The sequence below is a fragment of the Ischnura elegans genome, chromosome 10 (assembly GCF_921293095.1).
Source record: "Ischnura elegans chromosome 10, ioIscEleg1.1, whole genome shotgun sequence".
NCBI classification, from domain to species: domain Eukaryota; kingdom Metazoa; phylum Arthropoda; class Insecta; order Odonata; family Coenagrionidae; genus Ischnura; species Ischnura elegans.
In genome coordinates this window covers 99555795-99699973 of record NC_060255.1, presented here as the reverse complement: position 1 = coordinate 99699973, position 144179 = coordinate 99555795, and positions in this window count along the sequence as shown.

Below are 144179 nucleotides of genomic sequence, written 5' to 3'. Positions count from 1 at the left end.
GTTTTCAGAGAAATCCGTTCCAGCAAAGATATAGATGAACTAACGAATGACCTTGCTGCTATCCATGCGTGGTGAGATGCATGGCAGTTAGAATTAAATATGAAAAAATGCGTCGTAATGAATTTCTGGAAGAAGAATACTCCCTACAACGTAGCTATATAATTCGGGGTACCCAATTAGAGACTGTTGAATCCATGAAATATCTAGGAGTTAGACTCAATGATGATTTATCGTGGAATAAACATATTCAAGAAATTACCGGTGAAGCTAATCGTAAAATGGGTTTGTTAAAAAAATATAAGGGAAAGTACGACCGCAAAGTGATAGAAATTAGCTACTTTTCCCTCGTTGGACCACATTTAGAATATGCTGCCAGTGTTTAGGACCCTCATGAAAAAGGCTTAATAACAGAGTTAAAACGTGTGCAAAGAAGAGCTTCCAGGTATGTATACACCACCAATCCATCTACATCTACATAATACCCTGCGAGCCACCTGTTTGGCAGGGGGTGATCAATCACCAGCATGCAGCATGCAATTGGACTCCCATATGCACACCACACAGTACAAAAAACGTCACGCATACGAACAAATTATACTACCACACACACTGTTAGAAGTAATAATAAAAATCACAAGCATGCATTAAGTGTTACACAAGTTAGTAGACTACACTACAAGCCATCTAGCTATTTTTGAGTTATAACGCTGCATTTATAATCTCTTATTGATCGTGGAAAAAAGACATTCCGAATCTATCTGTTCTTCAGTCAATCTCTCTTATTTTATTTATATGATCTGATCTTCCGTAATATGCTGGCTTCCGTAAGATATGGCTAACTTCGTTAGAGAAGACATTTCTCTTGAATTTATCTAAATTAAATCTATTTTTCAATCTGCGGTCCGACAGAGATTCCCATCCGAGTTTTTTTTAAGAGATCAGTTATACTAACAAGACTATCGCAACGACCTTTCACGTACCTGGCAGCTCTTCTTTGCACGCGTTCTAACTCTGTCAAATACATCTACATCTACATCTACAAATTACCCTGCGAGCCACCTCTAGGGTGTTTGGCAGGGGGTGATCAATCACCAGCATGCAGCATGCATTTGGACTCCCACATGCACACCACACCGTCCAAGAAACGTCCCGTATAATAACAAACTATACTACTATATGCTGTTAGAAATAGAATATAGAATAGAAATTCAGAAACATGCAGTAAGTTTTACATAGGTTAGTAGGCTACACTACAAGTCATGCAATCTATTTACGCGCTCTATTGCTGCCGTTATAATCTCTTATTGATCGTGGAAAAAATGACATTCGGAATCTGTCTGTTCTGCAATCTATCTCTCTTATTTTATTTATATGATCTGATCTTCCGTAGTACGTTGGCGTCCGCAAGATATGGTTAACTTCGTCAGAAAAGACACTGTTCTTGAATTTATCTAACAGGTTTAGTCTATTTTTCAATCTACGGTCCGACAGAGATTCCCATCCGAGTTTATGTAAGAGGTCAGTTACACTAACAAGACTATCGTAACGACCTTTCACATACCTGGCAGCTCTTCTTTGCACGCGTTCTAACTCTGTTATTAAGCCTTTTTCATGAGGGTCCCAAACACTGGCAGCGTATTCCAAATGTGGTCTAACGAGGGAAAAGTAGCTAATTTCTCTCACTTTGTCGTCGCACTTTCCTAATATTCTTTTAACAAAACCCATTTTACGATTAGCTTGACCGGTTATTTCTCGAATATGTTTATTCCACGATAGATCATTATTGAGTCTAACCCCGAGATATTTCACGGATTCAACTGCCTTTAACTGGGTGCCCCGAATGACATAGTTACGCTGTAGGGAGTTATTCTTCTTCCAGAAATTCATTACGACGCATTTTTCCAAATTTAATTCTAACTGCCAAGCATCGCACCAAGCTTGGATAGCAGCAAGGTCATTCGTTAGTTCATCTATATCTTCGCTGGAACGGATTTCTTTGTAAACTACAGCGTCGTCTGCAAATAATCGTAACTTACTCTGCACTACTTCGCCAATGTCGTTTATATAAAGAAGGAATAGGAGTGGGCCAATGACACTACCCTGAGGAACGCCAGAAGTGACTCTAACCTCATTGGAGACTGCACCGTCTAATACTACTCTTTGGACGCGGTCGCTCAAAAATTCTCTAATCCAGGAAATGACATCTTCGTCTAGACCATAAGATTTCAGTTTTATTATTAACTTTCCGTGGGGTACTTTATCAAATGCCTTTTTGAAATCAAGAAAAATCGCGTCTACTGGAATGTTGTCTTCCCCGGAGACTAAAATATCGTGGGCGAAAAGCGCTAACTGAGTTTCGCACGATCTGCTTTTCCTGAATCCATGTTGATTTCCCATTAATAAGTTTTGCGCGTCTAGGTGTTTCATTACCGAGCTGACTACGATGTGTTCAAGGACTTTGCAAGAGATGGACGTTAAGGATATCGGCCTGTAATTAGATGGCTGTTCCTTGTCTCCACTTTTAAATATAGGCGTTACATTAGCGATTTTCCAGTCATTAGGTACTTCGTGTTGCTTGATGGATTTACTGAATATTAACTGCAAGTAGGGGGCAAGTTCTGAGGCTAGTTCTTTATATACGCGAGAAGGGATTTCGTCTGGACCAGGTGATTTATTTGGACTAAGCGATTTCAATATATTTTCTATTCCGAGCGTACTAATGTCAATAGCTGGCATCTTATGTAGACAGGGATTGTCATCAGTCTCGGGTGAGTTTTCGGAAGGCTCCGTGAACACGCCCTTAAAGTAGGAATTTAATAAATTGGCTTTATCGTAACTGCTTGTCAACACATCTCCATTGTCGTTTCTCAGCGAACAGACGGTAGATCGTTTACCTTGAACTTCCCTAACATATGACCAAAATGCTTTTGGGTTATCCTGTAACTGCTCTACTAGTGTTTTTCTTTTAAAATTCGTGAACGCATTCCTGAACGCTTCCTTCGTGGCGGCTTTAGTCATCCTATATTTTTTAATTATTAGCTCGCGTTCATTAGCGGATAAATCCGTGCTGACTTTTTTCATTTTAGCATGACACGCTCTCTGTCGCCTCAATGATTTTCTCACTTCCGCGTCGTACCATCTCGGTTCGCTGCCTTCTCTTACTATTTTACTAGGGATGTAGCTATTTATTCCCGAAGTTACGAGCGAAAGAAAAGCTTTCCAAGTATTCTCTACATTTAACTTTAATACTGATTCTTGAAACTCGGGGAAAGCATTTTTCATATGACTCTTAAACCCATCAAAATTAGCTCTTTTAAAAATGAAAACTTTACGCTCTTTTTTAAAGTTTACAGCGGTATTTAGAGAAAACTTTGCAGTTACTACCCTATGGTCACTTATTCCTTCGACAGTGCCAACGTTTATTACCTGATGTGGTATATTTGTCGCTAATAAATCAAGAATATTTTCTCCTCTGTTTGGTGCGGATGCTATTTGAAACAATGAATTAGATGTGAAAGTGTGTAATAAAGCCTCGCAGATCACTTTATCCCTCCCACCAGGAATGAAGCTATAAGTCTCCCAATCTATAGAAGGTACGTTGAAATCTCCACCCACAATCAAGTTTCTTTCAGGATACTTGGATGCTAAGCTGTTTATTTGATTTTGAAAATCCAACATTGACGTTATATCTGAGTTAGGTGGTCTGTAATACGAACATAATAAAATGGTTTTGAATTTTGGACATTTAATTAAACACCACACAGATTCAACGCTGGTCTCAGTTACGGTTATCGCTTGGCTGACGATTGAATTCTTTACAGCTATAAAAACTCCGCCCCCAACTCGATTAATTCTATCTTTCCGATAAACAGTGAACGATTTTGGGAAGATCTCATTGTCTGAATCATCATCTGTTAGCCAACTTTTTTGCTTTTTTTGGCTTTTTGGCTTTTGACAACAATTTTGGCTTTTGGCTATGGGGTGTTTGGAAGCGTGTGTACAATCATTAGCTAGTAGCGTTCAACTTGATACCCATATGAACACCGCATGTCACAAAAACACACAAAATAAAAAAAACAAATATGAGAAAATCCATACGGATGGTTTGAGCTCCCACCAACAATGCATCACTCCATGCTACGCGAGACAAATACAACCACAGAATATCAATTTGCCATCTCTCCGTAATTAATATAGTATATCCATACAAATTAAGAACAATGCATTTTCTTCAAATTGTAAAAATGTTGCGGTTCTTTTTCGAAAATATTACATCTTCATCTCCATAATATCCTGCGAGCCACCTCTAGGATGTTTGGCAGGGGGTGATCAATCACCAGCATGCAATTGGATTCCCACATCCACACCACAGGGCTCAAAAAACGTCAAGCATACTAACAAATTGTACTACCACACCATGTTAGAAATAATAATAAAATTCAGAAACATGCGTTAAGTTTTACATATGTTAGTAGGCTAAACTACAAGTCATCCTATCTATTTATGAGTTCAATTAATTAATGGCTTTTGGGATAACCCGCGTCAAGATTTTTACATGGCCAATTTTTTCTCTCCTCTCCATTACTGGAGAAAACTCTCTGCCATCTATAAATTGATGCTCAATAACGGCAACACGGTCATTAGCCCTGATGAGGTTTCCGGCATAGGAGAGAAAACGTTGGCCATTTTAAAATCTTGACGCGGGATACCTCGAATTCCATTAATATTGACAATGCAGTTCCTGTTATTTTTTACGTTTTAAATTCGCATGTAGTCGTAGCAGCCGAGGACACAAATATCTTCTGTATCCTATCTTTTAACGAACGTGTTCAGGAAGTTTCCATGGCCACCGACCTTGGGGGCTGATGGAAGGAGTTGGAGGTGGTGGTCAAGGATGGTGTTGGAGAGTGGTGGTGGTCGGGGTTGCGTTTTCCGCCGCAGTCGGCGTGGCGTCGCCTCCGGTGTCCCTCAGGGTCAACGCCCTCCACACACAAATTGATAAACGTCACCAATGTGTTTATTAGACATAGGTGAAAAAGTATGACGCACTTATGTTTTAGGCACCTTAAAATTTTCTATTTTAATGATACCTAATTGAATAGTTTTCGGGGTGGAAGTTTGTTACCATTCTAGGTAAACATGGGTAGTTAGCGTGTACTTAACGGCAGGATTATGACTTACAAATGGATCGGTTGAATTATAGTTTATCCAACTAACTTACGCATTCTTTAATGCATGTTTCTAAAATCTTCTAGTATTTCTAACGGCATGTTTTCCATTTCCTAGCTTCATAGGCAGATTGTCTGCATGAGTAGTTGGAAAATTTTGGCTTTTGCATGAATTTGGAGGTATATTTTATTAGTATTCGTAACATTTTCATTACCACGTGGTGTGCGTGTGGGAATCCTCTTGCCTGTTTGCGATTGGCCTGACGTGAGGGGTTTCCGTCAGAATTTCCCCACCATTTCACCAGAAAACTTTCAATTATACAAGCGTTAACAAATATTCGGTTATGCATTTGTATTGTGACTACAGGTCGGGCACTGCTTTGTACATTTACACCAACAAAATTTCACATAATCTTGTATGATAACTGAATTAGGTATTGGGAAAAGGCATCTCCTGTTGGAATCTTCAAATAGTTTTTCATTTCGCATGGTTAAGGGAATGTGTTCATGATTACCATCAGCCTCCGACCTTGAAGTATACCCTCTTACCCCTAATACCTCATGAGAGATAGTTGTGGGTGGGAGGTAGTTACGTTGCTCTGTAATGTTGAAAGGGTATCTTTCCTTTTCCTGCGCAGTCGGCGTGGCGTCTTCCCTAATGATGGGAGGGTATTCCCCAGGGTTCAACGCTCGGCCCCACCAAATTAAAAATAACGCCTTCTCCTGGTGTTTTCTTCCTCCTTTCACCGGCTACCTGTCTTCCCTTTTCTGCCCTCACTCATCCTTCCCGAGCTGTGGCTATGTGACCCTAACAGGCCGTGTAACTGCCCTTCCATCGCAATTAGGACCCTTGTCTGATCTTTCGCACTCGACGTGAAAGGATTTGTGCGTGTGGTCCACCATGCCATTCTTCTCCCCCGCCCTCGGGCTGAACGGCCTGGCGCATTTTTACGAGTCCCGAAGGCTTATTTCGAACGCTGCCTGCCGGGAGGTTGAGCAAAAGGCCGAGTGACAAGATTTCTCGCAATCTAGGAAGGGTATGGCGCTCATGTTTTGTTCGTGTCGAGGTGTTAAGTTTTTTTTTGAGATCCTGATTATGTCATATTTCTGATTGAAGAGATCGCGAAGAAGCAAGCAAGCAAGCAGCATCCTCTTGGGTGTCTGGCAGTTATTTCTGCCTAACATACAATAATCTACATGTTGGAGCTGCCGCAATTACACGGGGAATTATATGGTAGGTGTTAGCTCTCACGTAACAACCGCTATTGATTCCAATACCTCCGACGGTAATTGGCCCACATGGAACTCATTTCAAACTTACGGCGAGTAAGGAAAGATACCTTCGTGTCCAGTAAAAAAGGCATATCTAAGTCACAATAAAACTTTTAAAGCCATTGGGCATTTTAGAGGCCGCGAATAAGACGATCGATATTTTTTTTTGTATTCTTACTTGATTCCTATTTGCTTAATTAAGCCACATTATTCGTCACATGGGCTCTTTAGTTCACAGAGCATTAAACGCAATCAATAGCGGTGGAAAGACGTTGAGAAGTTTTTAATTGACTGTCTCCATGATATCGTTCCCGTCTGTAATATTCGAGATTAGGTGTCTTTATCGATAGATTCAGATTGCCACGCATTTGAAAAATATAACATTTATACATGCATCCATACAGCAATGACTCCTTGTAGGCATGACTTCCTCTTTGGAGTTTTCTGACCAATGAAAAGGATAACAATGTGAGCTTTTATCAGCGAGAGATGAAAATAAAATATTCTGAAGGAAACAAAAATCCCTCAAGTAGTAGTTCGGCATTTGTCCAATCGTGATGGAATCTAGTAAAACCTCGCGTAGAACACCGTGTTGCTTGAATGGGAATGAAATGCGCGCTTTTACTCCCTTACGATAATATATTTGTGTTCTTTGCTTTACTGGTATACGTGGTCTTATGGTTTGGCTATTAAGATGTGCTGTAATTTTAGAAATTTTCGGTGATATAAATTATGATTATTATACGTTTTTCATCTTAAATATTACACATGTTTTCTGTTTGATGTTTAACGTAGCCAGTAGAACTTATGACATCGAATTCATAAATATTTTTCATATTCGAATGAAAATTTTGAAGCAAGGATGACGATAATCAGGTTGGTATAAAGTTCATTTTCAAGTTTCCATTTGTATTTGTAGCTATTTTTTGATTATTGAGGAAAATTTTTCTTGAAAGTTTGAGCATCTGATGCTTACGGTTGCATAGCTGCGTCGTGCTGTTGCTGTGAATTTCACATTTCTGCACCTGTGTGAATGATGCTTCTGATTTTCGTAATCTTTGATAGAATGGTCATCTTGAAAAAAATGCCAATCGAATTGCCTCTCTGATTTTGTCCAAAAATGGTATATTTAGTGGCTGTTTTACGCAGTGAAAAAAGATTTTTTTGCTAACTTTACAACAATTATTTGAATGTACATAATACCCTGCGAGTCTCGTCCAGGGTTTATGTCAGAGAATCATTCATCTACATCTACATAATACCCTGCGAGCCACCTCTAGGGTGTTTGGCCGGGGGTGATCAATCACCAGCATGCAGCATGCAATTGGACTCCCACATGCACACCACACGGTCCAAAATGCGTTACGTATACTAACAAATTATACTACCATATGCTGTTAGAAATAATAATAAAATTAAGAAATATGCATTAAGTTTTACATAGGTTAGTAGACTACACTACAAGTCATGCAATCTATTTATGAGTTATATCGCTGCCATTATAATCTCTTATTGATCGTGGAAAAAAAGACATTCTGAACCTGTCTGTTCTACAATCTATATGTCTTATTTTATATATATGATCTGATCTTCCGTAGTATGTTGGCGTCCGTAAGATATGGTTTACTTCGTTAGTAAAGACTCTTCTTTAATTTATCTAAAAGGTTTAGTCTACTTTTCAATCTCCCCAACATACTGTATACTCAGCAGCATACAGGTGCTACTATAATTACACATGCAAATACGTAGTCGGAATGCGCTCATTACATGAACAGACTTCACTGTGCAACTCTACGTAGTCTACAAATAAAACAAAGTGTAATGTAGATCGCCGATTTCACTAATATGCATAAGGAACTATAGTGGTCCTATAACGCCTCCTTGTGGGACATCAACTTCATAAGAACATCCAACATTACCCCCTGAACTCGTTTACTTAGGAGCTCTGTAATCGAATTAATGGCGTTAACATCGAACCCTTAGGACTTAATTGCGTTATTTACCTGTCATGGTGCATTGTAGCAAAAACTCTCTTGAGGTCAAGGAAATCTGCATTTAATTTGGTCACCTTCTCCGCTGGCCAACGATAAATCGTTAGGGAAGTGCTAATTGCGTCTTGCATGATTTGCCCTTATTGATACCAAACTGGGATGCTGTGAGTTAATTCTGACTATCGAGGTTACGAGTTAACTCAACCCCCTTCGTATTTCCCACTCAGCCAGGGATTTTGCAGCGACGAGTGATGAGAAAGTGTTACATTAAGTTGATTGGCTCCTCTGCTATTTTGACGACTTTTCCGAAGTTTGCTTCCATAATATCCGTGCCATTTTTCAGAGATGTCCGGGATTTTTTTCCATGATTCACGGTTGAATTTAATGAAATACTGAAGTCTGAAAAAATTGACTTCGCTTATGCGCTCACAAGAAATTTCACGAACTTCATAGTCGACCAAATCTTACATTAAATTTTCTGTTAATTTACCCAGCTTTTATTCCAATTTTTTTCTATGATCGCCGCTATAGAACTATGAGAATTGTATGAACTTGAAAAAAGTACTCGGTATGGTTAATTGATTGCAATTGTTTCTATGAACGGTCCTCTGGTTGGTAGGAAGGTGGACCTCGATCGTAGAGATCTTCGCCTCTTCTCGCGCCAAATCCTTCGCATCGTGTTTACCACTCGGGCACGGATTTGGCTCTCATGCGTCCTTCTCCTCCGTTCAACTCTTCTCTTTTCCTTCCTGCATCATCACTCCTTCCTCTTCCCTCCCTTCCGCCCCTCCAACCCTCCCCTCCCCCCCGCCCCACCCTCCTTCCACCTCGCGGTCTCTCTCACGATATATGAAGTGGTCCCATTACACAAGTGCTCCTTTCATGAACGCCTTTTTTTTATTACTACCATCCTCAACTACTCCCCTCTCCTCCTCCCCCACCCTAACCCCCCCTGTTTACCCCTCCAGACCCCCACCATTCTTCCCCCCCCCTCTTTTGAGCGTGCGAGACCATTTGTTGGAGAGCCGCGTTGCCAACTTCGCAGCGAACATCCCCATCTGCTCCATGCGATCCTCCTACAACCAACCTCCTTCCTTCATTCCTCCATAGAGAGGCCACTCACCAAGATATCTCCTTGCGGAGAAACGAAGGATTTGTTATTTTCATTTAAGTATTAAATTTGCTCCTCTAATTGCATCTCATTATATAACGGTAAAAAAAATGTCGTCTTCCGGAGCTATATTTTGTATAATTATTTTTCGAAACTACTCATGATACCTGATAAATAAATTGAAACAGAAAAATGAATTTTATTCCGTCTTTAATCACGTTGTGATCTAACCCTAAAGTTGATGATGCGTGAGAGATTGAGCTGACAGAACCCAGTCTAAGTCTTAGGCATTCCGTTTTGGGGTGGGATGGTCCTTTCCCTCTATCTCGTCCATTTTCTTGCTTCTTCCCTTTTTTTATTGATTAACAAGGAACAAGCAATAACTTAATAAACTCACGTTTTCATCTAAACTAAATAGAAGTAAATAGACACCCTGCTTTGGACCAAGGTTCCACGTTAAAATGTTACACGAAAAAAAACTAAATATTAAAAAAACAAATATCTGATGCCCAAATTATTTCTAAATCTTAAATTAAATTATTCATTTGTAAATATTCCTCATAATACTACACCTAAAATCCCAAATGTGTAACCCATAATGGCCCAGTAACAAACGTAAGGAAAATGCGCACTGCATTTTTGGTTTTGAACATTCAGTCTTTCGTTTGTAAAATTTAAAAAAAATTGGGAGAGGTAGGTTGGTGTATTTTATTTTTAGTTTATCATAAAAACGCGGGATTTTTTCAAATTATTTTTTTCAGTTGTGCTTTATTTGCTAATCATGTCTCGAGCGTTTTCGTTTCTTCATTCTAAACTTGCTAGGTTGGACACTAAAGTCGTCGTACCAAATAATAATCTATGACAATTTGTAAGGCTGTATATCTTCTTTCAGAGGATCGCTGTGTAAGGATAAATGTATGAATAACCTGATATGAGCGTTTCACTCTCCCATAAAAACGTATCTATTTGCTATTATGTTTTGTGAGGTCTATAAAACGACGCACGCTAGGCGGTAGCTCACACCCATTGTATTTATGCGAACGCGTTTTGAAATGCCTCACATGGACGTAACCACGAAGAGAGCTTGTATCGAATTGCATGCTGGTGTAAACTCACCCCCAGTCGATCACTAACTAAGCGACTGGCCTTTCAAATGTACTGCCGGCGCAGAAATTAGATGCGCGAGAATTTTTTCGTCTGTTTACAAAAGTTTACAAAAGAGCGGGGTTGGAAAGAAACAGGTCGAAAGCTGGACTCACCCTGCAACATGGGAAGGTACAATCATAAATCCAAAATTAAGTTCATGAAGCAGAAAACAGACATTTTGAAAAGAATCTTTCCTGAATAGAGGGATAAAACATTGGATCAACCTCCGTGAAGATATTTTTAAGATCTGTCTCGCAAATGCGAAATTTCTTAAATAGTAAGTGTTCTTCGATTGGAATAGCTGGAAATTGGGTTATTTGCTTCAAATTTCATTTTTCAGTAGTATGCTATTCGAATTAATTTATTTTTGTACAATGTAGGTGTATTTTCTGTCCATTTACTTTATTCATAGATAGGAAGACTTTTCATTCATTTATTTAAATGCCTTGCTGCCACCATGCAATACCGTACTTATAGCAATATGTAATCATAGTTAAATAAATATTCAGTTTGTCGAGAAAAAATTAGGGAATAACGGAGAGGGACACGGAAAAACGAGTTAAAATATCATTATTCGCTCTTGTGGACTGAAATATGACTGAAAAACCCATTTTCATTGTCACTTATCTAGCAATTGTTGAGAAGGAATAGCCTAATTTGAAGTTGATTAAGGGAAGCACCAGTTATAGCCACCCGTAACTCAGAAATATGCCATTCTATTTTGACATAATATGAGTACCTATTGGATTCGCATGTGCGGTAAATAGTGAGTTTAAAAAGCAAGCGTTTTGCAGAAAAATACCAGCTATCAACTCAATAAAACACGACCAAAGGGGAACTAGGGCGTCGTACAGTTTCGTTCTTGGTTTTCCGCTTAGTCAACATGGTTACAACTATTTTGGGCAATTACCTGTAAAGCCACATGTTGTCCTAAGTTCGTGCTTATGTTAATCGAAATGACCTTTATCCTCCGGAAATATTTTAGAGCGTAGACCTGTTTGTGGTGAATCGCAGCCGCATTTCCAAATTATAAATGTTGGATTCCCATGGCTGCCTCCACCGTCTGCATTGCATCAGCGCAGAACTTGGTCGCTTCCTTCCTCGAGTGGGAAGCAACGCTTTTCTTTTGTTCGCCACCATGATTTACGCCCTCGTATCCATTTTTCTTCCAACTGACCATTGAATGCGCCTCCGCGCGCGATAAAACATTTGCCGAACGATTTGCGTCCATGGCGAGAAATTTGGAAGTGCGCTATTCTGTGATGCCTTAGCAGTGAACAATTTACGAGAGTGACACTCCCAGAGTACATTGTAAAAGGCCAAAGTTAGTAATACTTCTTTTTCTGATCATCGGTCTCAAGATCAGCGGTAGTTTTCCGCCTCCATGACCACCTGATCGTCACCAACTTGGGCTCGTTGAACCGCTCACCTATTTGCACCTATTGGGTAGTTTCCTTCAGCAAAGAAAACGAAAGGCATTGATTGCGATTCGTTACCCACCATTAGTGTATTCATAATATACAAATTATTTGGTTTTAGAATCCCCAGTTTAGACGAATGGCAATGGTCAATTTTATCCTCATTTGAAAAAGGCCAGATTGACGCCCATGCGATGCCACTCCACGTGACGTCACGGGAACTTACATTCTATACGAGTAGAAAGGAGTTTTACATCGTCTGAGATTACCAATGCATGCATGAGGTACAGAGCTCAGGGAAACATGTCTTAATAATCACCTATTAAAACTGGTCAAGGTCGGAAAGTTTTCTTCGTTTGATAAGATATTAATAATCCTTATTTAAGCCAAGCGCTACCAGCTAGCATGGTACCCAGCTACCTGGTAGCATCCTGCGTCGTATCAGCGCTCAAAGCCTCGCTCCAAGGTCACCTCACTTGCGGCAGCGGTAACCAGAACGACGTCACACGGAGTTTTCCCGGCATTCATACTTAGCCGTCGCGTTTTCGCGCGCTTGAAAATTTTCACTTTTCGTTTAATCGCGAAAAATAGGTATCTTAATTAAAAAAATCTAAAAGCGTGAAATATGTACTCCAGGAGTAATAGTCTTTCGATTTAGGCAATAAAAAAATAATAGGAAACCACCCTATTTGGAATATTTTCGCAGTTGTAAATACAATGCCGTCATCAAATCAGTAGAATACGAACGGGAAAGTTCTGGTGAGAGAATCGTCGTGATATCGATCGATTCGGCTTTCACCAGGTGAAAATTCATGTTGAATGATTGAATTCGGGGTTGCAAATTGGTGTAAGATTTTAGTTTACATTCACAATATAGAAGCTTCATAGAAGGACATGGTGTAAGTCACTTGGCGGAAGTCGGCGGAAGTGTCTACTTTTTCTCTACGTTTATGTAAAATAATGGCTGGAAACAGGCTCCACCATTTTGTTACATATCTATGGTTAATGATGAAACAAAATCTTCAAAAACCCTCCAAATGGAAGAAAAAAAGTGTGTTTTAACATGGTATAACAGTTTTGCTAATAAAACTATACATAAAACCACTGCACGAGGATAAAGTCGGCTATTTTCAGGAAAAATCGAGGGTGGTCGTTTTGCGATAAATGTATTCAGCTTTGACCTCAAATATATTGTTAACATGAAAGCATAGGAAAGAAATAATCTGGCAAGTTATGGAAATTCACTCAATGGTATTAGGCTAAACTATGTGGAAGTTAATATTCGAAAATGAAAGGAGACTTCGTCGACTTCCACTGATTTTGATACAAATTTGGATTCAAATTCGCTGTACTTGATAATGATCTCTATGGTTCGAAACAAATCGTACGGAAAAAATAAATTAGTGGAAGTCAACGAAGTTTCCTTTTCATTTTCGAAGTTATGCAAAATTTGTATGCGAACTTTCAACTTCCTGGCTACAAAATATTTTTTTTTTGGGTTTTGGCCAGTTTTTTTCGATTCTAGGCCACTGTGCGTCGTCATTGTGGAAAATGCGTGCGTCTGCTGGGAGATTACGTCGATCAGCAACACCAGTTTCATAGATTTCAGGTGCGTGGCCGGGTGGAAAGAAAATCGGAGGCCTTTGAACTCGAATGTATGTACCTCGTAAAGCACTCATTATAACAAGATAATTCGCGCACGTTCGTTCGTGTGCTGTGAGCTCCAACTAGAGACCACGGCAAAAATTCACTCACATAGAAATCCAGAATAAGCCAACGACTAGAAATGAAAATAGGATATTCATGGAAGGGTTAATAATGGAAGGAAAAAAGAATCGACGAGAATACGAGGCCAATCCTCACCTATTAAATCGCGGTATACTTACGGAAACAATTAAACCTCTTCGTAAGCTGTGATATATTTTTTGAGGAATACAAGACGGACTTGAGAAACTTAAGGACATAAAAGAGGAATTTTATTTAAAGTCTAGAATTAAGCTTCATTGTGAGTTTGAAGATGAAATTCAAATTTGGAATGCGGGACAGAACTGTGTTCATTCACAAAATGCTCCGAGTGAGATTACCTTAACAGCTTGAATAATGTATTCAGAAACGATGCAATGCACAGAGTTAATCTAATAGGCTTGGTATCTTATAAAAGACACGTAAGTGAATTTGGCAATGCCTGATGATAGAATATCGATAATACATAAAGAATACGAATCACACAATAGGAACTGAAACAATATCCCCTCTTGGCAAGCCGTGATATTTTCATTAGTGGACCACAAGATGCACATGAGTAACCAGCTAGCATAAAAAAATGAGGTACAGAGGGTTTGGATGGAGAATGGAGCGGGAAAGGGATTTTTAAAAACAGTTTAAATGGAAGAATATTGAGAAAGCTGGAAAGGAATAGATTTACAGAGGGACCTTCAAGGTTACGGGCGCTATGGTGAATGGACGAGGGAAGTTTAATCAAGAAGGAAGGCATGCCGGGTTGTTTTGCTTGATTACTCCAAGCAAATTCATCTCAACTCAGGGAATGCGTTTAATTTTAATAATCATACAATGTAGCAAGCATCCTAAGCGGCAGTTATGATTTCGTCACAAACTAACGATTGACAAGTGCGACAAAATGTCAGATGATTCACCGAAAAAATCGCAGAGTACATTGAATACTTTGTACAGATATAATCCCATATAGGCTTGACGTCCTCTCAAAGAAACGCTACCGAATGTCATACGCGGAGACAATATAACCTCCTTATGAGCTGGGATGTTTTCAATGTAGAAATGCAAAATGCACTTATTCAAGCAGCGAGCTTAAAAGACCCCGCGCTGAGGTTCAGTTGTCGTTGTGTTGGGGTTCCCCTCCGGAAAGAGGTATTGGCGAGGCCCCCAGTTGCTGCTGCCCCCCACCGAGGCCTCCGAGGGGCCTCCGCCCCCGGCCACCACCACCCCCACCCCTCGAGCTGTGGGGGCAGGGCGGGTTTAGGAGAGCTCGAGTGGTAATGGAGAAGGACGGACCTCTCTCGCGGGGAAACACATTCGTGAAATGTACCAATCGTAAAGTGGGATTTGCGAGCGGAATTCTGGGAAAGAGCGATGGGAAGGGAGGAAGAAGGGGGTGTAGAAGAAATCGGCGACGTGCAGCTCTGCTCTACACAAGTTTCAGTTATTCTCCGTCTCAAAATGAAAGCGACTCTAGTTTGAAAGCTAACACCTTGGTAAAAGATTATTAAAAGAATATAAAAACATGCATCACGTGAAACCTTGATTTTCTATCATCATAGATCATCCTAAGATAAGTTTAAATATACCGGGGCTAGCAACAGCGATAACATTACGGAGTCAACCGAAATGCACAAATTGTGCGAAAATTCCACAGAGAAAGAATAACATTCGCCAAAAATCATCCTAAGGTAGAGTTGACGCAGCTCTCCACTCAATTCTCTCCTAGCAGCTGACCTTTTCATACCTACGTATTTCTTCTTTTACAAATAGACATCCTTCTTTACTTGTTCTGTACATATTTTATTCGAGGTTTCTCTTTCCCAATCTAGCTATCCACTTGTCCCTCGACGACTGCTCTCATCAGGCCATGATGTGTCCTGGTGTGGCCCATAATGTTGCTCCGTCTTCTTATCAAAGTTTTCACGAGGCTGCTCTTCTCGTTCATTCTTCTAATTACTTCATCATTAGTTACTCGGCCGATTCATTCTTCTGGAGCACCAAATTTCTTATGTCTCCACACGTGATTTCTCCATTGCTGTCCATGCTTCCTAATGTAGTCTCTGATAAATCGTTTTATTGCTTCTATGTTTAAATATCTCTCTGTAAGGGCGTACCCAGCGAGGAGCAGGAGGGGGCAGCTGCCCTAGCAGCAAATATCGCAAATCTGTCTGGGGAAAATAATATTTTTTTCGAGCAAATGATTTTTAAAACTAATAAAGAGCTGGTATAGTTTCTTTAAAATGTTGATTTCATTCACCTTTTCCATGCTTAAATCATACCTACAATTTGAACAACTATGGCTTCCCCCCCCCCCCCTAGTTTTCATCCTGGGTACGCCCTTGTGTAAGAAGGTATTTTTTTTCGAATGCTCTCTTCGCTTGTGCTACTGTACTAATAATTTGTTCTTGCTCCTTCCATCGCCAGTTATTCTGCGTCCCAAATAACAGTATTCATCCACGCATTCCAGTTTATGTTTTCCTATTTTAATGTTCGTCTTCATTTTTTCGCTTCTACTGTAAACTCATGTCTCAGTTTCCTTGGTGCTTATTTATGGCTGATCCATTTGTGCTCTTTTCCAGCTGATATCTACTTATCTTCCTATTCATACTCCCCAGAAACTTCTTAAAATCCTTCTCTGACTCTGCTATGACCGTTATGTCATCGGCATATGTAAACATGCTAATTTACTCTCAATGGATATTCATTCACTCTTGATGCCTTTACTTTAATTTCATTAATAGCTCTCTCGGCGGAAACGTTGAATACTATAAAGAACAAAATTAACTAACTCATTATTAACTTTGTGGTATTCCATTATAGGTTTTCTTGGATATTTCACTATTACTCATACCACTTCTTTTTTAAATATCGCAACTCGGGTTGCGATGAATTATCATCATCTTCAGGCGCAAATTATGATCTTATTTGCGCCTGAAGACGATGATAATTCATAGAAACCCAGGTGGCGCTATTTAAAAAAGAAGTGGTATAAGAAATAGTGTAATATCCAAGAAATTTGAAAAAGAACATCCTCGTCACACCCCTTTCCTGATACTTGCTTCTTCACAGCTGGGCCCTGATTTTATAGCCGCTACAATAAACTGTGGGTGACTCTTCAGTCATTGTAAACAACTCCAGTTCTTTCAGACTTACCAGCATTCGTTCAAATCCAAATGTCAAACGCCTTCTCGAACTAAAGTCCACGAACGTCAACAAGCGTGGGTTTGCGTTTTTCTATTCTCATCTCCGTGAGCAGCCCAAGGGCCAACATCGCTTCTCTGTTGCCTTTGCTTTTTCGAAATCCAAATCGGCCCTCATCCAAATACCCTTCTGCCCTTCCTGCTATTCTTCTATAGATGAACTTAGGCGGTATCTCCGCGATGCATTGTCAGGCTTATGATCCTAAGACTTTCACAGTTTTCAGCTCTTCTTATCTTGGAAATCGGGATTATTATGTTCCTCTCGAAGTCCTTTGGTATTTCAGCGGTATTTACTTACAGTTTTGTATGCCTGATTTCCATCATATCATAAAATAAAACTGACAGTATTACTAATGACTCCTCTAGATAATAATGTGGTGGTTTCCTCTTGTATTCCGTATTGCAGTACTACTACAGCCGTCAAAGAAAATGTCACCACGTCCGTAGTGAAATGTGTTCCGCTGCACCGACCAATATTGTATTCACTTTCACACCTTAGAAGAAGAGTTGTCGCTCTCTATCCGCGATGATGAGAGGCATAATGGTTGGAAGCCTCCTGTAGCCAAGCAACGGCATCGTCGCGGGTTTCGGTAACATTTAAACGGTCTATGTTACCCGAGGATCGTCAAATACGCCCGCAAAACGCTGGCACTTCTAGTCCATGACTGCTTATTAAATTAGTGAACTTGTTTATATCGTAGTTAGCCTTGTAACATTGGGCATTTTTTTATTCCAAAGACCTCTTTATTCTTTCCAAATTACGATTTTCTTTTCTCCTTTCCCTCTTTCCAGCTCCTTTTTCAATGGCATCCCTCTCCTCAACAATTCCGTAGCAACATTCCGTCAGTACTCATTAAATGTGATCATCAAACAATGACAGCAATAGTATCATAATCGTAAATATCAAATGTGACTGCCCACCTCGACCCAGCATCTGCAACCCGGTGCACGTTTTGTTTTAGATTATATAATTAGATTAAAATATTTTTTTTGCAGTCTTATTTAATGTTTCTGCATTCCGAATGCTAAAAGGGCCGGCCAGAAGGGCCAAATTTTGCCGTGACTTTTATTTACATGGTAAGTAAATGCCCTTGTTGCACCCATTTACTTACTTTTACACCCATTTATTTACTCTCTTACAAGGGAAATCTCCTGTGGCTACCAAAACATCACGGGAATCTCTTTTCAACACACACCCTAAGAAAATTAGTTGTAAGCGCAACCTAAAAATAAACATTTGCAATTGTTAATGAATGGTAAAGATTATCACGACGAAAAAAGGTATTAGTTTCTCCTGGTGAACACAAGGTACTGACGAATTCTTCTCGGGTTCTCAACCAGGCTAATAGGGTAGTTTCCTTCATCAAAGAATACGAAAAGCATTGATTGCGATTCGTTACCCACCATTAGTGTATTCATAATATACAAATTATTTCGTTTTAGAAATAACGGTTTAGACGAATGGCATTGGTCAATTTTATCCTCATTTGAAAAAGGCCAGATCGGCGCACATGCGATGCCACTCCACGTGACGTCACAGAGACCTAGTTTCTATACGAGTAGATAGGAGTTTTACATCGTCTGAGGTTACCAATGCATGCATGAGGCACAGAGCTCAGGGTACACATGCATTAATAATCACTTATTAAAACTGACTAAGGTCGGAAAGTTTTCTTCGTTTGATAAGGTATTAATAATCCTTATTTAAGCCAAGCGCTACCAGACAGCATGGTACTCTGCTACCTGCTAGCATCCTGCGTCGTATCAGCGCTCAAAGCCTCGCCCCAAGGTTACCTCAGTTCGGCAGCAGGAACCAGAACGACGCCGTCGCGTTTTCGCGACGTATAAGTATTAAATAGATATCGTCGTTTAAAAATCTAAAAGCGTGAAATACGTACTCCAGGAGTAATAATCTTTCGATTAAGGCAATAAAAAAATAATAGGAAACCACCCTATTCTGTCGTATTGGCCGATGTTTCGGAAAATGACTTGTCTTCTATCTTCAAGGCCGTTTTAATCATTGAAAGTCCAATTTCACACTTAACCGATACGACCGTTATGCGAGGACAACCATACCGTTCGGGTGTCGTCCGATTGGCTGTAGGTCTTTTGAAATTCTTCACGTTCTCCCCTTATGCTTTTATACAGTTGATTACATGTCTCCATGTATTGCTAAGATGAAAACCGGTGTCGCGATTGAAATTTTTGTGATTGAGGCGGATCTCTATTGCTTCCTTAATAATGCGGTCGTTTATGGTCGTAGACATCCATAATTGATGCGTACCTTCTAAATGTATCAGTAACTTTGGATTACAGCAAAGTTGACGATTTATTTAACATGCACGTTTACGGGAAACACAACCATTCCGGTATACAACTACATCTGCATTCTACCTCGCAAGACGCGTTTAGAGGCGTTTGGCGTGGGGTGTAAGGATTCCAGCCGTAGACAAGTAGATCAGAAAATAAATCCCATATATAGAGATTCCATTTAATACTTTGATAGGAAAGAACATTCTCTAACGAAGTTCCGCCTCGCATTTATTAAAATATTCTATTGCTCGGGAGAAAAAGGAACTCTATAAGAATCCTTTTAGTTGAATATCCCTCTTAATTTATAGCTTCTGTCGTAACTAGGAACATAGTGAGGTTCTAAGACGTTACTATCTGTAATGATCTGACGTATGTCCTGTCTTAAGTGTTCAAGCAATCTAAGCCTAGCACTTATGTTAGCCTTAAGAATGGTCGGATGGGATATTTCGGATCCAAATATCCGCGCATATTGCTCTTCATCGGATATATCGGATCCAAAGTCGCGGAAGACATCGGATCTGGATCCGAAATTTTAAATAATAGCTACAGTGAATGCAAGTGAATAAGGGTGGAAAGAGTTCAGATTCTCTCTTCGAATGTGCCGTCGCATGCGATTCTTGTCCTACGCCACTGGTCAGTGGTTTACCCGAAGATTTTTCCCATTTTCATTTCCAAACCCCAGCGTAACAGTTTAGGTCCTGAGCATGTAAAGATGTAAAAAAAACAGCTTTAAAGCCTGTAAAAATGATTTTTAATTTATAAAAATATTAAAATGTGTTTGAAAATCTAAAAATCATTCCTTCAGAATGTACCCGTACCCAGAATAAACTTGAATAATTACTTCGTTTAATAGCAGGAATTTTAAAATGCATTTGGATCCGAAAATATCCGATCCGAAAGATCCGGCTCCGAAAATCAAGGATCGGATCCGAATCCGGATCCGAAAAAAATCCTGGATCCGTCCATCCCTACTTAGCCTCCGAGTCGACAGCGACTTTTAGCCTGATTCGTTTAAAATCTGTGTAGTGCCTCCTATTCGATGGTATGAGTTTTAAACTATGGCGGCCGCATCGATGAACAGAATTTTGCTGGCTTCACTGCCTTGCTTCAAAGGCGTCTACAGGAACCTCTACACTTCGCACCTTTCCTTCTACCCCTCTCAACATCAACGTGTCCTTCTGGCGAAACCGACCGCTGCAAAACCTTCCTCCTTCATAGATGGCCGTTGGTCGCTTTCATATATAAATATCTATTCGCATAATGGAGGCGGAGGAGTTGGTGGCCACCTGAAAAGGGACCGTAAGCGCTTGAGAGATGAAGAGAAACATCTCAGCCGAAAAAAATTAGCCTTCTTTGGTGCGACCGTCGTTTTTTTTTTTTATTCGATCTCTCGCTGTCGCCGACGATGCTGCTTGGGTGCGCTTTGTTGCCACGGAAACGACTCCAACCCCATCGAAAGCCTGGACCATTTTTATATTTCTCGGATTCCTCGATATTGTCCCCACCCCCTCCATCTCTCTACTCTTCCCAAGCACCTGTGCGGTCATCCTCCAACCCAACCCTCTCCACTCCTCTACATCTACATAATGTCCTGCGAACCACCTCTAGGGTATTTGGCACAGGGTGACCAAACAGAGCATGCAACATGCAAGTTGACCCCCAAATGCACACCACACGGTCATGAAAATATTACGTATAATTACAAAAAATACGTGCAAACGCCAAACTTGCCAAAGGTTGGTACTATCTACTGTAAATTCATGCAAATTTAGAACAATGGAAAAAAAACTAAACGTGCAATGAGTCGTCCTAGCGAGTGACTACTTCAATTTCGTTAATCGAGACACAGTTGCTGTTCTTAATAGGAAAGAATGGCATTTCAAATCACTCTGCTTTGATGTCTTTTTCCTTTATTTTCTTCTCGTGGTCACGTAGTAATACAACGGTAAACAAGGGATATTTTTCACATCGTCCGTGAAAAAATTAACTCTGAATTTACTTAGTAAATTCATCCCGACTTTAGCTGTACGTTACTGCTAAGATTCCCATCCTGACTCGCTGTTGAGGCGTGTTGTTGTACGAGTGCCGCCGATTGTATGTGTTGTTGGGTCGTAATCCAACCCATACCTCCTCCGCTCTACACTTGCCCCTTCTCGCTGAGATTTCCTTCCACCCCTCCCCTTCACCACACCGGTCTCCAACGGGAGACTCCCCGCACACAGCCGCCGGCGGTCGAAAGAATAATCAATTTAGTCTGGGTTTTTACAAGATTCCAATTTTAAAATTCCCTTCCTTAAATTATCATTTCCCTGACTTTTTCGCACTTTCCTTATAGATCACCACGAGAATACGATACTTACGACAAACTCGGATGGGAATCTCTATCAGACCGTAGTCTGACAAATAGACTAAACCTTTTAGGTAAATTCAAGAGCAGCGTCTTTTTTGACGAAGTTAGCCATATCTTACGGACGCCAACATACTACGGAAGATCAGATCATATAAATAAAATAAGAGAGATAGATTGCAGAACAGACAGACTCAGAATGTCTTTTTTTCCACGGTCAATAAGAGATTATAACGTCAGCGTTAGCACTCGCCAATAGATTAGATGGCCTTTGGTGTAGCTTACTTACTTGTGTATACCTTACAGCATGCTTCTGAATTTTATTATTATTTATAACAGTATATGGTAGTATAATATGTCATTATACGTGACGTTTTTTGGACCGTGTGGTGTGCATGTGGGAATCCAATTGCATGCTGCATGCTGGTGATTGATCACTCCGCGCCAAACATCCTAGAGGTGGCTCGCAGGGTATTTTTTAGATGTAGGTGAATATTTGGAGGATAAGAGTGAATAAAATATAAATATATCTAAAGTCTATTATTATATTTATAATGTAATAATGAAGTTAAAATGCATATAAATGTATACTTATTTTTTTATCCCATGAATAGAGATGCGTGAAAATCGCAAATGCGATAAATGCGATACAGATGCGATGTGCGCAAATAAGTGAGACATAAATGCGATGGCTGGAGTGCTATGGTATTTTCACGCAAATTTGCCTTTTCGACGGCAAAATTCGTACATTTTGTGCCGAGCGCAGTTTAAATGCTCCGCCGACACTCACCGCTTAAAGCATGTGAGCGACTGCGCAGCTGCTAGTTGGCTGGGACTCTACGTGGCCGCGAACTACAAGTGGGCGCGGGCAAGCTACACCTCCGCCACTATATGTCTTATTCCTTAATTTATTATTGTTCTGCAACATAATTATTTAAAATATTCTGTATATTGTCATATAACTGTGTTTAACTACATTTTATCGTCATCTACCTCATTATGAAAATAAAAAAAATAGACGCTACAAAATGCGATAAACTGTCATTGAAAGTGCGATAAAATAAAAATGAAGTGCAATTTTCACGTATCTCTACCCATGAAGCGTATTTCTTTACTATGAAAACAGTAATCTGTGGACTAAATTGCTTTGAAATACAAGTCAAAATGTATGATGCCGAATTTAAACGAACATTTCATGCAAAACCGTTTTTAATGAGCAAAAACATTTGTATCAACTTCATTTTGATAACTTCATTGCAATTAAAAAGGAACTTGTGAGATCCAAATTTCCAAAGGAAAAATTTCTGAATCTTTCCGTGTCAAAGAAGCAAGTCCTCAGGCAGGACGTTCTCTCGAGTAGCGCGTCATAACTTAACTTCACCCTGATGCCATGGAGGAGACTCGCTGTCTTTACCCCGATTTAACCGATATTTAACAACCCCATATGGTGCGTCTAATTTACTTAAGCAAGAATTATTCACCAAGGATGAAATACGCCATGAAAAAATCATTCGGCTCAGTCGGAACTCAAACCCGGATTGTCTCCATATTGTTGGTCAGATATGATACCAGTTAACGTCACTAAGCCATCCTCTACCATGGCGAATTTCATATTCGATTTACCGAACTAGATACTGGCATCTCAAGTCCTCACCGTGGCACTAGAAAGGGAGGTTATGCTTACTAAGCCGCTGTCGAAGAAATAAACCCTAGTTAGTCGTTATTCCGCAACGGGCGTATTTCAAAGTTGGCGGCCTCGATGGCGGCGGGGTTAAGTCTCGCCTTCTAAATGAGAGGGCGCGGGGTCGAGTCCCGCCTGGATAAGTTTCCCTTATCCAGGGCATGGTCGTTAGTGCTCGTGCAATAGGGTGGTTTCCTATTATTTTTTATTGCCTAAATCGAAAGGTTATTACTCCTGGAGTGCGCAATTCACGCATTTACATTTTTAAATGACGACATCTATTTTTCGCGATTAAATGAAAAGTGAACATTTTCAAGCGCGCGAAAACGCGACGGCTAAGTATGAATGATGGGAAAAACTCCGTGTGACGTCGTTCTGGTTCCCGCTGCCGCAAGTGAGGTGACCTTGGGGCAAGTCTCTGAGCGCTGATACGACGCAGGATGCTAGCAGGTAGCAGAGTACCATGCTGGCTGGTAGCGCTTGGCTTAAATAAGGATTATTAATACCTTATCAAACGAAGAAAACTTTCCGTACGTAGGTATTTTTAATGTGTGATTATTAAGAGACGTTTCCCTGAGCTCTGTGCCTCATGCATGCATTGGTAATCTCAGACTATGTAAAACTCCTATCTACTCGTGTAGAAACTAGGTCCCTGTGACGTCACGTGGAGTGGCATCGCATGGGCGCCAATCGGGCCTTTTTCAAATGAGGATAAAATTGACCATTGCCATTCGTCTAAACCGGTATTTCTAAAACCAAATAATTTGTATATTATGAATAAACTAATGGTGGGTAACGAATCGCAATCAATGCCTTTCGTTTTTTTTTGATGAAGGAAACTACTCTATTAATAATAAAACGTTATTGTACTTTTCCACACGATTTAATTAATACGACCGGTTTCGTCGCAGAGGCGACATCATCAGGTACATAATCCGATTCTGTACCTGATGATGTCGCCTCTGCGACGAAACCGGTCGTATTAATTAAATCCTGTGGAAAAGTACAATAACGTTTTATTATTAAGAATGGATTTTCACAAAGTAAAGCCAGAAACAATCAAACTACTCTATTGTTGAAAAGTGTATCACACCCCGATGTAAAAGGCCAACGAGTGCTCTTTCCGGTGGAATGGAAATAAATAAATAAAGAACTGCATAAAATAGTCAACTCTGTACATATTGACACGCACGTGTGCAAGGTTATATACACCCGGGTTGAAATTTGCAATGAAAAAGTATTTGACATCCGCGACTGCGCAGTAACAAAAATGCATACTTTTCACACAGTCAAAGCCTTTGGAGGAGTGCTTGAATCGTTACATAAACAAGGACATGCCAAGGAATGGGCGATTAGGATCATTCAACAAAACAGCATTTTGAGACCGTTTTGAAGTATGGCTGATAACTTACATTAATGGAGTGGCCAGATTTGTGATGATATGTTACGATATAAAGTGCAGCTCTACCAATATGCTGGGGGTGTTGGGTTGGGGATCTTTACTAGTGTGTTAAACAAAATGCTGGCTAATAAATGGGTGAACGTGAACCGGGAATGGCATGTTAAATCTCTCTCTTTTACAGTCTATTTCCTTCATCTTCTCCTCGTGATCCCTTCTACCATGATGCGACGGTAAACGAAGGCTATTTTTCATCTCGCCTGAGAAAAACTCCTCTCCGAATATACTAAGCAAATTTTATCTATATTTCGCTCTCCGTCGCTGTCTAGATTTCCAGCCTAGCTCGCTTAACATACTGGAGATACTGCACTGTTCTTTGTATAAACTCATCAGGAATCTGACCGCCCTGCGCTGTAATCTATGCATTGCAGCCATCAGTCCTACTTCGTAAGGGATCCACACGCTAGCAGATGGTCCAAGTGAGGCCTTGATAGCGTCAGGTAGCTTCTCTCTTTTCACCTTTCCTATCGGAGCTGGATCGGAGATTTCCATGGCATACGATTGAAACTTTTTGAAAATTAATTAATCACTGAGCCAGCGTGCATTTCCGCCAGTTGATGGGTGAAGATAATTGTGTTATCTTGTGAAATGTGAAAGCTCCTTGCGCCATATGGGACGAGGTAGTGTGGTTGGCCTGGCGCGAATTGTTGCCATTTCGCAGCACCTATTGCTGAATGTGACCATATTCACTCTTGTGCTCGTATCCGCCGCTCAGCAGATCGGATTTAATTATGCATTCTGCTAGGATTTAATTATCCTGGGTACTGATGTGAACAGCGACTATTGAAGCTGCAATAGGCTAAGTTGAGAGTGGCGTGGAAACCAAGTTATTCATTTATTATTGTTATTATTAAAATTTATACCAGTTAAGGTAGGTTTCCATGGAATATATACGAAGTATTCCGGCAGTCTACCTTGGTGGACTTCCGTCTGCCATTCGCAATAAGGCCTCTTCCCTATCATTATGTCTATAAATCCAATTCTCTTCCTTCCTCTCCCTCGTTTACCCAACATTCTACCCCCTCTAACACTGTTTTCAGCATCCCCTCTCCTTTCAGTACTTGCATTCCCATCCATACCTTGTGTCTTTTTTGCATCTCATTTAAAAGCTGCCTCTCCTCACCCACCATGTCCAGCACTTCGTCGTTCCTCTCCGTCCACTTCACCTTCTCCATTCTGCATTCAACTGCCTATGGTTGGAAAGTTTCCTTCGTTTGATAATGTATTAGTAATCCTTATTTCATTATATTAATTTAATTTATATTAATAAGCCAAGCGCTACCTGCTAGCAGGGTACTCTACTACGTGCTGGCAGCCAGCATCGCAGCGGGGAACAATATCCTCGCCCCAAGGTCACCTCACACGGCGGCAGCGGGAACCAGAATTACGTTACACGGGCTTTTCCCAGCATTTATGCATAGCCGTCGCGTTTGCGCGCGCTTGAAAATTTTCACTTTTCAGTTAATCGCGAAATATATACATCGTCATTTAAAAATTTAAAACCGTGAAATGCGTACTCCAGGAGTAATAATCTTTCTATTTAGGCAATAAAAAAATAGTAGGAAATAGGAATATTTAAACACGACAAGTGACGGAATAAATGATGTGAAAAAAGGACAGTCGGAATGACCGTATCATTCAGAAAGTGATGGTCCAGCGATGACTCTTTTGATCCTTAAAAAACCTATCGCTGGAGCGATTATCACTAAGCTAAGGGACGGTATTAATGATCGCGTGGTTCAGGCCTTTCACTCTCCAGTGCTCCCAAGCATCGCAGATAACTCTCCGGGTGTTGAGTGGTGCTGCCCTCTGCTATTATCCTTCTCTTTAGGAGCTGAAATGCTTTTGTCTCTGGGCCACCAACCACGTGGAGAACCTTCCCGATATCGTCTGGATTCGAGTGAGTTGTTCTTGAGTAAGTGGGAGTTACTTGAGCGGCGAAAAGCGAAAGTGCACTCTTATATTCTAAAAATAAAACAAGAGAGATAGACTGTATAACAGACAGATTAAGAATGCATTTTTTCCACGATCAATAAGAGATTATAACGTTAGCGTTAGAACTCAAAAATAGATTAGATCACTTGTAATGTAGCCTACTAACTTATGTATACTATATGGCGTATGGGAATTCGTTTTTCTCCCGAACCATAAAGGACTTCAATAAAAAGAGTCCCAACTTCGTCAGAGCACTTCATTTTTTTATCTGTAAACGGCTTCACCCTATCACCCACTGCCACACGCCTATTAGGCGGCTTGCGGGGTGTTATGTAGATGGCATCTCTCTCAATTTTATTTATAACAGCATGTGGTAGCACAATTTGTTAGTATGCGTGACGTTTTTTGGACCGTGTGGTGGAGGTGGCCTAGAGGTGGCTCCCTAGAGGTGGCTCGCAGGGTATTATGTAGATGTAGATATTGAGTGCCTATGCATTCGTGTGAGTTTTTAAGGCGTTAAATCTAGTGAATGAGTTATTTCTCTTTTTTAATGACGTCTGCTCCCTCATCAAAGCGATGCCTCGGCGATATTTCCTTCGTTTCCATCGTTCTTTCTCAGCAGTTATATTTATCCATACCAATCATGGAATCTTCCATGAAACTGGCTTTGTGGGGTCTTTCATTTGCTGGTCGGGAATCTACTTTTGCAACCTGCCCTCAGCGGGAGTCGTTACTTGAGGGAAAAACGGAATATAGGCTAATAATACCAAGCAGATTCAGAGATGACGCGTAGCAGATGACATGTAAGGTATACTTCTCTTACCGTCGTATTTATTTTTTAATTCGGCCTAGACGTGCATCACATTAAATTTCTTATTAAATAAAAATGATCAAATAATGTTTATAATTGTATGGAAATGAATTTAATTTTATTCACGAAGTTATTAGCTCGTAGGTTGAATTGTTTGTATTCACAGTGCGTGCAATGTGACAGTGAATTGCTGTGATAGGCAACCCTCACGTCAGCTAAACCAATCATCGGATCATCATTTGGGAATCCAATTGCATGCTAGTGATTGACCACCCCCTGCCAAACATCCTATAGGTGGCTCGCAGGGAATTATGTAGATGTAAACCATCAGCGAAGCCCTTATCCTGGCTGCGTGCTTACCGTTGAGGAAATTAGAAAATCTCAATAACCATTTAGAGGATAGAATTGCCAATATGAGAAAAAGTTTTATTGAGTTTATGAGTAAAAACTTCATTAACTATAAACCACATCTAACTCGCTACTACTCACAAGAAACGTTTTCCTACAATAGGTGCTATAGGTACCTTCTTTCTCCGGTGCAGGAGTAGCTGGTACGACGTCTCACTCCAGGATCCACGCCAGCCTTCGGGCCTAGCCATTATTCTTCCAGGAACCTACGTTTCGTTCGTTCACCTGCCCAAGCCAACCCCTTGAAAGGGATGCGGCCTCTATGCCAACCGTTTGGGGAACGGATCATCCCCGCCACCTGAGAAGGTGGAGTAAATAAAGCCGATCCGGATAATCCGGCCGACTGGTTCGTTTTTTCAGATTTTAAAGTGTATCAGTTTTTCTTAATAAAAGATATTGATAAAGGAGTTCGAAAACTAATGGTCCTGTCGAATGCAAAAATTATAGCAAATCTAGATTGCGTTTATTAGCTGTTTGGTTGTTTTTTATATGATGTGGTATTTTTTCTCATTATCTTTCTTGAAACTTTGCTATGCTCCGTTATTCCTCCTTTTTCCTTCTATGCATGTTTTGCGACGCGATTTAAGTACATTTAAATCCATATATTTCTATAAGTGTTAATGCTAGTAGGGAAATATAGGTAGAATGCATTCATTGCTGAGTAATACCAAGTACATTGAGTTGACATAATGACATACAAATTTCTTGACAGTTATTTCTTGTGCATTTGCATTAACCTTATGAAAAATTTGCGATATGATAAAACTACCTGTAACTACTAGTGACGATTACTAGATATTTTTTAATGTGGTAATTAGTTACCTTAAACGGATGTAATTCTTAAAACATTATTTCAATCAAGTCCCACACGTTTATGAATATGCATGTATATTTTGCTGGCATGCTAGTAATTCTATGACCGTGCGGTGTGCATGTGGCGGTCCTCTTGATTGATGCATGTTGGTGATTGGTCACCCCCCGCCAAATTCCCTAGAGGCGGCTGGCGGGGTATCATGTAGATGTAAATGTATGGTGTTTTGTCCATCACCGCGTAGGAACTTATTCGTGCTGTATATTTTAGAAACATACCACTGCTAGCCTGTGTAGTTATTTGCAATCATGCGTGAGGACATAATACAGACACCTACAGCGGCGGAAAAAAATTAACTTAAAGCTCATTGGCGTCTGAAAGCGTCCAGCTCATCAGGAAATACTTGAAGACGCTTGTCTTCCAAAATTTTGTGCGCGTAATGCACTTAAAAAACTATAAGCCCCTTATACCTGGGAGATTAATCATATCTTAAGATAAAAACTTCTGCAGTTACAGGGTGCAGGAATATAGAGCCTAAGAAAAGCTTAATCGACAAGAGCGAATCAGAAATACTCCCGAATCGCAATAATAAGTTCTGAAGTATGAAACATGGCAGTGGTTAATCGCCGTAGTTTATGGAATAAGATTCCTGAATTCCACCATTTCATTCATAGTACAAAGTGTAACGCTATTTTAGAACAAAAGGTTAGCTAACAAATGATGAGTCAGGCAGTGAAGTCTTTCCAAAATTGTTCACCATTTATCGGAAAGATAGAATTGAACGAGCTGAAGTTGAGTATTTGTAGCTGTAAAGAATTCATTCTTCAGTTAAGCGGAGACCGTACGGGAGACCAGCGTTGAACGTGTATGGTGTTCAATTAAAGGTCTAAAACTATGTCTGTACGCTCTTACTACAGACCAGCCAACTGAGATGTAACAGATTGACCAAACGAGGTAGTAAGTGAGACTGCTTATTTCTACGAGCAATTTTTGATTTTGAAACCCAGATAAACTGCATAGCCTCCAAATATCCTGGAAGAAATTTCATAATAGGTAAAGATTTCAACGTACCTCCTATAGATTGGTAGAACTATAGCTTCATGCTCGATGGAAGAGATAAAGTCGTTTGCATGGCGTGACTGAACGCTTTTTCATCAAATACATTGCTTAAAATAGCCTCCGTACCTAACAGGGGAGAAAATACTATTGATTTGTTAGCTTCAAATGTACCACATCAGCTAATGAACATGAGCACAGACGAAGGAATCGGCTTAGTTTTCTTATCGTATCGCTAAAAATTTTAAACAGGAATGGAAACTTTCATTTTTAAAATAGATGATTCTTATGAGTTTAAGAGTCATCTGAAAAATTCCTTCCTCATGTGTCAAGAATCAATAATAAAGTTAAATGTAGAGGTTACTTGGAAAGCTTTTCTTTCGCTCGTGTTTTCAGGAATCGAAAGTAATGTCCCTAATAAAATAAAAAAAGGTAGCGAAACGAGACAGTATAATGAGGAAGTGAGAAAATCATTAAGGCGACAGGAATTGTGCCGTGCTAAAATGAAAATAGTCAGTTCTGATTTGTCTGCTGATGATCGCGAGTAAGTAATTTAAAAATATGTGTTATCTAAAGCCACATCGAAGGAAGCGTTGAGGAATGCACTCGCGAATCTCAAAAAGGACAACACTTGTAGATCAATTACGGGATAACCCAAAAGCATTTTGGCCTAACATTTGGGTAGTTCAAAGTAAAGGATCTACCTAAGAAAGTATAACGGAGAAGAGTAAACAAAAAGTTCTGATAAAGGCAATTTATTATATTCCTATTTTAAGAGCGTTCAGGAGAAGTAGATCTTGCGAAACCCAGTTAGCGCTTTTCGCCCACGATATTTTTGTCTCCGGAGAGGACAACGTTCCGGTATTATCGATTTTTCTTGACTTAAAAAAAGCATTTGATAAGCGCCCCACGGAAATGAAACTGAAATCTAATGGCTTAGATTATTTTGTGCATGCGGGAATCCTCTTACATGCTGAATGCTGGTGATTGCTCACCCCTGCCAATCACCTCAGAGGTACCTCGCAGGGTATTATGTAGATGTAGGTGTTTCCCGCAGGTCGCGTCAATGGGCTTGTGGCAAAGTATGTTGGGACACTGTTACGCTGCGTTGGGAAATTTTCCCCTGGAGCTGTGAAGAAAAAAGTAACTTGAGTAAGAGCGCTTGTGTGTTCGGTACCTTGAAGCCTTTTCTTGAAGATATATTAATCATGAGCATAAATTTATGTTTAGTCAACATACTTATTAGTCAGAATAGTTCGCATTAGCCTCTAGATGTATCAAATAGCAAATGTCGGTTTTTATACTGAGATTACAGTTTAACTCAAACTAAAGTTATTAGGAACTGCAGGGGTCATTATACTGTCTAATATCTTGCGGAGAATCTACTTTAAAATCTGGTGTAGCACATTAGGAGTGTTACTAGCAACAAAAAAATGGATTTTGAAAGGCTCAGTCATCCAGGGAGGTGACTGATTTTAATCTAGTAAAATGCATATAAGAGAAATTACGGGATAACCCAAAAGTATTTTGGCCTAATGTTTGGGAAGTTAAAAGTGAAAGATCTACCTAAAAAAGTATAACGGAGAAGAATTAACAAAAAGTTCTGATAAAGACAATTTATTATATTCCTACTTTTATTAAGAATATTTGTATTTACGTTGCGTTGCATCTGAATCACTTATATTCTTAGACGACAACTTCTCCAATTTTCACCTCGGTATTTTATTTCGTATATAGCAAGGTTTTCGCTATTTAAAACCACTCATATAATTTTTGTGATGTGCTGAGTGATTCGATGCTTAATTTTGTCAACAGTGTCAATTGCACGAAAATTACTGTAGTTAAGCGCTCAAGGTTGGGATCACGCGCAAATAAATACTCGTGTGTGGTTAAAAAAAACTTTCTGAGGGGCTGAGTATATTTTGAAATTTGAAACAGCACGTAGAAATGAGCAGTGTCACTTACTACCTCGTTTGGTCAATAGAACCCCTCAAACTCAGGTAACTACGGCTTTTTTCCACGGACATTACGAGTTTCTTGTGAAAGGACTCCGGACGAGAAAGGCAAGAAAGAATTCGGGGGCGTTTTTCAATGGTTTCAAGGGTTGGTTGCGACTCTTGAGAGACTAGCTGGGAGTCACAAGAGGGTGAAAATGTATCGGCCAGGACCTCTTCCTGGGACCTTTGTGGCCCCAAACAAGGCCCTTAGAGGAGGTGACACCGCCTACCTCATTCCTTACCTCTGCTAGACACAGCGGCGTACCTCACCGCTTCTATTCTTGGCCTTCGCGCCTCCGAATGGATGACGCTGGGAAGCGGGGGTTGTTCATGTTCACGGCTGCCTGCCCCCGAGGAAGCTACTGCCCTCAGACCATGCTCCTCACCTCACGGCCGATGCTCAGGTGGCAAACCACGCTTTTAAATGGAATTTGCACTCATGGCTGCTGTCTGTTTCAAAATTGAAGCGACGCGAGTTTTAAATCCTAGTAAAACATTTTTAAATCATGAACAAAATAAATCATGTATCGATATAAAATTTGTTTTATCATCAGCGAGGTGGTTGGAAGCAATTTCTTTATCGCAATCATCGTTAGTGTTTATGATTTAAGATTGAAAAAAAGAGTCCCGTTGTCTGAAGGTGTTAAATTGGTGACGTCTAGCTTCATTGTCGTCTCGAATAATATCACATCTTTTTTAATTAAGAAGAGTTATAGTTTTTTTATAGGATGATAATGTTTAAAAACATAATTCTCGATAATTGTTTTTGTTATTCAATTAGGATCTTAGTAATCCATTATTCCACTCAGCGATTCAATACTGAGTTTCACGTTGGATGGGACAGCTAAGGGTAGAGCTCACTCCAGACTATGATAGAGATAAAATCGCACATGCAGATGAAGAGGGCCGAGTTCCTTTCCATGTTCTACCTCGCCCTTGGATGATTTTTGTTTGAGACGTTCGAAGGCTTCTCCCAGGATTTAAACCCAGTACTACTCAGTGACCAAACGTGCTACACATACAGCCGCTACATTCCCCAACAGGGTTTTACTGACACATTTACCTTTTAGAGAAAAGAATAGTGCATACCCATCGTTATGTCTGTGTAGGCCACTCTTTTTTATACTGATTTAAATTTGAAGTCATCGGTAATGCCTGTAAAATCTCACGTTTCAGCTGCTAGAAATTTAAATTCCGTATTTATTTCTTCTCCGGAAACTTATAAAGGCACGATCGTTAATGCAGGTCTACACATGTTCGTCGGTGTTATTTTTAACAAGTATTGGAAATTTTTTTGTTTCATATTCAGAAATTACTCACAAAATTATTTTTTGGTTTCATATTCAGAAATTACTCACAAAGTTATACCCCTGAAATATTAAATAGGTAGAATATAATGGAATTACGGTACTTTAAACTGCTTAGTTATATATACTTCGATGGCCGCTTTTGGCTTATAATTAATTTCATCCTTCTTGTTAATTCTAAAAGCAATGGAGAGAGAAGAGGCAGGTAAAAATGGGGTTAAAATCAATTCAAAATGTGTAACCCATCAATTCCACCCGAACCCAATTATAAAATCGATGATTAGTAAGAAATCCTTGGCAACATAAAAATCCTCTAACTCCAGCAATTACTTCAAGTATAGCGTTGATTCCATCATGCCCAACTAATAAAAAAAATTTAATTTCCCTTTTAACCAATAGGTATCAATTGGAATATATAGAGCTGACATTAGATAGTTTGAAAAGGTGACATTATCGATTTCGTCTTAAACTAAAAAATTAGTGTACATGATTGCAGCAGTTTTATATTTGAATAATGTTTAATATTCACAAAGTTTTTCCCCATAATCTTCGAAAATTTTGAGATAATAACCTGAGTTTTTCACCGCTACAAACTACGATAAAAGCCCGAATGAGCAACATCGAGAATTTTCTCCCAGTTGAAAATTTTTATGGGGGCTATCGGAAAATATTGAAAAGGGTTTATTCAATGTTATCTAAAAATTTCAAGTTGATATCATAAGTTCCATGTCAGTAATACCCCACGATAAAGGACCAGTTGAGCGGGAGTGATGCATCCACATGGATACATCCTTACAGCATTACCTCACCAGAGATATTAAATGTGAAAGGGAACCAGTGATCTTTGCCGGTAGCTCTGAGGATATTTTTCTCTCCGGCCATTAAAACCGTTGCCTTTGATAAAGTTGCGACATTTATATTACAGTGAGCATCGTCGTTCGGTCGGAGGATACACGCGGAGACTTTAACGCTCGCTGGAGACTTTAACGCGCGGCGGTCGAGTCGAGACTCAAGGCGACATTAATTTGTGGCCGATTATTCCGATGGGACTCTCGATTTTCTGCCTCGATAGTGTCGACTGCTGCAAGACGGAAATACTCGAAGCGAAGCGACACATTCTCTCGCCTCACAAAGTTAATTATGCTTCGGAAACGATGAGACTGTTGGCGAGGGACCGTCCCGTCGATTAACACGCGTTTCAAAAGCGTCCGGGGCGAAGTCTTTACGGCGTGGCTCGTAAAATAATGGATTTACGGCGGAGGGTGGCTTAAAAGGCGATTCGGTGCTTCGCCATTAGCTCGCAGAAATATTCGGCACGCATCCAGGCGGCCAGATGTGATCCTCTGCCGCGTCTGTGAGTCCTCGGAAAGACTGCCAACGACTGTATTGCATTGGAAGGAGGGGATGCCCTTGACCAGCGGTGGTCAGATCAGTGGCACATGTAGAAATTCATTTAGGGGGGTTTGGAGGGCGTTTCCCCTTGGCCCTCTCCTTCATATTTGCCTCTGAGGGAACTACCATTGGCAAAAATAAACATTGCAGTGTTGTCTCGGTGATGAGAAGCGATTACGCCGGTTTGAACACTTCAGATTATGCATCAGATTCAGCAAAGCGATTTTGGTCGATCCAAACTTTCACGATAATATTTCCGGGAATAAAAAAATGGACCAATCCCCTCGCTAATTTCACGATATTCCGCACAATTTTTTTCTGTGAACACATTGGCGTATGAGGTGTGAAATCTCACGCTAAGGACACGGATAATTTATAGGTGATATATTTTTATGTACTGGTATGTAGGAAAGGACTTAGTAAACTTTTTAGCGTGCAATTATTGTAAGTGCGTCGTGAGGATAAGAGCGCTTATGTTTGCGTCCGCATGGTTTGAGGCGGAGGCGAGTGTGCGGTCTGAAGCGGAGAACGCCTGTACGGACAGTCGGCGAACGTAAAGGGTATTTCACTTCCCATTTTGGTGTGTTTTCTGTGGGTTTCTCCTTTTCTGTCCTTCCCGGCATCCCTTTCGGCACACAGGTATGGGCTGAGCGAGAGAGAAGGGTTGTTTTCTGTGATAGGAGGAAGGCAGGTGCGTCTCTTCTATGTGGAAGTACCGTGTATTAAAACCGTTTTTACCTGGGTTGGCTCTCCGGCTTGAAAATGATGCGTTGTCGGTGAGACCGATCGGGGTAATTTAATAGCTGCACGAAAAGCACAAAATTTGTTTAATCAACCATGTTTAATGTTCGTAATTTCCTCAAAGTATCCTTTTCTTCATTAATTTTATTCTGAAAATTGCGGGAAAACTGTCGCATCTATTCAAGAAACTGTTGATTAGTTTCCGTTCGGCAAGCCTCAACATCACAATCCACAACCGCTACCTGAAACTGCAGCTGGCCTCAAAGTATGTCAGCATTATAGTTGACTCCTCCTTGAATAAAAGCGTTGTGGAAGTGCGTAGTCAAAATCGATCAGGTTATATGTAAATCTGCGTGGGAAATTTATAGTACGTTTCATTTACCATAGAAAAAATTAACGGGAAATTCGTTATTGAAATACTTATGGATTTTCTTGTGAATAACATATAACATCTGACTCCTATCAGAGCAGGAGGATGCATTTATTTTTCAGCCAAGTTTCATTTTGAGTGTCACATGGCCGATACCCCTTTGAAAGAAGTTAATTTGTTTATTAAATTAACTTTAAAAAACATGTTAACGAAAGAAATTTCATTTCCTCTAAAATAATTTATCTATTTCCATCCTCTATAACATCATAATTTGGAGGTATTTTTTCGCATAGCCAAATTCGGAATCGTAGGATTATAATAGGTATTTATGTATATGATTGAAGAAATTGAGAATAAAAAGATTAAACTATCAAACTTGCAACTTCTAATTAAAATGTCCGCAAGGAACCTGGAACGGTTGCGTACCTATTTTGCCAGCAATAACATTTTTTCTGTGCTTAGAAAGGATCAAAGACCATGTCTTAACATGTGAATTTTTTATGTAATACTAAGTAATATTAAGCATGTAAAGCCTATTTTTCGAGGCCATCGGTCGATGATATACCATCGGAAGAATTCTGTAAGGTTTTCGGATGAAAAAGTGTACAAGGTGTACACTTTTTCATCCGAAAGGTACACTTGTAAGGTAGGTGTTATTTCGCACACGTACGGCCACACTTTGAACGCTATGAGAGTATATGGAATCCATATACTTAATCCGTGAGCTTAATGAATTGTAAAGAAAAATTTGCGATTCCTAAAAAACAGCTACGAGCAAACAGAGAGCTTCTATCAGCATTTACGCGAATTAGGCTGGGAGCCGCTAGAGACTCGGAAGCAACGCGTAAGGATTAGATTCCTTGAGCCATTAAGAACAGATATCTTTCAGAGTGATAGGTCTTAGAACCTCACTATGTCTAAATGTCTGGAGGAAGTGATAAATTAGAGAGATATTTTGGCCAACGGATTGGCAAAGGAATTCGTTTTCCACAAAAAATATATTCTAGGTGGGACTCAATGCACACATTTTCTTCTATTTTCTTCTTGTTTGCAAACGGCTATTGTTCGAATACCCCAACACGCCCGTCGATGCTGCTAGCAGGTTATTATGTAGATTTAAACGAATATTTTGCAATTTTTGTGAAAACGACGCATACTTGGCTTCTCAAATTAACATCATTTAGTGGATATTTTGTGTACTTGAATTTGTTTAATATCAACTTCCTTGTTGTTATCCAGTCTTTTGGCCAGTCTAACATCGCGAAAAATTTTCCCTACCGTTAATTTATCGCAAATAATGTTATGAGGTGGCTTCAAAGCGTGTAAACGGCTGTAAAAGAGTCAGTCAGGTGTGCGGGGTATGAGAAGTGTGTTCCAAGTGGCAATTTCGGTGGCTGGACGGCTATTCTCGGGGCGGGGAGCGCTCATTGTATTTGTGTGTGTTTCGTGGGGCGGCCCGCTGTCAGTGGGACGCAGCGGGGGGGCGCCCGTTATTGCTGGGATCCCTCCCCCCTCTCCCGTACACCGGCATATGGCTGCTGTGGGATGGGCTATGGACATCTTCTGACTTGTGGCTTAATTGGTGTGCCAGCATTCCTTCGTCTCCTCTTTTCCTTACCCCCCTCTCTCTCTCCTCCCGTCATTCTCACATACAGACTGTCCCATTGACCGTGAGTCATTTTTTGATCTCTAATTTTAGCTACTTAAAAGTTGAGCGATGTTGATGAAATTTGGCCCACACATTAGAAAATTTTGTCACTTGTTTAATGCAAAATAATTTTAATAATTCTGATATTTTTGCTCGCAAAATAGGATGTCGGTTTCAATGTTAAATATTTAGAGTTTGATAAAGCATTTCTTTGTAAAAATATTATTTCCAAGGCTTTGCAGCATGGGAAAAGAAAAGGAAATACTTTCATTGAAAATCCACTTTGACCCTTATAAGGTCATAGAGTTGGTCACCTTTGAGGTCAACGGGGTGGTAAAAGAGAAGCTTGGCTACCAAGGTGTAGAACCTACAAGGTGTCGAATACACCCGTATGGTCAACTTGCTGATCTTTCACGGACATTCCGTCTCATTCCTCAGTCTATCCTTCCTTTTCCATTTATCTGCATTCCTAACCTCCCCCCCACGTTTCACATCTTTCCCTCTCCATCCATATATTCTCCTACTCTAACCTGACCAGATCACGCAAAATTTGTTTCCAAACGCGAGCTTAAAATATCATATTCCATGAGGCAATTTGCAAGTAGATACTTACGAACAGACTTTCAAATAGGACAAATGCCGAATACTTGGCCGTAAGTCGGAAATGACAAACACTGATGTATAATCATCTGAAGACCAAAAACTAGACTAAAACGCTGCTTCGCTGACTGACACGCCGTTTTCTTTGCTAAGTGCACGTAATTTTTACGCTCGATATAAAGATAAAGAAAAGATATACAATTAAAAATAAAAATAACCTCGTAATAAGGTCACTTTGTCGCAATATCGCGCGATTGTCTTGACAATTTTAAGAAGAAATTTTGGGGATTTTTCAAGACTTACTTTATTAAAAAAAGAATTTGGTCTAAACTCTTGATGGTCGTGGGAGTACCTGAGGAGAACTTATTTCAGTATCCTCAATAATAAATTTAAATGACACTCTAGCATTGTCCCATGTTGACTACTTTCTTATTTTTTTCTCTGAAAATACCACTAAAAGGCGTTTGTGCCTGCGTTGTGTTTTGTCCGGAGAATGTTAGAAGAAGAAATAAGGGAAAAGGAGTTGTTTGGCTTGTTATTCTGTAATTGACGGCAAAAATAACTCCGGGATGAAAGAAAAGTACCTACATCCTTTTCGGCTTCGCGAAATCCAGGTAAGTAATATCCGTAAATTTAGGCTAGTCTTTCACATATTAAATTGGTCAGAAAATTTCATTTATAATTTTCTGGCACCTGGAAAATATGAAATCGGATGTGTTAGAATTTCCTTGTTCTCAAGTTGTTGTGGTGCAAAGAATGGATGAATCTTTGTTGCACATATGCGAGGCGGAGATGAATGCTGAATGCTGAATGAATGAGTAAATGGATTCGTATCCGATAAATTGCGGGCGTCATCTTACTTGCGAATCTGCCAACCTGATTCATGAACGGACTGATAGTTTATATCGGTCACTTAAGGAAACTTAGTCTCCAATTACTCCTTACTGAGCACTCCCCGGTCCATAATGGCGTAGCGCCGGGAATCTCTCTTCTTCTTTCAGGCAAGTCAGCTTATTTACTTACTCTGTGGTGGTGAAGTTTGAGTCATTTCTAATTAGGCGGACGTTTGACTTCTTTTTAAGATGGCCGCCAAGCAAAATCTTAATTACAAGCTTATAATGGTATATTCTCATTATGTCCCCTCGGAATATCCTTAATATCTACGGAAAATCGTGAAAAATTTCCTTACTCAAGGGAATTTTTTTCCTTTCAGTAGAAACATTAGATCATGGTTTCGCCTCTAGTGGGCCCTGGTCTCTCTCATAGCGGCGACGGTATTCCCTATCACTCCCTTTCTTGAAGGCGTCGTCGGGCTCTCATTGCGGCGATGTCTCCCATCCTTTTTCCTCCCTCAGTCCTTCTCCTTTCGAGATGGCGCGAACGTATAAGTCTCTGACTTGATTCCCGGTCCTAGAGAGTGTACCCCTTGCGGGCCTGCCCTGAGTTTCCGATTTCACCGTCAACAGCCAAGTATCCAACGATCTGATCTTTGGATTTTTCTTATCTTCTATATTATTTCTAGTGTATAGATACATTTTTCTCAACTTATACGCAACCAAACTCTACAAATGAGGTACCAAAATGCACAGAATTTATCAGAAAACATGCGACGGCATATCTTACTTCCTAAATATTGCTATTGTTACCTAAAATTGGTTTTTAAACAATAAAAAAAAACAAACAAAAAAACAAAAAAAACAAAAACCGGTAAATATTCCCTACGTTAACGGCGCACAAACTGATACATTTTTTCATTTGCAACAATATCTCGCATTCTTTAAATAACTATTATCAAAATGCGGCTGATTCCACATTCAAGTCTTCTGTTGATACTACGTAGGTATGAGTCATCATGTGCGTTTAACGGAGGATAGTGTAATTACTTCCAATGTTGTGTTTAAAGAGGTCCTCTGACCTCAATTTGTACATGAACATTCCAATTAAATTTGTCCATAGGACCCTGCCTTTTTTTCTACATTATAAAGTTAGAAACGCGCCTATCCCTCTGTGGACATGCATTGAAAAGAGCGGGGGAAGCCCGCTGGGAGCGGGCGCAGCACGCTCGTTTATAGGAAAATCTTCCAAAATCGTTGGTATAACTAATAATGGTTTCTCTAAAAGAGGGCCCTGTCGTCTTTCATGGCGGTGAGGGTATTCCCTATCCCACCCTTCCACTTCTATCCCTATTCTAGAGGCGTCGTTGGGCTCCTATCGCGGCGGCGCCTCCATCCTTTTTCCTTCCCATTCAACTCCCCTCCCCGGGAGCGCGGGCGTATCAGTTGTAGTTCTGGGACCCGTCCACGGTGCGTTGTAACCTCACCTTGTATTTCCTTAGTCTGTGATCAGGACTTCGAATGCTTCGCCTGAATTTTCCTTTGCATTTGTATGGAGCATTGCTATCCAGGGTTAAAACGTCGTGATTTAATTTTATCCACCCTTTATACGCAGTGCATTTTATTTAATTTATCATGTGACTGGTGAGATGATGCTATAAACAAAATTGTAAATTATTAAATTGTAATACGTGAAATTTCCTCCGTCTCCCCATCTCCACATCTTCTTCCACTCATTATCTCCTCTCTCTCTCTTTCTCCTCATCCCTCCCCCTCTTTCATTCCCCCCCCCTCCCTTTTCACATTCTCACGACGACAGATTTAGAATTCACCGCGCCGCCATGCCTCGTCCTCAGGCGTGACTAATTCACGAAGAACGTGCCAGGAGAAAAAAAACCTCACCTGGAAGCATGACCTTGGGGGAGAAATAAATGGGTCATAGGTAACTTGGAAAAAATAATAGCTACTACGCATGCGTGCCACGCGAATTACGCTCGTTATCCAAATGTTTTATTGCCGCCCATCTTTGGAGATTGAAAATTGGAAAATGACCAAATGATCCTTTTTTATCCGTCATGCTTATCCTATTCTACGCTTATCGTTTGAGAGAAGAACGCTGTAAAGCTTTTCATGGAGAACATGACGGAAGCTGTAGTCGTCAAACACTGCTCCCGCCCAAACACTGAATGGCTATGGATCTGAAGTAGAGTGTAACCTAAATCTACATCTATGGTTAATCATCATTTCCATACAATAATTGACTTTTAGTCTTTTTACGATGTCAATTTTTTTCTGTTGGTTAGATTTATCACGCATTTCTGTTTTAAATTTTATAGATTTTTTTTCCTGAAAGTCACTTCTCTTCCCCATCGATTTTCTGCTTCAAATTAAGATATGTAATCGGCGTAAATGATTCCATTGGTAGTACTGAAATTAGAATGTAAGAGAGCCTTTTTATATAAGATTATGTACAATTTTAGTACCTTAATATTTTATGATAGTCATAACATTTGCACCTCGCTGAATCCTCGCTGAACCCTCTACATGCAAAACTGACGTTTCTTGCATTTTGGAGGAATATGTAAGAACCAAAAATTCATTGATACCAAATTTGACTTTACTTTCACAGATTAATAAAGAGCAGCATGTTAACATAAATTTCATCAAAAATAATGTTCTTGCAGTGAGCAGCTTGTCAAACGAATCCACTGTCCTGTCAACACTTCCATTTACGGGCAAAAATAGAATTTATTCTGAAATGAATACTTGCAATTTTCCAACATTGTAAAATTTATCACGACCTAGGCTTCACTGCTACTATGCCATCTTCAAGATAAATCCACACTATCACGATTGGATCTTCGGATTTAATAATAGAATTTTTGTGAATATAGAAAAACCACAAATTATGATGCAAACATTATTTTGTGGACAAACAATTTTCCTCACTTTCTACCGCTCATCTGAAACAGCGCTAAATGAATTCGCTTATCCATTGTCCCAACGGTCGTGGTTATTTGTCTAAGTTTGGTCATGGTAGATGTGAGCAAATCCCTTGTGCTATGACGAACACTCAAAATGAACACCTGGCGAGAGGTGTGAGAGCACAAGTTAAAACACATGTACATATCAGCACAATAGAGAGAATTGTTAATGGAACTTACAATGATAGATGGTGTAAGATCACGTCATTAACTTTAGGGCTGGATGGATACAAAATTTATGGTGAAGAAGATGATATTAAAGTTTGTATTATTCAAAGTTCACACGATTGAAGGAGGACGAAGGTTTTACTGAGGTAAGCCAATGGAAAACTCATTTGAAAATCTCTCTCAGTACTGATATAGGAAGGATCTCGCCGTCTTTTTGGACCTAACTCAGAACAAACAACTAACTTTATAGAGTGAATAGATTGTTGGAAAACGAGGTCAAATATACGCAAACAATTCACTATTTAATTCATTATTCAGTGCTTTCTAGATTACGAGTATTGTTAAGCGAATTAGGCTGGGAGCCGCGTGAGACTCAGAGGCTGCGCGCAAGGCTTAGATTGCTGGAAAAATTGAGAATAGATATATTTAGGAGCGTCGCAGAGAACATCATCTTAGAGCCCTACTATATTTCCAGGTTCAATAGAAGCGATAAATTAAGAGAGATATTTTGCCAAACGGACAAATATGGGAATTCGTTTTTCACTGAACCATAAAGTACTTTAATAAATGCTAGTCGTAATCTTGTTTGAGCATTAGCTTTATGTATGTAAACGGCTTTTGTCCTAACACCCCCTGCCACACGCCTTTTTAGGAGGCTTGCGGGGTAGTATGTAGATTAGAGGTAGTAAAATTATAACTTTTACATGGCATAATGTGTGTTCCTTCTCTTTCCTTGCGCCTTTTTTTTTACCTCGTCTCCAAACTCGTTGCCTCAAGATTAATTGGATCATATTTCTATATGATGGACCTAAAGATCTTGTAGATATTTATGTTCGAGGTGAAGAGATTTTTTCGGAAGATTAACCGAATCCTATTGTGTTTTGGAAAGATAACGGCAAGCAGGGTAAAAGTGACCGATCTGTTGCGATGAAGAATTGAATAACTCGATGCTGAGAATGGGATTTATATTTATGCGCCAGAGATTCCTTCCCGTCGCGGGCGTGAATAACCAACTTGTGACTCAACCGCCATCAACACCGTGGGAAAAAGCACTCCCCAAAATAGCATTTTTATTCATGGATATCAAAGATTAATCGAATAGACGTAATAAATGTAATGGGCGATTCACTGCTTAACAATCTGGTGGAGGTGAAGGAGATGAAACATTAAGTTTTCTGTAAGATTTTTTTTGTTCCATGAGCACCTGAAGCCAAAATGTCATCACGTAAAAATTTTAATAAGTAAAGTTTAGCATTTGCGGTAGAAACTGCAAAAAGAAGAAGCATTTGGCTTTAAAATTGTGTTGCCTTCTGTTTTTGAAATATTATAGAATTTCTTCTCCGAAAAATTGACGCCAGTTTCAATTTTTGGTAACATCCGCAGAGGAACGAGACGGTGTAATTTAATCATTCTATATGATTTGTCATTGCCAAATAATTAGGCGTGAATAGATGGGGGTTGAATGAGAAAGGAACAAACTTTGAGTCTTTACTCCGAAATATTTCACAATACATCGATTCGTTCCTCTACGGGTATTACTATTGATTCAATTGATACTGGCGTTCGTTTGCCTGAGGAGAAATTGCATTATATTAGAAAAAGAAGGCAAAGTAATATTCTTACCAAATTGTTCTCCTTTTTTGTCGTTTCTATAGCAATTCTAATTTTTTCTCAGAAATATCTCGAAAGAAAAAAGCAATCAAATATCTTTTTTCCACAAAGAATCTAATTCTCATCTTTAGCTTTGGTTACCATCTCAACACTTGCAAAACATAATCATTCATTTAAGCAGAGATGAGAAAGTGCTTTTCGACACTGAACGTATGTTATAATTTTTTATTCTTTGGCGTATTCATGGTTTCTGGCAAACTTATTTCAGAATACATTTGCACTTTTCCTCAAACTTCTTCTCGATAATTTAGAAGTTACAACCTCATGTTTATGGGATAAAAAATACCTAACATTGCCTACACTTCCAATTTATAAAATGTTTAATTTTTTCACGCCATCAACATCCCAAGGTGTGAAAATATGTCGGCCCTACTTCGTTTACACGGCAGTTAGTTTGAAATGCTTTGAGGGGTTTTGTAATATTTTTCCGTTGCAGAAAATACAACAGTATATCAACCATTTTAGTGCTCATATTTTGGCAGTTGTAAAATTTTCGCTCGTATCGAATTTTTCCGGCCGTGATGTTATTTCAGACCCAGCTCACGACCGTGCGTTCTCGACTCGACTCGATCTCAGTGTAGTAGCTGCTTCGGCCATTGGAAGCGCCCTTTGTGCCGGCAAATGTTTTTTTTCCCTCCAAGAAGTGATGTTGATGGGTGAAGCAGGGGCCTTTGGTCCCCGCCGTGCGCGGCGTTGCTCGTCATAATGGGAGAAATTCCAAATCGAAAGAGGTCGTGTCGGGAAAATATGACGAGAATGCGTCTTCCGCCTCGCCGGTACCGGTTTGGACTTCGCTCTTGTGTGAGTGTGGAGAACATGTACGTATAAATAAACGAAATATTATATGCATATGTATTCATGCATATGTTCATTATATATTTGTCAGGCGGATGGATACGAAGCCAACGGATATACACCTACATACTACCCTGCATTAACCGCTCCTACAGGCGTTTTGTGGGGGGTGTTAGCGTGCCAACCGTTTACATGAATTAGACTAATAGGGTAGTTTCCTTCGTCAAAGAAAATGAAAGGCATTGATTGCGATTCGTTACCCACCATTAGTGTATTCATAATATACAAATTATTTGGTTTTAGAAGTACCAGTTTAGGCGAATGGCAATGATCAATTTTATCCTCATTTGAAAAACGCCCGATTGGCGCCCATGCGATGCCAGTCCACGTGACGTCACAGGGACCTAGTTTCTATACGAGTGGATAGGAGTTTCACATCGTCTGAGATTACCAATGTATGCATGAGGCACAGAGCTCAGGGAAACATCTCTTAATAATCACCTATTAATACTGGCTAAGGTCGGAAAGTTTTCTTCGTTTGATAAGGTATTAATAATCCTTATTTAAGCCAAGCGCTACCAGCTAGCAGGGTACTCAGCTACCTGCTAGCATCCTGCGTCGTATCAGCGCTCAAAGCCTCGCCCCAAGATCACCTCACTCGGCGGCAGCGGGAACCAGAATGACGTCATACGGGCTTTTCCCAGCATTAATACTTAGCCGTCGCGTTTTCGCGCGCTTGAAAATTTTCTCTTTTCATTTAATCGCGAAAAAATAGATATCGTCATTTAAAAATCTAAAAGCGTGACATACGTACTCCAGGAGAAATAATCTTTCGATTTAGGCAATAAAAAAATAAAAGGAAACCACCCTATTGTCATCGTGGAGAGTGGAGGGGTGCCAGGCTGGTGATCAAAGAGCCTCGGGTTCAAATATAGGGTGGATTCTTCGGAGACATACGAACATAATTTGTGAGGCCGCTCTTGGGAGAGTCCTTACCCTGAATGCGTGAAATTTGTATGAATATGGCTTATTGTCAGTCTGTATGACCTTTGCCCAAACCAATCTGCGGCTTGAAACACAGAATGAACGATGAAAAAACATAACATTAAGGCCTGGTCACATAGAGAATTTACACATACGAGGTAATGTGCCGTGCAAACGTGTAGGAAAGATTTTGGTGGACCGGAACGGAACATGTGTGAATGCATGAACCAAATTAGAACAGCTTCTATTTTCCGATCGCACAAGTTTGGTGGCGGGGCGATTTATCGATTGAAATAATCGCGATAATTCTCGCGTTCGTACATTCAGACAGTAACTCAATCAGGCAGTAAGTCAATCGAGTACAGCGCAGGGGGGCCAGATTTGTGATGAGTTGTTACGACAAAAAGTGCAGTGTTTCAAGTATGTTACACGAGTTCCTTCGTTTACCATCGTACTATAGTAGACGCGATCATGAGAATAAAATAAAAGAAATAGACTGCAAAATAGAGCGATTTAATATGACATTCTTCCCTCGTACTATTAAGGATAGCAACGTTGCGTTGTCTCAATTGATAGGATTAATGGCATCGCTCGCTAGGATCACTCATTGCATGTTTTTTACATAGTTCTAACCTGATGTATTTGCTCTAGGAATTACTAACCATTAGCAATTTTTTATGAATAAGCATGTATATTTTTCTATTGTGCGTAATCTTTCTATGACCGTGTGGTGTGCATGTGGCGGTCCTCTTGAATGCTGCATGTTGGTGATTTTTCACCCCCTGCCGAACACCCTAGAGGTGGCTCGCAGGGTATTATATAGATGTAAGTGTAACTCCTACGTGTTAATGCATCGCGTAACCAGGCCCTAAGAAGCTAAAATTCATTTTATGGTTTTAATTATAGGTAGTCTAGGTTTTTTGGTCCTTAATGTCCGTGGAAAAAAACTAATTCCAATTCCTTTCCGTTCGAAAAATTATCTCTAATACTTAATTATTTCTTTCGCGCCTGAAGGAGTACCAAAACGATGCCCTCGACATAACACTGAATGAAGTCTTTTCCTAATTTTTGAAAAATCCAACAGAAGAGCTCAGGCCCCGAGGTTGATTTGTGCAACCAAAGGAAAGGGGATGCTGATGGCCTTGCTGGGGGGAGGGAATTTTACCCACATTTACCTTATATACAAAACCATTCGATTTGGCATTTCATTAACTTGGTAATCAACGTGAATATTATTTTACCCACGATTCATGCCGTCACTTTGTAAAAGAGAAAAGAAAAAGTGTGCCATCGGAACGGAACAAAAACATTGCATTGAATAATTGAATCTGTGAGTATAAACATGGGAATTAAGAGAGAAAACAGTAAAAATAAGTCAAATATAAAATTTTCAGCGTAATTCATGGTTCATAAAATATTATGAATAACCAAAGCCCTTTTTCTTGAAGGATATCGACATGGCTATATGCAATTTTATGACGTTATATGTAATTCTTAAGTAATGATAATTTTAAGATGTTAAGTAATTCTTACAACTGGGATCAGTTCTTAAATGAGGACAGAAACAATCAAGAATCAAAGAAAGAAAATCATTGGAGAGCATTACATACCGAGCACTGTGGATCTCGGTTGAGTTACCATGGGAATTCAGAGACGCGCATATCTTAGGCCTGCGCATCGGCCCAAAGTCCGTTGTTCGATTCCCGGTCTAGGAGATATTTTTCCTATGGCACTTGAGTTCTCTCAGTACAAAATTTACATGATTACGTATAAAAAGTGCTCTCCTCTTTGTCATCCGTCTCCTCGGTCCCACGTCTGCGTTTTCATACGCCCTTGGCAGTGAGTGGGGTGGAAAGAGAACGGCCCGCGTTGTTCATTTTTTTTCTCCGTTTCACTCCGTTCGTGTCCGCCGCGCAGCGCACTCGGGACGGGCCGGGGAAATATGGGCTCGAGGCGCATTAATCGAGACATTCAGAGAAATGACCGCTACAATGGAGCGATGTCCGAGTTCTTCTTCTCGTGCGAGGCAGCATTTCTTCCGAACCCGTTCCTGCCGCGTGATACGGGCACATGCCGCCACCGCTGCGTGGGCATATTTCTTATTCATCGAACGAGCTCGCATTCTGACCGCTTGGGACGGGACGAGGATCTCGGCCCGTGTCGGGAGTTGTATCTTGTAAATAACATAAGTAGCGGCGGTACATTATTAATAAGTAACGGACACGTGGGCTGTTAATGCCGTTTGAAATATTCAGATGCAATACATGCGAAAAACTCTATTTTATTCGGCAGTGGAGATTTCTTGGGTTTTTCCACTGTGTAATAAATTCCGTATCCAAATTTTTCCTTTACTTCTGCATCTACATAATACCCTGCGAGCCACCTCTGGGGTGTTTGGCAGGGGGTGACTAATCACCAACACGCAGTATGCAAGAGGACCACTACAAACACACCGCACGGTCATAGAAATATTACTCATACTAGCAAAATATACGTGCATATTAATTTAAAAAACTTGCTAATTGTTAGTAATTCCTACAGTAAATACATACAAGGTTAGAGCTATGGAAAAAACATGCAATGAGTGATCCTAGCGAGCGACGCCATTAATCCTATCAATTGGGACTACGTTGCTATCCTTAATATTACGAGGGAAGAATGACATTTTAAATCTCTCTGTTCTGCAGTCTATTTCTTTTATTTTATTCTCATGATCATGCCTACCATAGTACAACGGTAAACGAAGGACATGATTCACGTCGTCTGAGAAAATATCTTCTTCGAATTTCCTAAGTAAGTAAATCCTATACTCCGATCTACGCTACTGTAAAGATTCCCATCCTAACTTGTGTAACATACTGGAAACGCTATTTCCGATAAGGCAGGAGACGGTATCGCAGGTAAAGTATTTGTCCGCTAATCGAGAGATCCCGGGTTGAAATCCCGGTCCTTGGACGCCCCCAAACGAAAATATACTAAGTGCGAGGAACCAGAGTCCTCTGGATGGCAGTTCTCCACACTACTCCCTCATAGGGTCCCTCATAACTTTGTAGTGTATTATCAACAATCCAGAGGACTCTGGCCGGAACGACACCGTACCTTGTATGAGTTCACACGCCAGTGGCCTAATCCAGGATGAGCTTTAGCCTCACCTAAGGAAACCATCCTTCGTGTTGGAATGCTGAGTGGGTGACTGAGGGTAGGAAATATTATCCGGTTTAAAAGCATGTAAATCTTTGCTGCCATTGTTCGCCGGTAAAAAGCAGAAATAGCAACTATTGTCATTGCCTTTGGTCAACAATTCCGAAGCCTGTATTTTTTAATACTTGACTTTAAACAACGCCGGGATCATGAATGAAAATAAAGGATTTCGCGACTAATTTAAGCACAGTTGACTGAAATTCTTGCTATGAAGAAGATTACTACTTGATATTAAGAGATAATTTTATCACGGATTTCAAGAGGCATTGACTTATCCGTTATTTTTACATCGACAAATAAAAACACGTAGTAATTCCCGAAATACTTGGGAAATTTTTGATATAAACAGTTAAAGATCGGAGTGGAAAGAATTCGGAGGTATATAGAGAGAAATGACCTCAATGTGAGGTCCAACGCCGCAGTTGGTTAAGAAGTCCTTCATCGAAAATCTTCCCATCTTCCGGCCCATCTTCCCCATCTGATGGTAGGTACCATCCGTGCACCTCTGCGACCGGTTTGTGAAAGAAAGACTCTTTTATCTCAACATATTATACTATGCAATTCCATAAGCTTTCGCTGGGACCTAAAAGAGTTGCAAATACCTCTTTTGGATTTGCAGATAAAATATTTATGAAACACTTTGAGGTCATTAGTTAACAATTCTGATATTGCTTTGATGCATGTTTCCGCTCGACTCTCCGCTTAATTGAGCTTATCCAATCTAAATACTTCTGTTTTCAATGGTACATCACTTGTTCTTCATACTATTTCAAAATTAAAGGTACATTTCAAAAGCCTAAATCAGCTACATTCATTATGCTATGATTCTGTAAACCGTCAGTATGATAATACCAAACTGAATGCTAACAAAAGGCTGATACAATAACAATTAATAATCGATCCTCCGATTTGGTGAAGTACTAGTAAATTTTAGCCTTCTATTCCACTTTTTTCAATTAAATTCTAGCTATAATATGTAAAAATACTTAGACTCACCATTTTAAGTTGTCCGTTATTGCTCGTATTTCGGCATGTGATTCGTCAGGCCACCAATGCTTGGCGCGACGTATGGCCTAACAAGTTGTCCTTTCTTCTTTTTAAGGTTTTCAGAAGACTTCTCCCCTGCTATCCTTAGGGTTTTCTCGTTAGCCACGTGGTCAATCCACTTATTACTCTTCGGAAGCGCTGAATACCGAATGCTAACCTCGTTGACGTATCCTCCACCGTCGTCCCAGCACATTTAATACGAGTACAAACAACGGAATCCGGATTACTGGGCATAACTTGAAATTTCACAGCTCAGAGAAACCCGTGTTCCCGAATGCCATAGGACACTTCCCAATGCCAGCCCAAGTAAAATACCTATAAATACTAAAAAGTCAACTACATTCTTTTTCAGTATAAATTTAATATTCAAAGTATTCACAGGCAAATTTTTAAAATGGTCATCACTAAAATTCCCAAAACTAACTAAATTCGAACGTTAAGTTTTGAACCAAAAGTAAGGCATAAAGGAGGCAAAATATGACCTAAGTAAGCGGTGTATTTGCTTCATTTTGCGTTGTTTCTTGATCGATGTATCCGCGACGGACCCTACTTAATTTGAGCTGTGTTTTCTGGATTGGTTTCTCTGGTCGACCAGCAGCTGTGACGGTGGTCGATTCGCTTGATGGGACGAAATTAAAAAGATCGGGTTCTCCTCGTTCACTCGTTTTCACTTTTCTAAACGTGTGACTCATTTATTTATACACGCATATATCTGTTGTCTAGATTATAATTTGACTTTTTTCTCTCTTTCTCTCTCCTCTGACTCACTTATGAATTATGCTAATTATGCTTCGAGTGAAGGTGTCGTGTGTTGCAGGTGTTCGGAGGCTGTCACGTCTGCTCGCCTCCTCTCCCACTCCGAATAAAGAAAAAGAAGGAAACGAAACACTTGGACGCACCAAGAGAAACACCAATTTGGTCCCAAATTTCTGAGCGTGCTGCGTTAATTTTTTCTCCGTTTACTCGGGAAACGATCTCAATTTCCATCAGTCATTCATAGGTGCACAGAGAATCGACAATTTGGTCTTTATTGTCCGATCGTGCTGTAAAAATTTTCTTACAATTATTATTCCGATTATGATCGGAATCGGTTGTGTTAATTTTTCCTCCGTTCTCTTGGGGAAGGATTTCAATTTTTATCAGTTATTCATTCAACGCAGTGCTTATAGTACAATAAGTGTTGAAGTTAATAGTAATTATTTTAACGAAATGTTAATTTAAATCAACAACATTAAGTGTTGAAGTTTATAAATAAGCAAAGAGTTGAATAAATAAGTTAAAAGAGAAAACAACATGGTGTATAATTAAGAAGAATAATTGAGTTACAATATACTTGCCTTTGAGCATCCAATACGCCCATCAGGCCGGTTATTAAATTTCAAGTTACTGTAAAATGTTCACAAATAACATAATAGGGTAGTTTCCTTCATCAAAGAAAACGAAAGGCATTGATTGCGATTCGTTACCCACCATTAGTGTCTTCATAATATACAAATTATTTGGTTTTATAAATACCGGTTTAGACGAATGGCAATGGTCAATTTTATCCTCATTTGAAAAAAAGGCCAGATTGGCGCCCATGCGATGCCACTCTACGTGACGTCACAGGGACCTAGTTTCTATACGAGTAGATAGGAGTTTTACATCGCCTGAGATTTCCAAAGCATGCATGAGGCACAGAGCTCAGGGAAACATGTCTTAATAATCACCTATTAAAACTGCCTAAGGTCGGAAAGTTTCCTTCGTTTGATAGGGTAGGTAATAATCCTTATTTAAGCCAAGCGCTACCAGCTATCACGGTACTCTGCTTCCTGCTAGCATCCTGCGTCGTACCAGCGCTCAGAGCCTCACCTTAAGGTTACCTCACTTGCGGCAAGGTGAACCAGAACGACGACACACGGAGTTTTCCCATCATTCCTACTTAGCCGTCACGTATTCGCGCGCTTGGAAATTTCCACTTTTCATTTAATCGCGAAAAATAGATATCGTCGTTTAATAATCTAAAAGCGTGAAATACGTACTCGAGGAGTAAATATCTTTCGATTTAGACAATAAAAAAATTATAGGAAACCACCCTATCATATGTTCAATGGTATCAATGGTGTCAAAGAAGTTGATATTCGCAAATGAAAAGACGACTTCGTTTACTTCCACTGATTTATTTTCTTGGTACTAAGGCCATAATTATAGTTTACGACAGGTTTCAATGCATTTGTATTCTCAGATAGGCATATTTAAACCGCCAAACTTACTTTCATTAAGGAACCCATTCTTTAAAAAATAAAAAATGCGTTGAAGCTCGTTGAGAAGTGAAATTTAAGTGTTTGCGGAAGCTTTCTTACGTTTATCCTGCAAGTTATAGGAATATTGAGCGCTCGAAGTTGAGCGACGAATATTCGCAAGATAGGAGTATTTTTCTTAAAGTAAAATCGAAAATAAAAATCGAAGTAGAGGAAATGTCACTGGATGTAGAATTTTGAAGATTACAACCCAACGTAGAGGTGAACGGCCTCTCTAATGGTTTTAGTTTCAATGAAGTTGTTATGATGAAAAACTTTTGGGCTATGTCGCCGCGTCAATTCTTTGGGTGACCCCAACGTTTCCCGACCGACGCTGGTCGCTTTTTCAAGGGATTACGAAGAGATGAGAATTTAAATCTTTTATTTAGATATCTATGTGCGGTGGTTGGGGGAGGGGAGCGGGAGGTTGCTGCTTGTTTTTTCTCACTACGGGTTGTGCCGAGTGCGGCTAATTTTAATGCCGGTGTCCCTGTTGAAATTATTCTTTTCTTCTTTGGATATTTCAATAGCTTCTCGGACGAGTCTCTGTTTAAAACCTTTAACTTTTGCAAGGATTTTGGCTTCCTCGATGTGTATTGTGTGGCCAAGCGCTGCGTGTTCGGCTACCGCGCACTTGGTTGATTGTCCCAGTCGAATCGCCCTTGCGTGCTCTTCAAGGCGTGTTTTGACTGACCTGCCTGTTTCGCCGATATAGTTCTTCCCGCAGGTCTGGCAAGGAATGTGGTAGACCCCTTCCACTTGTAGTGGAGTTTTATCCTTGACGGTGTTTAGGAGATGTTTTATCTGTATGCTCGCCTCACTAATTCACTAAATTTCCAAATGTAAATATAGTTTTAAAATTTCTCGGCAGATGGAGTTAGTAATATTTTTTTCTTTAACAGCTCTGGTTTAATCGATGATATGATTCACTGTAATTATTAGAAAAAATAAAAAAGATGAAAAAATTCGTTTTCCAAAAAGTACCAAAGGGTAAAAAAATAAGCTTTTAATGAATCGGATAATAAATCGTGGGTGCTGATTAGATGTTAATATCACGTGCCAATCCATAATCACCTATCTGCTTCTTTTACTCTCATTTCCAATAAACCTATTCTGTACGCATGCTATATTTCCCGAGTCATGTTAAAGCTTATTTTTTTACTTTTTAGTGCATTTAGTGCCTTTGAAAAAAACATGTTTTTTTAAATTTTTATTTCAATTACAGGCGGTAGTTGTATAAATATCGGTGGACTTCCGCGATGCCACGGTATTTCTTCCCGTTGTAAAATACATCGGGAGAGCCATGTACGTTTCTCGTTGACTGTGAATATTGTGAAGAGTGGCTGCAGCGATGTCAACCACGCGATTACCTCCGGGCGGAGGGGTCAAGCGGAGCGGAGAGGGGAGGAAAGGATTTTATTCCGATTCGCTTTTGTCTATCTCATGTCTTTTATCACATCGACTCATCGGCGCACGCTCTACAGCGGGATGCCCAAGTGCCCAATGGTCGATACGGTTGAGGGGCGGAAAGATAAGAGGGAAAACGGAGGAGGATCGATTCCAACTCGAACCTGGGATCGCTCGTTCACGCGAAGGTTTTGTAGATGACGCGAACACAGTGGCCACGTTTCGAACCGCAAACTGCGTATATTACGACAGAGGATTCTTCACTCGGCCACAGCTAGGTGATGGGCTTCCATCTGCACTGCCTAAAACAACTGCACTTTTCAGCCATTGCAGAACATGTTTGGAGTGAGGAGGGCCATAAAATTTATTTCGAAAAAGCGAAGATACTTAGTGGCAAAAGAGAGTCGCTACTACACAAGACAAATCAGGGAAGCAATTGAAATTCACAAAACCCAAAATATTAACAGGGACAACGGCTACCCAATCAGCAACGTGTGGAAAAGAGAGCTGACCAATCAGCGCAATTATATATATATTTTATTTGAACCGTGGTGGTCTGACGGTGGTTTTACGGGTTTCCCACCTCGTTAGGGCGAATGCCGGGCCAACACCACTCCCGTACCAGTGACAAATCCCCAGTAATGCTGAAGAGGCGCAAGCCTATAACAGCTTCACGAGCTGTTGTTATGTTGTTGTTGTTAAAATTTGATGTAACTGTTAACATTTGCTCGTGAAATAAACAAATTTTGAACAAAACTTCTCACCTTCGACCTGAAGACGAAAGCAGGATGGCTTTTGAAACTGTTGTCAACCATAAACGACAGACGCGGCTGGAGAACCCGAAAATTAGCAGTCATAGATGATGGGCTACCTATAGATAGCTTGACCGGTTTCGAAATCAAAGTTTTCCTTCTCAAAACAGTTGAGGATCGGTTATTCACATCGATAAAATTTGAGTGATTGTTTTTAGTTCACTCAGCATATTGTTGATGTGAGACATTCGAGATGTGTGTCTGGAAAAGATTGGAGAAATTGAAGTGGACGGAGGGGAAAAGGGACGACGAAGTGCTGGACATGGTGGGTTAGGAGAGGCAGCTCCTAGATGTGATACGGAGGAGACGAAAGATTTAAAAATGAGGAAGAGAAAAGGATTATTTGGCAAAATAAAAGAGAATATGCCAGTCATGTTGTAAGTAAGACTGAATTGATGAGGCAGGCAGAGTCTGTACTGGGTGTGAAGGGTAGTATTTATTTGTTAAATATAGCAACTTTTATTTTCATCCTAAAGAAATGCATTTATTTATAAGGTATATTATGTACACTTATGTATCCATTCTATATATTATGTTCATTAAGTTCATCTTGTATTTTAATTTCTAAAATACAAATAATTATTCTGGCATAAGATAACCATTTCTCTATTTCTTAAGCTAGGAAAGAGATTTGAACTTATAAATTTCTAAATGAGTATAACCATTCATTCATTCATATTACAGCAATCCTAACAGGTTGATTGGTGGTTGATGGTTGTACAGCAGTACTTTAGTTTTCAGTACCTGTTGAAATTGTTTAGGTATCCTTTGCTTGTTCATCACACGTGTCTACAGTATTACGATGGATCGTCTGAACTTTTTGCATCGAGGATGTAGTGTCGGTGCAGGGTTGCCACATCTCTAGGCCTGAGACAAGGCGTGCAAGGGGGTGAGTCTCGCCAATCGCTGCCCCTGTGCTCCCCCTTTGCGGTGGGAGTGATACTTGGGCCCTTGTTCCCACCGGCCCCGGCCCTCGGTGGTCGCGGATGCGGAAGAAGAAATTAAGGGCCCACAATAGCGGGGGGGGGGGGGGGCGGAATCTTCGGGCCCATCCGGTCCTTTGGGGCCCTCCCACCGGCCCGCGGAGTCAATGGGCCCGCTCACCCCATCACGAATGCGAACCCCCGCCGAGCAAATCCCTATTCACGACTCTCTCTCTCCCATCCACCCTGTTGGGGGAACCACATTCTGCTCCTTGTACCCTAGGGTTCGCCGCCGCCCGCCATGGGAGGGGTCCCTGGGGAGTATCCTGACAGGGGTGGGCACGGCCGATGCGTATCTCATTATAATACGGAGGTGTATCTTTTGGAATCGCTTACAGGGAGTTTATGCGCCCTTTAAAGAGAAACGAATTGCGCTCACCGCTTTTCGGTTGCGCTTGTTGCGGACGCCAGAGTGGCCGGGAGAAGTAGGTACTTACGACAGAGTCCCCTGGATTTTCGATGCATCTACATATTACCCTGCGAGCCACCTCTAGGGTGTTTGGCAGGGGGTGAAAAATCACCAGCATGCAGCATGCAAGAGGACCGCCACATGCACACCACACGGTCATAAAGATATTACGCATACTAGAAAAATATACATAATATGCTTATTCATAAAAAAATTCTAATGGTTAGTAATTCCTAGAGCAAATACATGCAAGGTTAGAACTATGAAAAAACATTCAATGAGAGATCCTGGCGAGCGATGCCATTAATCCTATCAATTGAGACAACGTTGCTATCCTTAATAGTACGAGGGAAGAATGACATTTTAAATCTCTCTGTTTTGCAGTCTATTTCTTTTATTTTATTCTCATGATCGCGTCTCCTATAGTACGATGGTAAACGAAGGATATGATTCACGTCGTCTGAGAAAATATCTTCTTCGAGTTTCGTAAGTAAGTTAAGCCTATACTCCGATCTACGCTCCTGTAAAGATTCCCATCCTAACTCGTGTAACATACTTACTGCACTTTTTGTCGTAATAACTCATCACAGATCGGGCCGCCCTGCGCTGTACTCGATTGATAATACACTGCATAGTTAATACATAGTAACAGATTGATAATGAAATACATACAACCCTATGAGGGAGTAGTATAGAGAACTGCCATCCATCTGACATACGAACTTATGCAGTGTCGATATTGAGGGAATTATATTGCGTGGTGCTCAAAGATTTCAATGCTTATTTAATCAAACCATTAAATGAAGCAAGTAGCTTTATACGCAGTCACGCACACGGGTCAAATTAACATTTACATAACAAAAAATAATAATAAATATAAAAAACTTTCGATTAACACGTCCATATATTGGAAGAAGAAGGGGTTGGTGTTGAAACTGGTGGCATACCTGCCCGACAATCGGGAGGTCCGAGTTCGAATTCCGGAGGAGAGCAATGTTTCTTTCATGACAACTTTCTTCCTTGGTGTGTATTTCATGTACCTTGCAAATTATTTTGCTTAATAACTGGAACGCAGGGCGAAAACATGTTGATTGATATTTCTTGGTGCGATAATGGTTTTCTGGTTTCCGGTGCGACTTTTGATGTCAGATGACGACAATTGTGCTGGTAACCCCACCACGCGGCCTTATAAAATATTCTGTGACATCACGTGCATTCAGAGCATCTTCAGTCAATAAATTCTGAGCTGAAGATTGTGTGGAATTTCTGGAGAAAATGGCGTCCTCAGTCATCAAACATCACGGTGGAAGCCCGGAAAATATGGCCGCATCAACTATTCACCGAGAAAGCCTCCCGTAGATTGTGCTTGATTGATTTTAATACGACTTGCGGCTGTGCTCTATGAGTCACTGAGTTATATAGTTCTGAGTTAGGTCCTTACTGCCGTTTCGGTCCATAATGACGATATTAAATTAAAGAACTCTATTTGAAATATGATAGAATTTCGACATGATGTAAATCATGTTTATAAGTTTTTGCTGGATATTTTTCACTCATTCAGAAATTGAACCCGAAGGTTAGATTGGATTGGTGAGGGTAGAACTCTCCCCGTACTAGGGCATAAGCGTGCGAATTCTACACATTCAGCCAGTTCCTTTCCCTGGACAATCTAGCACTTCTAGGGTTTTATTTTGCGTGCCTGAAGGATTCACTCACGATTCACTGAGGATTCAATCAGGATTTGAACTGGGGACCCCTCGATCAACACCCAAGCGCTCAACCCAGTAGGCTAACACACTCCCCATGGATCTACATCTACAAAATACCCTGCGAGCTACCTCTAGGATGTTTGACAGGGGGCGATCAATCACCAGCATGCATTTGGATTCCCACATGCACATCACACGGTCCAAAAAACGTTACGCATACTTAAATATTATACTACCACATGCTGTTAGAAATAATAATAAAATTTGGAAACACGCATTAAAGTAAACATAAGTTAGTAGGCTACACTACAAAGCCATCTAATCTATTTACGAGTTCTAACGCTGCCGTTATAATCTCTTATTTATCATGAAAAAAAAGACATTCTGAATCTGTCTGTTCTACAGCCTATCTCTCTTATTTTAGTTACATGATCTGATCTACCGTATTATGCTGGCGTTCGTAAGATATTGTTTACTTTTTCAGAGAAGACACTGCTCTTGAATTTATCTTAAATGTTTAGTCTATTTTTCAATCTACGGTCCCATCCGAGTTTATCTAACATGTCACTTACGAATGCAAAGGATATGGAAATGTGAATATGTATCTATAACCATGGGGATTTTGGTAGCTTAGTGGCTACATAAAAATTAGCGAACATGAAAAGATATGTTTGAAATGTTATTGGAGTTCGAACGCTGAATAATGAATATATTTCCACCCTCCCTCTTAAATAATATCCTGGGGAGCGGTGGTATATCGGTCGCGTAAATATCTTTTGTGTCGAGGCACTCTCCCGCAACCGGATATCTCCATGATTTCCTCATCTCTCTCGTCTGCTTAAGGCACCGCCTCGTCCTTCACCGCTCTGTCTGACCCACCTCTTGAATGTCATTCGTCCAACCTGTTGGTGAATCTCAATGGCTTCTTGCGAATTTCTTGGTGTCTGGACTATTGTGTCCCCATCCCGAAAGCATGGAAGGGAAATGACCGGAAATGCGGAATTGAGAAGGTCTTTGAAAAAAAATTATCAGATCATCTCCAATGAATACCCTTTCATGTTTTATATTGTATCAAAATTTAACGTTCGTAAGGAGTTTTTGCTGTGCAATGGAACTTCTGAAACTTTTTTGTTTGCCTAAAGGAACTCTAGAAACTTTCAAGGGTGTACTCAGGACCAAAACTAGAAGGGACCAAAACAGAAAATATTAAGGAAACCAAAATTTCAATAAAATTGTAACAGCGCTTTATTAGTTTAAAAAAATTATTTGCTCGAAAAATATTTTTATTTTAATTGCATGTTTTATAATAGTACCACTTTTCTTAGGTGTAAAATATGCTTTCGTTTTGAACTAAATTTACTTTTGATTCTAGGGGGTGGCGGCTGCCCCTCGCTGGGTACACTTATGGAAACTTTGTTGATTGGCTAAAACATGTTTTCTCTATTGTTATTTGAAAAAAATACCTTAAGTACTCTCCTGCTATTTTTATTTGAAATAAATAGACGGTTTCCTGTAAAATTATAGCCCTTATGACGGTGTCGATGTTCACTGAAACATAAGCTTGAAAAGCATAAAAATTATGAAAAGCCATGCAAAAAATGGAATGATATTGTAGGAAAAGTTTTGATTTTAGTACAGTGACAGCTCCTCATTCCTCGTTGGCAAACCAGATGATTAGCATGATTTTTATTTTTATCATTGATCATGACAATTTTATTTGAATTGTAAGCTTTAAGATGAAATTTTCCGGAGAGTTTAGCGTTGTAAGCCTATGTTTAGATATTCTGATGGTGGAGTATTTAGAATCAGAAGAGTGTTTACTTGAAGTTTGCATGTAAATGATATATTTTTCATTGGGAAAACCTCCTTGTATGGAAGAACTTGTGAAGTATGCTCGACTAAACAATAATTAGGGTGGTTTCTCACTTTCCCATTGGTGGCCTCTACTTTTCCATGCACAAGATTGTTGTGATCACAGATATTTTTCATCCACGCTTCTGTAGCTTTTCCTCGCTTTATGGCATATCTTGTTTCCTATTCTCTTGTTTCTGCCCTTCCTCTGTTTTCACATTGTTTACTTTTTTCTTTCTTCAATGAGATCCAATACTTCCTACGTCCCAGCTCTTTTCCCCTGAATTATTAATCATATGTTGGTCATATTGAAATATTGTTCATAACCGTCCATGCTGTCAACTTTGTGAAATCAGTATATTCATCAAAAGGAGAATTTCTTTTAGTTTCGGATCGCGGATCGGTGCGACCAAAGTAGGAACGGATGAATTAACCTCAAACTATCGATTAAACTGGAAGAGTAAGTGCAACAAAAATGCATAAATAGCTTTTAATAAAATTATGAATTCTCTCTTGCTTTATGGGTGGCAAAACTTAATAGCAATGAAACGTATACTTATTCGTGCCGTCGAGAGGCTGGCCCGTGTGAATTAAAATATTTTGTATGTTTTCGAAGCTAACGTTTCGATGAGTTTTGGCACGGTCACCAGGGCTATAGTATCATATGAATATGGCTATATCCTACCTGAAGTTATTTTTAAGATCTTCCCTGCAAATTCGTAAAGTTTTAGGAAGAAGTGTTCATCACTTAGTGGTTTTAAAGGGAGAGTGTGAAATTGGGTTAATTGGGTCAATGTTCATTTTTAGTTGTATTATATTAGAATTAATGTATTTCATGGATTGTTTGAAATTGGTTTATTGGGACAGTGTTAAATTCTTAGTAATATGAGATTAGAATTAATTTATTATTTTTTACCATGGGTGTCTTTTTTGTTTCTAAACTTTTTATTAGATAGGTACATTTGTTATTCATGTGTATACATCTAATGCTGCCACCAGGCAATAGTCTACTTGCAGCAATGTGCAATAATAATAATGTCAAAACAAAAAAGTAGGACATTTAATAGAGTCGATTTTTTTCAAACGACAATAGAGAAAACATGCTTTAGTCAATCAACAGTGTACCCAATCGAAATTAACCACATGCAAACAAACTTACCGCTGCTGGTGATTCAATGGCCTCGTCGGCATCGCCCAATCGGCGATCTTCCCAGACACACTAAAGGTGGGAAGGGGAGGATTGGAGGATCACGTGATCAGGTCGTTTTCCCCCCTTCTGCCATTGGCTGCGTGTGTGCAGGTGCCGAGAATCGCTCTTTCTCCCGATACCCACTTCTGAGGCATGCGCTCTCTCCTTTGGCTATTATTATTTCCGCTCCTCGGCCGGCATTTGTTTCCGCCCCGCGACTCCTTTTGACTCCCTCCACCCACACTCAAGAAGACGTCCTCTTTTTCTCTCCCGAGGGACCGAAATCAATGGCATGTCTCCTTCCCTCCTTCTCTCTTGCACCAAAGCCCTTCTTCCACCTCGAGCACCACGCCCGATTGAACACCATCTCGTCTCCTCACGCACCCCTGACCCAGAATGAGCTGAGAGACTGCTTGGTGCCCACTTCGGTCACTTCCGCCATCGGACGCTTTTTTTCCTCAATGAGCGAATCGTTACACCTCATGAGAAATTTGTCTACCTTTGTCGGCACTGCGGATAATACTTTTTCAAATCTATTCATTCCTTCTATTGACAATTTTCCCCCAAAAGTTTTGGTATTTCGGAAAAGCAACAAAATAGTATTATTATCACTTACAGTACGCCGATAATGTAAGAGACTAGTATGACAAAGGAATGGTTTCGGTTAAAATAGGATAAAAAATCGAGCAGCAGATACGCTTAAAACTCTTAAGTTAAACATAGTATTGTTACTGAATTAATTCGAAATTTAGAATGGGAGAGGCTAACTGCTAGAAGGGAAAAATTTCGATTAAATCTTCTGTGGAAATTTCAATTTAGTAAGTACTCTTTGCCTGATGCTCAAGATAATTTGACGGAGCCTAATCATTATGGTATAAACGTTCACAAGGATAAGATTAGGGAAAGAAACTGCGGAACCGATTGATATAAGATGCCGTTTTCTCCGCATACAATAAGGAACCGTGATACTTTCCATAGTTTAGCTCTAGCATAACTGATACGAACATGGTGAATTAGGCTCAAAATGTGTAGTTAGTAACTAATTACATTTGTAATTACAAGCTACCTGCAAGCATTTCTTGGCATGCTGTAACTCATAAAAATATAATTTACGGGAAATCTGGGGTTCGCATTACGGCTTTGCTAAATGATTTTATTATGATGAAGTTCACACTTGTCGTAATACGAACTTTACTGAAAGTTTCTTCGCACTAGTGTTGTGAAAATAGTTAATCAAATTTTATTTTACCAGGTGGCATGTTTTCCTAATTCATAAAGTCGTTAACTTTAATGTTTCTCATAGATTATTTTTTTTTGTATAACATGCATACCTGACAAGACCGTACCGTACTCTGTTGCTTTCATTTTGCCATATTCATTTCCATCTATAATGATATCTTACCAACTTTTTGAGTTTTACATTACATTTATCGAGAATAATTACAGGGCTCCAAGTTAAAGCAATTATGTTGTACTTTCTCGGCGTTTGAAGTTTTTATAATAATTTAAATATTCCTTCATTAATTTTTCGGTAATGTGTATTTGAAATCTGAATCAAAACATAAAATAAAGCTATAAACGTTCGCCTATAGACTATACAGAAAATTACCCCACTTATATGTCTTATTAACTCGTATTTGATTTGCAGGAACACCCTGAATCAGTAGTTTCACATAAATTTCAAGGTTCACTAATTATGCCGTATTTAAAATCAATCTGAGGGAATCAGGTTGAAAATACTGACGTTTTGTTTTGAGATATCGCGGAATACAATGCTGTTTCTATTCTCTGTGATTTTATTCTTAACGAGCTCTATTTTCAATTATTAAGGAGAGAAAAGTTATTAGCGATAACCCGCCTTCATTGAGAGTTATTAATGGCGGGGATGCGGCCTAACTTCCAGCCCACTGCGTTTGTGGCCGTTACTTTAGCCGTTACACACGTTTATGACTGTTAGGTAAACTTTCATGAAAATTAATTCGTAACAACTGCATTTTGAAGTTCGAAGATCAATTAACTGCCTGAATGGTTCTGAAAAATAATCAGTGAAGATTGGAGTATTTTTTGGCTTGAATTTATGGGTATGATCCTACATAGAAAAATGTGGCTTTCTTTCTAAACCGAACTCCCTATGATCTGTGGCTGCGTTTTTCCAAATATCGATAATAGGGATTGCTGGGAAAATGTTCGTTATCAGGCAGCAAACAACGCGATGGAGGTCCAGAAAAGATTATCAAACCATCAATGTTAACCATTAATCGCCGATGGCTCCGCAAGAACGAGAGATAATAGTTTTCTCGGTTTTCCAACGGGGTGAGAGAGTTCATATTGTCCGATATTTTGAGGCACGTTAATTAGATGAGATTATTGGGTGTTTTATTGTTACGTCATTAGGAATCAGGGATAGGAATAGAATATGAGCTAATTATTAGTGCCTTGGTTGCCATCATGTTTCCATTCCTTCACCATTCCCTGAAGACGTGGAACGTGACATGCGTTCAAACGTCTGAAATAATGAGTCCCTTCACCTGGTTGGAAATCCGAAAGAACTTCTCCCTTTGAGGACCAAACAGACGTGACTACAAAAACACTGTTTTGAGATAAATCAATTTTGAGGTTTTGAGACAATAATTGACTATTTTCTACTCTCTATTAAAAAGAGTTGCGAATAACTATTAAAAAGTATTCAGTTAATATCACAAAGCCCTTAAATTAATTAATCTCAAAACAGTGTTTTTGTAGTTAACGTCCTTTTGATCCTTAGAGGGCGACTTAACACTAGAACCGCGGGATGGGACTTTTTTGTCCCATATGGGGAAAACATACAATTTCAGTTTCTTTTTTACACTTATTTTGTATTTAGCATGATAACAGTTAATTACAAAGGGGATCGATGCACAGATACCGTTATTCTGCCAGTTAGAAGCGCAGAAGGGAATAATCTGTGCACTGCGCCGGCCGCCTACTCACGCAGCGCCGGCCGCGTCACCTCTGCCCGGCGCGTCTGCAGGTCTGAGCTTACAACCAACACGTCAAAATGAGTTTACTGTATTCCTAGTTATACTTAATAAAACGTTTTAAACATTACCTAAAGACGTGTTTTGTTCACGCAAACCACAAAAAAACCGTCAATTAAACTTAAGCATAACAGGATCAACGCATTTTGTTAATGGGACAAAAAAGTCCCATGCCGCGGTTTTGGTGGGGTTGGAAAGTTCAGCGGTTCTAGTGTTAAACTTCTGGAAAGCACCACATCACTTCTCTAGTGAATTGCAAGTTGCTAGTTGATTAAATTTTTATTTCATCATTTGTTGAGGTTAAATGAGGGGCAAATACTTTAAGCACTCTCGAATATCGCTCTTATGAGTGCTTTCGTTCCGTAAAGGCCCTCTTGACGTCACACACACAGGAACCGCCCGAGTGCGAAACACTCTCGGCTCGAGGCGAAGGTAAAGCGTCAACCCACTCCAACTCTCCCTCCTCTTCTTCTTCAGCCTTAAATGCCTTCCCTGCTCAACCCACTTCCATCCAGATAACTTTCAGCTTGCGATTGTGAAGTTACTCAGGTACGATGATCCTATAGTCGTCTTCAATCCAATCCAGTGAAGCATCTAGGTGGTCCATCAACTTGTTTCTTCAAAATGACCCTTAGCCATGTAGCTACACTAATCTGGTAACGAGGTCAGAATCTAATTTTGTTCAATATGTACGAGTGACCTTGATAAAAAAGATGATTCTCCTGGGGAACCATATTTTTGGATGAAGGAAAGCGAAAATAATTTGTACAATGCCATCTGTTTTTACTCTTGTGATACTTGCATGCAATTGATAGATAGCAAGCTTCCCTCTTGAATTTCGTCCATTTATGTCATTTGGACTGGCTTCAAATAATGTAATGATCGGATTATGTTATTGCATCTTTGAGCAATATATCTGTGACAATTCGACAGCAAAGAGGAGTGCGGAATTTCGTCAAGAGCCTCATTAGCTCATTAAGGTAGGAATTAGCTAGATGGGCACGGGAAATGGGATAAACATGGACTTCAGACGTTGATGGAGACTTTCGCGGGTTGGTTTGGGCTAGGTGCGTTCTGATTGGTCCGTTTGGGTAAGAGTCTCTTTCCAGGTGTTAGAGAGCGAGTAGCTGTTCTCCGTGTTGAAAGTGGATGTTTTCGCTATTTCGATAGCCTCTCGTAAGCGCAAACAACTGGCCCGAAAAAGGACCGTCGGGAAAACGGAGCGTGATATAGAAGAGAAGAAAATCTCCAATTATGCCTTAATTCCCTATGTAGCCGGGACATCGGAAAAAATAGCAAGAATTCTGGGGAAACATAATATAGTGACACGTTTTGACTGTGTCACGAAGACATCCAACCTCCTATGCAAGGCCAAGGATCGCGTGCCCATGAATACCCAAAGTGGAATATACGAAGTTAAGTGCTCTTGCGGAGACTCATACATCGGCCAAACACCAAGAGCCATGAAATGAAGAATGCAAGAACACCTAAGGGCCACCAAAAATAAACAGTTTCGGTTATCCGCCATCGCCGAGCACGTATGGGAAGTACTAACACACAATGGGGACTTTGAAAATGCAAAAATCATCGCTAGAGAAAAGCATTACTTTCCCCGACTCATATGAGAGGCTATCGAAATAGCGAAAACATCCACATTCAACAGGGAGGACAGCTATTCGCTCTCAAACACCTGGAAGAGACTCTTAGCCAAACGGACCAATCAGAACGCACCTAGCCCAAACCAAAGCCTATAGAAGACGGGAAAAAACCTGCATCCAACACTTCGTACCTGAAGACGCCAGCTGCGACGCCGGCGAAACTGTCGTCATGAAGATGAATCGACGCGGAGGTCAACCCGAAAACCTTGCTACGCATGGACTTGAGACGTTAGAACTTTGCCCAGAAAACCTAGTCTGGAATTCAAACTGGAGGAAGATGGCTTGATGGTGTAAGTGGTAGCATACATTTGCTCTGATTAAGCTCTGCTTTGGACTGTATAACAGATGAAACTTGAGTCGGTCTCAACATTAATTGCAATGGGAAAAAATTCCCCCTGGATAGGGATCGAATCACGGACCTTTGGCTTTCCGGTCCACTGCGTACACAATTACTCTATCGAGTGTTATTTGAAATATGTCACGATAGTATTGCACCATTAAAAATCTATGAAACCTCACTCAGATTTGCTGTCGCTATCGCTCGGAAATATCGACTGGAAACAAGCACGAAGAAAACCAAGATCTTAGTATGCAGCAGAAGAGAAGAAGTCAAGGCTAACATTAAAATAGGGAAGCAAAAACTGATAGAGGTGGATGCATCCAGTTATCTGGGAAGATAACTAGTGACGGGAGAAGTAAGAAAGAAATCATCAGCAGAATAGCCAAGGCGAAGAGAGCATTCCACCAAAAGAGAGACCTGCTTACAGCGGGAAACTTAAATATGGAAGTAAAGAAACAATTTATAAGAACCTACATTTGGAGTATGCTCCTATACGGAAGTGAGGCATGGACAATGACCGCAGCGGAGAAAGCAAGGGTAGAGGCCTTCGAAATGTGGTGCTATAGAAGAATGATGAAGATCAAATGGATCGACCGAGTTAGTAACGAGGAAGTCCTAAGAAGGGTAGGAGAGAAGAGAATCCTCATGAAAACCTTAATAAGAAGACGGAACAACCTTAGAGGCCACATTTTCAGACATGATGACCTGATGAAGATAATTGTCAAGGGACAAGTGGCTGGTAAGAATGGAAAAGGAAGTCCTCGAACAAAATATATTGAATAAGTAAAGAAGGATGTGAAAGAGAAGAAATACGTAGGTGTGAAAAGATTAGCTGATATGAGAATTGAGTGGAGAGCTGCGTCAAACCAATCCTAGGATTGTTGACCAGTGATGATGGTCGCACGGGATGGACGAAATTGATGATGGTGCGATTCAGGCTATAGCGCGCTCTCAAAATTCGCTCTCTGATGAGTGCTTTCGTTGCAAAATGGAACCTCACTTGACCTCTCTCGCAGTGACCACCCGAGCGCGAATCGCTCTTTTAACTCGAGACGAAGGGAAGAAAACAAGGCACTCTTCTTCTCGTGCCGCTCGCGTTTAAATGGAAAGGAAAGCGACCGTGAAATGGAGCCAAAAGCGCCCAACCCTCGTCCCATTTCCTGCCCCCCCTCACGCACGATTGGCGGTCGAGCAAAAACATGCCAAAAACATTAAGCCCTCGAGAGATGGAATTGGTCTTCCGAAATGGACCTTCCCGGAAGGGCTGTCATGAGGGAGAAAAGGCGCTCGTAACCTTTGCCGACAGGAAAATATGAAGGGCCGTCACGCAATAATATAGGTCTTGGAGAAAGCACTGAAAAGGTTCCGTGCTTTATTGAGAAGAAAACGATATAGTGCGCGGAGAATGAGAAGAGGTTAGAAGTAGTGACGAGTTAAGTCGAGTGGTTAAGGGGCAGGTGGGGAGAGTTGCCACGGGAAACCGATTGTTGACCACCACGCCGCGGTAAAGAGAGGATATGCCAAGAAATGCGAGTAGGGATGCACCGCTGAAAGAACTTAAGAAATCACACGGCTGGAAATCGCACAAATATCGTACGAATTAAAGTTCACCCTATGTCAATATTTAAATCGTTTACGAGATAGTGAAAAATTGAAAAATCATTAAAATTATCGCAACCAGTGGTAAATTAAAAACAATTAATGATTCAATGAAGAAAACGATAGAAATATAATAATAATTTATGACTTTATTTCATCAATTTAGATAATTTATTGCAAGAAATAAGCATCAGATATAATATAATGAGATTAATCACCCCAGGAGAGGAATATTTTTGTGGGGTTGCTGTATCATACCATTAGCACCACAGGAAAGCAAAACTATTCAAGTATCAAGGCAAGTTCATGCACAGAAAGTTTTTAGCTATCAAAAAAATATCAAAATCAGTACAAAACAAAATATTGAAACAATAACAACATTCTGTATTGCAAATTTTTAATGGGTGTTTAAATTAATGATGCTTATTGTCTGCTATGAATTATGTAAATGAATGAAATAAAGTTATGTACATTTTTCATATTATTATCTTTTCTTCCTTGAATGGAAAATTATTTTATGTTTAGTGTACAAGGTGTAATAGTAAGTGGCGAGTTTAGTCGAGTTGTAGTTACCCTGGAAACAGAAACGGTTGACAACCACGCAGAGGGAAGCGCGGAAATCCTAACGCGTAAAAATACGCTGCATAGTGATGGAAATAACAGATTTCATTTTTTTACTCTCTCAGTGATGAACCAAAAGTCTTGCTTGCATATGTAAGGGCAGAGCTCATCACTGGCCAAGTCAAAGACGAGTGAACATCACAGATTACTAATGCGCTAACTTCATTTTGAGATTTATGGCTTCTGGGACGCGACCAAAGATTAAATTGAAAAATCCCAAATCACGCGATGGATATGATGGCTGGCTGACTACGACATTAGCGTTCAAAATTCATTACGTTCATTTCGATTGAAAATTTTATTTCCAGTGAATTTAATGTTGCCTGGTAGGGGTAGCATCTGGATTCTTATAATTTTTACAATTAAAATCCAGATGGGTATTAGATTACTCAGGTGAACCAGGCAATTATTCATTTAAATATGAGAGTTATCCGATGTGAAAACGCGTTAACGCGATGTGATGTGAGAACGCGTCAACGCGCACCGCGGAGATTTCCGCGGTGCTCGTTGACGTTCTTCAATCCCGGTTACTACCTTATCGGTTGTGATGGCGATGAGAAGCTCTTGTCATCGCCAGTGTCGATGTTGACGTCGGAAACTGTTGTCATCGCCCAAGCAACTGACGAGGAAGTAACCGGAAATAAAGCGCGTCATTAGAGTATTACATTTGCTAAATTTTTCCATTTCTTATGATCATATTTAAGTTGTGGGGTAAATGTTATCCTCGGCTTTCGGTTACTGCCTTGGTATCTTGACCACTCTTGTTAATTGGAGCGTTGGAATGGGAAATGTAGTAAGTCACTTACTGTGAATTTTAACGTAGACTAAAGACAGAGGATTTCCAGCATTGTGAAGCTTATATTAGTACACAAACTTCGTCAATCTTTGCATTGCATTCGCAACCTTTTGCATCTGCATGTACAACTTTCTCAATGAAAAACGAAATTTCTATTTTTCCTGACTTATTACCTTTCACACGTCAACGCTTCAATTGTTTCCTTTGAAATGAACTGCACTTGCACTTTTCCACAATTATTAAATGCGTACGACGCGTTTCACATAGACATCATCTGGTCTTCTAACTTTTCATTTTTTCAATTTTTTTGATTCAGTGATACATCTTGCTTACTGCACTGTAAGCATCGGAATGCTGGTTGATATGAACCGCGCATGCGAGCAATTGAAGCCAGGCTGAAATTCGTCCGGGGCTCCCAAAAATGGCCGACTCACATGTATTTTAAATGAGAAAATGCTCAAAATTTGTTTGAAATAATAGAGAATTTTAAATGAAGGAACATTTTGTCTAGGATTCAAGTAATCAGTCTTCCAAATCGCAAACTCATCCGAAATGTGTGAATTAAGAGAAAATATTCAAATTCGGGCAATTTCCGATGAATGAAATAGGGTGGTTTCCTATTATTTTTATTGCCTAAATCGAAAGATTATTACTCCTGGAGTAGGCATTTCACGCTTTTAGATTTTTAAATGACGATATATATTTTTCTCGATTAAATGAAATGTGAAAAATTTCAAGCGTGCGAAAACGCGACGGCTAACAATAAGTATGAATGATGGGAAAACTCCGTGTGACGTCGTTCTGGTTTCTGCTGCCGCAAGTGAGGTAACCTTGGGGCGAGGCTTTGAGCGCTGATACGACGCAGGATGCTAGTAGGTCGCAGAGTACCATGCTAGCTGGTAGCGCTTGGCTTGAATAAGGATTATTAATACCTTATCAAACGAAGAAAACTTTCCGAAAATTGACCATTGCCATTCGTCTAAACTGGGATTTCTAAAACCCAATAATTTGTATATAAAGAATACACTAATGGTGGGTAACGAATCGCAATCAATGCCTTTCGTTTTCTTTGATGAAGGAAACTACCCTATTGCAGAGGTCCTCCTCAAGATGGCCAGATGCGCAACTTTTTGGATTCTCTTGGAGAGGGGGGGGGGGGTGTCAGCATTCTATTGTTTACAGGAGTCAGTATCAGTGACTGCGGAACGATATTAAGCCATTGATTCCACTAATTCCTTGAACTTTACGGTTCCGATCGACCCTCTTCAAACCCTGTTTCTCGGAAGAGCGCCCATTGGAGATTCCTCTGATATCTTCCCGGTAGCGGAGGGGAGGATCTGTCTCCCTACGGCTCGCTGACCTTAATTACTTCCGACACACGCGCGGATTGCCTTTCCATGTCGCCTCGATCAGAACGGAATCAAAAAGGAGTCACCGTTATTCACGAGCGAATCCCATTCGTGGGGAAGATGTTTGCAAAATCGACTCTGCACATCCCGTTAAATGAGGCACAAAGTAAGGTATGTGACAATAGTTTTTAACAATACTAGAACGCACGACCTGAAAGGCGATAAGGGCAGAATTCACCTCACCATCGGTTTGGTTAACAGTGGATGCATTGTGGGGTAGGCAGACTACTTGGTCTATTATTGCACGCACTTTTGGATAGCTGGATGCAAAAGTGCTAGTGGTTAGAATATCAATCTATATGCTATTTTCGTGAGTGTACAGTCACTTTCAAAAGATTTAGAACAACGTTTGTGATCGCATTGCACCGCAGATGCTTTGCATTTGGGTGAACATATATGCACTCAAAGATAAAAATGACTTCATAATTGCAAATTTCTTTTCACTATTACTATCTATCTCCCCTATTTTAAATGAGCCTTGCGATTCTATGACCTGCGGTGATGTAGAGAACTTGTGCTGCTGGAATGGTGAAGTCTGTGTAATCGGGTCCTGTAGCGGGATACTCATTACTCAACTCATTGCATGGTTTATTCAGCTTGTTCAGTCGTTTTGTATTTGACTGTAGGTTTCTAATCATCGTTAATTGGCTGCAATTTCCTTACATGCGAAAATCTGCAAATTCGCAGCAAATTCAAACGAATTAATTATTATATACAACATAAATCGAAACAGAATGATAAATTTGCAATAAGGGAGTAGCGTCTCCAACTGAGGGCAAATATCTTCACGTACAAACAAAAATTTGCGGAGCTTAGCCAAAGTGTAAAAATGGAATAAGGGAAACTAAATTTCCTTGCAAACTAGAAGTGGTATCCCAAAATTTGTCAAAAATATTTTGAAAGTGACTGTACGTCGAGCTTTTCCATGTAAAACTTTCATGTGATTAACAACCGGCACATTATGCATACGGATGGCTGTTGAATTAGGTGCTTTAGGGTGTCTAAGATGTGCCAGTTTTACGCTCCGCGGACAATTTGGTTTCTTTACACCACTGTCAGGTGATAGCAGTGGCGGATACATATGGGGGGCGAAGGGGGCGCGCGTCCCTCCCTTGCGGGGCCGTAGGTATTGCCGAACATTGTAGAACCAAAATTTTTAACTTTTATTACTAACCACAATTTGTAACTTTTTTACATCATAAGATAGCATTCTCTTGTACATACGTATAATAAGTTAAAATAAAACTATCTAACTATCTTAACCTTTGCCAGTAACTTGATTATTTTTTATTACGATAAAAGTAAAGGTAGCTCAAAATATCTTTTGCGCCCCCCCCTAGAGTTTTCTGTATCCGCTACTGGGTGATCGTGTAGATGACGATGCGATAGTTGCATGACGATATTGTCTACGCGATTCTGTCAAGATATTCTTCTTCTCTCTCTAGCGCTTGATTCCCGTTAGAGGTCGCTGTTCCCCCAACTAGCCACCTCTAAGAATCGCTCTAATATCCTGATCATCCATCCCTTTCAGTGAGACCCTTCTTTTCCCCTCAAATCATTCTCCACACAATCTTCTTTTTGGTCTTCCCCTCTTTCTCTTCTTCCTTCCTACATTCTAAATTTCGAGTTCTGTTTCACACATACTCCTTATCCCTTTTTTTAATATCACTGAACCATTGCGTCCTTCCCTATTGTACCTTCCTTTCTGTGAAGATATGTAGTTATTTTTACTACGAAGATAGTTTAATTCATTACAAATAAGACTGAGATAATATCTGATAAGTACTTTGACAACTATTTTGATGTACTAATATTCACACAGTTTCTCACGCCAAATATTTTTCCGTGCGCTTGCAATACCTGGAGATATTTGTTGAATAAAATGCCCTGGCGGCAAGCTGAAAATCATTTTTAGGTTGACTTTTGTTTCATTAGATTTCTTGATGACTAATATTAAGTCAGAAAAACATTTTAATGGTGCGCGAGTAAATATCTAAGAGGGGATAATGAGAAGACGGTATGGATGGACTTGACTTTTGTTCTATTTTACCTGGCTCGGGTGAGGCCACAATCCGGCCCCCTCTTCCCCCGAGCCAGGGCTTTTTTACATAGGTATTTAAGTTAATTCTTGCAGTAAAAAATATGATATCGGTATGTATTATTTTCTTCTTTTAGTACATTTGGTTCAGCTTCGTGGACATTCAATGGTCATTTGATGTCGGGCTGGTCAAGACTTTTCTTTGCTTCATACGAGTTCATCTCAGGAAATCCAGTATATAAGATATGTACATGAAAAATTTATTGAAGTAATATAAAAAACAAACGCCTTAAATATACATAAAAGTATAGACAGCATTTACCAATCAGTGAAGGACATGAACAAAAAACAGATGCTTAAAAGTTGGAATAAAAACGTTAAAACATTACAACATTCTGGCAATCAGAATGAAAATTTAAAAGAAGTCAAAAAAGGACATTTGGAAATAAATTGATTCTAACAGTATAAAGTTTTGTTATAAAAAAAGGAGAGGGTGATTATGCGGGGGGTGTCGAAAACAGTGTTACAGGGTGGATTGCGAGGGAGGAGGAGGAAAAGAATAGGATTTATAGATAGAATGAAGAATAAAAGGTATTGTGGCGCATTGAGTAGAGAAATATGGAGTGGAATGGTATAAGCGGGGTGGAGGGTGGGTGAGAACAGAGTTAATGGATGGAAAGATTTATTATGTCGAAATATAGTCAAAGAAATGAAGTGAAATAATAACATTATGTATGTCTTTATTTCATTCGTTTACGTAATTTATAGCATAAAATAAGCATTGACTACATAACAGCGAAATTATGCACAAGGTGGAAAATAGGTTCTTAATTCCCCATGGCAACTGTACCTAGGCTTATGGTACACGAAGTTAGGCCCTTCAGGGGGCCCATCCGAGAAGGCGTCGCGAGGGAGAAAGGAGTTCTACGAAGCTTCAACCGGTTGAGAGTGATCTAAATGGCAATAAAATTACAATTGCCATGGGATTTAAGGGATATGGATAGCGTAGTGGTCTGTGCAGTAACCCGGAAAATCAAAGGTCAGTGGTTCGATTCCTGGTCAAGGGGAATATTTCCCATGGTAATTTATGCGAATGTCATACTCTAGCTGCCGCTCATCCGTCGCTTGCTTGAATGATATCTTCCGTTACCCAGGTTATATTTGGTTGAATGATAGTGTGACATTAATAATTGTGTTACTTAGTGATAATTCCTCGTACTATAAGCACATATTCTTCGCCGCGAACGTTTTTATGCTTTGCATGTCGAAGTAAAAACATGTTCTGTAAGAAATATTGACAATCTCCGAGAACCTAGAAAATACAATGTAAATTTGCAATGCACATGATATGGAAATTCAAAATTCAAAATTTGATTCCAAGTTCCTAAGTCGTACATATATACCACGTAATGAAAATCTAAGGTGGTTGATCAAAGAATGATATTATTAAAAAAATAAGTTTTACTTTATATTTGATGGCTTATTTGTGTTCGTATTGTATATTTCATTGTAAATTGGGTATTTAAATTTGAATATTTTATAATAATTTGAACATTGAAATGAGGCGGTATATAGTGGAAATCACGTAGTGTATGTAAGTAAATGGAAAATGTTGGTAAAACGTTATATATTTATATGATGTGGCCTGCTGATAAGTCCTTAATTACTTTGCGGTGTACTATATAGTCTTTTTATTTTATGTGCATGATTTGTTTGCATATTTAGTGTTAATAAATACCTATTATTATTATAACGGGAATGTGATCGTATCCATGGAGACGCCTCGATGCAAGGGGGGGGGGAGGTGTGGATTAGGATGAGGATGGCACTCTGAGCTGTGTCTCGGCTCGTTTGACGGGTCAGTGGATCGCTTTTATAGCGTCCCTCACCCTCTGAGCCATCGCGTGCCACTCGCTAATGGAACGTGTCAGCGGATGGAGCGGCGTGTAGGAGGGAATCCCATGTAAACCCTTGGCCGTCGTGCATGCAGTGGGGTGGGCAAAAGTGGAGTGGGGTGGTGCGGTGATTGGCTTAATGGAAGTGGTGGCTCCAACACGATTGGCTAATGGATTCTCCCATCCCCTCCGTCTCTACGCTCTTTGGCGAGAAACAGTGCAATTACGCTGTGCGGGTCACAACTAGACATACCTACCTGGACAGCTCAAACATCTCCCTCGAACGGTCATTTTTCCTGACGTAATGCTTGATCAAATCCTTATCATCGTACGTCAGCTATCCTAAGGTTGGTCCGATGCAGCTTTACTTTCCGCTGCTCTCCTATCCAACGATTTGATCGCTGGGTTTTTATCTTTAATAGGAAAAAATCCACCAAAGTCGTTGGCACATGAATGGCTGATACCGGGTTTCGCTATTTAGTGGGCCCTTTCCGCTTCTATAGCGGTAAGGTGTAAAGAGGTGTCGTCGGGCTCCTATCGCGGCGGCGCCTCTTTCCTAGTTCCTTCCCATCCAAACCCCTCCCCGGGAGCGCGGGCGTGTAAGTCTCTGACTTGGTTCCCGGCTCCGGTGTATTGTATCCTTCAGAGGACCCACCTAGTCCTGTCCTGATCTCCTTTCCGCTCTCCTATCTACAAACGTTTTCATTTTTACGTATAAATTATCTCCTACACACTTAATAATATGTCCTATCACAGTGTAGCGTCCTATGTAACTCATTCCGGGTCGTCCCTTGCCCTTCTTCCCTTCCACCTGTTATTCTAAGATCGTTCTCATCATTAGCAATGAAAGACCTTTTGTTTTCATCTGGTCATCATGCCTCTTAATGTGGCCAAGTAAGTATTCTCCTAATGGTTTTTAGAAGACTTCTCCCACTCTTCTGAGAACTTCCTTGTTACTTAAACTCGGTACATTTCTTTTTTATCTTCATCATTCTTCGGTAGTACCACATTTCGAATGCTTCCTTCTCTGCTGATGTGAACGTTCAAGCCTCGCTACTGTACAGAAACATGCTACAAATCGAACTAAATTATTTGGAAATTTACAGGCTTCATGGAATACACTCTTGTTTTATTATGCCTTTCCCTGTATTTTTTAGCATAGAATATTCGCCTCGGTATTTTTTCACCCACAATAGTTTTCGTATTTTGGATTCAGCTCAATTCTTACGAGGGATTTCTCTATTAAAAACCTGAAATTATCAATGTGATAGCCTAAGTTTTAAAAAGTTGAGAAAAAACACCGTTACCATGGGAGTGATTCATCTTACTATAAAAATACAAATTAAAGGGATTCGTGAAATACTTAGCAAGATGACTAGCAGCATCCTATTAAGACCGTTTCACCTGGGGCACGGAATTGCGCATGTTAGAACTGCATTAATTTCTAAAATGGCGTGAAATTGCGCGAATGCACGAACGAAATTAGAACCGGGGCCATATTTTGCCATCTCACGTCCACGCACTCTCGCATGTGTTCTAGCAATACGACGCAATGTTGACTGCGCCTTCGTACACGCGTCAGATTGTGCAAGTACGTGCCCCGTGTAAAATGGCCTTCACGGAAGACATGTAAAACTCACTCCCCCTGTAATCCACACCACTCTCACGCTGCAGACTATTAATAGAATGTATCCGTCTACAAAATCAAATAGGGGTGACAGGAGAATGTTTTCGTAGGGGTTTAGGGGTGCATATACATACTTCCCAGCAAGCCGCCTCAATAGGTGGTTGGCAGGGGGTGTTGGGACAGCAGTCGCTAATAAATAAAAGGTGATGCTGTAACGAAGTTCAGAATAGCATTTATCAAAGTCCTTCATTGTTCAGGAGAAATACGAATTCTTGCACCCAACCGTTCAAATGTCTCTCTTATTTAGTCGTTTGTGTCGGGCCCAGAAGAAATATGGCTGGGAGTCGTCCTTTCAAGCATCTCCGCCTCCGTCGGGATTTGAACTTTGGCCCTCTTGATTGGAAGCCGATGCTTCCGAACCGCACCGATTCCCTTCCTTTCGCGATCCATAAAGTATTTCTCTCGTCCTTTGGGGAGAGAGTCGGCACGAAGACAGACGTAATAAAGGCTTCAACGATTCCTCCGCTTTCGATGACTCCATCGAGGCACGCCCTTAAACTCGCTAATGACGATCCCTCGTTCAGACACAATCGGCACTCTCCGCTCTCCGTAATTGCCTTTGAGTCGCGCGCTCCGCGTGATTTTTCGTCGAGCCCGGATACAATGGAGAGGAAATAGACGCTTTTTTCCCTTCGAAAGAAGAGAAGGATTTAGCCCAACAAATCACTTCCTCCCGTTCTACACGGTAATCCTCCGACTTTCGCCAGTGGGTCGCTGAACTCTTAGTCTTTTGTTTCTCTAGTCTTCCCCCTCGCGATGAGCGTGTGTTCATAACCCATAGATATATACTTCTAAATCAGAATTTTCCTTTTTTCTGTCGACGAATATAAAAACTGGATGCTCATTGGAAGAGGAGAGCACATGAGCTGCTGATTTAAAACCTTTTTCCCCCATTTCTTGTAAATGCGCTTCCGAGTTTCTACTGGTTACTCCTTATCTACACGTGCCTAAGGCTATTCGTTTGTAACAAACTTTGTTTCGGAGGTTAGAAAAAAAGCAACTGATCAATAGAAGAATATCAATATTACGACTGGGCTGTTTTATAGCATAGTGAGCCATATAATGAAAATTATGATAAGAATTGAATCTAAAGTCTTTGAATAATTTTTTCAGCTGTTTGGGATTGAATGAACTAATTGAAATCAAATTTATTTGGTAATGCAGTAGATAGTGATAGGTAATGATGCTAATATCGATTTAAAAACTGGAAAAATATTAAATCAAGGCTCTTAATATTAAAATAAGAAAAATGTTATTGCTGGAAAATTAAGAACAAATAAGAATTGCATTATCAGCATTCTGTGTAAACTTATTATTGCTTTTAACTCTGAAGGATGTCGTATGTAATAGCAATACATTTTCAAATGACTTCCGCAAAAATTATTAGGTAATTTTTCTTTCCTCTTGTTCTTTCAGTGTAGTTCTGAGTTTTTATTCATGGCAGAGGTTTTTTCCCCGTGATATAATGCATCTTCACGTCAGATTACGAATAATTTGGAATGTATGGGCGGCAAAAGGAATACGTTAATAACCGTTTCATGGGCATGTAAGTGCGTACGACCATTGTTTGAGGTATTAGATATTGGAGTCGGTATTGCAATCGTTCGGGTGAATAGACCTTCGCCGATGGCTGGTGATCTGTGGTGGCGCTGATGGGATGATTTCAGTACTAGCACTTATCTTGTTTACTTCTGGTGGAATTATTCATTCCATTAAATTCAACAATCTCTTAGCAGGAGAAGTGTCCATATTTTGAAATATCTATTTACAAATACTTCAAAACTAATGAAGAATCTGAGTTTTTGCCGCTGAATGACTTGAATTAATTATTTCCGGGTTTCTCAATCTGGTTAGGCTCTGCATGTTGTATGCCGACATTTCGTTAGGAGACTTTCCAAACATCTTCAGGGATGATCGTCAATCTTCCAACGGAAAGTCCGTCTACAACATGCAGACCCAGACCCGGTGGGAAACCCGAGAAGAATTCATGCACTTCAACTCTATTTTTTTTCATTTTCTATTTTCCATGATGGTGCCAATATTGGCCTCAACTTTTGGCTATCGCACAGCCAGCCCAACCACTCACTCATGATGTCATGACAACGCCACGAAGATGCGTTTGCAATTGCGGTACTAGTGAGTCTATTGACTCACCCCAACCAGCCTATTTACCAAAACAATGGCATTTTTTTGGTGAATATATTTGCGTTGGTGGTGTTAAATGTTGTTCGTGTGGAAAAGGAAACTTAAATCTTACAATTTTGACTTTGAAAAGAAAGCATTTAAGTTGAAATTGGTGAGTAACAAAATGGCGGAATAATACATTTGTATATTTATATTGTCATTTGAGTAATTGATTTTTATTTAATTTCCATATATTCTAATATTTTTTATTACCAATCTGCAATCAATTAATTTTTTTTAATTTTGTAAAAGAATTCGTAATTGCGAAACTTCAAGACATTTTTCTTTTGTTACCTTTTTCTTCGAAGATTAAAAAAACAAAAAAATGTGATTGAAGTTCCTTCTTTTTCATTTTTCATAAAAAATTTGAATTTTAAATGTAAGGTTAGAAGGAGGCTAACGCATAGGAAACATTCATAGACGAATACTTTACCTGTAGAACTCATGTGTTTAATACTCTTGTAAGTGTAAACCCACCCGATGATTAGCACTTAAAATGCAAAGTTTTTGACGACACTTATGAGGCACCTACTAATTGACATTATCGTCTGTTTTATCCTTACTCTTCGCATGTTGTAGTGAGTACATTTATCTATACACAAACCCGTACCCCTCTCCCCATTCCGCCTGCTTGTGGAGTGGGGGGAGGGGGAGATCCCCTCTCAACAATGGACCATTCCTCGCCATTGTTGGAATCCGCCCGTCGCATTCAGGAAGCTCGTAAATTCGGATTCGATTCGCGGATTTTCCGAGCCGCCTTGCATCGATTCTTCTCAACCTCCTTTTAGGGCTCGCTGATCTTGGTGCGTGGTGCTCCCGTGGTGCACGACTCCCTCCCAACCAGGCGGCTCGCCTTTGATCCCTCTAATCTGGCGCGCGACGTTCGTCTTCTTGTTTTTTTTCTTCGGGAGGAGTAAACAGGAGCCTTTTTAAAAAAGCATCGTTATGTGCGGCGGAGATCTTCGGGAAGCCGCATTCAACTTTTTTTTAGTACGCGGGCGAAAATTTTTATCTCGCACCTGTGCACACACCGAAGGTCGTTGCAGTTTCGCCGCATCTCCTTCATCTGTTTCTCAGCAGTCCCCTGATGTACATGCATTCTGGAATGCTCTAATGGATGAACATGGCCACCACTACCAATCCGGTACTCTCGTTCTTGGGTACCACCTACACATTAAACTCTAAGCAATAGAATGCTGGCATACCTCCCCAAGTGAAGTCAAAAAATTGCGCGTCTAGCCATCTTGAGAAGGACCGCCAGGGTTTCACTCCATTTAAATATATCTGAATTACATCGCAAATTTGAATTTTTGCTTGAAGCTTGTATATTTCGGATAAGATTGCGACTTGGAAGATAGATAACTTGAATCCCATATGACAGTCATTAAACCGCAAAATAATATGTCATTCTTTCTATCGAATTTGGCGCAGTTTCACATTTATAATGAGTGCGTCGGAAGCCAAGGGGTACAAGTGATATTTTTCTCAACAGTGTTAGTTAAAGTTAATTGTTAGAATAAATACACAAAAACCTGGTTGCCAAGGGAAACGAGTGAGTCTCAGTTCTGCGCTGACGTCGAGTGGAAAATAAAATGCACTACTCAGTATCTAACTCAGGGATGTCAAACACGCGGCCCGCGGGCCGCATGTGGCCCGCTCCCTTACAATCTGCGGCCCGCGGCACCATGACTTCTTCAATCGCAAACGGCACTTCCTTTGCTCCTTTAAGATTTACAGCTCTTGCAGTTGGAAGATCAAAACTTACTGGCATTTCATCCATATTAACCACATGCATTTCTTCATGGACTTGTACAGGCAAAGAGGTGTCAAGTATCTGGGAGTATTAGTACCAGGGATTAAAGTAAATAAAATCTTTCTTCTCTTTCACATGCCTTTTTAAATAATATTAAATATAATATAGTTGCGGTAGTATTTTATATAATTCTCCTGTTATTGGTCCTGAAATACACATGCGGCCCTCGAGCTGTATGAGTTGGCTAACGTGGCCCGCCAAGGTGAATGAGTTTGCCACCCCTGATCTAACTGGTTTCGTTTGTTTTCTTTGCCTAATTTCTGTACCTAACTCTGTTTAGAAAAGAGAATAACTTGTACCCCTTGGCTTCCAACCCACACATATAAATTCTGAATTATAAGATTTTTCATTCCGTCCCTTCCGAGCGATAGCTCCAGCGATCGCTCCAATGATAGAGGAAAAATGACCGTTTCACATAATCATTTTCAGCGATGGCTCCAGGGATGGAAATCCCATCCATTATTCCTATCACTCGGAACTTCCCTTTTTCCGGCGCTGAAACCATCGCTGACACCATCCTTCAGCCAATCAGAATGCTAAGGCCGCTAACAGCGATTGTAACGCCCTCATTTGGCTTGTAATGGAATCACAGTAATAATTACGGAATAAGCGATGGAAAAAGGGACGGCGGGAATGATCGTGTGATTCAGAAAATTATGGGTCAATGAGCGATCACTCTATTTTCGTCCCTGAAAAGCTATCGCTGCAGCCATCACTCTGAGGACCGGAAAAATGATCTTGTGAATCGGACTTCATGCATGCAGCCCGTCCCGTTCGGAGGGCCCGGACCGTCCTCAGCCTGGCTTCAACTTGGCTTAAAATGCTGCCCTTCATAGCGGTACATAGGGATCAGCATGCTATAGTTTTCAGTTCATTGTTACTTCATAGAGGAAGTAGCATTCCATCCCGTATAAGCCTTGATTTATGTTAACACGTGTGCGACATTTTAACCGACACTTCTTCCTTCTCCATCTGTTCATTCTAATGACTCGACCTCAACTCGCGTTGAGCTTCAAGTGACTCGAGTCATCATGCAAGGAAATATCTGGTGCTTTCCTAGCGAATAGAATAAGATTATCTCGGGTTCCAAGCCGGGTGAGTGTGTCCATTTTCTCCAAAGTTTCGAGATCCGACACGTTTCTCGTCATGAATATGGAACCCGCCTCACGAATATGGAACTCTCTTCCAGTCCAAATAAGAAGCATTACAAACATCAATAAATTTAAACATAGCACATATAGCTTTCTGAATTGTGCCTCATTAACTTCAACTTAAATTCTTCTCACTATTATAATTCATTTTCGGGAATACGTCTGCGTGCTTATTATTTAACTCAACGTTTCGTTCCACTTACTGGGAACGTCGTCAGGAGAATGAAAATATAAACACCTATCATACCGTTGGAAAAAACTGGTCCATTGTTGTTAAGGTATTTAAAAAAGTAAATAAAAATAAAATAAAAGCCAACTTCTTTAAAACATCTAATATAAAAAAGGAAGATGAAAGGTGGAATATTGTAATTAAATTTTCGAAATGTATCTCTTCCACACATGGCTTAAATTATATCCATCATCCCTGTTAAAATTCATTGGTCGTTTTGAAATTTCTATCGCCTCTCTAATAAGCCGTGGATAATATGCAGATTTTCTTGCAATGGCTTTGGCCTCATCCAGGAGGATCTTGTGTCCTGGCCCCGACATAAAATGATTGGCGACAGCTGAAGTTTCCCATTGCCTTGCCTTCAGCGCCCTTTCATGCTCTTTCAGCCTTGTCACTATCTTACGTTTGGTCTGTCCGATGTAACTAGACCCACATGAACACGGAATCTCATATATGCCTTCCATTTGTAATGGGGGAACAGCATCAATGACGGATGGAAGTAGGTCTCTGATCTTCCTCAACGTGCCAAACCTGGTTTCAACGTTGGCTTTTCCAAGGATGCGAGCAATCCGGTCCGTTTTTCCTGATATGTAAGGCAGAACTGCAAAAGCACTTGGCTTTGTTTTCTCCATCGGGGCCTTGACTTCCCTTAAAGCTCTCCTAATGAATGAATTAGCATATCCGTTTCCTTTTAAAATAGAAATAAGATGTTCCATTTCACTTTCTACGCTATCTTCATCAGAAACGGCAAGGGCTCTATGTCTTAAGGTCTTGATAACGCAGGACTTCTGACGCGGGTGATGGTGTGATGCCGCGTTTAAGTACCTATCTGTGTGGGTCTTCTTCCTAAAGACCGAATGTCCCAAGCTTCCGTCTTGCCTTTTCCTTACTAGAACATCAAGAAACGGTAAGGAGCCATCTTCTTCGATTTCTTTGGTGAACTTGATGTTATCATGAATATTATTCAGGTGTTCATGGAAATATTCAAGAGCCTCTTTCCCGTGTGGCCGAATAACAAAAGTGTCATCAACGTATCGGAGCCAGCATACCGGTTGATATTCACTTGATGAAAGAGCATCGGCTTCAAACTTCTCCATGAAGAGGTTAGCTATGACCGGAGAGAGAGGGGATCCCATAGCAGCTCCCTCTACTTGGGAATATATTTCTCCGTCGTAGCGAAGATAGCTGTTTTTGAGGCATAATTCTGCGAGATCGGGTACATAATTAGGGAGCCCTTTCTGAGTTAGTTCCCTTAAAATCAGAACTGAATCATTAACCGGAACTTTAGTAAAAAGACTCACAACGTCAAAACTGACCAGAATATCATTCTCTGATGTTCTTAAATCCTTTAGTAGCTCGATGAAATGGCTTGAGTTTTTAACGTAGGATTCGGTACTCCCAATAAAGGACTGAATGTCTCTAGATATATAGCGGGCCAAATTATACGTCGGTGAGTCGATAGTGTTCACAATCGGTCGCAGAGGTATTCCTGCTTTATGTATTTTGGGAAGTCCATACAGTCGTGGAGTTTTAGAGGCATGAGGAATAACTTTCCAATGATCTTCTTTTGGAATGGAGGACAGCTTGATTTCTTTCTTCACTCGATTTTCTAAGGCAGCTGTCGGGTCCTTGTTAAGTTTAACATACGTCTTATCATCCAAGAGAGAACGGATTTTAAGATCATAATCATGCTTATACATTATAACTGTTGAATTTCCTTTGTCGGCTGGTAATATGAGACAATTCTTTTGTACCTTGAGTTCTTTGATGGCTTTTCTCTCAGAAATAGACAGGTTAGGAGAAGGCAGCTTACTTTTTCTTAGGGTTTGCACAACTTCATGGCGAATATCCTCAGCTAGTCCAAATGGAAGTACGCGTATAGCAGATTCTACTCCAGTTATTATTTCTTCTACCGGCAATGTTTTTGGTGTAACAGCAAAGTTAAGTCCTCTGGATAACACTGAGATGGTATCATTGCTAAACACTTCAGCAGTAAGGTTGTGTACCGCCAAAGGAAGGGAACACTTCTGCACCGGCTTCTTCTTTTGAAGAAATTCAAATTTTTTCTTCTGTTTGACTTGCGTATTATAGAAAACATTTGAAGCCGAAAAAGTAGTGATACGATCTATTAAATTCCAATCATCTAAAGAAAGAACACTTGATAATTCCAAATGAAGCTCATACAATTCCTGTGAGTTATTCAAGAGAGAAAAACGCGTGAAACGAACCCGTTCTCTTAGCAGAGCTCGGCCAGCATTCTTCAATATATTCTTGGCTTTACTTGTTTGAATATGATGCTTTATCTTCACACAACCAGGAAGAGTATCCGAGTCTCGGCATCGTTGTAGGAAGGCGAGAGAAGTCAGAAGGGTGGCTTTCTTCTTCCTAAGGTTTTCCAACTTTCTTATTTTCTTGAAAATATCCTCCCCGTAGAGGTTCCAAATTTTAGTTTTAAGGTTTTCGCAGCGATTAGATGCACTATTATAATTCATTTTCGGGAATACGTCTGCGTGCTATTAATATTTAACTCAACGTTTCGTTCCACTTACTGGGAACGTCGTCAGGAGAATGAAAATATAAACACGTATCATACCGTTGGAAAAAACTGGTCCATTGTTGTCAAGGTATTTAAAAAAGTAAATAAAAATAAAATAAAAGCCAACTTCTTTAAAACATCTAATATAAAAAAGGAAGATGAAAGGTGGAATATTGTAATTAAATTTTCGAAATGTATCTCTTCCACACATGGCTTAAATTATAATTTCTTTTATTTTTTTTAGATCCTCCTGGATGAGGCCAAAGCCATTGCAAGAAAATCTGCATATTATCCACGGCTTATTAGAGAGGCGATAGAAATTTCAAAACGACCAATGAATTTTAACAGGGATGATGGATATAATTTAAGCCATGTGTGGAAGAGATACATTTCGAAAATTTAATTACAATATTCCACCTTTCATCTTCCTTTTTTATATTAGATGTTTTAAAGAAGTTGGCTTTTATTTTATTTTTATTTACTTTTTTAAATACCTTGACAACAATGGACCAGTTTTTTCCAACGGTATGATACGTGTTTATATTTTCATTCTCCTGACGACGTTCCCAGTAAGTGGAACGAAACGTTGAGTTAAATATTAATAGCACGCAGACGTATTCCCGAAAATGAATTATAATAGTGCATCTAATCGCTGCGAAAACCTTAAAACTAAAATTTAAATTCTTCTCGTTTATATTCATGTATGGCCCAATCGTTAATATTATTTTTATTGATACACATGTGAATAAATGGTTAACTGAGTTTAGAATTGTGTTAAATCACAGTGTATATCCTAATATTTTGAATTCTTTTTGGAAAAAAATATTATTTGTTTAACACTATTGTCATAATGAGTTATCACCTTATATTCTTGTAAATAGTCTGTTACATCAAAGTTTTATTTTATTTTCTTTATTTGAAAATCTTGTTTTGCTGGACATGCTGTAGGCGATCTGCACAGGATGCATTTGTCAGAAATTCTATTTATTTATTTCTTATCTTCTATGAATGTACCAATGCTGAAAATGTAAAATAGTTGTGCATTTATTTTCTCATGGGCCTCAGTTTGTCACGAAAATAAATAAAATCATTATTATTATAATTATTTTATGCATATTTTATATTATTGCTCAATGAAAATTTCATGTATAAATATACCTTAAACTTCGACGTGAAACTTTGAATTTCGACCTCCAAAATAGGAATCTTATTACGCCAAAAATATCCATTCATTCCAAGGATGCACGATCAGTATGAAGCCAGAAAAATGGGCTCAAATGCTACCCTGCGTGAATAAGCGGAAGCCAGGAATATATCCAAGAAACCAATTTGAGTTCATTGCCATGCCTTGGACTACCAGGATATAAAGTATTCTTTTATCCACCTTGAACTCCTCCCACGGGAACCGCAGTTGCCGTATATGCTTCATCGTTTGATTTTGTAACATCATCATCATCATCACTGGTCAACAATCCTAGGATTGGTTTGACGCAGCTCTCCACTCAGTTCTCCTATCAGCTAATCTTTTCACTCCTACGTATTTCTTCTCTTTCACATCTCTCTTCACTTGTTCCATATATTTTGTTCGAGGTCTTCCTTTTCCATTCTTGCCTTCCACCTGTCCTTCGACGATTGTCTTCATCAGGCCATCATGTCTCAAGATGTGGCCTATAAGGTTGTTCCGTCTTCTTATTAAAGTTTTCATGAGGCTTCTCTTCTCTCCTACCCTTCTTAGGACTTCCTCGTTACTAACTCGGTCGATCCATTTGATTTTCATCATTCTTCTGTAGCACCACATTTCAAAGGCCTCTATCCTTGCTTTCTCCGCTGCGGCCATTGTCCATGCCTCACTTCCGTATAGGAGCATACTCCAGATGTAGGTTCTTATAAATTGTTTCTTTACATCCATATTTAAGTTTCCCGCTGTAAGCAGGTCTCTCTTTTGGTGGAATGCGCTCTTCGCCTGGGCTATTCTGATGATAATTTCTTTCTTGCTTCTCCCGTCACTAGTTATCTTGCTTCCCAAATAACAGAATTCATCCACTTCTATCAGTTTTTGCCTCCCTATTTTAATGTTGGTCTTGACTTCTTCTCTTCTGCTGCATACTAAGATCTTGGTTTTCTTCGTGCTTATTTTCAGTTGATATCTACTCATTACCCTAACCATATTAACCAGAATATTTTTCAAATCCTTCTCTGTTTCTGCTTTAACGGCTATGTCATCGGCAAATCTTAGCATGCTTATTTTTTCTCCATGGATATTCACTCCCAATGCCTTTTCTTTGGTTTACTTAATGGCTTTTTCAATGTAAACGTTAAAAATTACGGGTGACAATGTACAGCCTTGTCGCACTCCTTTCTTAATTCTTGCTTCTTCACAGCTGGGCCCTGATTTTATCAGGGCTACTTGGTTTTTGTATAAACTGTGGATGATTCTTCTGTCATTATAAAGAACCCCAATTTCCTTTAGGATTCCAAGCATTGTGCTCCAATCCACGTTATCAAATGCTTTCTCTAAGTCCACAAACACAACGAATGTTGGCTTGTTCTTTCCCATTCTCTTTTCTATGAGCAGTCTTAGGGCCAATATTGCTTCCCTTGTGCCTTTGTTTTTTCTGAATCCAAATTGGTCCTCATCCAAGTACTCTTCTGCTTTTCGTTCTATTCTTCTATAGATGATCCTTGTCAGTATCTTTGATGCATGTGTAGTAAGGGTTATGGTCCTAAAATCTTCGCACTTCTCCGCTCGTTTCTTCTTAGGAATAGGGATTATAATGTTCCTCTCGAAATCCTTTGGTATCTCACCTGTCGTATACATTTCACTAATGATTTTGTATAGCTGGTTCAACGTCTTCTCTCCTGAATTTTTGATTGGTTCTGCAGGAATGTCATCAATGCCAGACGCTTTATTTATCCTGAGGTCTCTTACAGCCGCATCAAATTCCGATCTTAAAATTGGGGCTCCCATGTCATCGGCATCCACTTCCCTCTCGTTTTCGATAGCATTCGTTCTGAGGCGACTTCCTTTGTACAAATCTTCCAGATATTCCTTCCATCTCTTCCCTTTTTCTTCGTTTTCAATCAATAGTTCTCCGTTTTTGTCCCTAAGGGTATTACATCTTACGCCCCTTTCCTAAAAGTGGTTCCTCACTATCCTATAGGCGGCCTCTACTTTTCCATGTTTAAGATTGTTTTGCACGTCTTCGCAAATGCTTTTCATCCACGTTTCTCTAGCCTTCCGCGCTTTACGACATATTTCGTTCCTTATCCTCCTGTAACGATTCTGTCCTTCCTCTGTTTTTGCAGCCTTGTATTTTCTTCTTTCTTCCATGAGATCTAATACTTCCTGCGTGATCCATGGTTTTTTCATAACGACTCTTCTTTTACCAAGAACTTCCTCAGCTGCCGCCTGCAGACCACTTCTAATGGTTTTCCAACTCTCTTCCATTGGTTTATTGGTCGGATCTTCCCCTATTTTATTTTCTACAGCCTCTTTAAAAGCCAGTTGATGCTGAACCTCCCTCAATTTTTCAACCTGCCATATGTTTTTCACGGCTTTCTTCAACTTTTTAAATTTAAGGTGGCATTTCATCATAACTAAATTATGGTCACTATCGATATCTGCCCCTGGATAGCTTTTGCAGTCTTCACCTGGTTCCTGAATCTTTGTTTCACTAGAATGTAGTCGATTTGGAATCTTCTACGGTCTCCTGGCATCTTCCACGTGTATCTTCTCCGCAGGGGATTTTTGAATAAAGTGTTGGCAACCACTAGCCTGTGCTCCGTGCAGAATACAAGTAGCCTTTCTCCTCTTTCATTTCGGTTACCCAACCCATATTTCCCAGTTATTATTCCGTCTTGACCTTCGCCGACGACAGCGTTCCAGTCCCCTAAAATAATAAGATTTTCTTCCCCTCTTACCTGCTTGATAACTTCCGCTAAGTATATCTTGGTAGACATCTTCTACTTCTTCGTCTTCATAATCTGACGTAGGCATGTAAACCTGTACCACTACAGTAGCTATGGGTTTAGTATCTATCTTTACCATTACTATCCTTTCATTAAACTGCAGGTAGCTTTTAACACGCATCCCGGCGCTCTTTCTAAGCATTATGCCTACTCCGGCATTACCATTTAGCGATCCCGTGTGTATCATTCTGTAGCTTCCACTCCAAAAGTCTCCTTCCTGGGGCCACTTCATTTCGCTGATGCCTAATACATCGAGGTTCATTCCTCGCATCTCCACCTTTAAGTTCTCTAGCATACCGCAGGTACGAAGTGATCTGACGTTCCATGTTCCTATCCGTAACATTCTATCTCGTTTGACCGATGTACCCTCTCGAGTAGTCCCCGCCCGGAGATCCGAATGGGGGACTAGTTTACCTCCGGAATATTTTACCCGAGAGAATTCCATCATGTCATTATATAAATTGAGTGGAGTAGCTGTGACTCCTCGGGATGATAATGTGGTGGTTTCCCCTTGCCTTCCACATCGCAGTACTACAGCCGTTAAAGTAAATGTTACCACGCCCGTAGTGGAATGTGTGTCGCTGTACCGACCAGTATGGTCTCCACCTTCGCACATGTGGAGAAGAGCTGCTGCCCTCTCCCCCGGGTGATGAGAGGCATAATTATTGGCGGCCCCCAGTCGCCAAGTCACGGTATCTTCACAGGTTTTGGTATCTTTTAAATGGCCTACCTTACCCAAGGGTAGCCCAATATCCCCTCAGAATACCGCCGCTTTTTGTCCACGACTGCTTATTCGACGAGAGAACTCGCTTATCTCGCAGCTAACCTCTATATCTAAAGGTCGACCCACCATCCGCAACCCGGTGGACGCATTCGGTGGCTTTAAGCTCAGCCGCGAGGTTATGCAGTCTTCTGTAACATAAGACTGCATAACGACTAAGAAGTGGTGTTTTACTTCAATAATTGACCCTTCGTAAAAAATGTTATTATTATTACTATTACATATTACATTATACAAGTTGACTATTTGCCAGGTGGTAACAGTTTATATGTAATTAAAATGGAATAAATGAAAATTTATCGCCAAAATGAAACTAGATCAGTGAATTTGATGAATTAAAATTCACAATGAAATTAGTTTTCCCAGATAAATTATTTGCACGTCTTCTTGAAAATCTTTGTGTTGGTAGGATAGGGCTGAAACAGTTCTGCAGGGAGTCTATTCCAATCATTAATCGTCCTGTTGAGATATGAGTACTTTTTTACATTAGTCCTATGTGGGCGGCATTGCGTCTTGTATTAGTGATCTTTCCTACCTAAATAGCTGGGGTTTTCTATGTAGTTCATCCCATGCCTTTTCCCCCATATTTATGCGGAAGAGTGCGCAAAGCATATTTGTTTTTCTTCTCCGTGATATTGAGTCCCATCCCTGTACTTTCAGAATTTTAGTGGAACTTTCGGTCTTTTTATGCTTCCCAATCATAAGTTCTACCTACCTTGCTGCCTTTCTTTGCACCTTCTCGATGGATTCTGTTCGTCCCTTTTCATACGCGTCCCACACTAGTGACGAGAATTCTAAAAGCGGTCGGATTAGTGTCTCATACGCCTTTTCCTTTGTGGTACGACCGCTATCCTTTAAATTTCTCATCACCGGCCTCAGAAACTATCTCAGAAACCGTGCTGAATGTCATAGAAAATGCCAAAAATCACTTAATTGCTCTCTCTATCTGCATTAGTCACCAGCTAACATGATTTTAATTTTAGCTGGCGATTTCAACGCATTCTTTATCCACGCTTAGATAGATCTAGCTCGGTGGAAAGAAGCGCACGTTTTGCAGAAGAATTGAGACAACTTCAGATTAGGTGATGTGTGGACGGAGATGAGATGCAAATCTGATTGACTGTATCTCAATGCATGAAACGGTCGTCATGCGCATTAAGTTGAGCTGAAGTCCAATCACACCTCCATATTTGCGTTTTCCTAACTTTCTTTTGCGGAATTAAAGTTTCCTAGTCAATATGAAAATAGTTTTTAAATGTCTGATTGCCGAATATTTATGTCGAGTGAGAATATTTGCGCAGAATGTGAGCGAATGAAAACGGCTGAAAGAGACTATGTCGTCATTTATAAAAAGTCGCTTGGGAGTGAATATCCTGAGGAATATAAGTTCTACCTCCGGAAAAATAGTATGGTGAGGTTCTCACGTTTTAATAACAGGCAAATGGCGGAGGAAGAACGAAGAAGTGCTATACATGGTGGGTGAGGAGAGGCAGCTTTTAGATGAGATACGGAGGAGATAGAAGGTATGGATGGAGCGAGTACTTAGCGGGGAGGGGATGTTGAAAACAGTGTTAGAGGGAAGAATGTTAGGTAAACGAGGGAGGGGAAGGAAAAGAATAGGATTTTTAGACATAATGAAAGAGAGTAGGCCCTATTGTGGATTGAAGAGGGCAGTGCTTGAAGAAAGGAGAGGCTCCCAGATTGCTTCTTATGTACTCCAAGGAAACCTACCTTAATTGATTGAACACTCAAATGTTAATAATTTGGAAATTTCTCTGCTCTCTTTAAATACAAGTAAAAAGTTTCCCGATGAGTAGTGGGGATTTACTTACTTGGATTAAAAGGAATAAAAATGTATTATGAGAATAAAAACACGATTTTTGAGAGGTGATATTTTAAGTAGAAGATGAGTGCCCGTGATTTGGGATATTGGTGTTTCAAAGGGTTTTTAGGAAGGAGAGCCAGCGTGAAAAGGTCGCGGGCTGTGACAAAGGGTTTCGGCCGAGACATGGACGAGGTGACGGGAGGGTGGAAATGGGGGTGTGGGGGGGTGGGAGGGGAAAAGTTGACGAACGAGGTAAGAAGCTCGCTCTTCATCAGGGTAACACCGGTAATGTGACGTATTCCATATTAAAAACATGTAAAAAAAACACGTTTTCGCCATTATTATCCCGACTAGGTATCGTAGCAACTGCACTCTAGAATTAGTTAGTATTTATATCAGGTATTTTTAATACATTTTACCTTTAAAAATATCGGTCTATTAGAAATTACTTTAGTGACATTTTAGTATATAAGATTCCGGTCAATGTTGAAACGTGTCTACTTTACATTAGAGAGTTTAGCATAAGTGTAGAGGAGGCATAGAGGCCCTCCTAACCTATCGTGTTTTGCTTTTTTCGCTCTGGACGAATTACTCATATAAAACTCACTGTATCACATTTCCAGGGTAAGCAGAGTAGATATTTGTCAATATTCTCTTGTATCTCAGATAAAAAATATTACATCTGAGGTAATAAAAACCCTCTTGGTGCCGCGGGCCGACACATCGGCTTTTTCTTCTCGGCAGAGATGCTCCACGAGCCAATATATCGGCTAGTAGGTTGTTAATTTTTCAAATCAACAATAACTCTTTAATAAAAAACAGGATGAGTTATGCTGTTAAAAAAATTAAAATTAAATGAGCAAAAATTAAATACATAGCTGTTTTAAATTAATTATTTTTTCGAAGATGTTACATTATAGTTATATACCGTAGGCATTTCTCGCCAGTGCCACTCCAAGTAGGAGATACTAAGAGGGTTAACGTGAAATTTTCAAATTTGAAATACAAGCAAAACCTAAAATGGGTCCACTCTACATTCCTTGTAAAATTCAAGATGGCAGCACACGTTAGAAGCGAGCAGAGTTCTCTATATTGCCATATAATAACTACAGAGAGTAGTGTTGAGAGAGGAATCTAGAAGACTCTGGAAGCGAGTAACTGTCACGAAAAAATTACCGATCCAGCGGCTCGTATGCTTCCCCTTAATGCAGATAAGCTATCTATTATTATTATCGGAGAGGATGCGCTTCATAGTGTTCACTTAAGGTATTTCCCTCGAATTCCTCGAGAAGGAACGTCCCTTCTCGGTCATCACACGAGGAATGTGACAGCTATTCTCCCCCACCCCTCCAATTTTCTTCCCATTACCCCCACCATCTCCCCCTCCATCTCCCCTCCTAACCCTCCATTCACATCTCACCCCCAACATCACATTCCCGCTTCCAAATCTATTTTATGAGATTTCTGTGTTTCTGCGCTTTATAACCCAATGATACTAACTGCTATTGGCGTACAGAAAGCGTCATAAAGATGTCAAGCAAATTGTGCAGTAATAGGCTCGGAGGCTGCGCTTTAGGCTTAGATTGCTAGAGCAATTGAGAATAGATGTATTCTCAATTGCTCTAGCTGATTGTCTTAACTGATAGAAGTTCTAACAACACGTACCTTAAAATTTGGCCGGTTTGACGCAGGTACCTAAAACAAAGTGCAATAACATTAAAAAATAAAATTCAAGCAAAAAACAACTCTTTATTGACAAATGTATGCTTCTTTTTCAGTTTTATGAATTTAGCGAGATATTTTCACGAATGCATAGATATGGGAATTTGTTTTTCCACCGAACAATTAAGGACTTAAAACGGGTAAAAGGTAAACGGAACGTCGCGTCGTTAGATCATCTCATTTTTTATTTGCTAACGGCTATTATTCTAACACCCCACGCCGCACGCCGTTGAGGTAGCTTGCGGGCTATTATGTAGATGTAGATGGATGAAATTTTCGGGTACTCGTGCCTCTAATACGTTTTTCTTTCCTATAAATTTCGCTCTTTCCTTGCTTTAACCTGCAAGCTGGTTTGCAAACGTGAAATCATCCTTTCATCTACATCTACATAATACCCTGCAAGCCGCCTAAAAGTCGTGTGGCAGGGGGTGTTAGGACACCAGCCGTTTACAACTAAAAAAAATGAAGTGTTCTAACGAGGCTGGGACTAGCGTTTATTAAAGTCCTTTATGGTTCGGGGGAAAAACGAATTCCCATGTCTATCAGTTCGACAAAACATCTCTATTAATTTATCGCTTCTGTCGGACCTGAAAATATAGTGTGGCTCTATTATTATGTTCTCCGTATCGCTCTTAAAGATATCCATTCTCAATTGTTCAAGCAATCTAAGCCTAGCGCGCAGCCTCGGAGTCTCCAGCGGCTCCCAGCCTAATTCGCTTAACATCTGTGTAGCGCTGTCTGTACGCCCATAGCAGTTTTTGACGAAACGCGCAGCCTTCCTTCCTTTGGGAACGTTCCCACAGTAATTTACCCTTTGTGCACTTTTCAACTGACATCTCTCGTAAGTTCTGACTCCAAGCGCTGTTTTTAATTGGTGATGAGAGGAAGGGAACGACAATTCTTCCTCTCCACCCGTTACCCCTTGATCAAAGTGTACGTCGTGTTTGTTTCTCAGGCATAAAATATTCGCATTTGAAATGTGATTAAAAGTTCACTGGATATTATCTCTGGAATACTGGAATATACTCTTTACGATCTGTAAATTTGAAGGCAGTGTGGCGTTGGTTTTGGGCGAGCGATTCGTCTTGGAAATAGAAATGAAATAAAAAGACAGGCTTATCAGTAGTGTCGTGCCTGCCGACTGCCCATGGTTCGCTTCCATAAAAATCCACGCTCCAAACGAATCGTCTTCAACAGTCTTTTCCTTATGTTGAGGGCCATATTTATAGAAGAAGTAAATGGATTTTCCTTTCCTTAAAAGACATTATTAACCTGTATGATTTTTCTATATATTTATACTATACTTTTTCCGTCTTTAGCTATCAGACTTCCCAGACATCTGCATTATTTTACATGCTCCTTGAAACGTTTTATCTTAATGTTTATGCATAATAAATACTGCTATTGATTTGATATTTATGTTTAAATTTAATTTTATATAAATGATAAAAGAATACTAATGGAATGCTGTCAAGGAACTGTTGAGAGGAGAGAAGGGATTGTTGGGAGGGATGCCATCGAAAAAAAGAGAGAAAAAACGAGAAAAAATTGTAATTTGAAATGAATAAAGACATCTTTAAAAGAAAAAAATGTCTAATATTGAAGACAAAGACCTTTATGAAGCCATCAAATCAGTAACAGTATTCATTAAATAAATAAACATTATTTACAAACATAAATATCAAACGTTACATCTTCATTATTTCTTACGACCAGTTGTATAAGTAATAAAATAATCGGAAAAACTATCTAAGCTTACCAATTAGCATGGCCTAACTTAAGTGAGGTGAAGTATCCTGATATACCCTGGCTCTAGAGATATTCTTTGTCTCATTTCCAAATCGTGTCGCACTTACTATCCATTCCTTTGCCACCAGTGTTTAACTTTTGAGGCGGAAAGGGTTGATAGGATATTTTTATTGGATTTTTGGATCATGCAAGCTTTATTTATAGTACATTTGCATGTGTAATCCCCATTTTAAATATTCCTGTAGCTTGTCAAAAACATGCTGTGTTTGGAAGGTGACCCAAGTCATTTTTGAGAAATCCACTTTTTGCGTGACCGAGTGAAGGTTAGATAAAAAGCGGCAAACTTAAGAGAATTTTATTTTTTATTAGTAGGAAAAATCCAGCACACTTTTCTAAATTTAAGGGAAATTCCCTTTTAACACTAGAACCGCGGACGGGACTTTTTTGTCCCATCGCCCTTTGCAAATGTTTGCCATTCATGTACTAGTGGTGTGATCCCTTTAAAATTTGCTAACTTTAACTCATTTTTTATGCTGTTTCGAATGGTTATATCGAAAATATTGTACAATATTTGATTCACGAGATAAGCGATGATTTACCTAGAACCACGGGATGGGACTTTTTTGTCCCATATGGGGAAAACATACAATTTCAGATCTTGTTTTTTCTCGGCGAATATTTCTTATAAATATTTCTCGGGTTTCTAGCCGAGTGAGACTTTTTTGGTCTAACGTTTCGACGGAACACTCTTCCATCGTCCTCAGAGAATGAATGAAGATTTATTCAAGAAGTATAGCCATAAAGTAGTGAATGCAAGTATAGAAGTAAGGAAAAAATTCAGATGGTACATATGGAGCATGTTTTTTGTCATTCATCGTCCTCGTCATTCATTCTCTGAGAACGATGGAAGAGTGTTCCGTCGAAACGTTAGACCAAAAAAGTCTCACTCGGCTAGAAACCCGAGAAATATTTATAAGACATACAATTTCAGTTTCTTTTGTACACTTATTTTGTATTTAGCATAATAACAGTTAATTACGAAGGGGATCGATGCACAGATATCGTTATTCTGCCAGTTAGAAGCGCAGGAGGGAATAATCTGTGCACTGCGCCGGCCGCCTTCTCACGCAGCGCCGGCAGCGTCACCTCCGCCCTCAACACTTTTGCTGTCAAAATAAGTTTACTGTATTCCTAGCTATACTTAATAAAACGTTTTAAACATTACCTAAACACGTGTTTTGTTCACACAAACCACAAAAAACCGTCAATTATACTTTAACATGTCAGGATCAACGTATTTTGACAATGGGACAAAAAAGTCCCATGCCGCGGTTTTGGTGGGGTTGGAAAGTTCAGCGGTTCTAGTGTTAAGTTTAAATATTCAGGCACTATTTTAGGTATATTCTTTGCAATTATGCTCGGCAGATTTTTGTGCGCACCATTGCCTTAGCCATTTAGTTTTGCGTAAGTTTTTCTTTAGGTTTTTTTTATTTACGCAGTTCAGTTTTTTATTTACTATCACATCAGCTATCCTACATTAAGATCAAAAACATTTCCTAACTAAGTTGTCCCGTTTTCTCTTTAAGTCATCTTAAGTTTTCTCCTTAAGATTTGTGGAATATCCTCCCACTCTTCTTAACACTCCCCAATCACTTCTTCCGTCCACTCTCTATCTTTATCATTCTTTCGGTAGCACCACATTTCGTAGCTTCCACTCATCTTCAGTTTTAAACGTCCAAGCAACGCTTCCATACAAAGAACATGCTCCATATGTACCATCTGAATTTTTTCCTTCCTTCTATACTTGCATTCACAACTTTATGGCTATACTTCTTAAATAAATCTTAAAAATGACTTACGTTAATTTTACGGCATTGACTTTGATTCTATCGCTTGGACTATTGATTTTCAATTAACACTTTGCGCGCCTTGGACGTAATATTACGTCCTGATAATCCTTCTGAAGATTGCCATGGACGTAATATTACGTCTTTCTATGAGTGATTGAACGAACTACGGCCATTAAACAGTTGAAAGAAAATTAATTCCTCAAGGCCGTAATCTTTGGTGGGCAGATTGGAGTGAGAAGTAATAATGTCATAGTGTTAAAGTTATAATCTTACGTCTTTCTATTGAATTGGCTTTGTATGCGTGAAGCCTTAATATTTCGCCCATGGTACTTTTCCAGTTTACTGCTTAGTGGTTCTGTTGTTTCAAAAATCAACTCCTCGATGGAAAAAGAGTTCACTTTATGTTTACTTGATGACGAAAGTTCCTCTGTAGCTACCGCCAACCTTATCTTAGGCCACTTTGTGTGAAAATTCTTTGGGCCAATGAACCGTTCTTTGAGGGTTTAGTGACCCTTTTTGTCATCCAGGATTTATAATGCTTGGCTTGGAACAATGCTTTTTTATGATTTCCATGCTTTAAATAGTTCAAATTGAGCGTAATAAAAAATTATTTTGCATGTTATGGCGGTACATCATATGTTGCAACTTTTACTATTTTTCGAAAACAGTAGGTTTTCATTATTAAAATATATATTTAAAAATTAGCAATTATGTTATTCAACTAATTCATAAAAAAGACAAAAGTCCATTGTTATTGAAATACACAGCGATATAAATATACTTTTGATGCTAATGTTTTGAAAAAAATTGCGAATTTAGCAAAAATGGCTGGATTTTTCAGTAGGGCATAGAAATTAGCGGCTGGCACTCAAAGTTTTAAGTCGTGCAGTTACTTCGCTTTTATTTTATGGAAAATTATTTGTTGTGTTCCTCCTTGCGGGGCTACAACCTCTCTGGGATGACGTCCTCCATAGCAACATCCCCCTCCCTTCTCTCTCTCTCTCGCTGTCACCCTCTAGTAGGCTCCCAACTAGAGTGGGTCGCTCTGGAACGAAGTGTGGAGTGAGAAGGAGAGGAAGCGAGAGCACTTTGCCGTGCCTCTGCGACCTAGAGATGGACAGATACGTCCGTCAACTCGAGAGTGGGAGAAAGAGAGTGAATATATATTGTGTATAAGTTTACTAAAAAGCGTCTACAGAGAGCGATGTATGGGTGCTATACTTTAACCGAATTATTGGCATAGGAAATATAATATAATTCAAATATGTACGGCGCCCAACCTTCGTTGTTATATAGTTTATATCTCTGACTTTGATATTTTGTAGTGCATCGAGATTCTTATTTTATATTTAGCTATTTTTGCATTTTTTCTCTGCAAAGAATTTTGTTAGTAAAAGATAAATATTCATTCTGTGTTTGGCGACGATACTGTGGACATCGCTGTCATATTTGTATTTCCAGTTGAGTTTTTGGAGTTCTTATTTCGGGCTTATATTTTCAATCAAGCCAAAGGACCTTTATACACGATGCAATGGCTTCGATCTCGTTAAGGACGCAGATGGGGGCGGGGCTTTGGTTATTAATGTTGCATTATTACCATTCTGAAGGGGTGCGCTGATATCGTTATGAAATATAGTTATATTATTGAAGACGCTTTGAGGAGTAGTGTTGTCTTGAAATAGAGATGTGGAATGAACAGGAAACGAATAAGAAAGTTGCAAAGACTTCGTCTTGAGTAATTTATATGCTCGATTTCCCGGTTGTAGAACTATGGTTCGTGGGTGGATCGCTAATGGGTTTTTTGGGGTACACAATAAATTATAAACTCTTTTTAAAAGCTACAGATATCCAAAAGAAATATTAATTTGGAAATCCTGAATTCGTTCATTATCTTTGATTTTAAAATATTATTTTATTGCTTATATTGATCTTACAGTTTATTTAAAACAATTTTGAATTTAGGTATTCATCGCCAGGGCTTAGATAATGGCCTAGTTACTATATTTCATCACTTAATTGTGTGCTGGTAAAGTGAATTTTCAGGTATTTATTTATTTAAGGAGTTGCTCACATACAGCATTTCTGCCAATTTATAGTGACGCAGTAGCAAACATAAAACTTTAACATAAAAAAATTTGAAGAGAGAGCAGTGGCATAAGATAGTAAAGAATAAAATAGAAGGCACGAGGAAAGGGAGGTGGAGAGGGAGGTTTATTTATTAGGCGAGGAATGGGACATGGCAAGTTTGATAAATGAGTTTAAGGGTAGAAAAAACGGGTCAATATTGTCTGGTAATGAATTGAGCAAGGAGCAAAGGCGGTGTTGGAGTGAGCGCTTAACGAGGGATAGTCTAGGGATAGGCGTATGGAGTAAGGAATGTGTACGAGTGGGTCGGCAAGGCACTCTGAAATTAATGGATGAAAGCAAATCAGGACAATCAATGTGTGAATTTAGAATATTGTGAATAAGTTTTAACTCTGTTTTAATCCTTCGTTGGGAGAGATCAGTCATTAATAGGGAATATAAGGGTGAGCTGGTGGAAATGTCCTGTGACATTATGCCTAATATATAAAGTAAATGTTAGATATAGTTTGTGGAAAAATATAGCAATAAATTATCCGTAGGGAGCACATTGTGTGATATTCTAGCACCCATTCCTCCATGAAAATATTCATAAAAAGAATAAGCCCGGATATTACCATCTAAAACGAAATTAGCGCGGAAATTGGGGTGGGTTTGGGTCGATTTTCAATTAACGGGAACTTTACCACGAGAATTTGGAAGGCGCAGTATCATAGTATTTTTTCGTGCGCTCTGCATTCGTGTTTTTATAGTTCTACCTGTGAATCGTGGAGGATAATGGCCTAGTTACTATGTAAGTACTTAATTGTGTACAGGTAAAGCGAATTTTAGCTACTACGCCTTTACAGATTGTAGTAAAATATAGCAATAAATTATCCGTGGGGAGCACATTGCGTGATATTATAGCCTCGGAATTAAAAATTAACATGAATGTCATATCAGATTGAGAAGTTATCTCTGTAAAAGACGCCGAGGCAGCTAAGGAACAACTTAATGTCAATGCTTTTTTTTCGGCAGCTTGCATTAGTTTTGCAGAATAATGATAGATGGCGCCAGATTCAAACTAATATTTTTCCATGAACGCCTCGAAGCCGCGAAGGTAATTTTTTCATTAATCCTAATTCATATTGAAATAAATATTTTCAATTTTCCTCGATCATAAAATTTATTACGACCTAGGTTTCAATGTTACTTCATCATCTTCAATGTTGCCATGTCATCACCATGCAGACGGTCTAGAAAATTGAAACCTAATTTGTAAATAAGTCGTGGAAAATTGCAAGTATTAATAACATATGGAAAAATGCCACCCCATCACACTTGTATCATCCGAGTTCTTTCCTAATTCACATTTATTGCCAAATTTTCCACAAAGCGGCCTTAAGAAACCTTGACTGCTCTTGTTTATATGTAATTTGAGCCTTTCCATCGTGCCCATCGATGACGTCAGAACAAAAGAGCATCGGCGGACGCATAGCCTTTCGATCGCAAATCCATCCCTGGTGAGCCGTCTTCCCAGGGGGCCCGCGGTCGCAACGTGAAACCAATTTTGCGGCTTGGTCAGAGGGGGCGGGCGGCCCCTGGGATATCTCCAAACACGGCGTAAATAATAATAATAACAACAATGGGGTAGGTAGGCCATCATCGCCCTGTGAGGTCCACTGTTGCAGAAACCGCTCCACTGTTATGCATGTCGTCCACACATGGCGCGAGTGGCATCGCTTAGGACGGAGGGGTGGAGGGGGGGGGGGGTCAGGATTCTCCAGTACCCCTGCTCCCTCTCCTTCCCTACCCCTAATGAGGGTTCAGCCGTTGATGGTGACGCAGATGAGAATGCAAGCAAGCTGTCTCGATGATCCTTTTGAATCCGTAGTCCGCGATGACGTAAGGGGCTGCGAGAGGACTTTATCTACTGCCTAGGGAACAAAATAATTCGCAAAATGCACTGGATGGTGTAACGTCGCGTCCATGATGTTCGGCGTGATTGATTATGCCATGGTCCTTGGATTATACATTGATGTTTGAATTGTATTTTTATTTGTATGCGTGTTTAGGTATGTTTATATTGCTGTTTTGGAGATGGGGAGTAAACAACGGATTGTTAGGAAGGGAGATTTTGGATGCTGTAGTGAAAAAAAAAAGCTCTAAAGATTATAATTGACTATTATTGTTTGAGAAGAAAAAAAGATTCACCGACATCACAATGGTCTAGAGGCAAAAAAATAATTTGTTCGTGGTACTGCAAAAAAGTTTGAAATATGAAAGATGCACGTTTAAATATACGAATGAACACGTGAAAAGATGACCTTTCATCTTTGCTTTAGGGTAACAGAATTTCGCCGGGAAAAAATTAAACCGTAAATTAGTAATTCGTAGAGTTCTTTTTTATTCCTTTTTTCAATCACTTTTTATTCAGCCTGCGTTTCCAAATTTTCAAGTTTCCATCAATAGTGACATGAAAATATGCATAGGCGAAAAAAATTGCATGGTAAAAAAATATGGTGAGAGTACAAATCCGTGGTAAGATTACATTTGTTTATTCCACACCGATTTATTCGCTACAATCTCCACCAATTTCATCACTACCGTGTCATCATCATGAGCAAACACTAGTTGGAGTGGTGTACTTGAACAGTATTTACACTTGATATTGAAGCGGGAGGATTGGAAACGATTAAGAATGTAATGAAAGCAGCTGAGTAGAATTGATCAAGTCCTCGACATATTTATGTAGCCATGAGTGAGCTCCACGATGTTAACTCACAAATTGTTAAAGATACAGCGGCGCTGCTCCGAAAAAAATGAAGTAGTAATTTAGAAATTGGCAGAGTCCTGAAAGCACTTTATGAAGCATACGCATCGGAATTTTCATGCTTCCTCCCGTACGGGTATGAAATCATTCATCGTTAAAAGAGTGAATATATGATAGAAAAATGACTTGCGATGCGATTCTAAAAAAAAACGCACAAGGCGTGTTTTGTGGTTCTTACGTCGGTGTTAATAAACGTAGGAGCAGGATTTATGTGCGTCGACAACTGAGGTCATTAGCACCAGGCCTTCAACAGATTGTTCGTTAATTAGAGATAAATATTTACATGATTCAGTCGAAACTAGTTTTCCAGGATGAACATTTTTCTATTATTTTTATTATTAGTCCAGTAATTTTTTAAAATGGCTAAAAACTATTACTGTACTGACACTCATCACTAAAGATAAATTCCCACCCGTCAGCGTTCCCAATGATGTTCCTTTCGTGGAAATGTTTTCCCCAATACGTCGTATGTGTTAGCTAAATCTAACGTTAGCTGGCCTAAACAGATAATGCATCAACCGTAGAAAGAGTCGCTAGTTTCTTCTCTGGAATGCGTGCCAGAATCCGCTAATAGTAATTATTTTTAGAAGACGGTCGAACATCTGAGTAGGTCCTTCATCGGTCGACGAACCAGAATGCCAACAGTATTCTACGTAGACAGGGCGAGAGGAAATGCAGCTATTGTAAACATCACTGTTTGGGGATTATAAAATCTACTCTGAAAATTATTTAAGCAACCCCTTACATTGTCTCGGGAATGGAACACCCGTGGATTGTTACCCAAGTATGTTCTGAATATTGAAAACAACGGGCTTGTCTCAACTTTTTTTTGGTAATTTTTGTGGTTAGCGAAACAAATTACTTTGGAAATCATTGTTTTTGAGCCCGAAAAATTTGGCAGAAGTGTTAGGAATAGTGGGAGGAAAGAGAATTCTTCTCAAAGTCCCCAGAAGGAGAAAGAGGGACAACTTAGTAGGCCACATTATGAGACATGATGGCCTGATGAAGATAATCGTCGAAGGAAAGGTGGACGGGAAGAACGGCAACAATGCCACAATGAGTTGCATAGGACAGGGTAGTAAGGGAGTGAAAGAGAAGAAATACGTTAGTATGAACACTTTTTCAGATAGACCATTGAGTGGCGAGTTGCGTCAAACTAACCGAACCGTACAGAGTCACTTGTTCCTGGAGTGCTTTGAAATTCGCCGTCGCAGACCAGCGACAATATAAGGGTTTTTCACCCCGACAGTGGCTTAGTAAGCACGACCCTCGCCACATGTGCCACAGTGTGGACTTGTGACGTCAACATCTTGTTCGGTAAAACCCATCCCGGAGTTCGCTCTGAGAAAATGCCTTGGTGGTGTAACTGGCTAACACACCTGTCCGGCAATCGGGAGATCCCAGTTCGAAACCCGGCTAAGTCAAATATTTTTTCATGGCGAACTTACGATTGTTGATTTATGATGATGATGAACATTTAAGGTGATGGTTAGTGTAATTATCAGAATGAACGCCCTGCGGCGGATGTTTAGAGGGCGCTGCGCTGGGTGCATCACCCTGGCGACCGTGTGTTTTGGGGGCTGGGGTGGGGGAAGGGTATATAGGGGGATGGCTCGGCGTATGATTTCCCCCGGGAGTCCAAAGGATTGCGATGAGCGCGTAATTTGAGCCTGGTGGCGTATGTCGGTTCCGGCCGGGGGCGGCTCTTTGAAGGGGGGGATGGTGGCAGAATGGGGTCGGTGCACCATAAAAGGCTTTCTTCCCCCCTATTCATTGTTGCGTATCTGCCCCATCTCGCCTGCTCCCCATCTCCATGACACCAACTGCTGCCTCTCCACAGAATCAGGCCCGGCGCAGCGGAAGATTCTCCGAGATTTTTCTCTCAACATTTTCACTCCCTATTTTGTATTAATTTTAGCATTTTGGCTGCGGTAAATCCGTGGTATATCATATATCCGTGTTAGTTGGTGCTCCGCCACACACTTTTAGTAACGGCTTGCTGGGTATTATGTTACATTACAGCCAATTACGTAAATTTTAAATAGTGTTATCAATAGATGTTTATCTAAATAATTTATGTACATAAACACCAATTGATAGCACTAGGTATTTAAAATTTACGTGATTGGCTTTAGGATTAAATCCTTGAACAAATCAAGATACAAAGGAATGCTCCACGATTTGCGTAAAACTTCTACGAGCAAACAGAGAATATTACTTAGTTTTTTTACTTAAATCGGACGTTAGAGATGTTAGATACTCGAAGACTACGTGCTAGGGTTAAATAGCTTGAACAATTGAGAATAGATATCTATCAACAAAATCTTAGCATCGCGCAATATTTCGAGGTCCAACATAGCAAATAAAGAAGGAAATATATATTGCCGGACGGATAGGCATGGGAATTCTCTTTCGCGTTTTCTCCCCGGTCAATAAAGGACTTTAATAAATGCTGGGTGGAACTCAAGCAGAACGCTCCTCAATTGTTTTTGTTTTCTCTTACAGTTGAACCCTCGGTGTCCCAACACCTTCCGGCACACCTTCAATCGAGGCCACCTGCGCGGTATTATTTACATGAATATCAATTTGTTCAAACTGTTTAAAAATATGCGGAATTTTCTTTGGAATCGCTTTTGTTAGCTGCAGAATCCCCGAGTATGAAAGTAAATCGGGGTAATGGAAAGTTGAAAAACGCAATTAAGTTATCGATTCAGACTTAAATTTTTGGTGGCTGCATATATTCATTTTGATAATAATGTTGTTGAAGTTTTTATTTTTTTATATTTGTCAAACCTGAGTTTCAGTTCCGCTATCCCATCATCTAGCTAACATTTTTCTCCGAGTTCACGGGCATTCATTGGGTTGAAGGTGGAAATGGCAGAATAGAGGTAGGTTTTAGTTGAAGATTGTGCCGATAGGTGGTTAGTTTTAAAGGAATGAACTTGAATGCTAGATGAAAAAGACTGAGAAGACGTCTCATATCGATTTGACTTTGATAATTTACGTTCCTGTCTTTAAAATAAATCACTTATTGACATAGCCTTCAACCCAAACCCATTCTGCTCTTTTTGCCCTCAACCTTGATCTCGTTTTACACGTCTTACATAGTTGTACCTTTATCCTAATTTTCACACAGGAGTGTTTGCACTTCAGAATTCAAAGTGCAAAGCCGTAAAATTAAATCATCGCATGCGTAACGCCATGTGGCGAAATAGTCCTTGCTCTTAATCTAAAATGTTTGCAAGCGCGGTTTAGAAAAGACACACGGTATATGTGTGAAATTTCTTCTCCCTTCAGGCTACATTTACAACCGAATAACGTCAGAATGATGTAAATCAGATGATAAAAGAACTATTTTGACAGCCGAGCCCAGCTTTGAAATGCAAAAATAGGATGAAAACGATTTTAATTTACGTGGGAATGAGATAATAAGTGGCCACCGAACAAGATTTTTCAAAGCATGTGCGCTGTCATTCAGCGAAAAGAAAAACATGCAAATAACAGAGAATTAACCACTACCGGAAATTTTTTTGCGCCATTACATTTCTTGGCTAGGTATGCAATTAGTTCACCGGTTGGAGGAGAGAGGGAAGCGCTGGTTGGCCCCTTCAGGTCATTGGACGCGAGCGGGCAGTGACGTGAGCTACTTTTTCAGGTTCCTTTTGCATGAAGTTGTTAAGTATCCCATTGTCCCGTTTAACTAGCAAGGGGAACTTGCATGAAATTTGTTCATCATGCTAGTAAGTCTCACTGAATAGACACTTTTCTCGCGTGTCCAAATGTATAAGTCAAAAACTCTCATAGCATTCCTCAAACGTCATTAATTGCTAATTAAAAGTGCTCGAATATCGCCTGAAGTCACGTGACCTGAAACGCCTTCTGACGTCATCGAACGGTGCACCATTCACTTCGCTAAGAGAGTAGAGCGGTAGAGCCTTGAATCCAAGACATCGGAGTCAAAATGGCAATTATTTTCGCCAAATTTGCGTTTGATCCCCTGCGTAGACCGATTTTCTATCCACTTCCTCAGTCTGTCATCCGCTCCGATGACGTCGAGTTTTCAAGCAGCCGATGAAGATTGATTTTAAATACTTATAACTCAGATAAAAAACATAATTCATCCTCCAGATTTTCGGCTACTACATTTGAGGTAGGGACCTTCTTATTATGGTACTTTAAAAAAAATTTGCTTGTTCCCCATTGATATAAAGAAAGAATGTTTTACATCATTTCATGTGACGAGTCTCATCAGGTTCACCATTTAAACTTTGGTGAACGAGTCGATTATTGAAAATTTTCCCAAAATTATTTTGCAATCACTCCTAAGAAATAATGTTGATCGTCCAGTTTTGCTGGTTGACTAATCATATTGCTTTTGTTATCTAGCAGTGTGACGCTGAATGTTCCTTTTAACGGAAAGTCGATCCTCTTCCTGCTGAGGCCTCGTGTTTCGAGGACTCATTGTCCTTTCCGAATTTCTTGTCCGGCCCTTGGAGTGACCCCTGCCGACAATCAATGAGTGGTCAATGTTCTCAATGCCCTCTTGGGACAGCGTGGCTGAATGGTCATCGGATCGGAGGGCATTGAATGGACATCCTTAGGAGTTCAAGGGCAACAGACGAGGACAGATGTTAGATCTATGGTGAGCCAAATGGACGCTCAAACTAGGATTCAATGACAACATGTTGTTTATTTGTGACAAACCGTAGGTATCCTAGTTTGATGATGTTTAAAAGGCAAAATATTCCCAATTCACCTAAAGATTACCTGAACATACTTGGGATTAAGGATTTAAAAAAAATCAGCAACTGGAAATAATCGGTGGAATGTAGTGAAATATTCGATTCAAGCTTAAATTTCTGTAAAGTTAAACTTTTATTCCTTTAAAATTATGTATGAACTGATTCAAAACTATCTTCAGTTAATTATTTTATTCGTTAAATTTTGGTGAACGTCGATTTCTTTAAATTAGAGCACGAGGCCTGTCCAGTAGACGCAGTGGAAAATAAAATGGTATCTAAGAATGCAGTAGGTATACCAAGATGTATGGTCTTAAGTTTTCCCGGCGCATCATGTGCAGAAAAGTTTCTCGGGTTTTCCACCGGTTGATGTCATCCATGTCTCCCGACGTTTCGATCCGCGACTTGCAGTTCATCCTCAGAGAATCTTTCGGAAGATTTTATTCGAAAGACGTTTATTCATTCTATTCGCCGGGAATGGATTAAATCACACATGGATGTGCAAGAATACAATGAATAGATCCACACGAGTACATACAAACAAAAGCGGGTTTGAGTGGGGTAATTTAAAAGATAGCTTTTAAAGTAGTATTAGTTTTTTGAGTTTTATCAGTGAATTTTTCAGAGAAGAAACTTGTAGCACTACCCGGCTGGCTTTTGCAGATAATAACTTTTATTTAAATAAGTTGATTGTTTGGTGACTTTCCCAACTCTGGATCTGAATATGATATAAATGTCTGGAACATGGCCGAGAATTAAAAAATCATATTTGACGGGAATTCATTTCTCTCCAGATTTAAAAAATTTAATGTGTGTTTCATCCTGATATCTTTGCCGTCTATCAGAAGAATACGGCCCTCTCTAGCGACAGAAATTGGAGCCTCGTTCAGTCTTATTGCTCTCCTCTTGATATGTATGGGTGTTTGCGAAAGTAGCGAGAGTGAATGATGACACTTTATATGTTAGACATCTAGAAATTCAGGCTGGAACAAGGTCTTCGTTTTCCTCTCATTATAGAGGCTTTTTGAGCCATTAACGCATTTTGCGAAAATAAGACACATGAACAGCAGCATAGTGTGTAAATTTTTTAATAAATACTTTTATAATACAAATTTTTTTTTACTATTTTACTTTTAGAGGAACAGTCTATCAGATGATAAGTAGTATGAAGTATGTGTATCTACGGGAACGAGGCTTGGACATTGACAGCAGCTGAGAAGTCAAGAGTGGTAGTATTCGAAATGTGGTGCTACCAGAGAATGATGAAGATAAAATGGACTCATCGTGTAGGTTACGAGGAAGTGCTAAGGAAAGTGGGAGAAAAGACAAGCCTCCTAAAAACCTCCAGCAGATGACGTGACAACTTAGTTGGCCCCATTATGTACGGCCACGAATGAGTTACGGATAATTAAGAATGCAAAAGAGAAGAAATATGAAAGTGAGGAAGGGATAACAGATAGGACAATGGACAATGAAATGGATAGCTGGGTCAAGGGAATCTTAAGCCTGAATCACAGGATCATTTTTTTTCGTCGCGAAAGTAATCACTATCGCGAACACTTTTCTCGTCGCGAAAAGCGATCGCTCTAGTGATCATTTTTCTGAATCACACGATCACTCCCGCCGTCGCTTTTCGCATCATTTCCGATATCACAGCTCGTTGTCATAGGACCCGCATCACGAAAATATAAAGCGTGTTTGTTTATCTATGTCGTTCCCACAATTGTCAAACGTTGCGCTGCAATAGCTCCATATGGGCATGCGTTCCGATTGGCTGATATGGGGTTTTAGGGACGGTTTTAGCGACGGAAAAAGTGACCGGACTAGTGATGAAAAATAGCGATGGGAATCCTCATCGCGATCGCGAACGCGAAAAACAATTGCCGGCGAAGATCATTTCGCCTAGTGATCGCGATAGTGATTACTTTCGCGACGAAAAAAATGATCGTGTGATTCAGGCTTTAGGATTGTTGACCAATGATGAAGATGATGAGTTAATGACCCGGTGTCTTATGGAGTACGTTAAGTTCGAAATTTCCACAGAGGAATAATTATCAGGGATCATCCCAGAATTTGGTTACTATGTGTTGACCTTCCCGCCTCCGCTCATAAAAAACGACTCTTTTTGTCAATGTGTAGTCTCAATGGAAGATATCCACAATGGGCTCATTTTTTTATTATTGTTGATTGCGATATAGCTCATTAATTTTTACCGATTTGATTACTTGATCATATACAGCATTTCTGCCCATTCGCAAAGAAACAGTAACATGATAATAATGTAAATGAGTAAGAAGTGTAACATATAAACAACAAAAACACATAATAGACAAGGTTAGAGAATTACAAATAAAAAAATTCAACGAAAATATGAAAGAGGAATATGAGGCTGCTTACCATTTTACAGATATATGGAGCATGGCAAAGTTGATGAGAGCAGGAATGGATCGACATTATTAAGTTGAAAATTAAGACGTGAGGAGAGTAAGACCTTGAAGATGATGTAGTGATATTGAAACATAAGTCATAATAAATTTTTAAATCGTGGAAAATTTATTTGTAAAAAGTATTTATTTCAATATGGAAAATTCCGCTCCTCCACGCTTGATTCTACGGATTTAAAACATATTTGTGGAAGTAGAAGTATACCTATGCAATGAGTCGTCGTGGCGGGTGAACATTCTCGATTGATTTTCTTAATCTTGTTCGTCATCGATTAAGAGCTAGTCTGACGACGTTAATTGGTGATTGGAGTGAAGTGAGTTCCCCCCCTGACCCATTGGACTTGATTAATTGAAATTCTAGCATCCTTGCTTCTACAAGCGTTTTCCTTTCATGTCGAACTTCAAACCACCCTCGGGATCGCAAAGCTGCTCGTTAACAAGATAATGCGACATTTAAGCGTCAGAATTCCATATTCCTTGCGTATCGGCATTCCGTTAATTCGATTGGAATTCCCTTTTTTAAGGGATTGAATTGAAAGGCAATTCGTCTTTGGCGCTCGCGGCGGTCCTTTTGTCTCGGGCGGATTCATTCAGACGACAAAAGGCATTTTAGGAATCGAATTTGAATCCCCTTCGAATCCCCTTCCTTAATCCGCGGGCCGGTGGGTCGGCAAAAGAAGGGGACATCGAGGAGCAATCGGAAGGAAGGCATTCAAAATTCAATGCCAATCCAATTTTTCGACTATTTCCGATTCCTTTTTGGGAATCATGAGACCCTTATCGAGTCAACTGCCGGCCCTGGACGCAAGGTGGCGGCCAGGGGGAGCGAAACCCCTGAATTGACTGTTTCTTCGTTTCGCCGGCCCTGCCAATCGAGCGAATTTTGAACTGCCGTTGTTCGAAGAGGAGGAGGAAGAGAGGGGGAAAGCATTTCACCACCCCTCCATTCTTAAAAGGCGTAAAGAGTGGAAAATGAGGAGGGAGAGTTCGATGCCTGGCAACGCTGGCTAAGCAACTGAACCATGCCATGGGGATCATTATCGACATTCTGTGACCATCCGGGTCAGCGGTACACTGTCATCTTTGTGTAATCTTAGTTGCAGTAGTTTAAATTTTGTTTTGTATGAGGATCAAATGAGTCAACCGATTAAGTAATGAGGAAGCTCTACAAATAGTAGAAGAGAAGCCTCGTGAAAACCTTATTAAGAAGACGGAACAGTCTTATAGGACATGTCTTGAGACATGATGGCCTGATGAAGACAATCGTCGAGGGACAAGTGGTTGGCAAGAACGGAAAAGGAAGAGCTCGAATAAAATACATGGTAAAGGTAAAGGAAGATGTGAGCGAGAATAAATACGTAGGTGTGAAAAGATCAGCTGATATGAGAACTGAGTGGAGAGCTGCGTCAAACCAACTTAGAATTGTTGACCGGTGATGATGACATATTTTTAAGAGTTCATGCCCTAATTTATTTCTATCATGACCTCACAGTGTTTTTATTTTCTTTTTTTGTTCCCTTGATCCAGGACTGTACGAGTATATTTGAGCTCTTCTTTAGAATTATACAGGGATGAAAGGCAATTCATATTTTTTGCTCGCAGTAAACACTTTGTCTCGAGCGGAATCCGACGAAAAAACTCATTTCAGGAATCGCCCGCCGATTTATGTCTCGTATTTGTAGAGGAATTTTGATTCTCTCGGACATTTTCACAACGCCATTGTTACTGTCATCTACACTTCCGTTTTTTTTCTGGTGATTTTCGAGCAAGAGTGTGACTTATTATAAATTTTCCAAGGATTTCCTATTCCAAAATATAAGGATATGACATGGGGATTGGAATAGATTCTCTATTACAATCTGTTCGTTCATAAAACTGTTGTTTCAGATGAGATGTAGTGGAACCAGTTGATTTTGTAAGTTCCTTTTGCCTTCAAAATCACTTTCATTCACGCTGGTCGTTTAATTTGGGTTATTTATTATGTCTCTCTATTCATAATTGAAATAACTCTTAAATCCTCACATTAACCATTTCTAACCCACACCTGTTTCTGGAAGAAATCAAATTTCTAGATTTTTCATTTTGAAAGCTTGAAAATTTTACACTCAATGAGAAATATCGTGGCAGCTAAATATTTCGTCGTTAAAATTTACACTACAAAATAATATTTAGTTTAGATATTTCCTAAATAGAGCTAAAAGCTTAAACATTTTTGATGTTGTGCAGGAATATTTCTCGGGTTTCCCACCGGGTGTCGTATCGGGTTGTAGTTCCCAACGTTTCCATGACTAAGTCCGTCATCGTCATCAGGGGTTAATGTTGAGCCAAGTTTTTTCTCCGGTATTTATACACAAGAGGGCCGTTCAAGTGGGCCCTGATTGGTCCTTTCTGAATTGGGGTGATTTAGATTTAGATTTAGAAAGGACCAATCAGGGCCCACTTGAACGGCCCTCTTGTGTATAAATACCGGAGAAAAAACTTGGCTCAACATTAACCCCTGATGACGATGACGGACTTAGTCATGGAAACGTTGGGAACTACAACCCGATACGACACCCGGTGGGAAACCCGAGAAATATTCCTGCAGAGCATACGCCGGGAAAAACTCAGATTCTACATTTTTGATGTTGCTTAGAAGTAACATTGGGTTATAAAGGGTTAATAGGTAAAGTATTTGGAGGAGGCGACCGACCGCTGAAGTGGTTTGCGCCAAGTGATAAAGGTTGGCTAATAAGGATGGAGAGGAATCCAGCATCGGCATTAACCTTCTCTTCACGAAAGGCTCCGAGGGAGCCAAGGGTGAACGTCCCATCTGACGGACCGAGTGCTTGTTCTTCCATCCACTAAGCACTCATCGTGCATTTACATGAAATGTTTGGTATGGTATTTGGAGGAGGCGACCGACAGCTGAGATTATTTGCGTCATGAGGGAAGGGTAGGTAAGGAAGGGTGGAGAGAAACCCGGCGTCGGCATTAGCCTGCTCTTAACGAAAGGCGCCAAGGGGACCACGGCTTTACGTCCCATCCGACGGACGGAGTGTTGCGCTTGAAATGTTTTCCACACAACATTCAAGCAGGGATCGGGCAGTCTCTGAAAAGTCTCTGCCTCCGCCGGGATTTGAACCCGAGCCCACGGGGTGGGAAGCCAACACTCTAGCCACCACACCAACCCGATCCCCCACATGAAATGTACCAGACGATTCCGCCCAACAGTGGAACATGTTGTACAAATATTAAAGTTTAGTGGAAAAGTACATGTATTTAAATATCGCGTTTCCAGACATTTTTGTCCCACCCGAAATGCTGTTGATGCAGGCCCCGAACTAGCTTCACGTTTATTAGCAAAAGTGAAAATAACGAGGAACAGAAAACCTAATGGGAAATGCAAAAAGAGGTAAAAATGAAGAAGCAACGAGGAAGAAATCCCGCCTTACCTTATGCTCGCTAACCTCCGCTATCCGATAGATATCCGTTTGAACGTCGACTTTGAGAAAGAGCAGAAATGCGACCTTCTTTCCCGAGTTTCTGACGAGGGACCTGCAAGGACTCTGTCTCTGAAACTTGTAAAGCGCCCTCTACACCCACAAAAACAAAAGAAACACTAAAACCACGGCGGGCGGGAAAAGGAGGATGATAGTGAAAGTTAAAACTCAAAAGAATGAAAAAATAAAAATGAAAAAGACCTGTTCCGGCCCGAAAAATAAATTATGAATTTAAGTCTATTGTATAACACTTGAATGTCGCCCAAGATCCCCAAATGCAACAAACTCTGCTTCTCCCTGATCGACCGAAAAAACATCAAACAGATTTTCCGCTGTGCCCCTGTTTCTCACGACCAATTGCTTCTCTTCTGCCGACGGCACATGCTAATTCATTCCGAGGTTTCTATGCTAGGGAGGCGCTAGCCTTTGTCGTCTCCTGATGGTGCAAGGGGTGGATGGTACTTGGCCGAAAGAGCGGGATGATAAAAGGATTGCTAATCACGCGATCGCACCAGCGAACACTTTTTCACCCTAATTTCTCCCCTCCTCCACCCTCCAAATCGGCACGCGCGCCCCCCGAAAGAGAGGGGTTTGTGGTGTGGTCCCCTCTGGGGGCTTCTTGGGTTGGAAACCGCACGACGTGTTATCTACCCCCTTTTAAGGCTTCCTTCCGAGCCTCAGAGCTTTTTTTTTATTGTCTTCTGCCCTTTCCAAGAGTACGTTGTGGGACGTTGATTCAATGTGCAGAAGTTATCGAGTGAAGCCTTGAAATCGTATCTCGTAATTCCTATATTAATCTGCAATTTTATGTGAGGGGAAACTGTATTTTAATATTCCATAGTATTTATTTATGTGTAATATTATGAAGCCAACATTTTCAGGCTCCGACCACGTATGTTGACAAAGATTAACGACAGTGTCGGATCGTTGTGCGGGGAGGGGATGTTGAAAACAGAATTTGAGAGAGGAATGTTGGGTTATCGAGGGAGAGGAAGGTAGAGAATAGGATTTTAAGATGGAATGTAAGGGAGTAGGCCTGCAATATAGTATGACTGTGAATTGATGAGGCTTAGTTTGGAATTTAAGATAGGATGTGAGGGAGTAGGCCTTAATGCGAATTTAAAAGAGAAGTCTACAGGGTGACAGTCCGGGGTGATCTGAAAAATTGACCTATTTTAATCGGTAAAATACACTAATGCAGGCATTAATGGCTGGTGTAATAATACCTTTGGTCTCGTGTTAATTGAGGGAATGTAAGTACTTAGACATCGGCGTACCCAGCGAGGGGAGGGGGGGGGGCCGCTGCCCCCCCCCCCTGGAAGCAAAAATCGCAAAAGTCTTTAAGCAAACTCAGAACTGAATTGAGATGAAAGAATTCAACGAATTTTCTTTAAACCCACAAAAATGATACGTATATTAGTATAAGATATGTAACTAAAATAAAACTATTTTTTCAAGGAAGTAATCTCATAAATCGCATGGCTTTCCCCCCTAGTTATGATCCTGGGTACGCCCTTGTACTACTTACAATTAGATGCAAATAAAGTTGTTTATGGAAGTGTTTTATAAGTGCTCCGTGGTACATCAATTATGAATGCTTTCCACTACATCAAGCCTGAACCTGTTGATTGGAAACGAGTGTATGCCATAAAGCATTTTTAAATTTCCTAGATTTCTATTCCGGGACGTGGCGTGGCTCCGGGACAAAGTCAAACGGCGCCGACCCTATCAAAATGTCTGTCCCGTTCGCTTCCCTCCAAAAGGCGGCGACGATCCACGGAGATAACGTCGGTGTGGTACGAGCGGATGGTCACCTCGTCGCTGCGAGCGATTTCAACGCGAAAGTGTGGAACGATGAAACCTTTTGTCTAACCATCCCTCACTCGATAGCGTCTTTTTTGCTTCCGCCGCCGGCCGTCGGGCGCGCTGATGTCTCCTCCACCGCGTGCCTCTCGTGATGGAGACATGCGCCTTCTTACTCTCCTGCTCACAGCGCCGCTGTCGCTCTTTGACGGCATCCATTTTCGGATTCGCCACGCTCTGTCGGGCGTCGCCTTCGGCTGAAAAAGCCGTCTTCTTCTTCTTCTTCGTCTCTCTCCCGTCCTTCCTCTTTAACTGTCGCGCTCCCATAATGGAGTCACCTCGTCCGCTTTCAGCGAAAACTCGAGTGCTCAAGCAGCAGTCGAAAAGGTTGAATTTCATGGAGCATCTCTCGCTCGAATGCCACGTGACTCTCTTGAAAGTCGTCTCCGCTCATAACTTGAAGTGCTCTCGCGGAACGAGCTCTTCAAAGTTGATGCATGTGCCTTTATGACCAATATCACTTTTGTACATGTTTAGTTTATTTTCTGTTTTTAAGTTCATTTGTTGTTCGTTTTGTTTATTTGTGAGCATGTTTGTTTTTATTTTGATTTCTTTTATTACTTTTCGTTTGAGACGATGCTATGGTGATAAAAGATAAATAATGGATTGTTAAGGAGAGAGCCATCTTGAAGTGGATGTAAAATAGGATTGAGAATGAAACAGTGTCAAGTGATATTCACATTGAATTTAATCGCTGCGATACGTTAAAGTGCTCCATCAGTCAGACAAATGCTCAAATGTAAGTGTATCCAAAGTCTGGCCGAGATGTGAGAATGTATACTATGCAAAACGTAATTGAAAATATCGAATTATACTGATCCCAGAAACTAACAAACATACGATAATGAAAGAATTAATGTACCTATCTAATTAATTTATCGTAGAAAAAAGTAAAAACAAAATATCGTTCTTCAAAAATGAAAAGGAGGCTTCGTTGACTTCCACTGATTTAATTTGTCCGTACGACATATTTCAAACCATTTCTATGTATAGTATGACCTCTGTGGTTCGAAACATGTCGTACAGACGAAATAAACCAGTGGAAGTCAACGAAGTCTCCTTTTCATTTTCGAGTATTAACTTCCGCATAGTTGAGCCTAATACCATTGAACGAATTCTTCCTCAAGTAATTTAACGTTGTCTGCTAGTTTCAACGGCTTAATGTCATTTTGAAGACAAAGAGTACGTATCCCTAAGAAAAGAAAAATTTAACTCAGGTTTTATTTGTTTCATTTTTATCGTATTCTCAAACCACCGAATACAACTCATATTGGCCATTTTACATTGGGGTATTCTACAAGTTTTAACAAGTAAACGTACATGCCCTGAACAGGGAAAATCTACCTAGGCGGGACTCGTACCCGCGACCTCTTGTCTGGCAGGCGAGGTCGTTACCCCGCCGCCGCTGAGGCCGGCATTTGTTGGAATTTTTACAATCATGATGATATAAGAACAGACAAAAACGTTTGTAATTTTTTCACACTTAGATCAAACTTACATCGAACTACATTCCAACACATAACCGTCATTCTTAAGGTGTTAGAAGGTATGAGATCTCCTTGAGAATGGCGGTTACCCGTTGGAACTTAGGTCGGTGTAAGTTTGTTGGAAGTGTGAAAAATTACAAACGCTTGTATGTTCTTCTATCATCATAAATATTACCATATTGAAAAATGGAGTGTCAGCATATGCCGGAATTGCCCTGGGCTTGTGGTCTCCTCAGCGGACGTGTCGCGGATAATCACTTTAGCTGGAAAATTTTGGCGGGGGCGTCGGCCCCCTCCCGCCATCCTGATTGTCTGCCTGTCTCTTTTAAAAAAAGTTGTCTCCGTTCAGCTTGGAGAGCTAGCGCGCGCGCGTTTGAAGCTGAACGTGTACTGCGAAGATGTGTAAGTGTCAAGTTAAATTACTTTGCTTACGTGATTCAACCTACCCTTTCTGACACCTTTCGTAATAAAAATATCAAATTAAATTATCTTCGGGGTGACATATATTTGAAAAGCATTTTCAACAGACTTTTCCGTATCCAATGAAAATTAAATTTTGTGTTGACTCCTCTATCATTGAATGTTAGTAATTAGTAGTCAAATAAAATTATATGCATAGGTAAATAAAATTGCTTTAATAAAATTACTTTTTGCTGGTCTTCTAATACCCCATTGATTCCTTTCGCGGAATTAGAGGTTAAACACTGTTCTAGAAGTAAGTCGAGATAGTAATGTTTTTTCTCGATAAATTCTCGATATACCTACATGTATAAAATATTCCGAAAATGAAAATTGTCCTTACGTTTTCTCAACACATCCTTAAGTAAGCAATTTATTTATACTGCTTTGAATGAAAAAGGAAGTTTTTAGCGCTTGGAAAATGGCAGATGTTGATAATAATTCAACAAGTCAATACTTGTAAGGAATAATAAACTCAAGAAATTACAGAATGATTACGTAGGGTACAACTTAAAAAAATATTTTCTTGATTTGTGATAGATATTTATTAAATTATTTTATATTAGAAAACTAAAGCGGCGAGGAAATGAAACAAGAAAGTGAATGTATTTAAGCCTCTCCTCTCTCCAATTCAAACAGGAAGTTTCAAGTTCAACGCCGACTTTGAAAGTAAGATGGCTCATTACGAAAAATATATTATTTTTAAAAATACCTCTCGTTCATTATAATTAGTTTCACCTCTTCATGACAGCACTTATCCGTTGACCCCTGAGAATTCACGTTGAACCAAAAGCCTCAAAACCTCAACGTCATCAATAAGTTATAAAAAGAAATATCGTGATCTCTATTAGGACCCCTTGACATGTTCCAAAAGTCGTCTTGGTATTCAGTTCAGATCATCTTAGACATTGAGGCTTCAACTACGTGCAAAGAAAACCAAAAGTGGGTTACGATTTTTTAAATGGTTTTTGCATCAAGTTTATCAAAATTTTTCGAATGTACAGCATTTTGGGAAATTATTCAAAAAACAACCAAAGACCAGCCAATGAGTGCATTGAAAAAAATATGCACGTGAATGGGTGTATTTGTACAGTTTATTCAGTACATTAATTTACTACTCATTTTGGCTAATTAAAGGACATTCTACCTACCTCTTTTATTTAACTAAAAGGGGACTAGCCACGGTAATAACTTAACGGAGCCACCCACAATGCACAATTTGCGCGAAAAATCCACGAAGAAAAAAATCATTCGCTTTCGGTCATGGCGAATGATTTTCTCTCTGTGATTTTTCCGTACCTCTATTACAATTAGTACCTTTTATTTTGCGCTCAAGATACTAAAAAAAATAAGAGGTAGGGTAAATACTGCTATGGATATTGAGGCCAAAAAGAGGTAATCTACGTATTTTACTACACGGAATTTTAATTGAAGAAACCGGTGAAAACGATTTGTAAGAAAGAAAGTTATTGTACGGTTTGAAGCAAGGTCGTCTCATTTAAGGCGAAACACTTCAAAACGGGAGGCACCAGAATACAACGGGTAAAGAGATGAAAAAATTTCATGAAGAGAAATGAAAACCAACAAAAAGAAGTTGATCACGCTCTTTAAAAATTTCAGGGTGAAATGGTGAAAGCCATGAACGAACCATTTCCTTCATATTTTACTTAGTGAGAAGTATTTTTCCACAATTCCACTCTATGAAAGCATTTTCAAAACTTCTGAATTAGTAAATGAACAAATTTTCATTTTCCTAAGGTACCATTATTGAGCCACCCTTCAAACTCCCATAAATGATTGAATCCCTCGGAGGATAAATGGCATTGAAACGGAAAGGACCTTCCATGATAAACAGAGGCCTTGCATTGTGTAATGCACACAACACCTCGGGGAAATATTCAAGAGGCCTTGGTAAATCAAGTGGTACCGCGAATTCGGGAGGTCTTGGGCCCCGGTCAAGACGATTGATTTTTTTTTCGTTGTTTTTGCGCACTTCTCATATTAAAAAGAACGGAAAAAAATATTTAAGAGGAAGGATCGGGCATTTTCAATCTTCCGATATGCTTGTAAACTAATTTTTGTTTAAAATCAATTTTCGGTAATCAGGTTAATCTGTCTTCTATATTATTTCTACTGTATTACTACCTTTTTCTCAACTTACACGCCAGGGTACAACTCTCGCACGCAACTCTACAAATGAGGTACCAAAATGCACAGAATTTATCAGAGAACATGCGACGGCATATCTTTCTTCCTAAATATTGCTATTGTTTCCTAAAATTGGTTTTTAAATAATAAAAAACAAAAAAACCGGTAAATATTCCTGACGTTAACGGCGCACAAACTGATACATTTGTTCATTTGCAACAATATCTCACATTCTTTAAATAACTTTTATCAAAATGCGGCTGATTCCACATTCAAGTCTCCTGTTGATACGTAAGTATGAGTCATCATGTGTGTTTAACAGAGGATAGTGTAATTACTTCCAATGTTGTGTTTAAAGAGGTCCTCTGACCTAAATTTGTACATGAACATTCTAATTAAAGTTGTAAATAAAACCCGTCCTTTTTTTCTACATTTTAAAATTAGAAACGCGCCTATCCCTCTGTGCGCCAGCATTGAAGAGAGCGGGGGAAGCCCGCTGGGACGGGCGCAGCACGCTCGTAGATTAATATTTTGTCTTTCTTTTGCAGGATAAATATCGTATTGGATGCCGAGTAATGCTGATTCGCTCTCATAGCTGATGGATATGTGCTCTCGGAGATGATTGAGTGCAACCAAGGAGACAGGCCAACCGAGGAACAGAGTAAGTAAGTAATCCCCCTCCCTCATAAGGTAGTACTTCGATGGAAGATTTGAAACATCCACGGTGTGTGCTGATGTGCTGAAATATACGTAACATTTTTTCCAATTCATCCCGATAAAGTCAACGCACCTGCTTCATCGGCGTTATGTACAAAATAGCGACATCGAATGCGTTCCTCAAATTAAAATTTATTCACCGAATTTTATTGATCCAGGAATTTAGAAAATGCTTTCAGAAAGTGGAATTGTTGAAAATTTCTTCTCGCAAAGGTAAATGAGAAGTACAGGTTCATGGTTCCAACCATTTTAACGTAAAATTTAAAAAAATCGATGGTAAACTTCTTTATATTTGTTTTCATTGCACTTCATGCAGTTATGTTCCCATTGCTCCACCGTTGCTCCCCGTTCTGAAAAGTGCATTTGCCCTTAAAAGTAGGACGACTTTGCTTTAAACCATACGATCATTTTCGATCTCCTAATTTTTTTCTCCGTGAACATGCTGCCATGAAAATTCAGTGCATTCATCATCACCGGTCAAAATTTCCAAGATTGATTTGACGCAGCTCTCCACTCAATTCTCTTATGAGCTAATCTTTTCACATCTACGTATTTCTTCTCTTTCACATCTCTCTTTACTTGTTCCATATATTTTGTTCGGGGTCTTCCTTTTCCATTCATGCCTTCCACTTGTCCTTCCACGATTGTCTTCATCAGGCCATCATGTCCCAAGATATGGCCTGTAAGATTGTTCCGTCTTCTTATTAAGGTTTTCATGAGGCTTCTCTTCTCTCCTACTCTCCTTAGGACTTCCTCGTTACTAACTCGGTCAATCCATTTGATTTTCATCATTCTTCTGTAGCACCACATTTAGAAGGCCTCTATCCTTGCTTTCTCCGCTGCGGTCATTGTCCATGCCTCACTTCCATACAGGAGCATACTCCAAATGTAGGTTCTTATAAATTGTTTCTTTACTTCCATATTTAAGTTTCCCTCTGTAAGCAGGTCTCTCTTTTGGTGGAATGCTCTCTTCACCTGAGCTATTCTGCTGATGATTTCTTTCTTGTTTCTCCCATCACTAGTTATCTTGCTTCCCAAATAACCGAATTCATTCACCTCTATCAGTTTTTGCTGCCCTATTTTAATGTTAGTCTTGACTTCTTTTCTAATGCTGTATGCTAATATCTTGGATTTATTTGGGTTTATTCTCAGTTGATATCTACTCATTACCCTACCCACATTAACCACAATATTTTTCAAATCCTTCTCTGTTTCTGCTATAACGGCTATGTCATCGGCAAATCTCAGCATGCTAATTTTTTCTCGATGGATATTTACTCGCTAAGCCTTTTCTGTGATTTCATTAATGCGAATGATTTTTCTCTGTGGATTTTTCGTACAACGGCTTTCTCAATGTAAAAGTTTAAAATTACCGGTGACTAAACACAGCCTTGTCTCACTCCTTTCCGAATTCTTGCTTCTTCGAAGCTGGGCCCTGACTTTATCACTCAACTCGTACATCTTGCAGCTAACCACTATATCTAGAGGTCGACCCACCATCCGCAACCCGGTGGACGCACTCGGTGGCTTTAAGATCAGCCGCCAGTTCAGCGCAGTAAAATACTTAGATTACATCTTTTTGGCTTTAATATCCATAATAGTACAAACAGTTTTACTTCACTCTTGTGTATTTTGAGCGAAAAATTAGAGTTACTTAAGGTAGAAGTGGTAGATAGAAGTTTATGCAATTTTCCAGAAAGAGCAGTAAATTAATAGTAATTAGTAGTGTTTCGATTCTTGGCGCATGGGATTCCTCTCCCATGGCAGTTAATGTGACCTTGTGCGCGTGTTTTTCAAACACTATTTAGCCCGGGCTTGGATCTTATCGTCTACTCTTTGAGATGAGAAATTAAGTGAAATTTCTTTTCCTGAATAAATCGGGAGACCCGGGTTGGAATCCCGACCGAAGAAAATTACTTTTCCTCCGTGGATTTGTGAACTTCGATGCACTTGAGGATGGCTGCGAGTTGTGGTATGAAGACGGATGGTCCGCGATCATTTCCTTGAATAATGTATAAATGTTATACCAACATTATGCTCTATTAATTTATTATTACACATTGTTGCAAGTAGACTATTGCCTGGTGGCAGCATTAGATGTATACACATGAATAACAAATGTACCCATCTAATACAAAGTTTAGAAACAGAAAAGACACCCATGGTAAAAAATAATACATTAATTCTTATCTCATACCACAAAGAATTTAACATTTTCCCAATAAATCAATATCAAACAATCCATTAAATACATTAACTCTAACGTAATACAACTAACAAATGAAACATTGACCCAATTAACCCAATTTCTCGCTCTCTCTTTTAAACCACTATGCAATAAACCAACAAGTGATGAGCACTTCTCCCTAAAAAATTTCGCATTTGCAGGGAATCAGACTAACATTATTTACACTGATAGGGGGAAAAAATCCTAGTTTAACAGCTCAACATATTTGCTGAGGTTGTAATGTTCCAGGTCCGACAGAAACGATAAATTGAGAGAGATTTTGTCGATCGGTTAGGCATGGGAATTTGTTATTCTCACGAAAAATGAAGGACTTAAATAAATGCTAGGCAGAAATCAATAATAGCATTTCCTTTTTATATGTTAACGGCTGCGGTCCTAGCAACCCCCGCCACACACCGATTGAGGAGGCTTGCAGGGTAGTATGTAGATGTATGTGTAACATTTATAAAATAATAATAGTATTAATTGATTTAAAAAGTTTTAATAATTCATATATTTATAATTGAATTAATATGCACACCCAAAAAGATAGCTTCAAAATGTTTTTAACCGCAAAAATTCGTGACCATTAGTTTGGTTAAGCATAGTAGCCCAGAAGGGAAAAGTTATAGAGTAGGTATGTAGATTGCGTCACTGAAATTATGACTATTTTTAATGCGGCAGTTAGAAAAGTTTACGGCAGCCGCAGGTGTCGTTAAATGTAACATCAGTGAAACATAATGTCTGACGCCCCATTAAGGAAAACGAATAATCGTCCCTTAGCGATCTTGAAGGGTGCTGATCTAATTTCCTTGGAATAGTCTCGGGAAGAATAGGATTTCCTTTCGGTAGTCGTGTTCCCAATTCGATCGCCGAGGAATAATAATGCGCGCGTCGACTGGTAGTGTGGTGTATTTATCGCTGCTACCACCGCTGTCTCACCAATAATTCCTCGCGAGCCTGAATGGTGGCATTAGTTGGTGCCCAGCGGGTGGTGCACCTGTTGTTCGCCGGCCCTGGGTCCCTCCTTCGGGACGTTTTCAGGGCCGGCAAAGGCTGCCTTTGTCGCAGCGCCACTTTATTTCGCTCTCAGAAGCCCAGAAGGGTCGCACCTGAAAAACCGACCGCCCCCACCACCGTTGAGCGCACATAAATTTCTTCGATGCGAAAGAATTTTGAGGAAGTTAGGACTGTTCATTGTGCGCGCATTGGTGGACAGGTGTGCGATGCGTGGGGAGAGGACTGCGCTTATCAAATTAGGTGTGTTTCACATCCGAAAAGACGTTGTAAATAGCACGCATTAATTTCACGACTGACCGGCACTTCATTGTGTGAAGGACTTGGTAGTGAGTCCGCATCAATCCATGGAACACGATGAAACCGGTTTAGAGGACCACGGATGGGGCGAGAACCCTCCTCAAATCCAATGTGCCTAGGGATTAGCTTATTATAGCAGCATGAATACAGGTTTTTTTTAGAGATAATTAACAAAATACAAAATTAAAACTTTAACTAAATTAGCTTCGCAGCACTCTAGGGTTCTTAAACAAAAGAGGTCGTTCACTGAGACGCGATATAGATAGCAATTCTCTCGAAGAAGTCAGAAGATGGAAGTGAGGTATTTCGGAAGGCGCCTTTGACGCCCTCAGTACACTAGCGGATACAGAAAAAACTCGAGGGGGGGGGGCGCAAAAGATATCTTGAGTTACCTTTACTTTATCCTTATAAAAAATAATCAAGTCACAAGCAGAGTTTAAGAAAAATTTAGTTAAATTTACTACACACAGTTACAAGACAATGCCATCTTATGATAAAAAAGTTATAATTGTGGTTCTGCAATGTTTGGCAATACGGGCGGGCCCGCGAGAGGGGGGAGGGGGTCGCGCGGCCTCTGCACGCCCCATTTGTATCCACCACTGCCTCAGAACGAAAGACTACTTTTAATCTCGATTTTTATTTAGTTATTCTAAAATAGCCGATCTGTCCTCTACGTTTAACATGACACTTAAAATCTTCAGCTTTAACAAATATAATCTATAAATAAACTATGAAAAGAAAACTATATAAGATTCAGGTGAAGAAGGCTTTTCGAAGCTGCCTCTTGATTCATCCGAGGGACTTTGAGAGATCCAGAAAGGGGTAGGTAGACGAAACGGTGATAAACTAGGTAGTACTAGTATTCTACTGATTAAGGTAGGTTTCCATGGAGTGTTCAAGAAGTGATCTGGAAGCCTCCCTTTCCTTCCAGCACTGCCTTCTTTAATTCACTGTAAGGCCTACTCCCTTTCATTTTATCTAAAAATCCTAATCTCTTCCTTCCCCTCTCTCGTTTCCCTAACATTCTACCCTCTAACACCATTTTCAACATCCCCTCCCCGCTAAGTACTCGCTCCATCCAGACTTTCTGTCTCTTCCGTATCTCTTCAAAAAGTTTCCTCTCCTCACCCACCATGTCCAGCACTTCGTCGTTCCTTTTCCTCTCCGTCCATTTCACCCTCTCCATTCTTCTCCATACCCACATCTCGAATGCCTCCTATAGGAAGTCTGTAAGAAAGTGATCTCCGGAAGTGAGAAAGATGGACTTTGGGTTGGTGGAATGATATTCCAGCACACCATTCTGGGCTCGAGGCTTGATCTAATGACCTTAGGGAAGAAAGGCAGGTCCCTTATCCATGTATGCATGAGGCCGATACCCTTACCCTGCCGTGCGAAGATATCCCGGCCTTATTGTCTGCTGGCGGTACTCTTACAAGGCGAATCTAGAAAGTAAAAACTATTTTGTCTCGAAAAACAAATCTCAAGTTATGTAAATGTTCTTCATCACTTTTAGCAGTACAATGACATCATTCAAGAATTTTTTGCACTATCCAAAGCCTGCAGCGCCTTATCTCACTCTTTTTGAAAAATAGCACAAGCTGGTTTCACACCAAAGGGCAATCTATTAGGAATATAGAAACTTTTATGTGTACTCTATGCCAACAAAGATTTGGTTTCTTCCCCTGACTAACTACTGGTGTCGCCTTTCCGCCCGTAAGGACCTGTCCCCTTGGTTTTTCGGCCACAATTAATGCCACTTTGGTTGCTTTCTCTAATTTATTTTGTTTTCTGTGCGACTTTAGAATGTTTTAGACAATTCCTGATCCCGGTGACTGGAAGATCCATTCCGTGGTTCTGTTTTTGAGCCCACGGAATATGAAGCTGGCCGAAATTCATCTTCGAATCGAAGAAGTTTCCGGGGGAAATGATTAATGGAACGGTGAGAGAATGGGTGGGAAGTTCATTGAGGGGCGAATGAATGGCGATGACATGAATATTACCATGAAATTGGCTCAAGTCGGCCCCTAAATGTGCTGTCACCCACCGCGAATTTAAATGGGCTTACAAAAGTCACCGACTGCGTCGCTGACAATCATAGCGATTCTAAGTTCACGGAATAATTTGTAATAATTAAGACTGCTAACCAAAATTTATATTTGTGAGAATTTTATCTGTAGAATTCATTACTTTTCAGTACTACCCCTAACGGTTTAAAGTATTTTAAAAGATTATCATAAAAGAATAGTGCGAACCAAGGAGTCGAGTCCAGATTTCATAACTAGCGATTTTTTTCTTGTGGAGGCACATCAAAAGCGTTTATAGACAAAAAATTCGTGGCCTAAACAACACGACGAACTGTATTAATGAAGTAATGCCAGTGCCAGTACCATTAAAGAAGAAATTTTAGCTAATATTTGGATATTTGTAGAGCGACGATGGACGCAAAAATTTAAATTTATTTACTATGTAAAGAGACTGAATGAGACGAAACATTCGGACAAACATAAACTATAAGCAATTCTGTTTTCGTTTAAACCACGTTCAAAACCGCATCCTTATTTTATGATAAAGCTGTATTTTTTTTAAATGGCTCTTAATTTCTCTCTGTGTCTCGTATATTTTTGCATGCATTGGACGGGTCAGGTATCTCTCCTGGATGATTATCATTGGCTAGCTGGCTCACTCACTCAGTGCTTCATTCAACCCGATAGTTCATTGGATTGGTGATGGCAGAGTTCACCAGAGAGCCGACGGCACCTACATTTAATAAAAAACAAGTAAAGGGGGTGGATTCATTTCCCCGTGTCATATTTCACTGCTGAAGTGTTTCGGTTGTATTTCAAACGCTGCAGTAAAAAATGGCTCTTCTCGCGAAGGTTTCTACGGCGATGTTTATGATGAGTGCCCCTTAGCGGGTTCTTCCGCCGTGATTGATGTTTGTGAGTGACAACAGAGTCAACAAACATCCTGCTAAGGCGTGTACAAAGTGCCATGCTCCTGTGGAAAATTATATGTTGGAGAAACATGCCTAGGAGTATGTAAGAGCCAAATAACAAGAACAACTTTATTTGTTGGCCATTGCTGAACACGTTTGGATTCAGGCAGGACATAAAACTGATTTTGAAGGAGCAGAGATGGTGGCAAAGGAGAGCCGTGGCCATTGAAAGAAGATCAAGGAAGCCTTGGGAATCCACAAGACCCAAAACGTTGAGAGATGCAATTGCTACCCAATCAGCTGAGGGAATTGCCGACCAATCAAAGCTCAGCGGAAGAACGACCAGTGCTATACAAGGAGGAGAAAAAATCAAGTGAGAATTAAGTGATATTCTTCCATCATTCGTCCTATCATCCTATACGGCTGTGAAATATTTGCAAACGATACATCAATCAGGCAAAAATTAGAGGCTTTCCAAAATAAATCTAATAATCTTCGCCTTCTCCTAAACCTTTCCGCCTAATCAGGATTTCCTACATCCTTTCCACCCATAAGATCTCTCCAGTAAATAATGTTATCACTGAGCTTGTTTATAATTTCAAGTCCAGGCTCTTGGCAACTCAGAACAATCTACTTAGATACATTTGGAATTAATAGCCGTCGATTTCATCCACATCCAGAGGCTAAAAGTAAAAAAGTAAGTTGTCTTTTCTATGTCTTTCCTTCTTATTGATTTGATATGTGAATTAATAATGTGTTTAATATTTTGTAATTCAATCTAATTTGCGAAATTCCTGAATGAAAAAAACAAACAAGATTAAAAATTACATTACATGATGAAAATTGCCACTTGCAATGAAAAAAAATAATATAAAAAAGAAATTTACTGAAAAAAATTAAAATCATGAAAGAGAAAAAATGGAGTAATTAAAAAAATATATGTACAATAATAATAATAATAAAGTTGATCACTGTACAAATCTTCTTTTTGAATGTGAAAACTTACTGCTTTTATAACTCCTGTAAAAGTTGATAACTCTAAGCTACTGTTAACTAAAACATGATTCTATACTCACAACATAGACAAATGCGCAGAAAAAATTTGTTAAATTGTCAACTGGCTGGTTAGGGTGAACATGGTTTACCGGGACAGCTATAACACAACATATAATGTGAAGAATCGAGGCTTCTCATCTTCGAACTGAAGACGATATCGGGATGACTCTCAAACTGATTAAAAACACTCATTAAGAACAAATTCGGCTGGAGAACCCAGAACCGTTTATTCATTAAAAAAAAAGGGTCGTCGACCGTAACCCATATTTTTCAGTTTTTCGCTCCAACACCTACTTCTCCAGCCTCTCGCGACGAAAAGTGGACGACCTTAACCCTTTCGCAGATGAGTTGACCACGTCACGAACTCATGGCGAGGTCGTCCACGTTTCTCAGCCACTCCTCCTCCTTGTAATTAGACCTCGTGCGATGCGTTACTGTTTACACTATTATGAGCGACTCCTGTCCTCAGCGCAAAGTTCTCCTTGAACAAGTATAAGCCGCACACCTAAAATGACGTCACCAACTCATCAAAATTGAGCGGCAACTTTCGCCTTTTCTTATTTTACACTTTCGTGCGGATATGTGCATGGCGAATACCTATGTATTTTTCACTGTAATTTAGCTTTCCGTCCAATCCGCAAAGTTTTTTCAATGGAATGGGGTCGTTCAACCAGATACAAAACCGCGATTTAACAATACGATTCGGTAGATGGATGGGAAATATATATCATTACGAAAAAAGTATTCCTCATTCAGCCATTTTATCAGAACTTAAAAATGAAAAAAAAAGCCAAAGTTGCCACCCTCTTTTCATGAGCTAGTGACGTTATTATTGGCCTGGTTCATTAAGTCGTTCAGAGAGACCCGATCATCGACGGAGAGAATCACTCAATAGAATATTAATGACAGCGAACCTCGTGAGGTTGGTGCGCGAGGCCGAGAAGTAGCGGGGAAGCGGTGAGGCGCATGGCAAGAGTCAGTGACGTCATTAACTTACCATCAAAATGGATTACCCCGTCGAAATATCGCCGTGAAAAGCTTGGGAAGTGGGCTACGGATAGAAACGAGGAAAACCTGTCTTCATATTTTTCAATATTTTTCGAATTGGCAATAATAAAAATGGTGAGCGAGTCCGTAGAGATTTCAGGGTCTGTGTTAATGAGCGCAATGGTTAATAAAAAATATAGTTATGAACATATCTGCAATATATTCAGCACAATTATTAGATGTATATATTTACGCAAATTAGTAATTCAGCAATGAAGAAAAACCACGTATACTAAAATATATGAGTTAACATTGATCGGTTGAAAGATGAGTTGTTAAATTTTTTGAGTTGAAAGCGATCGTGTCGCACGCCGGGGTTGGAGGGAGGAATGTCAGAGAGAGAGAGAGAGAGAGAGTAGACGGGCAGTCTGGCATCGCCGTGTGCTCGAGGTCAGGCTATTGTCCGTCCCATTGGAGACCAAGGGAGGGAGGAAGGGGTGGGTGGGGGTATGAGTAGTGGAGGCGGCAATAATTGTGGACCGAATAATAATGTGGGCAATAAAGTTGGAAGGGAGGGAGGGGGGGGGGAGAAAGGAGGGGGAACACCTCCGCTGAGGATGGTCCGCAGGGGCGTAAATCAAGTTGACCCTTGAGAGAGCGTTCTCTTTCCATTCCATTCCATTGCTCTCCGCTCGGAGGAGAGAAAGAAGCCTTTGGAAGGCGCGCGGCCAGGACACCGAGCAACTCCCTCGCGCGGATGCTATGTGATAATAAATGTACCTACTCACAGGAAGGACCCTCGGTAGTGGGCACCAAAGAAAATAAATGGTTAAGAATTCCATCAAGAGAATTTAACATCCTCGCAATACCCTCGCGATCAGATTCTCAGTGATAAGGGGTTCAATTTTGATGGAGAAGAAGAAATTTTTCGGATGCGTATAAGTTCATATTATTCTCAGGGTGGTTTGTATATATTACTGATTGGTGGCATTCATTTTTTCTTAATTATTATGCACTAGCAATTAATAATTTCTCTTAATTATAATTATCCTGAAAAAATAGCCCTGGTCTACTTCCAAATAACAGAAGTGAATGAATTCTTTTATTTGGGAAGCAGGATAGCTAGTGATGAGTGAAGAAAGAAAGAAATTATTAGTAGAACCAAACTGTATTTCACCAGTAAAAAAATCTAATTACATCGATAAATTTCAACATGGCAGTAAGGATATAATTTATCAGAACTTACATTTGGAATAATCTTCTTTGCAGAAGTGAGGCATGGACAGTGTCCATGTGTCATGGACACTGAGAGTAGCGAAGAAATCTTAAGTGGAGATTTCCGAAATGTGATACTACAGCAGGGCAGTGGCGTAGCCAGGGGGGACTCAGGGGGTCCAGACCCCCCCCCCCCCCGATATATAAAAACATAATTATTTTCCTTCATTAAAGAAAACAAAATATTGAAGAATCATGAATTTACTAAATATTCATTAAACAAATCAGGTTTTTTCGATTATGGAAAGTGTTAAAATGAGTTTAAAATCTATTGCATAGTACCCTGTTTTTTTTAATTTTTCACCCTGGTTATGGACCACCCCCGAATAAAATACCTGACTACGCCACTGCAGAAGGGTAATGGCGTTTATAGATCCAACGAGTAACTAATGAAGAAGTTCGAAGAAGAGTAGGAGAGAAGAGAAGTCATGTGGAAATTGGAAGATGATACAATTATTATACATAAAGGGGAAAAATTTTTATCCATGCATAAAATGTCATATTATTGATTGTGTTTTTGCAAAGTAACTTGTAGTGATGAAGTTTGACTGGCTTCATATCTGGATTAAATATACTAGATATACACGCAACCAGTTCTTTAACTTAATTCAACCATCAAATAGTTCAAATCCCCGGGTCCGTGTAATTGATAAACGAGCTCATCATAAACATTAACTCGCAAATTCTCTGGCCTACATAACTAGACAAATCGCCTTCGATCGTGTAAAAACATTAGTTACATAAGTTTTCTTGGATATTACATTATTGAATTTATCACTGTTTTTTTACATAACGCTACCCGCGTTTCGATAAGTTATCATCATCTTCAGACGTAAATTATGGTCTAATTAATGAGTTAGTGAATTTTAATAAGCTAAATACCCTGATTGTATATAATTATAGACTTTTATACGCGTAATTAAGCTTGAATTCAACATTTCGACGTTTAATGATGCCCCGTGTGAGAGTAGAGTTTAGTCGGAAGCGGAGATCGTGTGTATGAGTCACGCCTTTGCAGTGCGCCGCACGCGAGAAGAGAGATACAGATAGGGAGAGGGGGCGCGATCATATCTCATGCGACGGAGGAATCTTTTAAAGTGCGGTAGTCGCATTCCATTCCCCTCCATTGGAGAGAGGGAAGGGGGATGGGACAGCTGCAAGACGCCTCGGCCACCGCCGCTGCATAATCAACAGAGACCTTCCTCCCTCGCTCACTCCGGAGTCAACATACTTGCTCCTACACGTGACGTGAGCATCAGGAACCAGTAGTGTAGACAGGATTTTGTAATAAGGGGGGGTTTACCGGAGATTTTGGGGCCCTTTCGGGGTGTATGGAGAAAACCCCTGGGGCAGAGGGGGGTCCGGTAAATTTAGGGATTTTTGAAGTTGAAAACGTGATTTTTAGGACTCACAAAACAGTAATTTCGTACGAGTAATTATTAAAATAAAGTATTTTTTATTTAATGAGGCCATTTTACACGTTTTGCGTCTCTTTTGTGGAATGACAGGGGAGGTTATAACCCAGAGAAAAAACCTAGGCTTAACCATTGTCAGGAATATCCTTAAAGATCAAAAAATGATGCCCATTTTATAGTTAATGAAATATGCCCTTCAAAAATTTTCCAAATTGATTGCCACCACTAATATATTATTTAGTCCCCCCTTGTATTAAGAACCTCATCTCAATTCCAAAAATCGATACCCTAAATTTACCTTTAACCCCATCAGCGCCCAAAATAAAAAAAACACACATATTTCATTTTTATAAAATATGATACATGTGAGCTCAACACTAAGAACACAATTAAAAATGATTGAATGATAGAGGAAACCTTCTATTACGTACGTGAAATAAAATGCATGCTAAAATTCACATATTAAATGCATTGTCGGAGTATTTGCTCGGCACTGCACTGGGTACCACATGGCACGAGTGGGCGTTGACGGGTTAGCACTTACAATATCCCAAAACCCAAATAAACCCAAAACCTTACATGCCACGACTCAATAGATAAAAAAGTGAATATCTTTGATTTTGTGAAACAAATTTTACGCGAAATTCCCAGGAGACAGCCAATAGGGTAGTTTCCTTCATCAAAGAAAACGAAAGGCATTGATTGCGATTCGTTACCCACCATTAGTGTAGTCATAATATACAAATAATTCGGTTTTGGAAATACCGGTTTAGACGAATGGCAAGGGTCAATTTTAACCGCATTTGAAAAAAGCCAGATTGGCACCCATGCGATTCCACTCCACGTGACGTCACAGGGACCTAGTTTCTACACGAGTAGATAGGAGTTTTACATCGTCTGAGGTTACCAGTGCATGCATGAGACACAGAGCTCAGGGAAACATGTCTTAATAATCACCTATTAAAACTGGCTAAGATCGGAAAGTTTTCCTCATTTGATAAGGTATTAATAATCCTTATTTAAGCCAAGCATACCAGCTAGCATGGTACTCAGCTACCTGCTAGCATCCTGCGTCGTATCAGCGCTCAGAGCCTCGCCCCAAGGTCACCTCACTTGCGGCAGCGGGAACCAGAACGACGTCACACGGAAGTTTTCCCGGCATTCATACTTACCCGTCGCGTTTTCGCGCGCTTGAAAATTTTCACTTTTCATTTAATCGCGAAAAATAGATATCGTCATATAAAAATCTAAAAGCGTGAAATACGTACTCCAGGAGTAATAATATTTCGATTTTGGCAATAAAAAAATAATAGGAAACCACCCTATTCACCCTGAATCCAAACGAATCCTTGCTGAACAGTGTGAAATTAACATCGCTGAAGTCCTCGCTTTTGTCTTCTTTGTCGTTTGGACTTACCTTTGAGTGGTCCACTACGCAGCATCCTACATTCTTCATTTGAGACGGTACCCGGAGATATTTCATCCACTTAACTTTGCCGCCATCAGCATTGTTCGTCTTGTAAAGAAATTAAGATTACTGTACGGAGATATTCAAGTACTTATCAAGCATGAGGTAGGTGGGGGGAGGGGGGAACCAGTTGGCTTACTTATTGGGTTTAGTAAATATTCATTTCTGTTTACCTGAAGGGAAGTTGCCAAAAATGGCCGAATATTTGCTTGCATAGTACTTCAACGTACACCCTTCCTACACCCTGCATTGGATCAGCTAGGCCAGACTAGACATAGCGTCTCTAGACAGACAAAATGTCCATTGCTTCTGGTGAATGTTAAGATAAGGCCCGCGAGAATTCCGTGGCGAAGTCCTCACTGAATAATCCTGCTGGTGAGAATGAGAGATCTTGGGATTCCTCTCCTTCGTCGCGGGTCTTTGAGTGGTCTCCTTGACCACTCTCCCTCCAAACAAAGATGCTCATTTCGAGATAGTGCATGAGAGGTCTTGCGCCCACTTTGCTAGGACGCCACCGACATTTCACGCATTCTTCCCTCCGTCAACTCCGAATGCTTACAGAGAGAGGGGGGGAAAGGAGTTCGGGAGGAGAGAGGTCGTTAATCCTTTATCGATCGATACTTCTAAGATCGGGGGGAAGAGACGTGTCATTCGATTAATCGGTTCCGCCTCGGAAACACTGAACTGAAGACAATCGAATGGCGAAACCCCTACCCCACCCCCTCTCCTAGTGAAGCCTTAACATTGCGCACTAGGCCATCTTGAGAAAGACTTCTATAATTGTGAGCAATTCAGTGAACATGGAAATTCGCACAAATTTTAATTTTTCTTGCACTCATATTAATCGGGAAATATTTCAATTTGGAAGAAAAACGACTTGGGATCCCAGGCGACATTTTTTTCACATCAAAATGCACTATTCCATCAATCGCATTCCGCACATTTTTCCTCTTATATAGATACATGAAAGTCGGCCACGTGCGTGTCTTTTGAACGAATAAAAACTTCTTCTAGAGTCATTGAAATATATAGGTACTTGCAATACCCCACGATTATAAAATGTATTACGACCTACCTTTCAAAGTTACTGCATCATCGTCAAGGTACAATTGTTTAATTTAATGTAAGAAGAATGTTGATGGAGGCTATCCGACACTACGCACTCACTGACTAATAGTTTCTCTTGTACTGCCATGATAGCGTCAGGAATATAATCCTAAGATTCTAGCTTGATGGAGTGCAATGTTTCTATATTGAAATATATTTTTGCATTTTTGCACGATTATAAAATTTATGACGACGGATTACAATATTCTTTTTAATAGCAAACATACCAATTGTATTTTGAAGATGATGTAGTGGTAGGTAACATTGAAACCCAGGTCGTATTAAATTTTATAATCGTGAAAAATTGCAATTTTTTATTTCAATATGGAAAAATTCCACTTCATCGCGCTTGAATCTTTGGATGTTATTCTTATAGAGCTTACATCTTCTTAGCTACTCCATGTTATAGGCCACTTTATAGATAATATTAGCTTTAAAATTGAACATACGGGGCACTGGTGGTAAGAATCCAGTGCCCAGACGTCATTGGCGGCTTTCACAGAAAAAATTAGCGCGGGACAACCTGCAAGTGAAATAGGGTGATTTTCTTTTATTTTTTATTGCCTAAATCGAAAGATTATTACTCCTTGAGTACGCATTTCATACTTTTAGTTTTTAAATGACGATATCCATTTTTCGCGATTAAATGAAAAGTGAACATTTTTAAGCGCGCAAAAAAGGCGGCTAAGTATGAATGCCGGGACAAGCCCGTGTGACGTCATTCTGGTTCCCGCTGCCGCAAGTGAGGTGACCTTGGGGCGAGGACATGTGAGCCGCTAGGCGCAGGCGGCTGGTGCAGGTTGCTAGCAGGTAGCAGAGTACCCTGCTAGTAGGTAGCGCTTGGCTTAATTATGGATTATTAACACCTTATCAAACGAAGGAAACTTTCCGACCATAGCCAGTTTTAACAGGTGATTATTAAGACATGTTTCCCTGAGCTCTGTACTTCATGCATGCATTGGTGATCTCAGACGATGTAAAACTCCTGACTACTCGTATAGCATCTAGGTCCCTGTGACGTCACGTGGAGTGGCATCGCATGGGCGCCAATCTGGCCTTTTTCAAATGAGGTTAAAATTGACCATTGCTATTCGTTTAAACTGGGATTTCTAAAACCAAATGATTTGTATATTATGAATACACTAATTGTGGGTAACGAAACGCAATCAATGCCTTTCATTTTCTTTGATGAAGGAAACTACCCTATTAGCACTGGGTGTGGCATAATTTGAATCGACGGGAAAATTTGCGTTAAACTGAAAGAACGCGCAGTGCCGTAGTCATTTTTTTAAATGTTCTATGCGCTAGTTAACCGTTGATTTGTTATTTCAATTCGTGTATCATCTTAAAAGATATTTTTTGATGAATAATAAGATAGATATAATATGTAACGGAGAAGTAAACTGCGTGAAAGGCATCGACGCATCATTTCATCGAACAGCTCTATTGAATTTAAGTGCAATTTGTGCGGCAGTTCGCTGTTGGTTCTGCAGATGAATGATAAATAGTACCGAGCAGGATTTAATGTATTTCTATAAACTCCCAAAAGGCGCGTATGAAATTTTTCGTGCCATGCTTAGTTTTTGCCTATTTTGTCCATGATTCGGACTTAAGACAAGTCACTTTGTCGTGAACAAGTTTTTACGTGAATAGTAACCGACCAACGTCGCGTGCAATTTCGAGATTGTCGGATTCGTCCTCTTTGTCGCGGGCCAAATCTTTCAGTGCCATTCACCGCACCCTTCACGCGAGAGAAGAGGCTTTGATGGAGATAGTGAGAGGGGACGTTCCATCCACTTTGCTCGGTCGCTATCAACATTGCTCGCATTCTTCTCCGCATCGACTTAAAACGTTTGGAGAGGCAGGCGTCAACCCATAATCGATTGACACTCCTCAGGACGACGGGACGAGACGCGTCAGCCGATAGAGCAGTGCCGCCGATGAAGTCAATGCAATGGAATGACAACCAATGCAGTGAAGACTTGCCTTTTTGATTTTTGTATCAAAACATTGATGGAGAAGACCCCCAGAAGAAGACCAAGAGACAGTTGATACTCAGGATAGAGAAAGAAGGAATGAGAGTGTCCGTGAGGCAGTGGCGCCGACTCCATAGGACCTGAGGGGGCCCGAGCCCCCTCAAAAAGTAAAAAATGAATATCTGTGGCATGGCCCTGAGGAAATCGTCAAGGAATGGATTCGTCAAGGGCATTGTGGGAAGACTTTCGGATGAGAAAGTAAAAGAAAGGTGCTATTTCGCTCTCGTCCGACCGCACCGTCAATATGCAGCGAGCGTATGAGATCCGGTGCAGAAAGACTTAATCCGCGAACTGAACAAAATACAAAGGAAGGCTGCGCGTTTCGTCAAAACTGCTACGGGCGTACAGACAGCGTTACCCAGATGTTAAGAGATTTAAGTTGGGAGCCGCTGGGGACTCGGAGGCTGCGCGCTAGGCTTAGATTGCTTGAACAATTGAGAATGGATATCTTTAAGAGCGACGCAGAGAACATAATATTAGAGCCACACTATATTTCCAGGTCCGATAGACTTCATTGTTTTATGCGTATACGGCTGGTGTCCTAACACCCCCTGCCACACGCCTTTTATGTGGCTTGCGGGATATTATGTAGATGTAGAAAAATTCGATATGGTTGTGAGGAAAAAATGTGTCAGGCTTGTCGATTTTCCCCGGAGTGTCTAGATATCGAGATTCGAGTGATCAGGGTTCTATTGTTGATCATACCTATGACTCTTATAAAATGCTTAAAAAACTTAAAACTCACTGCTTATAAAGTTTCCCGGGGCAAGATCCCCGGTTTGATCCCCCCAATATTTTTTGTAAGTCGGCATCCCTGCACGGAGGTGAAAGGACTGGTAAGGGACAGACAGGTGGAAATGCAGTACCCATACCAATCTTAGAATTGCAATGCTATTCAAGTATCTATGCTTTTTCTAGCAGGTAAATTTTCCATTTCTGAGATATAGGTAAATGTTTACTAAGGTTTTATCTTCACGTCTCAAAATAAAAGGATTAGTTTTAAATGAGAAAGTCACGATAGAAGGCGAAATATGACTGCTCGAGAGGGAGGGATGCCTATGGTCAACAATAAAACTGTGCATCTAATTGCAAATTTCATTTTAAAAATTCAAAAATGAAGCTAAGGTATACATTCTGCAGCCCCACATTTTCTCCCGATTCCTCCCAAGCTTGTTCTTTGACCTCCCAAATTTAGGCTCTTCATCCCCTTCATTTTACTAGATCTGTCCCACGTAATTATCCCTTGGTCTTCTTCTGAGGGCTTCTCCATCAATTTTAACTTCATAATACCTCAATCATAAAATTGGTGTACTAGCTTGGGGTTGGGAGATATGGATTGCTGCAGTATGAACACCAAGCATAGGATTTAAATATTATAATGTATTTTTTACAAACATAGTGTGCAGCGCAACTCCGTTCCTACCTTTTGTTGCATTTTAATTCAAAACAAGTAGTAAACGTAGTTCCGTAAAAATAGTGCATCTACATTTACATCTAGATATTACCCCGCAAGCCTCATCAATAGACGTGTGGTGGGCGGTGATGAGACCTCTGCATTGAATAAATTTTAATTAGTCAGAGTTATGAGTGTTCTCTTCCATCTTTTTAAATAATATTTTTGATAAATTGAATTTCCGAAATAATGGCAAAAACGTTTTTTATGAACGACCCAAACTTCAAGAGAATCATGTTCATTTTATTTATTCGTTTTATTTATTTTAATTAAGTGTTACACATACAGCAAGACTGCCAATTAAAGTGCACTTATAACAGCAAATATTAAATAATTAAATAAATAATTATTTATTACAAATTTAAATAAAATAAAAAAGAAAACAACAAACATTTATTCAGCCACCTAGTCATTTATGCGATATATACGCTGATGCCAGGTGAGTAAAATTTTTAAGTGTCAGACCAACCGGATCAATATCTCCGGGGAGAGAATTTATTAGAAAAGAAAGTCTATGGAAAAGTGAGCGCTTAATTACAGATAGCCTGAGTGTAGGAATGTGGAGTAAAGAGGTAGATCGGGTGTGGCGGGAAGGTACTCAAATGTTGAGGAAGGAAACAATGTCAGGACTGTCGAAGTGGGAGTTAAGGGTATAATAAATGAATTTGATGTCAGATTGAAGTCGGAGATGGGAGAGACTAGGGAGGGATAACGAGGATAAAACTGCACTAGTAGGCGACTCGCGGAGATTTGGGTTAAATGTAAACTATAGGCCAAGAGCAAAAGAAATATAATTAATTAATGTTAATCCGCCATGTCGTTCAAGAAAATGCCCTTAGGTGTCTTCTGAAAGGGTAAACTGCCCATTTTTTTTGCTTCTCCCAAGGGAGGAATAGTCGTTCCATTTCTGTTGATTTCAGTGGATGTCGACGTTTGGAATGCCATTCCCGATCGAATTCCAGCGAAACTGACATGCAGACAGTCTCCTCTTAAAATGGCACGCCCCCTGATGCCCACCGTGGACAATCAGAGCCCCAGACGTTTCGGCGTCCCACTACCAGATTTCCAAGCCATCCGATTCGCGTCACTTTGAAAGCTGGTACTGAGCAGTAGTCTCACTTCCGTCCGCTTTGACCGCCGATTTCCGCTTCATCGCCCTACCTGTCATCCCGAACACCCACTCCTCATCTCTCTGCGCATGCGCAGCGGCCTTCGTGACGTCTCCTGACGCTTTAGCTCCAAAATTTCGAAGACTTAAGTTTGGTATATCATCTTTATTTCGTGATGTTGTCAAAACTTTATATGCATGTATATTTCGGACAAAAAAGAACAAAAACAAAAGGTGCTTTTTCGCACTCGTTCGCCAACACCTTTGAATTTGCTGCGAGCACTTGAGATCCGAGGCGAAAATATTAAATACGTCGTCGTAACCCTTTGCGCTGAAATGACGAGTCTAGCTCGCCATGAACTTCCGATGATGCCAAATCATGCAATGAAGGGTGCTGCTCGTCATCGGATATTCATAATTTTAATACAATTTTAGGGAAAACACATCAATATTTTGAAAGTTTAACAATGTTAATGAAGAACATGAAGAACTTATATTTCATGAAATATGATGTATTGGAAGCAATCAAATGATATTATGCGAGTAGCGATAGGTGTGTTCTCGATGCACGTAACTATTCACCTTACCATGTTAAATTATAATCACTTTTTATTTCATTGTTCTACGTTGATTGAAAACCAAATAATATCAGTTCAATACCTAGCATTCCTTTTTAAAAGAATCAAAAATAATAAATTGAGGATAGGAGCACGATATTCATCAAATAAATTTAAGTGGAAGGGGTTAATAGAATAGAAACGGAAGCGGTGCGACTCGTCAAAAACTGCTTCGGGCGAACAGAAAGCGCTACGCAAATGTTAAACGAATTAGTTTGGGAGCCGCTAGAGACTCGGAGGCCCCGCATTAGGCTTAAGCCTGAATAACACGATCATTTTATGCGTCATTTCCGAGTGATCACTATCGCGATCACTTGAGTGATCACTCGCAAATGATCGTCGCAGGCATTTGTTTTTCGCGATCACTCCAATGATGAGGATTCCCATCACTTTTTTCATCACTCGTCCGGTCGCTTTTTCCGTCGCTGAAACCTTCATTGAAACACCATATCAGCCAATCATAACGCATTACCGTATGGAGCGATTGTTACGCCACGTTTGACAATCGTGGTAACGACACAGATAAACAAACACGCTATATATTTTCGTTATGCGGGTCCCATGACAACGAGTTGTGATACTGGAAATGATGCGAAAAGCGACGGCGGGAGTGACCGTGTGATTCAGAAAAATGATCACTAGAGCGATCGCTTTTCGCGACGGGTAAATTGATCGCGATAGTGATCACTTTCGCGACGAAAGAAAATGATCGTGTGATTCAGGCTTTAGATTACTTGAGCAATTGAGAAAAGATATCTCTCAGAGCGACACGGAGAAAATCTTATTAATACCCCATTACATTTCCAAGTCCAAAGGAAACAATTAATCGAGAGAGATATTTTGCCGAAAGGATAGGTATGGGAATTTCTTATTCCCCCGAACAAAAAGGAGTTTAATAAATTCAAACATAATTTTGTTTGTAAAATTCTTCTTTATTTGTAAACGGCTGGTGTCCTCACCCTCTGCCACACGCCTGTTGAAACTGCTGGCGGGGTAGTGCATAGATGTACACCTTAGAGAAATAAAATTGAAATGGCTTTTCCCAATAAGCACTTAATAAAGGGAAATGTATGCCAATTCGAAGCGTATAATAAAGGGAATAAGGCTCTTTATTTATTAAAACTACAAAAGAAAAATCTCCCTGTTTCCACTAGAATTATTCTTGTCACATGTGTTATCATCCCCAATATTGATTATTGTATATTTGTGCATAGTGACTGACCTAGTTTACTTGAAAATTGTCTGCAACGGCTAATTAACTCTTGTGTTAGATTTATTTTTGATATACGTAGAGGTGAGCATTTGTCCAAATTCTAAATTGTTCTGAACTGGTTACCTCTTCAATGCCGAAGGAATTACATCCTGGGATCTTTTCTGTTCTCCTTATTCCAAAACCAGACTCCGGCATACCTGTACGAACTATTCATCCCTCGCGAGAAAGTTACAACAATTTCTACCCGTCATGATTCTGACCTTCATATTCCTCAAGCCCCCACCAATATTTATTTTAAATCTTTTCAGCTAATAGCATCTAGATTCTTGAACTCTCTACCGTTAAATATGAAAACAACACAATCACTTCAGTCATTTAAAGAAAGGCTGTTCTCCTATTTGAAGTCCAGGGCTTACTGTCTGTAAAAAAAGCAAGATACCCGAGTTCGAGGGGCTCTCGCGTCTTAAAGAAGCAATCAATTTCAATGCAACAAAAAGCATACGAAAGAGAATTCACTTCCACGTTGTTTCATGAACTTTAAAAAATCTTCGGCTTAATATTATTTCCTGTACTTAATTTTTCTCGAAAAAGTACCCGTTTTTTGCGCGTAAAATCAAGTTGCCCAACTGTGAGCGCTTGGCATTCCCGTAGTTTTCGTTTCTATAACTTGCAACCTTACGCTACCCAAGACGAATTGGTGTACTAATTTTCTCTTCCATTAACCGTAACCAATCAAGGTGTCTTGGGTGGATAAGTAATACTCCTTTTTAAATAAAGCGACCAAAGTTTCAATGAATAATCATCTTCATAAGGCGTAAATTACACAGGCCAACAAAAAAATGTTTTTTTTAAACTTTTTTATTTTAATAGCTGATCTTTATAGATTTTGATGTGCCGAATCCAAACCTGGCCTTAGTTTTTTTGTAACACCCATAGCCTCCAAGCAATATGTATTTAATATTTAGTCTAAAACCCCTATACGGTATACAGGGAAATGAATGAAACACTGTGTTACATCATAAAATTGTTTGTATTTACTACAGCGTGATAATACAGGGTTCACTTGTCAACTGGAATTGGTCTACATTTTCTTTCCCTTTTTTCCTTGTAGCTTTTTCTGCGATGAATCGCTCTGCTGAACTTCTCGGTGAAGTACCAACAGTAATCTCCATTATCTTCGTTCATTCGACCTACTTTTTCAATTTTATTTTAACAATAAAAAAGCTGTTAAATTCTAATTATATTGATCGATTTCATAAATTTAACTGTAAAATGTGAATAAATGGTGGGTGATACAACTTTAAAACCATTATATTTGGATTCAGCAACTGGAGGCAGCAAACATAAGAATAAGGTATTTTCAGTAAAAAAGTTTTTTCATTGTTGGCCTGTGTTATTGTTGTTAAGAAATCTTAAAATGACCCCAATCAAAAATGAGTTGGCGAATTTTTTTCGCAGCCAGTCAGTATGAATATGATTTTGGGATGGAATTTAAAAGAAACGCGAGCATTGGAGGCATATGCACGCTCGTTTGTACGTAAGTACGAGTCCATCGTATTAGCGCGTCAGTCCGTTCCCGGAGGGTCGGTGATAAGCATCGCGGACGCACTATGATATTCATGGCCTCGTTAAGACCGCCTAAAGCCCTTTAGATGGATGGATAGAGGGGGGGGGGGGAGGGGAGGGGGTATGTGCTCGGTGGGGAGGGCCGTGCTTCGTAGGCACGCGACGTCTGCTGCCTTCCTCTCGCCCTCGCCCGTGAGCGGGAGACACGGCCGTGCCCTAATCCGAGTTGGATTGGTATGCAAAGGGCATATATCCTTGGCATTCCGTCCTCTCCACGGCACAGTGGCGCAGCGAGGGGGGGTTTTGGGGAAGAGAACCCCCCCCCCCAGAGCTCACAGAAATTTTAAAGTTAAATCTATTTTACTTAATTGGATTAATATTGCTTATAGAATAGTGTGAGGGTTAATAAAATATCCTTCATAAGGCCGTAAAAATCAACATTTTGAACCATTCATCTTAACTTTTTTTCCGGCGGAAGGCCTCCGCACCTCCCGCTTACCCAGGTGGGTATGCAATACCTCCAAGCCCCCCAGTATTAGTTGCGCCTACAAACCCCCCCTAACCTTAATTCCTGGCGGCGCCCCTGCCACGGCATATCCTTACATTTTGGGATGCTATCACGAATATTCCAATCGATGACAGCTATACAGGTACATTCCAAAGTTTTAAGGACAAAGTTTGTGGCGCTACTTCTGCTTTTTAAGGAAATTTAGTTTCACATTTTGTTGTCTTTGGTTATGCACTGCAAATTTTACGTTTAGGGGTGAAAATATATTTGCATTTAAAGGGAGAAGTTACATCATAAACTGCAAATTTATCTTTCTTTTTCGATTTATGTTGATTTAATGATTGTTCTGTGCCTACTTACGGTATACGTACCCCGGTTTCCCAGCTATTTGGTATTTAAGGTAGGCATTATAAGACCCGAATCGTGGGCATCTACGGTGACGCATTGGAGAAAAATTATTTATACATGTGAAGGCTGTGGGGTTGGCTAAATATTCCACTCACCTTTTTTCAGCTCGTTCACTCGTTGCGTATTTATTTACAAATTTTTAACAGTCAAAAATCGCGGCATTAGCTTTGTATACTGTTATAAATGATATTAAGTCATGGAGAAGTCGGGAATTGAACTGGGGTTGAAGCTCACTATACGTGGATGAATAGTGCGTTTTGAATGTTGGGAATTTGCAAAAGAGAGGGTTACAATGCGTGTCTTAATTAAAAACCAATGGTGAAAATCGAGGAAAGTAAAGTAGGCGGTTAATGCACATGATATTATCTTTAAATCCAATATAAATAGAAACAGAACGATTTTTACAGCAATGAAGTAACGTCTATAAGAAAGGAAATGATATCTGCGGTGTATAGCCATGGACTACATAGGCAGTGAGGGAAACTAATTTTAAAAAGTAAGTGGCGCCTAAAACTTTGTCCTAAAATTGTTAAAAGTGACTGCACCAATCGCGTGAAGTTTTCTCGGATCTTCCATTAGGTGAAAAACTCCCTCTCAGTCGACGTTTCTGATAACGACTCGTTAATCATTTTAAGGACTTCAGTGAAAGTCCTCTTCCAAGCACCTTTTTACTCATCGACCTCGCGTTTCATGGGTTTCACACAACTCTCCAATCGTGTCGCTGACGGGCAGTTCGATCCTAATACCACTTGGAAATCAGCATTGTGAAAATCGAGGAAAGTAAAGTAGGCAGTAAATGCACATGATATTATCTTTAAATCCAATATAAAGAGAAGCAGAACGATTTTGCAGTGAGAACAGAATGGAGTGAATGGAGTGGAACACCCTTCCATTCCGTGCTACACCCTCACCCCCGCCCTTTCAACCAGTCCTTTTCCTTTCCGATAGATGTCCTCACTGTCACTTTTGTACTTTGTGTATAAATGTATGATGCATGCAAGATCAGTCACCTGACGATGTAACCAAGTTACGAAACCCGGGTCGTGCCCATATTTAAATAACAGTGAACCTTACAAAGTTTTATTTCCTTACTAGAAATATTGAAAATAAATGTATTATTTTGCACTCATCATCACGAAATATGCCATTATTATGTGATAGCCTAAATGAATCTTCTAAATGACAGATTGTGTCCTCCTATGCCCATTTACCTTGGAAACAGTGGTCGCTTTAAGTGAATAAACAGAGAGATTTATTGTGTTGTGAAATAAGATTTGATGCATGATGAAGAACACAAATGGTAATGTCCATACTTTTTTAACACCCAACACCCGACCATTGTGTCATTTCAAGAAAATGATAGGAAGTTTTGGAACCATGGTTGGTTGTTGAGTTTTGAATTAAAAAAGAGTGGAAATTGCCATTTGTGTTCTTCATCATGGATATAGCGAACTTCCAGAAAATCAAGCCTGAAACTATTTTATAAGATTTGATGCTTACCCGGCGAATAGTGTGGGCACACACTTCTCGGTATAAGTCACCGAGTTAATTTATCCTTACTAGCTAAATCTTCTAAGAGACGGCCTGTGTCGTACAATGTCCATTTACCTTGGAAACTATGCTCTCGTCACGTGAATAAACAGAGAGATTTATTGCGTTGTGAAATAATATTTGATGCTTTCCCGGCGAATAATGTGGGTAAACTGTTCTCGGGTTCTCCACCCGGTTAAATTCTCCATTTTAGCCAACGTTTCAATCTCCTGCTCGGGGCCCATCCTCAGGGCTGCTGAATAGATCGATTGCTCGGAGCCTGAAACCTGGCTAAAACGGGGAATTTAACCCGGTGGGAATCCCGAGAAGAGTTTACCCAAGCATAATAGGGTAGTTTCCTTCATCAAAGAAAACGAAAGGCGTTGATTGCGATTCGTTACCCACCATTAGTGTATTCATAATGTACAAATTATTTGGTTTTAGAAATACCGGTGTAGACGAATGGCAATGATCAATTTTATCCTCATTTGAAAAAGGCCAGATTGGTACCCATGCGATGACACTCCACGTGACGTCACAAGGACCTAGTTTCTATACAAGTACATAGATAGGAGTTTTACATCGTCTGAGATTACCAATGCATGCATGAGGGACAGATCTCAGGGAAACATGTCTTAATAATCACCTATTAAAACTGGTTAAGGTCGGAAAGTTTTCTTCGTTTGATAAGGTATTAATAATTCTTATTTAAGCCAAGCGCTACCATCCAGCATGGTACTCAGCTACCTGCTAGCATCCTGCGTCGTATCAGCGCTCAGAGCCTCGCCCCAAGGTCACCTCCCTTGCGGCAGCGGGAAGCAGAACGACGTCACGCGGAGTTTCTCCCGGCATTCATACTTACCCGTCGCGTTTTCGCGCGCTTGAAAATTTTCACTTTTCATTTTATCGCGAAAAATAGATATCGTCATTTAAAAATCTAAATGCGTGAAATACGTACTCCAGTAGTAATAATCTTTCGATTTAGGCAATAAAAAATTATCGGAAACCTTCCTATTTGTCGTTCTTTCCTAAGACTATCAGGGATACAAACGAATGTGCCATCGTTGTAATTACTCGCTGCACTCGCTGTGTCGACCAATGTATTTCAATTTCCTTTCCAAACTCCCTTTTCAGGTTTATTTGGTCCTGGTTGGTGGTGGTTTTCGGGAATTGCTGCGTAGTTAACATTTTCAAACTCAACGTTTCACTCCTCCTACTGGGAGCGTTTTCAAGAGAATGGGAAGGATAGCATGAAAGAGCGTTAAAACTTCATCAGTGGGACGCATCAGCTTTCGCTGAACATTGAGGCCATTTTACACGGTACACGGAATTGCGCAATCTGACGTACGTGTGAAGGCGCAATCAAAAATGCGTCGTGTAAAGCGGTGAATTGCTAGAACACATGCGAGAATGCGTGGATGCGAGACGGCAAAATAGCCCCTGTTCTAATTTCGTTCATGCATTCGCGCAATTCCACGCTATTTTAGAAATTAATGCAGCTCTAACCTGCGCAATTCCGTGTACCGCGTAAAACGGCCTTTACGCCTCCAGCCCTGGGCATAAAATAATGTTTAACGCTACACGGGTATTGGCGAAGACGGAAGAATATCATCCGCGTCTTATACGTGAATCCGTCGAGGTAGCTAAAAGGCCAAACAACTTCAACAGGGAGGATGGATAAATAACCTCAGCCGCATATGGAGAGGGTTCCTGGCCCAATCTAATGACCAACGGCTATCGCCTTCCGTGAAAATTCAAAATCGGGTCAACAATGTGTTAACGAACCATACATAAGCTCGGGATGAGAACGGTTTTCCCTCCCATTCTCTTAAAAACGCTCCCAGTAGGAGGAGAGAAACGTTGAGTAAGAAAATGTTACCTACGCAGCAATTCCCGAAAACAACCGCCAACGTTGATAAAAGAAGCTGTGAAAATCTTCATACGAAAATTATTTGGTCCTTTTTTTCCTTCTCGACACCCCACTAGTTTAATGCAGCTGCATGGATATCTATCCACTTAATATCCTTTTGCGTTTTTGGCTTAGTTTGTGTCCATTTGCACGGAGCATTCCATGATCGGTGAGAGCTCACACCGCCTCCCGGCATGCGCATGTGTGATGGCTTTATTTTTACTACGAAGGCGCAGCGCATTGCATGCTGCATATTGGTGTGTGCCCATCCCCTGCCATACACCCTTGAGGCACCTCGCAGAGTATAATACATACGTGAATCCAAGTACCATAGGGTAATAGGGTAGTTTCCTTCATCAAAGAAAACAAAAGGCAATAATTGCGATTCGTTACCCACCATTAGTGTATTCATAATATACAAATTATTTCGTTTTATAAATGCCGGTTTAGACGAATGGCAATGGTCCATTTTTATCCTCATTTGAAAAGGGCCAGATTGGCGCCCATGCGATGCCACTCCACGTGACGTCACAGGGACCTAGTTTCTATACGAGAAGATACATCGTCTGAGGTTACCAATGCATGCATGAGGCGCAGAGCTCAGGGAAACATGTCTTAATAATCACTTATTAAAACTGGCTAAGGTCGGAAAGTTTTCCTCGTTTGATAAGGTATTAATAATCCTTATTTAAGCCAAGCGC